At 38.9% G+C, this 144,179-nt stretch overlaps 6 protein-coding genes, 1 long non-coding RNA gene and 2 pseudogenes across 9 annotated transcripts; 5 read left to right on the top strand and 4 right to left on the bottom strand.

Annotated features, from left to right (window-relative positions):
* The first annotated feature begins 3,966 nt into the window (after positions 1 to 3,966).
* Positions 3,967 to 4,335, top strand: LOC121766854 (classical arabinogalactan protein 7-like). The gene has a single exon (XM_042163090.1). It carries the CDS (start codon positions 3,967 to 3,969, stop codon positions 4,333 to 4,335), a length of 369 nt encoding a protein of 122 aa, XP_042019024.1.
* An 8,843-nt stretch (positions 4,336 to 13,178) lies between these two features.
* LOC121766853 (protein MIZU-KUSSEI 1-like) lies at positions 13,179 to 13,956 on the bottom strand. Its single transcript, XM_042163089.1, has one exon. It carries the CDS (start codon positions 13,954 to 13,956, stop codon positions 13,318 to 13,320), a length of 639 nt encoding a protein of 212 aa, XP_042019023.1. The 3' UTR covers positions 13,179 to 13,317.
* A 1,834-nt stretch (positions 13,957 to 15,790) lies between these two features.
* On the bottom strand, positions 15,791 to 15,945 carry LOC121769602 (annotated as a pseudogene).
* A 38,935-nt stretch (positions 15,946 to 54,880) lies between these two features.
* On the top strand, positions 54,881 to 56,149 carry LOC121768245. 2 transcript variants are annotated; one of them, XR_006043324.1, is made up of 3 exons: positions 54,881 to 55,182; positions 55,278 to 55,373; positions 55,935 to 56,149. It is a non-coding gene; the product is annotated as an uncharacterized LOC121768245 (long non-coding RNA). The 2 variants fall into 2 exon arrangements; XR_006043325.1 differs by lacking the exon at positions 55,935 to 56,149 and adding an exon at positions 55,528 to 55,585.
* Positions 56,150 to 75,373: 19,224 nt separating this feature from the next.
* LOC121769513 (putative clathrin assembly protein At4g40080) lies at positions 75,374 to 76,713 on the top strand. Its single transcript, XM_042166342.1, has one exon. The coding sequence runs from the start codon at positions 75,511 to 75,513 to the stop codon at positions 76,552 to 76,554; it is 1,044 nt and encodes a 347-aa protein (XP_042022276.1). The 5' UTR covers positions 75,374 to 75,510; the 3' UTR covers positions 76,555 to 76,713.
* An 18,256-nt stretch (positions 76,714 to 94,969) lies between these two features.
* LOC121767249 (transcription factor bHLH96-like) lies at positions 94,970 to 96,813 on the top strand. 2 transcript variants are annotated; one of them, XM_042163477.1, is made up of 3 exons: positions 94,970 to 95,495; positions 96,050 to 96,397; positions 96,521 to 96,813. In XM_042163477.1, exons 1-3 carry the CDS (start codon positions 95,172 to 95,174, stop codon positions 96,560 to 96,562), a joined length of 714 nt encoding a protein of 237 aa, XP_042019411.1. In that variant the 5' UTR covers positions 94,970 to 95,171; the 3' UTR covers positions 96,563 to 96,813. The 2 variants fall into 2 exon arrangements, with proteins under 2 accessions (XP_042019411.1, XP_042019410.1); XM_042163476.1 differs by having other exon boundaries at positions 94,974 to 95,495; positions 96,532 to 96,813.
* Positions 96,814 to 112,249: 15,436 nt separating this feature from the next.
* LOC121766852 lies at positions 112,250 to 112,570 on the bottom strand. Its single transcript, XM_042163088.1, has one exon. It carries the CDS (start codon positions 112,568 to 112,570, stop codon positions 112,250 to 112,252), a length of 321 nt encoding a protein of 106 aa, XP_042019022.1.
* A 2,457-nt stretch (positions 112,571 to 115,027) lies between these two features.
* On the bottom strand, positions 115,028 to 115,789 carry LOC121766851. Its single transcript, XM_042163086.1, has one exon. It carries the CDS (start codon positions 115,787 to 115,789, stop codon positions 115,028 to 115,030), a length of 762 nt encoding a protein of 253 aa, XP_042019020.1.
* A 13,889-nt stretch (positions 115,790 to 129,678) lies between these two features.
* LOC121766850 lies at positions 129,679 to 131,136 on the top strand (annotated as a pseudogene).
* Positions 131,137 to 144,179: the final 13,043 nt, after the last annotated feature.

Raw genomic sequence — 144,179 nt, 5'->3', positions numbered from 1 at the left:
CCTAACATACCCGGGAACCCATGCTGACTCCCGTGCATCCGCAACAGATCTTGGCAGTCTTCGGGGGTAGGCTTTCGCAGATACTGATCACCGAATACTTCTATCACTCCCAGACAGAAATTCTTCAGACATTGCAAGGCAGTCGTCTCACTGATGTGGAGATACTCGTCCCACATGTCTGCCGCGCCTCCGTAGGCCAACTGCCGGATTGCCGCAGTGCACTTTTGAATAGGTGTGTGGCCGGGTCTGCCAGACGCATCGTGTCTGAAGTGGAAATACAGATATCGAGACTCCAAAGCGTTGACAATACGCATAAACAGGTTCCTGGTCATCCTAAAACGACGCCTGAAAAGGTTGGCGTTGAACCGAGACTACTGTGCGAAGTAGTCTTCGTATAGGCGCTGATGTGCAGCTACGTGATCCCGATCAATCACACTGCGGCGGTGGACCACTGGGGGAGGTCGAGGTATCGCCGGCTGCAAGGCCCTTTCCATCCATTGGTTTATCGCGTTGGTCGTATAGGCGTCCAACGCCTCGGCCATTCGACGTTCGTACTCCTCAGCATCCCCTCCGCTACCACCACTACTACCACCAGCATTACTCATTTTGCGTTGTTGATCTTGAACAGAAATTAAGATAGAGAGAGTACTCATTAAAACAAGTCGTGCGAATGAAAATGACGAACAAAGCGCGTATATATAGTGTTTCGAAAAAAAAAAATTATTTTTTCGCGCTAGGCGGTGCGCTGGGCGATCCGGGCGCTGCAATAGCGCCGAACGGACCGCCCAGCCGACCGCCCAGCGCCACATAACCGCCCAGCGCTGCGCGGTTTCTCTCTCCACTCAGCCGCTGGGCGGCTGCAATAGACCGCCCAGCGAACCGCCCAGCGCCGGCGCTCGGCTGGGCGGTCGCTGGCGCCTATTGTGGATGGTCTAAGAACATGGAATAAAAAATGAATAAAAGTGGGGCCGGTCTTAACTGTGCTCTTAGCTAAGAGCACGGTTGGTTGGAGATGCTCTTAGTAGAGTATGAGTTTCACTTGCCAAAAATAGTGATGAGATAAGCTAGATAAAACAGTTATTAGTAAAAGAACGGTTGAAGATGCTCTTAGTGGAATATGAGATTCACATGCCAGAAGCTAGATACAACATTAATTAATAAATAGAAAAAATAATATTATAAATAAATGGCGGATAGCATAGCAGGAGTATTTTTTTAAGCGTGAGGATTTCAAAAGACGTGCAATTGAAGTATTGAACAATCAATAACACGAGTTGCTTACCAATTAGAGCATCTCCAGTAAGACTGGACGTCAAATAGCCCTCACATAGCCTTCACACTGCCACATCATCAGCACTACAATTCTCCTGCCACATCAGCTTGCCACACCAACTGGACATCAAATAGCCTTCACATAGCCTTCACACTACCTATCCACATCACTAATAACAATTATATAATTTAATTTACACTCGTATCAACATACGAAATTTAATTTACGAGACAAATACGGAAAATTCGAATAATAATATTAAAACTTAAAAAGTACATTAATTTTAAAAAAAAGTACAATAATTTTAAAAAAAGTACAAAAATTAAAAAGTACATTAATTTAAAAAAGTAAAACAAAATCACTCCTCGCCGCCGTCCTCGTCTCCGTCGTCGCCCAGCGCTTCTTCACCGTCGTCGCCACCGCCTCCGTCGCCACCTACGCCGCGGCTATTCCCGCCTGTGTCCCTCCTCATCGCCTCCAATTCTTCACGCTGGCTCTGGAGCAATACACGAAGAAAATCCTTCACCTCGGGGTCCACCGCCGCTTGGAAGTCGGCTAAGGTCTTCACCATTTGAGCGCGCGTTTGTTGGCCAGCGAAGAATTTGAGCTCCTCGGTAGACCTGCCGAGGGGGGATGTCGAATGGACCCCTGGGAACTCGGGGTGCCCCCCCTCGCAACCTGTTGCGCCCGCTTTTGGCCAACCGGGCGAGGTCGGCGACCGAACGAACGAGGAGTCGGGACCTCCTGGGCCGTCTCTGGGAGGTCTGTCGAACCACCGCTGCTGCCGCTATAATCTCCGGTATAGTTCAGTTTCTGCCTCTTCGGCCAGCCAGCGTCGACGCCTGCCCGGAATTTCTCCGACTCGTTGAGCACAACGTAGCAGTTCCAGTAGGTGAACTCATAGTACTTCTTCTGCGGATCGAGGTAGGCTCTCTCCGCAATCCTCCTGCAGTCTTCCTCTGTTTGGCCACTGGTCTGCATGCGGAGAGCGTTGGCGTACAAACCCGAAAATCGAGAGACGCCAGACCTGATTCGGTCCCAGCACTTCCGGACCTCCTCCCCGGTGCACGGTCTCCCTTCAGGGCAAAATGCCCTGTAGGCTGCGGCTATCTTGGCCCACAAGTTGACGATCCTCTGGTTGTTAGAAACGAGAGGATCGTCGTAGACACTCACCCACGCCTTGGCAACCGCAACGTTCTCCGCGTCCGTCCACTTCCTCCGGCCCCGGATTTCGGCCTCCGGCTGCGACGACTCGCCGACCTTCTTGGCCTTGCCCTTCTTCTTACCCCGCCCTACTCCCTGGCTTTGAATGAGAGTTTTCGGAACCTCGTTCATATCAAAACCCAAGTCCGCTAAGGAGAAGGTCTCCGTATACTGTGCATCCGTTGGGGTCGATGTGTGTGAAGAACGGTGGAAAAATCAAAAGTCGGCCGATAGGCGTTGTCCCCCCCGTGCGTCTCCTACACCGGGGGAATCATCTGTTGCGCCGGTGGAATCATCTGCTGCGCCGGTGGAATCATCTGCTGCGCCGGTGGCTGCATGACGGGTGCCCACCCCGGCATCATCTGCATAGGGGGCTGCATGCCGGGTGCCCACCCCGGTATCATCTGCTGCCACGGGTACATGTTGTAGTACCCGGTCATCGGAGGCCAACCACCTCCCCCAGGAGCCGGGGAAGTATGGGACCCTACCCCGGGAGTCGGGGACGTCTGAGACCCTACACCGGGAGGCGGGGGAGTTTGAGACCATCCCCCGGGAGTCACTGGAGTACCTTCGTAGTTGTTCTCCATTGCTCGTTATTGATCTTGAACAGAAAGTAAGGTAGAGAGAGTACTCATTAAAACAAGTGGTGCGAATGAAAATGACGTTCAAAGCGCGTATATATAGTGTTTTCAAAAGAAAAAAAAAGAAAAAATAAAATCTGACGCCGGTTTGACGCCGATCCGGGACCCACAATAGCGCCGTGAGGATCGGCGTCGGAACCGGCGTCATCGCGCGAATCGGCATGGCCACGCCGATTTTGACGCCGATTTCGCCGACGCCGGTTCCAATGGTTCGGCGTCAGAACCGGCGTCGGCGAAAAATCGGCGTCGCGATTTTGACGCCGGCATTGGAGATGCTCTTACCACTGGAGCAATATATTGTTTTCATATTCTCCCTCCTTTCCTCATTGATTGTCCACTTTTATCATTTTCATCCACCTTCTATTAATTATTTATTTTTATTTTTATCATAAATAGTAAGTAGACCACACAGTCCACTAACTTATCCCACTCATATTTTATAAAACTAATAAATAAAAATGAAACTTATATTCCATTAACTTTTTTAATTCACTTTCCTTTATATTTCTTAAAACCCATGCTAGAACCAAAATTGACAATTAATGGGGGACGGGGAGTATAATCATACCAATATAAATTATGGTAGTTCATACTTCATAATTACACAAAATATAAAAAAATCAAAAAATATTTTCCCAAATTCTACAGTGCGATGTTGAAAGTTGAAATGGACCTACTCATGCAATGCCGCCCTGTCCAAAGTCCAAACTCAATTATTTAATTCCTCTTCATTATTTTCTTCTTCCCTCTCTCCTTTTTATATATCTTCAATTCACAATCTCCCTTTGTCCATCTTTAAACTTCTCAATCTTACATTTCTCCTCTCTCTTTCTATCTACCAAATTAGCAATGGCTTCATTTGCAGCATTCAAACTTTTCCTTGTGATGGCACTATTAGCCACCTCATGCATGGCCCAATCACCCACCGCCGCACCAACCATCTCCCCCACCGCCGCACCAGTTTCTCCGCCCACCGCCGCCGCCCCCTCCCCGGCCCCATCCACCCCAGCCCCGGTCGCCGCCCCCACCCCTGCAGAAGACTCTCCTGCCCCAGCCCCGGGCACTCCCGCACCGGCCTCCCCCAGCCCCGTCGGCCGAGGCCCCGCCGCTCCAGGCGCCGACCAGCCTCCTGCCGACGGAAACAGCGGATTTGTAAGCAGGGCTAGCTTTGGCGGCGCCGCTATCGCCGCCGTGCTAGTGGCGGTGGCTTTGGCATAGATCTGTTTTTTGTTGGGGGCATAGTGGTCATTTACTCTCTCTCTCTAATTTTTATTTTTGGTCATATTTATTTGTGGTTTGCTTATTTGATTTGAAGTGGATCATTTATTTGATTGTGATTATTGTTTGGGTGATACACATACATGGCTCTTGGACATGGACATATTTATTATCTTAATTCTTAGCGGAGTCACATGTACAATATGATTATATCCAACTGATAAAATTTCTTACTGTATTATTATTTTATCTCGTTGCTTGTTTAATTTTCTTCATTTCATTATAATTCGGTTGTTTATATGGATTTGTAAAGCTTATGAAACACAGTTCACTAGAATAAAATTGTGAATTTTAACAGAACAGAGTGTTACATTTAAACAGTTGGAGAGCTTATTTATACAATTATTGTAATATTAGACGAACTTGTACATGTGAAAATTGGGTAGTGATAATCTACATATGGCATCATTTCTACCAAACTTTAAAACTATGATCTTGAATCATTAGATTTTAAAATTTGATGTCAATGGATAACAAATAACATCAATAGAAAATGATCAATAGAAAATATCAAGACAACGTAAACCATGCTCTTTCCCAAGTGCTTGTTCTTCACTATTCATGAATACCAGTATTCTATTATTCAATTTCAAAATTACAATTACCAAAAACATATTCTTAGTAATAAAGCTTTATTAAAATAAATCTCAAATACGATTATAAATCCTTAAAACTTAAAATTGCATCCTAAAAAAAATTAAAATTTTATATTTTGGGTTCGGATAGACGAAAACTACTCCTTCGGCGGCGGCGGGCGGCGCGTACCCAATTGCACTTCGGCAGATTCAATTAGTCATACGTGCCCACCTTCTTGTTGTGGAATCAGTAAGGACATGTCAGCGTGGAAAGCAGTCTGCAAATACCCGAATAATGCGTTCACGTTAGGAAGGATAGGTTAGGGTGGAGGTATGGGGGCCGGTTAGGCTTGGCCCTGTGGGTGACGACGACTATCCTTCACTGCCTTCGTCTCTTGCGGACAACATCGCGAACCGCTTGGACCAGCGTCGGAACTATCCAAGTGAGCTCTGGCGAGTTGGCTTGCCACATCGTTCTCGGCGACGTCAAATTGCGACCTCGGCCGTTTTGTGGTATTGATACGACCATGGATGCTGAGCCTCAAGAATTACTAGTACGCCGTGAGCCGTTGATAGATGGGGCCCCAAGAAAAGGGCAAAGTCATGCCAAGTACCTAAGTTGCAACTGGAACTGGATTCAAATAGAAATCGACTTATTGAGATGACGTCCAAACACTCTTTAAAGACAACCAATCTCTTCGTCTTCGAAGGAGCTTCGCGTCAGTATCTTACATGCTTCAATCAAAGTTCGGTGGATGGAGTTATTGCCCATTTACGAAAGTCGCGCATTGAAGAGCGGATGACTCCAGAGAGAACTCACGGCTGGACAAAAAATGCTTGGTAGAGCGTTTGGTCCGATTTTGGCGATTTGAGGCAGAAAGATTGCCCGGGGGGGTAAAATGAGGCGTGGGAAACGCCCGGTTGGGCGTTTTGCACTTTGTTGGCGATTTTCTCTATTTGTAAGGCTTTTTCATTGATTTTTTTAACACCTCCTATATATGCTCATTTGTGAAACATTAAAAGTGAGACTTTATGAATTGATATTGTATCTCCTTTGTGAGTTTTTCACTTTGGAAGGGTTTATCCAATTCCTACTTTGTAGGTTGTTTATTTTCTTTATTTGATTAAATCAAGTAGAGGTATGCATCAATGGTAGTGTAACCATTGAATAGTGGAGCCAAATGGTGATTAGGATTAATGAAAGTTGCCTAGGGTTGTCTCCATATTTTTTGTTAAGATCCTATGGTTTTAATCCTAGTTATTCATCATTTACACATTCTTCCATTTCCAATCTTCCATCACATTCCAGTTTGGAACTAGTTTTTGTGGCTAGACCCACCCTATTTTTGTTTGTTTTTGATTCGTTTTGTTTGATCAACACTTGAGGCAAAATCCTTGGGTAAATCACATGGATCAAATCACAAAGATCCTTATCACCATCTTCCACGTCGTGATATGCTTTAATGGTTTGTGTATCATCGTTTGGTAGGCCGAGGATGATGACAACGGGCGACACTTGTTAGATTTGATCTTCATCTGGTTATTATTACAGCCCATTCATAAATTTTGCTCTCTGTTGGTGATGACAAAAATTCAGAAAAATAATACCACTGATTTGACGTAGATAGCGTTGAGCAACGCACAATTTCGGCAACCCACCGGGTCTGTCCTTTTACGAACCCAAATTTAATGCATAATTGATAAAGTATGAGACAAGTAAAAAGACAAAGTTATTGGAGTATGTTAGTCGAGATATTAATAACATATAAGGAGTCGTTTGGTTACTAAGGGGGTAATGTTTATAAACCGGGTATCTTTGGGTGTATAATATGTGGAAGTCATGACTACTCACAATGCGGCCGTATGGTTGAATATAGGTCCAATTACAAACATGGCCAATTCCCTCATTTAGTTGACCGTATTCAAAGAGATTGTATACTTGTGATCCCTTTTTCTCCCCTAGGGTTGCAGAGGAATTTCAGGATTGCAGTCTAATAAAACCGCGAACCCCTTTGTGAATTTTGTCATTCGCGCGGTGTTTCTCGAAGCAGCCTCCCACTGTAAAGCGGCGACTACTGCAAAATTCCTCTTATTTTGAAGGGCTAAATCCCACACAGGTTAGATTATTCGACCGTTTGTCGCTCACTCCTTGATTGAAATCTGATTTTATGTTTTGCGTATCGGTTTTCCATTATGTTATGCACTCTTTGTTCTCGGCTAATTTCATTGACGAGTTAAACCTAGTGGTGGTGATTTGAAATGGGTGTCTGTTAATGCAATGTCAATGTAAAATATTTGTTTGAATGTTTACATTTTTTGGCTGAATTTCTTGCAATGAATGCTCTTTCTACTTTGTTTAACGAACTCTGCTACAAATGTGTAGATGTGTGTTATGTGATAAAATAGATTTACTTAATTTTCCTTGAGTCTGACTCTTGCTCGTTCATTCTTCGAAGCTATGTCCGATCCTCGAAGATTTGTACCTTTCGGCGATGGTAGCCAGAACACACAAGGTTTGGGTTTTGTATGAACATATTCCTGTCCAAATCCCGGGCGCGTCTGCATTTGTACATTTGTTTACGTTGCTGCCATTTACACTTCATTTTGTCCCAGGGAGTAGCCAATACCGAAGGGGAAATGCTCGCCGACCTGTTGTTCCCCGTCATTCTTGGTCTGACCGTGAGGAGGCCGTCCTCATGGTTGCCATGAAGGATTTGGTCGCCCATGGGTGGAAATCGGATAATGGATTCCGAGCTGCGAAGATTTCAAATTTGATTTGAAATGGGGATGGACAATTGGGGAAAAAGGGTGTTAAACAGACACGCCTTTCGATGTCAACTAATAAACTACCGAAAAAATCCCGATTCCAACCCGTTTATTATTACATGAATTGTGTGGGACTCGGAAGTTAAAAACGGGCCATGAACAATGTTGCTTAAGTAACCAAACAATTAGTATATTGCAGATAAAAATTATAATCTGGCTGAAACCTTACAACCAAACGACTCCTAAGTGAAATAATTTAGTTGAATATAAGGTTCACTTATTAAAAAATAGTCAAAAGGAAATAATCACTTGGTCCCATAAAAATATGTACACTTTTCATTTTTGTCCGACCCATAAAATATGAGCATTTCCATTATGGAAAGTTTTCCCCAACTCATTACCCATATATATCAATTTATTTACAACTTATACCACCATAATCTACCATTATAACTCATTAAACACTAATAATAATGTGGTTCCAACTATCCACTAACACTATTTAAATTACCCTTCTACTCATCTCTCTTACTTTACCGATTATATATTAATTCTCATGCCATTTCAAATGCCCATATTTTTATGGGACGAATGTAGTAAGACATTTAATAGCGAACATAAAGAATAGTAAAATTAAATTTAAAAAATAAAAGATAAGATACGACAACCGTGACATCTACAAATGCCTGCGTAACGCACAGTGGCATGCACCACGAAATAGGGGCGGACACAATAGATAAGTGGACAGGGCTTAAGCCTTTACCCAATTTTTTTTAATTATTTTCTATTCTAAAAAATTTGAAAAATCATATTAATTACTTACTTACTAAGCCACTATTGCTGAAAAACAAATTCTGACTTCCATCCCTTACTATCAACTTTTTCTAAGTCCGCCCCTGCCATGTAACACCCCAAATCTTTGCTACCTTTTTAATTTTTCTAGAAAGGACATCGAATTTTCAAGCTGAATTTTTTTGCGTTAAATCCTTGTTTCTTTTCGACACTAAAATTTTATGTTCGAACAAAAGGAGGTTCTTTTGTTTTTGTGCTTGTCCAAATCAAATAGTAACAATCTTTTAGGCTAACAATTATTTTTATTTAATTGTCCTCTAGCCCAATTCTTTTCTGGCGGAAGCCATTTACTTGAGCACAATCTTCTTTGGATATAGCCCATTTCACCAATAAATTCTTGTGATTTTAATTTTCTCTTCGATGTGGCCCAAGCAGATTAAAGGGCAGATTCTTCTTCTTCTTCTCCAATTTCCGTACCATTTACTTTTTTTTACAACCTTTCCATTACCTGCAAATTAAATTCAGAAATGAATGGTAAGAGAAATCCCAACAATTGTTCCGTTACCAGCTTACAGATATATGCATACCATCCAATTCAGTTTCACTACCACCATATTCTCAAATTTCTTTCCCAATCAAAATTTGAGGAACCAAGAACAGAGAATTTGGGAAACTTTTCAAGCGCAAATTCTCAACTTCACCATCAATTGCAATCTCACAATCAAGATTTAGAGAAACCGAGAGCAAGCAGAGAGTACAGTGAGCAAAGAGTTGGAGCAATCAAACTCACAGTAGAGAGAGAGAGAATTTGAGGTCGTGAATTGGAGATCGGAGAAAAGAGAGAGGAAAAGAAGGCAACACCAATTGTTTGTGTTTTTTTTTTTTTTCTGATTTTGGGGTGGAAGTTCGAAGAGAGAAAGAGATGTGTGTTGGGAGGAAGAAGACGTGTTTTGAGAGTGGGCAATTTCTTGTTCGGCTGCACGTATACATATGATTGGGCCAAAGAAATTATTTAAAGTTTGGGCTGGAGTACATTAAATCAATAGGTGACTTTAAGCACGTCTTTCGAGAACAATATGGTAAACAAGTTATGGTTTTATGTGAAAAAGGTGGGATTTTCTATCTAAATTATTACTGTGGGCCCAAAAAGTGCCTTTCCGAAGTCCTGGAGAGGAAGATTCATCTTGGGTTGACGTATAGTGCGACTTGTCAGATATATTGGGTCATATGGGATTTCCCCGTTCTCTCCCCCGACCGAGATATCCTCTGTTTCGCCCAAGAAAGAGAAATTGAATCATCGAAAAATTGGAGCGTGAACTGCAATTAAATGCATTCTTTGGGGGAATTCTTTCGAACTAAAGTATTTTTATGAGCTTTCGATTAATATATTGGTTTGAGCTTCATTTTATATGACGAAATGTATTTTTAGTGTAATTGCAATTATTTGATTTCTGAGGACGATGTGATGCATGTGTTTAAAGTGAAAGTGATGTTTTTTTTAATATTAACTTCATATATCCTATATGAAGGAGGAAATTACAAATAAATTCCTATAGCAAGGAGGAAATTACAACTGATGTCAAGAGGACTCGAACTCGGCACCTCATACAATAATGTCTAAGCTCCTTGCCGCTAGGACAAAGGCTCTGGACAAGTGAAAGTTATGATGTTATGTGACGCTATGTGTTGACTTATTAAGTGATATTATAAATTGCTCGACTTTGTTGATATGATGTGATTTGATGCTCGACCTTGACATAAGTATATTTTATGTTTCAAATATGTTTATGAGAAAATGAGGTTGCAAAGGATATGTCATATGACGTTTTGTTTTGAGAAATGCCTATATGTTTGTCTAAGAGCATCCACAGTAGTGTGGACATCCCAAAAATACTTTCTGCCACGTCACTAGGACATCCCACTGCACTGCCACATCACTAGAACATCCCAATGCACAATAATAGCCTAGCACTAGGACTAGCCGACGCCTTAGCCAATAAAACAAATTGAAAAATACGATTAATTTATTTTAATTGTTGATGTTTATCAAATATACAAAAAATAAAGTGCAATGAGTTGTAAATATTGAGTGTAAAAAAAATAAAAAATAAAAAATAAACTGTGACGTCCGTGCTCTTGTCCACGCAATAGCGGACAAGAGGTAGGACGACCGGTTTCTGGCGTGGACAAGAGCTTGTCCTACTTCGGGACGTCCTACCTCTCGTCCTACCTTTAGTCCCCTATTGCGGACGGACACCCCCACGGACTAACTGCTAGTCCCACCTCTTGTCCGCTATTGCGGATGCTCTAATAAGTGGAGCGTCCCTACAAGACCTGATGCAATCGAATTCGGGTTAGTGAGTCCCTACTCAGGCTAGTGTATACTAATGGGGATCGTGTACCATCTTCAATTTGGCCGTTCCAGTTACTTGGAATGTTGTCACATTCCTTGTCATGTATGTTCAGATATGATATGATGATGATGGATGTTGATGGATGATGGGCTAGGAAGGGGAACGACCCTACAATGCCAGATGATAGTAATTGAATTCGGATTCCAGCAAGGGTGCGTGATAAGGTGGCCACCTTTCACGACCCTACCGTGAGTCATCGAACAGGTTGGGCGGTTCTTGTGTTTGTGGAAGGTGGCCACCTTTCACGGCACCAGAAAGAGCAGATATGGTAGTTTCTAAGAGAAGTAAAGAACGACCAAGTTTTACGATGAAAATGATTTTAGTATCTCGAGCCTTTTTCAAAGTTAAAACCCGAGGCCATCAATGGAGGCATGATAAATATTTTTATGAAAATGTTTTCGGCATAAGTTAACTTAGTGCATCAAGTACTCAAATTCTGTAAGTGTTTTCCATATGTGAAAGTTGAGTTGGGATGAGCGTGATCAATATGAAGTTTTCTAGTAAAAAGTTCTGAATGTGTTATGTCTTCATACATGACATTATTCTTCTCTCGAATGCTTCCGCTGAACGTTATTTCATTTGTCTTTCTGATACCGTCGAATAATGTTTCTTTCAATTGTCTCACTACTAAGATTTGATACTCTGATTTGAATGGTTGATGTTTTTACGTTTGATTCATGTTTAGAGCCGTTGATTGTTTCCACTATTTCTTCCTTGTTTCTTGAATCCCCCACTAGTCGTATTTCAACCGAACTCTCTATCCTTAGAAAGGGCAGTCGTGACATGCCACAAAATTTTCTATGTGCATGTATCACATCGGGTATTTTTGTATGTAGATAATATATACATTTAATATTTCTCTTTCCGAAAAAGTGAAAAAGAAAATTCCGAACAAATAAAAACGTAATCGGTCGGTTATATTATTTTCCTTCGTATTTGGCTGAGATTGAAGCGACAAAATAGTAGGTTTTCCAAAATTTATTGTGCATGAATGCCGATTGCGATTATTTTTAAACAAACTAAGTATGTATTTAGTATATACTCCTATAATTTCACAAATAAATTGTTTTCACTTACTCTACTTTAGATAGTCTTTGCCATGAAAAAAGCGCAAGGCAACTATAATTATTTATTATGCTAGCTCATTACTTAATTATACAGACCGGAAAAGAGCGAAGTGAGTGTTTTGTTTTTTATGCTTTTTTCCTATATTTAAAAAATTTATTTGGAAGCTAGATGTGGATTTCAATCATCACACAAGTCAGTATATCCTACCACAAGCTCTAGTCGACCAAAAATATAATATGATGCATCTCTTTATTTTATTATTTCTAAAAGTATACACCTATTCTCAAAAGTCTCTTTTGCATTGCAAGTTACAACGACAAAAGGGATCAACAACAGCTCACACAACAAATACACAATGATCCTAGCAATATAATACCAAAAAAGTAACACCTGCTATATGTCATTAGTAGCTTCTGGCTGTCCTAGATTTTGTTCTACAATTTATGAATAATATCTGGCTAATTATATTGTTGCGTAGGTCGTTGAGTTAGTTGATTTGTTATAGTATTATGATTTCAAGTTTCAGTGTTGAATTCAAATTTAACATTGAGTTAATTGTTAGAAAACAACATTCATTCTATTATCGATTTCACATTAAGGTTTAAGTTCATATATTGATTTTATCACATCATATTTAATTTTAATCTTGTTTCGAAATTACAACTTCTTTTCAATAAACTTCGTTCACCCTAAATCAACATTTCAGTTAAAAAGTGGTAATATGTTGCAATTTTAAAAAAAAGTTATAAAATTGTTGCAATGAATTATTTTTAAAAATTGATTGAACATACCAAATGGTATAATTTTATTATATGGAAAGTTTGTGTACATTCTACGTATAATAAATAGTTTATGGGTGAGACATACATAACAAATAGTTCCACCTTGGTATTCCTTGACTAGAGAATTTTTTCTCTGTAATTATGGCAATTAAAATATGACATTTGACAATTTTTGAGGTCTTCAAACCCTACCAAAGAAACAAATGTGGATAGTTGAAAGCCAAATTAGGTGACATTGCTCATAATATTTGTCTGAACTTCCATTAAATTAAAACAAATTGTTGAAGAGCATATTAATTCTATTAATTTACGTGCTATGCATTTTACGTAACGTTCTATCAATAGTATTTGCTGATATTATTTAGTAGGAGTAGTATATGGATTCGTAACAAAAAAAAGTGATTTTCCAATTTCCACCATCATCCAACCCACATGAACATATGCCAAAGCCATGCAAAATATGCAAGGCTCAAAAAATGGGTCGATCGAAAAACAAAAAAAAATATAAATTACAATAAAAATAGATCAACACGATCGAAGAAAATAAAAACTCAACTCCTGCCCATTCCTAGCCGCATCCGGGTCAACCAAATGGAAAGAATCCGAATTCGAAGAGCCATGATATCTCTCAAATTTCCCGCGAAGGTACGTCACGTCGTCGTCGGCGAGGCCGGCCCCGTCGACGATGTTTTGCATCTTTTCTAGAAGCTCCACGTCAGCCCTCGAGGGTTTCCTCTTCACTGCAAACCCTAATTTTCTCCCATTGCAATACATCGTCCACGCTGGCATGGACAACAAGGGACCCGCACTCGCACCCGACTCGAAGGCGAACCGGATCGACCCGCCCTTCATTTCCTTCGCTAGGACGTTAGTAGGGATGGCGAGATCGAGGAGGAGAATTGGGGAAGTTGAGATCGGATTTGCTTGGATGCACAATGTGACTTTGCCGCGGCGGTGGCCGTAGAGGGTGCCGGAGACGGTGGTGGGGCCAGAGGCGGAGGAGGAGGAGGATCGCTTGTGACGGAATTGTTTGGTTTGTGGCTCGTTTTCTTGAGTGATGATGCAGTTGCATGTGGGGAGGAGGAGCTCCGCCATGGAGCGGAGGAGGCGCCAAGACCGGACTTGCTTCTCGCAGTGGACGGAGGTGACGCCGTAGGCCGCCATGATAGGATTTTTAGTTCATGCCACATATATAATATATGTGGTGTTATTTATATTGATAGGATTTATTTGAAAAATTAGATATGTGATTAAAACAGCGGTTGTTTGTGCACTTAGCATGCGGACAAAGAAGTATAAAGTGGGAAAAAAATGATGCGACTAATAATTGTATAGCCTTTTGGGCTGGAAAAATAGGGGGAAAAGATAGATAAAAACAATAATGGTGGGAGCATATTGTCTATATATTGTTTCTCTGTGAATATTGAAAATATCTTAAATTCTAAATTCGAGTAAAGTTTATTCCTCCGATATTGTTTATATCTTCTTTCGTAAGTGTGAAATTGTCATTGCATACTAGTAACTGCGGCAAATTGATGGCAGAGGATGGAAATTAAAAGAATATACTTATTCCTTGATTGATTCTAATAAACACAAGAAATACAAAGGAAATGGAATTATTTTTACTTGGTTGATTCTCTTCATATGCTCGGTAATTACAAATAATATAGGGATGGAATGAAATGTAAAGTAAACACTACACACATTGCACAAACTATACAATACTATATTCACTATACATACTACACACATTGCACACATTATACACGTATTGCACACACTTCACACTAGGGGTGAGCAAAATAATCAAAAATTGAATATCAAGTCCGAACAAAATCGAAATTTACAATTCTATTCGACTTTATTTTCAGTTCGGTTCAATTCAATTTTTTTGTCAAATTTTAGAATTTTTTTGTTCGATTCAAATGTATAAAAACAAAAAAAAATTGAATTTCTTTTTAAATTTTATACTATATAATTATTTTGCCTAAAAAACAAACTATATTGTGTAATGTGTGTAGTTTGTGTAAAGTGTGTATAGTCTGTGCATTGTGTGTAGTGTAAGTATAGTGTGTGCAGAGTGTGTAGTGTACGTATAGTGTGTTTAAAGTGTGTAGTGTGTGTGCAACGCGTATATAGTACATTCAGTGTGGGTATAGTGTATGCAGTGTGTGTAGAGTGTGTGTGCAGTGAGTGTAGTGTGTGTAGTGTTTGTATTGTGTGTATAGTGTAAGTTTAGTGTGTGCAGAGTGAAGTGTGTGTAGAGTGTGTAATGTGTGTGTGTATCTTGTGTATAATGTGTGTAGTAGGGCTGGCAAGTCGTGCGGATTGGGTCGTTATCGGGTCAACCTGATAATGACCCAACCCAATAAGGCCTAACCTGAACCCGACCTGTTAAGGAAACTGTAAATCCGAAAACGAACCCGACCTGCTACCTTCAAATCCGAACACGGCCCGCACCCGACACGAACCCGTTATCGACACGATATAATATGGGTTGACACGACACGATAACAACCCGAATCTGATATTACACGATTAAAATCTAATATTACACGATTAAACCTTAATTTTTAACCTAATTTACATAATTAAAATTCGTTTTATACTATTTAAACCTAATTTATAAGAAATTAAAACATTAAAGTAATATATATTTTTTTAAATAATAATAAAAATAATAATATTATTTCTTAATGGGTTACCCGTATCCGACCCGCATCCGACCCGAACCCAACCCGAAATTATCGGGTTCTTAATGGGTCAACCCGATAAGGACACGGATCCAATAAGACTTGACCCCAACCCAATAATTTCGTGCGGATTTGTATCGGATTATCGTGTCGTGTCGAAAATTGCCAGCCCTAGTGTGTAGTGTATGTATTGTGTGTGCAGAGAGTGTAGTGTGTGTAGTGTGTTTATAGAATATGTAAAGTGTGTAGTGTGTAGTGTGTGTATAGTACGTGAAGTGTGTGGAATGTATGAGTGTAAATTTTAGAGTCTGTCTGACAGCTGCCCAGCCACCTTGATTGGACCGGAGTCAAGCCAAGAACAATCATCTACTCTAGCCAGGCAGCCACAGTCCTGTCTCCTTAGAAATCAAAGATACAGAGGTACGAGCCTATAGAACAGATCATGTTCAAGTAAGGTCGTATGGTGTGTGTGTAGTGTGTCTGTGTGCAGTGTAAATATAGTGTGTGTAAAGTGTGTAATGTGTGTAGTGTCAAGTGTGGTAGTGTGTGTAGTGTGTGTGGTGGGTGTATTGTGTGGTAGTGTGTGTAGTGTGTGTGGTGGGTGTATTGTGTGGTAGTGTGTGTTGTGTGCTGTGTGTGTAGTGTGTGCGTAGTGTTAATTTTTTATTCAATCATTAAAAATTCTAAAATTTTAGTTTTATTATAAAATCTAAAAATTATAAAATTGGGATGATATTGAATTTAAATACTCACCCGTCCACAAAAAATATACAAGTTTTTCCATTTTGGGCCATCCACTATAATTAGACTAATTCTAAAAATGGAAAGTTTTTAATCAATAATAATCATACACATCATTTTAAATTTGGAACCCACAATCCACTAACACTACTTCCACCATATTTTCTCTCCCTCTCTCTTACTTTACCAATTATGTATTAAAACCCATGTCATTTACAAATATGTATATTCTTTGTTAACGGAGGGAGTATAATATTGTTGGGGTTTTGAAGCCCCTTGCACAGCGGAAGACTAATACAAACAAATAAATCAGACGTAGGATCTATTTGACCGATTATGGAATTAATCTATTCACATGTTAACACAGAATTGCATGCCAGAACACAAATAATTCATGCTCATAGAATATAAATCCTAAACATGAATTCTACGGTTTAGAGTTACCGATTTGATTCTCCAAAGAATCGTCGATTGCTCGCGCCTTCTCCACGGTGATCTTCAATACTAGACCACGGATCTTCTGACTGGTGTCCTGAACTGTATTCCGACATCAGGGTGGGCTGATCTTATCGAAACACTAGGACTCGAATAAAGAAGACAGAACTTTCTCACGGAGGAGGAGCTGAAAATCTCATGGAGGAGAAATTCCTGAAATTTTCGTCCCCCCTCTCCAATTAGAGAGGGACGAAATTTTCTCATATTTTGAATAATGTTCTGTCTCTTTTATTCTCCTATTTATATTAAGTTCATATTGGGCCCAATCAGGGATCTATGGAAGGTTTTGGATATGGGCTCCCCCAATTAGCTTTTTACTAATTAAATTGAACCCACAATTTAATACAAGCTTATATTGGAATATTACGAGCATCCACTACAGACGTAATATTGACCTCCCCATCCAAATCCGAAATTACAAGTAATCCAGGTTTCCATTTTGTTTATTATTATTTATTTCTCGCGCTTAAGATAGAAATATCCATTAATTAATTAAAGTCTGCTATTGACTTAATTAATTAACATCTTATTAATTCCAAGAGTGGACTTAGCAAGAAACACTTATTTATTATTCATGGAATAATTAAATTCCAACTGGTCAGTTTCCGAATAATAAAACCTTGTTCAAGCTCCTCTTGAGGACATTATCAAACGAGACTCACCTCGCGCACGATTCAACATAATAGCAATCCTAGCACCGCTAGATAATGATCACCACTACCCAATATACCTGGATCGTTGGGTGACGAAAAATCCGCACCTTTGGTAAGTCAAAGTAGTAGATACTCAATATCGTATGCTCAATGCTAACGTACATTGATTAAGAAATAGATATTTATCCAGACCTCGTCTTTCAGTAGATAGCATAAAGACACGTCTTGCTGTTAGATCCATTCAGTGCTATACCACACCAATGTCATCTTATTTCAATAAGGCTTAGAAATAATCGGACTGACATTGCAACCTTTCACAATAGGTAGCCAAAGCCTATCTAGGTTGTGAAATTCTTCTTTTTCTTTTGCAAAGCATTGGTTAGAACCGACTGTAGTACCTTAAAGTGAGCGCAGCCCACGATCAGTCTACTAAGCAAAAGACTTAGGCGTTGTTTACTTCTTATGCATTTAAATGTTTATAAAACATCTTATAAACTCACAAGTAAACACAATGTAATAATATACTGATTCTATTCGTGCAAACTACTCGAATAATACTAAATCAGGTTAAAAGTGGATTGTAGAGTTTTTCCGTATACAAGCAAGATTCCTATTCGTGCGAATTTGCTCGAAACATGCTTTTCAATATACTAAACCTAACAATCTCCCACTTATACTCAAAACATGCTTTCGAGTATACCCACTGCCAAAAACTCTCCCACTTATACACAAAGCAGGTGTTGGAGCTAGATATATCGAACTTCCATTCATTTCACATCATGTTTGAAACATGTTGCCACAAAGGCATTTTTCTGTGAAAAATCTGCTTGGTTGTTCTCTGATAATATCTTTTGCGTCACTATGTCTTTGCTGCGTACTTGATCTTTAATTAATTTCATCTCTCTATGTGATTGTTTAGCTTATGATCTCGTGTTCCTCTTGAGTTAGCCTTTGCTAGAGTAAAAATACTCATAGGTATACTCAAACTTACGATCAAAGCTACTAGGAGTATACTCCTAATGTAAACACATAAACTGAGGATGACTTACTCGATCACTGATTAGTCATAAGACTTAGTCAGTGTAACCCTAAGGACATTACATGAATGACTGGTAAACTAGAATATAGCGATTAGTCTTTGTACTATGGTATATTCAGTACCTCAATCAAAGTCCTTTGTCATGGTTAATATGATATATACTTGCTATGCAAAAGCACAACTAATATCAAACTTAGTACACATCATAGCATACATGAGACATCTATCTGCAGAACTAGTCTCATAATTCTTGTTCTTACTAAGCGTCAAACGACACTTGACTAGAGACAAGACAATTCCATCTTGAAAGGTAGAAACCTTTGCATGGAAATTCTAATGCTAAAATGTTCCAAGCTATGTGTAGATATAGGATTCCTAAGAGAATCTCAACATTCTTTCTAGCAATCTTAAAGACTTTAGATGCTTAGAATGTAATTAGTTTCTCTATAATCCTTTATCTTAAACTGGGTAGACAACCAGTTTCCTACGCTAGATGCCAATCTTAGTTGTTTGCAACTTTTGTAGATTTCATCATCGTAGAGTACCAATAATACCATATTTAATGCACTTTCAACTTCCTTGTGCTTACTACACACTTAAAGAGCACACGTCAAATTCCAAACATTTGACAATCTCGACAAAACACTTATCTCTGATTTAGATGCTTGCCTAAGACCACAAAGGTCTTCATAAGCTTCTAATCATGTGTTTCATGCCCTCTATTACATGCCTATTAGGATGTTCCATGTAGATGATTTCTTCAAGACTTCTATTAATAGAAAGCTGTCTTGACAATCATGATACATACATTCTAATTATGTAAGTGCTGATAGACAATAGGATCGAACAAATCTTGACACAACGACAGCGAGAAGATGATATTTCTCTTTGGGCATAGCCCATTGTCATTGTCTAGCCATTTGAGATCCACATTTACAGTTGCAAATGTACTAGCTCCCACTGACTGACACAGCCTGTAGGTAGTATTGCAAGTCTTGTAAAATATGTTGTCTATCTAAGATTGTAGTTTGGAATCTATCACCTTTCCAAGGATGAATATCCAAATGAACCAATTATACATTGTAGTTAAAGGGATTATGTTCAAGTTAATCTAAGACCGAGTCTTTCGACACTCTTAGACCCATGAACTTGTCATGTTCCTGGGAACGCTCCCACTACGACATGGTTCTAACAATCTTAGGTGTTGAAGTTGATTTTATTAGTGCAAAAGTTTCTAATGGTATGACTCTTTGGTAATATGGAAAATCCGATATCTCTCTATGTCCTGAGAGTTATCACGCTGTTAGGCTTTTAGTTCCATTCTTGATCTTCATACAAGAATTATATCTTTGAAGATTACAGAACTTATAATCTTACATCATTTGGGACAACCTTAAAACATACCTCAGTACTCAACTCCAATTACTTGGATACCTTTCCAACATGCGTTGGAACAACATTACACCTTGAGATGTGCTAGACTAGAGTCACTCTAGTCCACAACTCGTGTTTTGTAGAAGGTACTAATGATGGTAGTTTCTTTAAGGTGTATCTCGTTATATCTAACGCTTATCCCATCAATGATAAGATTTTCATGAGTACAACTCATCACTTGATCAAACTTGTCTTAGAAAGACTTCGATTCCTTCTTACATAACTATCCCATTCTTTGAAAGAATGCTTGGATTCGTTAATGGAGATTAGACTCCCACTACTGATCATAAAGCTTTGCTCGTCTTCTTATTGGTGTAAACCATTGAGACTTGCTAGTCTTTCTACGTTGCAGTTCTATAATTATTCTGAATCAAATGATTCTAACTCATAGTGCATCGAATAGACATTCTCGACTTTCAAGCTATTTAACAAACAAATTGTTAAATTCTTGATAGTCTAGATTAGTTTGAACAATAGCTAAGTATTTTCTTGGCCTTAAGACTAAGAGCCATAAATACGTTATCATTCATTGTTTAAGAAGTTGATGTGTTATTTCATACTCAATCTTGTTGCACTTATATTGTTTCAATACTATGATGCCTTAATCATCAACCATAAAACAATAATTGAGCATTATAAGCTCCCACTGCAACAAAAGTCTAACTGGATCAAGATCTCTTACTTAGAAGTTGCATTGTTATGTAAGTCATTGTCCTTCTTTAAAAGAGGTCAATCCAACTTACAAAACATCTTCACTCGCTTTAAACAAACTTTGATGACTAATCAGACTCTTCCATTTCCACATCTAGTCTTTTGTTCAAATGAACTAGGACTTAGGAAAACTGCAGCCTTGATGAATTTGTCATCAATCATGTTACTTTCCTCTAATAGTAATATAACGACTAATATTCTGAAGGTTTTCTACTTTTCGGTTAAACCTTCTTTTAGTCATTTCTTATTACTCCAGGCGATGACTTGAGTCAGAAACTATTTGAGTGATCAAAATATTCCTCAAAATATTCTGTCCCTTTAGGATATTCTAATCGAATCATCTTGACAGATTCTATTGATATCCATCTTTCATCGTCACTAACCAAGACTTGCCGTGCTACTTAAAAGAAAATAGCTTGACCTTATTCCTTAAAGAACTTGTCAAGTTCATGCAAAAAGCATTCTCGAACAATCTTCGTGGAATCATGTCGAGGAAATGGAGGACATGAATTATTGAGTATAAACTCCCAGTTTTAGCGATGAGAATCTCATCCATTTGCATTTCCAGTCTACATAATTTTGGCATTCGAGTTTATTCCATTAAGATTGCAGACAAAATATGAATGACATAATGAAGATTTGGCAAATAAACTTATTATCACATACTTATGCTCAATACATAATCGCAAATAACCACAAAACAATTACGTATTTTGCAACTGTAAAATTAAAATTTTGTACCCTCCAGAGGAAGTCAATACGCATTAAAATCTTACAATTTTACTGGTCACAACACCGACGAATAGTCCAGAGACCGCAGCACGGCATGGCCGCCAAATGTTGCGTAAGCACGACCATCGAATTTAGCATTATAGAGTCTCATTTGTACAACACACTCTCATAACAATGCTCATGTGCTGCTAACAAGATCAAGCTATCTCATAATTCTGTGTGAACTTCTGAATCTCGCAGTTTCTTAGGATTATTGTCCCCACAGTGCATGTTGCGATAATATTGGAAACCACATTCTAGTTCATACTATCTATATTTGAGAAGTCCGCCTTATGAACTCGCTATTTCTTAGGATTATTGTTCTCACAGTGCAGGTGGCGATAATATTAGAAAAAAGCTTCATAAATTGCAGACCAATTGATGGAGACCATATAAAACGCACTTGTCGTAATTATCGCTTAGATATTTTATATGGTTTTTGCATAATTATCACACAAGCAGATAAAGCAGATAATCCATTTACAAGGATAAACACCAAATAAACAGATAAATCCATTTAATGCATGACATTTAAACACACTAGATAATTAATGACAATTATTTAATGTTTATCTTGGATATTAATTATCCAAATTCATTTAGGTTTTATCAAGATAGTGTTAACTATCTAAATCCATTTAGGATCATTCTAGATTTTATTTTGATAAAATCAAATCCTTCAATTCAAGATAACGTTGATCTAGGATTATCATTATTTAAATCGTTATAGGATATTACTAGATAGAAACGATTCCATCATAATCCATACGATAAATAAAATTCAACCAACCAAGATTTATACAAATCTTAATTCTGTTTAGAATAGATATCTAGAATATATCATACATAACTTAGGATTTCTTAGATAAATAAGTTTATCTAAATCCAATTAAATACAGATTTTCTTATATATTATCTTTATCCTAATCTATCTAGGATATAAATCCAAAAGATAAGGATAAGTTGGATTAACGCTTATTTTAATCCATCTAAGATTTGTCTATTCAAATCTATAGGATAAAATAAATTAATATTAATATTAATCATAATCCATCTAGGATTTATTCTTGGAGTAAATCCATATAAATCCATAGAATTAGATAATATTATATTATAATTATTCAAATCTATCTAAGATTTATCTAGGAAAAAATCCATATAAATCTATAAGATAAGAATAAAATATTATATTATCACTATCCAAATCAATCTAGAATTTATCAATGAATAAATTCATATAAATTTATAGGATAAGAATAAAATAATATTGTCATTATCTAAATCCATCTAGGATTCATCTAGGAATAAATCCATAAGATATAGATAAATATTAGATAATTATTTTCCAAATATAACTAGGATTAATCTAGGAATAAAATCCATATAAATCCATTAAATAAGGAAAGAATCTAATTAATCCAAGATTTGATTCATAATCAAATCTCATATAATATATAAAATCCTCAAAAGATATATTCAAATCTTATTTTCATATTAATCTTGAATTATTTCCAAAATTGAATCCAAGGATTTGGAAACCCTAATCAAAATTTGGAAAGCGAAGTCACGAGACGAGACAAAACGATGTCACGCATATGGAAACCCTAATCTTGCGCCATCGTACTCCCACTCAAAATTTGCCGCTGCGGCCTGCGTGAAGACGTCGCTAGTGCGTCGTCCTCGTCACCGCTGCACGCACCGCACTCGTCTCGCGAGCTCTGCGAGCCTGACGTCTCCAACGCTGCCGCGTCGACGTCGCTCGTCGGCGTTGCTTGCTTCTGCTCGTTGATCGCCTGCCCAGCGTCACAGCTTTCCTGACAGCGCTGCCAGCCTTGCTCCATCGTCGTCCAATCGCTGGCGCTGCACTGCGGGATACCGACGCTGCTGTCGCTGCGTCGTCGCACCCGCCGCCGCCCGATTGCCGCTGCTGCTGCATCATCTCTTCTGCGTACTCTGCTCCGCGTTACCTCCGGCAGAACAGCAAACTGATTGAAGACGTCACTGTTGCCCCGTCGGGGATGACTCCAAATTGCCGATGAATTGAATCGATTTTTATACATGGGTAGTCATCAACGAATTGATTAAAAAAATTTGGAGCAATCATCACACGTAATGATGATGTTATTTTGACTACATGTGTTGGCATATAAAATTCCACATGTCACAGCTTTTCAATTCTTCATTCATACGTTATATTCATTAATTCAAAAATTAACAACCACGCAACGAAGAAAAATATGCATTCAAGCAATTCACATAACATGAAATTAATCCATATAATCAGAGCCAAAAATTGGCTCTGATACCAATTATTGGGGTTTTGGAGCCCCTTGCACACCGGAAGACTCGTACAAACAAATAAATCAGACGTAGGATCTATTTGACCGATTATGGAATTAATCTATTCACATGTTAACACAGAATTGCATGCCAGAACGCAAATAATTCATGCTCATAGAATATAAATCCTAAACATGAATTCCTGACATCAGGGTGGGCTGATCTTATCGAAACACTAGGACTCGAATAAAGAAGACAGAACTTTCTCACGGAGGAGGAGTTGAAAATCTCACGGAGGAGAAATTCCTGAAATTTTCGTCCCCCCTCTCCAATTAGAGAGGGACGAAATTTTCTGATATTTTGAATAATGTTCTGTCTCTTTTATTCTCCTATTTATATTAAGTTCATATTGGGCCCAATCAGGGATCTATGGAAGGTTTTGGATATGGGCTCCCCCAATTAGCTTTTTACTAATTAAATTGAACCCACAATTTAATACAAGCTTATATTGGAATATTACGAGCAGCCACTACAGACGTAATATTGACCTCCCCATCCAAATCCGAAATTACAAGTAATCCAGGTTTCCATTTTGTTTATTATTATTTATTTCTCGCGCTTAAGATAGAAATATCCATTAATTAATTAAAGTCTACTATTGACTTAATTAATTAACATCTTATTAATTACAAGAGTGGACTTAGCAAGAAACACTTATTTATTATTCGTGGAATAATTAAATTCCAACTGGTCAGTTTCCGAATAATAAAACCTTGTTCAAGCTCCTCTTGAGGACATTATCAAACGAGACTCACCTCGCGCACGATTCAACATAATAGCAATCCTAGCACCGCTAGATAATGATCACCACTACCCAATATACCTGGATCGTTGGGTGACGAAAAATCCGCACCTTTGGTAAGTCAAAGTAGTAGATACTCAATATCGTATGCTCAATGCTAACGTACATTGATTAAGAAATAGATATTTATCCAGACCTCGTCTTTCAGTAGATAGCATAAAGACTCGTCTTGCTGTTAGATCCATTCAGTGCTATACCACACCAACGTCATCTTATTTCAGTAAGGCTTAGAAATAATCGGACTGACATTGCAACCTTTCACAATAGGTAGCCAAAGCCTATCTAGGTTGTGAAATTCTTCTTTTTCTTTTGCAAAGCATTGATTAGAACCGACTGTAGTACCTTAAATTGAGCGCAGCCCACGACCAATCTACTAAGAAAAAGACTTATGCTTTGTTTACTTCTTATGCATTTAAATGTTTGTAAAACATCTTATAAACTCACAAGTAAACACAATGTAATAATATACTGATTCTATTCGTGCAAACAGCTCGAATAATACTGAATCGGGTTAAAAGTGGATTGTAAAGTTTTTCCGTATACAAGCAAGATTCCTATTAGTGCGAATTTGCTCGAAACATGCTTTTCAGTATACCAAACTTAACAAATATAATAAAATGTACTCCCTCCTTCCCATAAAAAATATGTATACTTTCCATTATCGTTCGTCCCACAAAAATATGGTCATTTCCATTTATGAAAAGTTATCCCCAACTTATTACACATATTCATAAATTTATTTACAACTTATACCACTATGGCCCACCATTACTACTCATAACACACCTAGCAAAGGAATACCATTCGTTCTCCTATTCTATTTTATTATAGCTGATAGAAATCCATGGGTTCCATCCTAAAACCAGTTGGTGATAGGAGGAACGGCCTATAGAATTATATAGTGCTTCAGGTCTATATGAACACTGATGTGGGATAGTATAATTTTATATCTAGTTTTAATTGCTAACACCCTCCCTCAAACCCTTCAAGGTGAACTTGGAGGGGTTGGACATTTTTTTCTGATCGATTGGACAACTAGTCCAAATTTTTTTCGATCGATTAGACCACTAACCCAAATTTTTAAGCCCAGATATACTGCTAGGTCAGTCATTTTTGGCCCACAGTCGGTGAACCGCTCTAATACCATGATAGAAATCTATGAGTTTCATCCTAAAACCATTTAGTGATAAGAGGAGTGACCCATTAAAATTATATAGTGATTTCAAGCATATGTGAACACCGATATGGATAGTTATAATTTTATATCTAGTTTTAATCGCCGGCAATTGCAAGTAGCCCCTTAATATTTTTCGAAGAGATGAGATTATATGCATAAAGTTTGGAGAGTTATAAAAAGAACGAATATATTATGGGACGTCATTCTGTATTATTAACAAAATATAGCCTTAGAATATACTGAACTTAAAATATTGTTAAATTACACGTAGCGGGAACTTAATTAGTCCAATGTTATAAAAAGAGACAAACATTATTGTTAAGAAAAAGAGTCACCTTTCCGAACATCACAACTATACCAACATCGTTTTGTCTATTATGGATAATATAAATATGTTTGATACTTTGCTCCGTCGTTATGTCCCAAAGCAACTCCCAATTACAACTATTCAATTAATAATATACACATTGATGATTGATCCAATCTTTTTCTTGCCCCGGCATAAAAGACAATGTGGTGAATCTGGTGATCTGTTAATTATTATTCGTGTATGAAATTTCAATATTTATTAAGTAAAGCTGACCTATAAAAAATAATTGCAATGTGGTGAATCTGGTGATCTGTTAATTATTTTTCGTGTATGAAATTTCAATATTTATTAAGTAAAGCTGACCTATAAAAAATAATTGCAATGTGGTGAATCTGGTGATCTGTTAATTATTTTTCGTGTATGAAATTTCAATATTTATTAAGTAAAGCTGACCTATAAAAAATAATACAGTTATTTTTAATTTTTTTTTGTGATTTCTCTTTTTTTTTCTAGAGAGAACAAGATAACTGGATTTTGTATATATCAGTCATAACTGATTTATTTTGTGTGCTAAGTGGAGAGAGTAAAGTAAGAAAAATGGATAAAATAGAGATAAAAAGTATTTCCAATTTTAGTAATGGGTCATCTTGGTTGGTACAAATCAAAAAGAAAGTGAGTCATCTTCAATGGGATGAAGGGAGTATTTTTTAGTAGTTATGTGAAACAACTCGAACCAAATTAGGAGTAGTTTTTTCTCTAAATTATGTTAATCTCAAGTCTTACTTTTTGTTTGCTTAAGCTTTTTGTTTAAATCTAAACAACAAATTTATCGTTTTTAGTACTCCCTCTGTCCCACGTTACTTGAGGCGTTTATTTTCGGCACGGGATTTAAGAAAATTGTGTTTAGTGAGTTAAATAAAGTAGATGAGGGAATAAAGTAAGAGAAAGAAGAGAGAGTAAAGTAAAAGAAAGAATAAAGTAGGTGTATTTAGATGTTTTGTTTTTAGCCAAAAAGAGAAATGACTCAAGTAACTTGGGACAACCCATAAAGAAATACGACTCAAGTAACTTGGGACAACCCAAAAAGAAATACGACTCAAGTAACTTGGGACGGAGGGAGTAGTTTTAAATAGCTTTAGCAATTTATCGCCTCCCCTGTGGATTTGATACCTTTTGTACTACATTGCACATCTGTATTCTTGCAGAAGTAGTTTTTTAGGGATTTATTCCTTCGTTTGTAAATCTAAATTACACCCTAGACATGACGATAACCATCCAAAAAGGCAACATTATAACCCGATGTAAAGACCTTCCCGATCTTAGAATTGTATCCATATTTTAGTAGAGGGGATGTTGACTGTGAGTGTCAAAACAGAGAAACAAACTTCTCACACTTAGACCAAGTAGTGGGCTAAGTGGGAGAAGGTAGAAACATATTAGACAAACACGAACAACTAAAACAGAAAAAATAGACAAACTTCTCACACTTAAACCAAAAAATGGGCTAAGTGTGAAAAGAACATATAGAAAACCAAAACTACACAAAACATATTTTTTTAACAAAAACCATGCAATGGGCTAAGTATAAGAAGAACACAGAATATACGCAAACATACTAACATTGAAAACAAATAAACTTCTCACACTTAGAGCAAGAAATGGGCTAAGTATGAGAAGAACACAAAAAGCATGATCATTATATATATACAAGCAAAAAGAAGCATGTTTATAAACAGAAAGAGCATGCTTAAGTTAAAAAGTGAAAAACTCGAACCACAAAAGTAAAATTTACTTGGTTCGTTAGCTTAGTTCTTTTTGTGGCTCTCTTGGGAGCCAGAGTGCCTGGTCCTCTTGGCCGCAGATAAGTCAGGAAAGGCCGAGGGTGGTTTGCTGGTGGTGGTGATTGGCTTCCTCTTCCTTGATGTTCCCGCAAGATCGACATTTGGAACATTCTGTGGAGGTTCATTCTGCCCTGCTGCTGAGACCGACGGTGAGGGTTGGTTGGATGATTGAGTCTCCCTATCCATCCAGGAGATTACTCTGTCCACCAGGTTGACCATCTTGGTCATTTGCTCCCTTTGATCTTTCAGCATAGCATTTTGTTCCGCATTCTCTGCTATCAGTAAGTTCACCGTGTCCTCCATTTGACTCCTCCAGTCATCAGACGCAGCTATCCCTTCATCATCTGTCTCTGTCAGGTCGTGAATCTCTCTAATGGGATTCTCTTGGTGTTCCCTGTTGGCCGCTTCTGCAGGAATTTGTAGTGGCTCCCCATCCCCTTGCTTTTCTTTTGATTTTTCCTCCTCTCTCTCTTCAGCTTCGCGCATCTCCATAATTACTTCAGAAGAAATTTCTTTGAAAGTTCGACCTGTCCTCTTCCTCTCCTGGCTTTCCTCTGCTTCGTCTTCGTCGTTTGTGCTGAATCTGAGTGAGGACGAAGATGTAGGGCTAGTCTGGGTGCCCGATAGGGTTACAACCTCATTTGAACTCTCGTTAGAGTTTGTCTCGCCCTCATTGACTTCTTCACGATTGAGCTTAGCCATCACCACCTCAATGATCCTAGAGTACAAATTGCCCTTGGACGTCTCCGGTGGCTGAGACGTACCGACAGTTGGGAGTGGCCTCGGTTGCGATTAGGAAGAGCTATGCCCTCTGGCCTAGGAGTTGTAGGGATCAACCGAACTCAACGTCCGACGGAAGGTTTCTGCGGTAGACCGGAGGTAGAGGGTTTGTCCATTTTTGGCTGAAAAGGTACTTTGCAGAAAGTTGAGAGTGAGGGGATTATGGTTCGAGGTTTATTCTTTTCTTTGAGAATAGACAGTCCAATTTTTTTTGCTGAGATATGAAAAGATGGGGGGAAGTACGTTTAGATATCAATGGAGGAAGGTGAAACGATCTCCGTGACGTCAGCGCCTGTTTGCCTTCCTGCTTAAAAATTCAAAATTCGAGGATTTATAATATTTATTTTATTAATTTTTTCTTTTTTAGCTTTCTCCCGCTTAGAAGACAAAAGTGCAAAGTAATTTTCTTTTTTCACTATTTAACTAAAACCATGCTTAAAATAAAGTAGGAAAATGAAAGGATTTGTGAAACACTGGCATAAAATCTTCAAATTGAGTTTCATTTAAATCCCTACCAGGTATGTCCAAAAATTTTGAAAATATTTTTTGCTGTTTTCTAAAAATTAATTTTTGTTTTGAAAATTTTCTTAAAACATAAAGTAAAAATAAAAATATTTATTCCAAGTCGTGGGTAATTTTCGGAATCCACTTGATCAATTGCTCATGTGCTAAGCTGTGTAAGTAAATTTTTGAGAATTGCCCAACAAACACTTATTTAACAGATCAAGCTAAGTATGCGTAGCGAGATTTCTCTGGCTACACATACCGCCGATTTATTTACCATTATCCTTTTTAAGTATTACAAAGAGAAAGTTATAAAGTAGGATGCTCCCTGAAACTTTGTAGCTCCCAGGATGTGGCAGATCAATTGAGTTGCAAGTTTGCACTTGCTCTTCTGAATTTGACTTGCTTCGATGTCAACTGAGACTTGAGAAGTAGTACTTTCTGCCCAGCTAATCATCGTTGTACCTCCGTACTTATGGGTTAGCAGCTTCCTTTTCTCCTCATAGTCGTCTATCCTCTGGTTCCCGTTGCCTCCTTTGCAATCAACTGGATCAAGTGATTTTGAGTTGCTTCCCAACTTGATCAGTTCAGATGTCGGCAAACTTTTATGGGAATGGTCATCACTTGGAGATCCTGGATTAACTCTTATCTTTCCTATCAACCAATTTTTCTGAAGAAACATCACCATCATGGCTGCCCGCTTTTTCTTGTGATTCTTTTACGTCCCCTGAATCTTTTTCTTCTCCTTGGGACGTAGTCCAGGATCAGGAGGTCTCTTCACCTTAAGCGGTTCCGACCATGGTTGCAGCTGCACCCGGTAGATAAATCTTGCAGCTCTTCTTTTGGGTCTCCCCTTCTTCAGCTTCAGTCCTTCTTCTTCCTCGCAACACACATTAGACTTGTTAATCACTGGAGGTGGTCTCTCTGCCGGTGCATTCTTTCCTTCCACCGCAGCTGCGAATTTCTCCACTTTTTCATTGAGTCCATGCACTTTTCTTGACCGGAGGTAAAATAGTGTATTGTCGAGTTCCACATCACGCTCAATGACCTATTCTCCTTTCTCTTGAGGTTCATCATTTGCATCCTCTAGAATTCCCTGTAATGCTTCATCATCAAGAGATGCGGTGATCGATTATTCTTCGGCTAGTGTCTCTTTCCCGGCTGATTCTACCTCAGCTTCTTTTGCTTCCCGTGGTGCCTCTGACTGTTGCTCAGCATCTGATGGCTCTCTTTCCTCGGCTTCATTCACTCCTTCTTCATCCATCCTTTTCTTATTCTCCCCAGACCTTGTTCTGTCATCTTGTATCCCCTTCATAATATCATTTAATAGGGCAGCCTGCTTGATCATTTCATCCATGCTGGATTTTTGCTCATCATAAGTGCGCTGCATTTCCAGAGTTAGCTCATCATTTGATTTCAAACAGTGCTGCATGTTTTGCTGGGATACGATCAATCCTTCAATCTCTCCTTCTGTAGAGTTTGCATGATGATTCTCGTCCAAGGGAGGTTCAAAACTGTGTTGCGGCTGATATTGATATGGATCAGGATAAGCTTGGTCTTGATAATAATGAGGATTTTGAGTTGGCCAATCTTCATTTGACAAAGTCGAAAAGTGATCCCCTACATCTGGAGAACAGGTATGATAAGGTAACTTGGGAATGAAGGGTAATGGCTGGAATAGTCAGTTTGGTATGTCGGTGGGCTGAACTCATAGCTTTGAAATTCAGGGTGAGGTTGTTTGTCACGACCGCCCTCACTAAGGATAGTAAAGACGGGGAAATGGTGACTAGGGAAGGGACGAAGGAGCAGGGAAGAAAAAGGGGGAGGCAAATATGAAAAACCCAATTAACTTCAAAAAGAAATATTTTAGTTTATTGAAAAGTTAAGCAACGGATTTTAGCCTCAAAATACTTAATGTCATAAAGCAGTATTAAATAGTGCGGAAGACTTCTAGAAATTTATTTCAAACACGGCAGCGAAAAAACAAGTATTCAAGAGAGTCAAAGGGAGACGCCTATGTATGAAGACACGGCGCATCCGAAATTTCTTAAGGCTCGACTCAACATCCGCCGCAACATCACCCCTCAACCTGCACATAAGAAAAATACTCCCTCCGTCCCGCACTACTCGCACTTATTTCCTTTTTGGGCGTCCTAAGTTACTTGCACTCTTTCCATTTTTAGTAAAAAATTTCACCTACAACCGTCATTTTTTACTTTCCTATACACTCATTCCTTAATCTCCGAGCCGAAAAGGAAATGAGCGAGTAGCCCAGGACGGAGGGAGTAATATGCAGGGCTGAGTACTTGTTGTACTCAATGGGCTCATGCCGAAAACATTTTATAACATTTATGTCATCCATACCGGTGAACTCGAGTTTTTACGTTTATTTAAGAAATATCACGAGTATCACAAAAACACTTTTCACAGACCGGTCGGTCAAAACAATCTCCCCACTTTCTCATCAATCAATCAATCACATCCTCTTACCATAGTGCGACGAAAGTGTGGCCACACTATTCGCCCACGAGACCGGCCGACTAGCAAGGACGGCTCACGATCCCCTCTGTGTACACAGCCTGATAGGGTTTGCAGCCCTACTCAGACCCGAATTCGTTTATCATAGCCCTATAGCCTAATGGAGCGAACTCACAAACTAGGCATCAAGCACAATCTCAACATAGCCCTATAGCCTAACGGAGCAAGCTCAAACGAACTAGGCATCAGGCAAAAATCTCAACATCAAAACAATCACGGCTTGACATAACACTTTAAACCACCCTTATAACACCACATCATATTTTCGGAAAAATAAAGAGGTTTGAAAAGAAAGCCCACCTCGTCCGCTTAACAATTCACGATCCAACTTATGGCAACTCTCATTCCTCGAGTTCACGAATACACAATCACCCTTGTCAACGACAACACAAGTCAGCCTTCCTCAAAAACATATTACCATGCATGTCCTATCATTTCTTTCACCGTTCTCTCAAAATTACCCAACCCAATGTTCGTCACAAAGATGGAAAAACACACCATAGTATATTTCGACGTATCTCACGCGATCACATCATTAAACACGTTCCTTGGATATACATGCATCATATAATACTTTTAAACTTGAAAATAAATATCCTTTTATCAAAGCAGAAAACTGACAGAACTGCGCGACCGTTTTATAAAAATCACTAAATATTCACCCGAACTCATATGAAGCTAAATTTTGGTCACAACACAGAATACACATTCAAGTTCATCCTGACAAATTTTCACACTGAAATCACGTCGTTTAGTCAGTCAAATCAATAATTAAACTCTCTGGTCGGAACATAAAATTTCTAACAGCACTGCGCAGTTCATTTGAAACTTTACCATAAATTCATCCAATGCCTAAAAAGGCTGAAAATTTTACACGACTTATAAGACACTTCAAATTTTCATATAGTTCAAGAATCACATCAATCGGAGGTCATTTGGTCAGTCAAAAAGAAAACGAAACATTCTTGGCGAGAACACAGGTTTCAGGCAGATTTGCGCAGTCAACTTCAAATAATTATTAAAAATTCATTTTTGGATAAAAAGGGCTGAAATTCACACGAGACACGGAAAACACCTTGAAGTTTACTCAGTAAAAATTTCATATCAAAATTCGTTCTTTTGATGAGTCAATTACAGATCAGAAGCTACTGGTCGTGCACCACAGATTTCAGGTTCATAGTTTCGAAAATAGGTTTTTCATCTTCCATCAAACAAACCCCAACTTTTCATGATGGAAAACACATAATCATGCTTAAAAGGTTCTCATAATCATGTTTGCCCATACTCTCACATCATTCACCAAAGATTCAAATCAAACTTCACAAAATTGCATTCAAAACGCATACATAAATGCAAACACAAATTCCCAACCGATTAAATCCTTAGATTTGAAATCCCTACACTCACTAGATGCATGAGGGAGTCGAAAGAATGTTTGGATGGAGAGGAATGAAGAATAGAGGTTTGATTGTACCTTTCTTGAACGAAACAATCGGTAGAAACGAATATAACTCTTGATTCTTCAACAAACTCTTGGCGAATCGAAAGGATCTTGAGTAGAGTAGAAAAACAAGTGTGGGAGAAGATGGAGCAAGGGGAGGGGCGTGTGATTTGAGAGGGAGGCGTGTGAGATGGGTTTAGGGTTAGGTTTTTGGTTTTATTTATAGAGTTAGGAAATAATATATCCCACAATTAATTGAAGATTTGGGAGAATAAATCAAATAAAGATTTGAGAGGTTTGGGGGGGGGGGGGTAGGGAGGCGTGAATTAAGGGGAGAAATAAGGGGAGGATTTTTGAAAATCATAGCTATTTAATTAGCTTATGATTTAATTTGGTATTTCACGGAGTAGAATGAAATAATACGGAGTTGAGAAATTTGTAAAATCCTCCAAAAATAATGAGAAGTAGGCATGTGGTTTAAGGTTCCTCCCACCAGAAAAATTTCCAAATCTTTAATAGAATAAAGTAAGGCAAGTTTGGCTAGAATATTCCAATTCATTCATGGAAAGAAATAAGTAAGAAATTAATTATAGAATACTTAATTTCTCCTCTCCCAAATATAGGAGGTTTCGAAAATCATGGAAAAATAAATAAGAATATTTTGGTTTTGGATTTAATTTGGATAAATATCCCAAAATAATTAAATAAATCCAAGAAAGAAGATATTACTTCCAATAAATAGAAATGCCGAAAAGAATTTGAATAAGGTAACTGGCAAAAATATGCATGATCCTATTTAATTAAATCCCGCCCATTGAAAAACATATCATATTATTCCACATAACTCTCAACCATTAATTTCACATCGTTAACACAACCTCATAGAAATCAATTTCCAAAAATGCATTTCCAAATCAACATCCTCATTAATAAAACGAAAATAAGCCATCAAATAAAAAAAAGTCAAAAATTTTCCGGGGTGCTACATTGTTAGTGTGGATATCCCATTAGCCAGGTGGGCATTTGGGTGGAATTAGGATAATGCTCTGACTGGTATGGGAAAGGTGGGTACTCTTCTGCCCAGCTCCACTCCTCGCAGTGTGGTTATTCGTATTGTTGCTCCTCTCCTTGTCCTCCATGGTTCCAGTTCCTATTTGAACTCCAGATCTCTCCTGTATTTTGGCTATGGCTCACTTGATCAGTCTGGATGTGGGTTTGGATTGGAATGAACTGCGGTTGGCTTGACTCAATCACCGACTGGAGTGTTTCCTCTAGCTTGTCAATCCGGCTCTTCAGCAGATCGTCATTGTCTTCTGTGGGAGTACTCTTCACTTCCTCTTGCAATGGGGTGATCGATGTATCATCGTACTCTCTTTTTACGTTTAGAAGCCTTTCTAAGACAATCTTGGCCTTACTCAACCTAAGTTTGTAGAAACTTCCTCTGCTTGATGAGTTCACTAGGTCCTTGCTCTTTGCATCCATTCCATCGTAGAACTTCGAGTATACCTCCATTTCCATCAGGCTGTGATTTGGGCAAGCATCTAGCAGACCTCTGTATCTGCTCTAGTACTTACTCAAGCTATCGCCATACCCTTGGGTAACTTCTCTGATTTCCCTTCTGAGTGCATTTGTTTTTGCTGCTGGAATGAATTGGTTTAGAAACTCCCTCTTGAAATATGACCATGTCTTGATGATGTTGGGTTCCAATCCTCTAAACCAAGCATCTGCTTCGCCCTTCAGAGAGAGGGAAACGACCCTTAGCTTGAACCTGGACTCACCCAGCACACAATTTATTGCAATAACAATACTAGCACCTCTAGACATTAATCACCACTACCCAAGATATCAAGATTCTTGGATTACGAAAAATCCGCACCTTTTGATAAATCAAAGTAGTGCATAATCAATATCGTATGTTCAATGTTATATCAATAATGATTAAGAAATAACAATCACCGAGACCTCGTCTTTCAGTAAATAGTAAGAAAGACTTATCTCAACTGTTAGATCATTCAGTGCTATACCACACCAGTGTCGTTTATTTCCTAAGGTAAGGAAACATGCGGACTAACACTGCAACCGTTCGCGATAGGTAGTCAAAGCCTATCTATGTTGTGAAATTCTGTTTTTCTTCTACAAAGAACCGTCTGCGTCACCTTCTGTGAACGTCGTTCACGACCAGTCTACTATTGCAGAAGAATTAGACTTGTTAGCTTCTTATATATTTAAATATTTGAGAAACATCTTATAAATGCATAAGCAAACACCAATGCGATAAAATTACTACTTCTCGCCTTGGGTTAAAAGTGGATTGTATAATGTATTGTGTACAAGCAATTCTATCCGTGCAACATGCTCGAAATATGCTTTTCAATATACCAAACCTAACATCCTCTTCTGCTAGTTCCACTCGAACAACTTCTATCTCTTCTTGCCTCTCTAGTGATTTCTCCGACTCGTGCTCAGCGTCTGATGGTTCTTTTTCCTCGGGCTCACTCACACCTTCTTCATCCGTCATGCTCTCACTATCCCCAGATCTTGCTCTGTCCTTTTGTTTCCCCCTCAGAATGTCAGCTAATAGGGAAACTTGCTTGATCATCTCGGCCATGCTGGATTCCTGCTCATCATGAATTGGTTTCTGCATATTGGTTTCCGTTCAAGGGTGGTTCCAAACTCTGTTGAGGTTGAGGTTGATATTGATGTTGATTAGGACAAGTTTGGTCTTGGTAATAATGAGGATTCTGAGTTTGCCAATCCTCATTTGACCATGTCGGAAGTTGAGTCTCTGTATCGAGAGGGTAGGTCTGATAAGGATGACCTGGGAATGAAGGGTAACAACTGGAATAGTCAGGTGGGTACGTCGGTAGGCTGAACTCACATCCTTGCGATTCAAGGTAGGGTTGGTGGTCTGGATATCCCATTTGCCAAGTGGGCATTTGGGTAGAAGTTGGACAGGGTTCTGTATGGTATGGGAAAGGTGGATACTCTTCTGTTCAGCTAATTAAGATGGAGCTCTCCCGTTCCCCTATTCTCCACCGTGTAGATATTCACATTGATGCACCCCTCCTTATCCTCCAGGGTTCCAACTCCTATTTGAACTCCAGATCTCCTCTGTATTCTGGCGAAGACTCACTTGATCAGTCTAAAAGTGGGTTTGGATAGGAAAGACTTGAGGTTGTGAAACTTCGTCTTTTGTGTGCTCTCCTTCATTCTCTTAGTTTATCGTTGTGGCTTGCTCAGGTTGGATTGTCAAACTGATCCGGCTGGCCAATTGTACGCTTTCTACATGTGAACACATGTGAGTGGATCCAGTGGAGATTCAGACTGATCAACTTAACTTAATCCTACTTGAGTGAGATGAATGGAAGAGTTCAAAAGTGTGTTCAAAACCTTAACCCACAATACTATTAACTAGTATAGGGAAGTAAGGATCGATCCCACAAAGATGATGTGTTTAGCATTTGTTGTTGGACACAGAATAGGAATGGTTGTGGCCACGCTTTCTAAGGGTGAGTTAAGTTAAACTATTTGACTTGAAAAAAATAAACTAACTAAACTGATCAACTTGATAAGCTTAACTAAATCTACTTGATCAACTCAACTAAACTTTCCCGAAATGGGCAAACAGAATAAACGGGGGACTGTCAGTCCCCTGCAAAGTGTACGATAAATTTAAAACCTTTTAACAACTTCATCTTTTTCACAAAATCAACATGAAAAACAAAGTAAAAGCATATCTGAAAAGTTACGAAAGATGAAACATCATGACAACTCGTAAACTTAAATCTACTCCTAAGATCTAAACTACGACTACGTGCACAAGAAACTAACCCATAATCATGCAGAAGTAAAACATTAGCTACTACATCTAAACATCCTAAACAAACTTTATGACAATTTCCTTCATAACTAGACACAAACATAACTCGAGAGCTCAGATCTGACCAAATCAAAACGGAACAAGACACTTGAGCTAAGATATTGCATTATAAAATAGAAACTAAAAACAGATTAGAAATACCATGCAAGAAAACAAAACAAATCAACTGGAAACGAAACCATGACTCTAAAATTATTAAATCAAAAACATCAAAGAGTTAACAACATCAAAAGTAAGCTGAGAATAAACTACGAAAGCAGGAAATTGTTTCATCGCTCCTTCTTGAAGCGGAATAACAGAACCGAAAACTAAAAGTACAACAAACTAACACCAAACTACCACTAAACTAAACTAAAACAGGACCAAGTGTGTGCACGACAGAAATTTGAAAGATGAAGTAAAAGAGCTCCGATTTCAGCCCTATGAGAGAGCAGAATTCCTAAAGATATTCTAAGAATGAATGTGAGATTTCACCTCCGATTGGGACCTCCTCTTTTTCTTGTGTTGGGCTTCCTTTATATAGAGAGGCATATGGTTCTGATCCCTAGGGTACCATCCGCTCCGAAATGTGATTCATGCCCTTCACTTTGTGGTGGGGTCTTCAGCTCTATCTCCCATGCGAAAACTCCTGCTAGCTCCATTTGATTCTGACTTGATCAACTCAATACTGCAGTTTTTAACTTTTTTCCTTGATCTGTTCATCCGCCTGATCGCAAACCATGGTGGATAAACGCCATCATCCCCGGCAACGGTGCCATTTGAAAACTCCCTCCTTTCTTGTTTTCACTCTCATCATCTTCGTTTATCGTTGTGGCTTGCTCAGGTTGGATTGTCAAACTGATCCGGCTGGCCAATTGTACGCCTTCCACCTGTGGACACAGGTGAGTGGATCCAGCGGAGATTCAGATTGATCAGCTCAGCTTAATCCCACTTGAGCGAGATGAATGGAAGAGCTAAAAAATTGTGTTTACAAAACCTTAACCCACAATACTATTAACTAGTATAGGGAAGTAAGAATCGATCCCACAAAGATGATGTGTTTGACATTTGTTGTTGGACACGAAATGGGAATGGTTGCGGCTACGCTTTCTAGGGGTGGGTTAAGTTAAACTAATTGACTTGAGAGACTAAACTAAACTAGACTGATCAACTTACTAAAGCTTAACTAAATCTACTTGATCAACACAACTAAAACTTTCCATAAGTGGACAAACAACATAAAATGGACGACTGTCAGTCTCCTGCCAAATGTACGATAAAGTTAAACTTTTCTATCAACTTCATCTTCTTCAAAGCATTAACATGAAAAGCAGAGCAAAAAGCGTATCTGAAACGTTACGAAAAACGAAACATCATAACAACTTGAGAACTTAAATCTACTCTTAAAATTTAAACTACGACTACGTAAACAAGAAACTAACCTATGATTATGAAGAAGTAAAACATTAGCTACTAGATCTAAACATCCTAAGATAACTCATCCATAATTTCTTCGCAATTAGACAGAAACATAACTCGAAAACTCAGATCTGACCAAATCAACGCGAAACAAAACATTTTGAGCTAAGACATGCGACGTAAAACAGAAATCGGAAGCAGATCAGAACTACCATGCATGAAAACAGAACGTATCAGCTGGAAACGAAACCATAACTCTAAATTTACCAAATCAAAAGCTTTAAAGAGTCGACAACGTCAAAAGTAAACTGAAAGTAAACAAACGAAAATAGGAAATTGTTTCATCGCTTTTTCTCGAAGCGGAATAGCAAAACTAAAAGCTAAAAATGCAGAAAACTAACACCAAACCACGAAAAACCAAACTAAAACCGGACCAAGTGTGTGTGCAACGAAAATCAGGAAGATAAAGTAAAAAGAGCTCCGATTTCAGCCCTAGAAGAGAACTGAAATCCTAAGGATGTCTGTGTGATGATCGTCTCAACCCTAAAAAAACTCTCATCCCTTGTTCTCGTGTTGGGCTTCCTCTATATAGAGAGGCGTTGGGCTCTGATCCCTAGGGTACCATCCTCTCCGAAATGTCATTCCTGCCCTCCACTTTTTTGGTGGAGTCTTCAGCTCTATCTCCCATGCGGAAACTCCTGCTAGCTCCATTTGATTCTGACTTGATCAACTCAATGCCGCAATTTTTTACTTCTTTCCTTGATCCGTTCATCCGCCCAACTGATCTTTTCCTTTCCTGAATATGGCGGTTTTCACACACACCTGGCTCAATATTGGATGTTAAATCACAGATTTGAGTATAGTCTTACCACATAACATATGCATGAAACGAGCCTCATCAGATATTTTCCGCTTTGGGTGAAACTCCCAAGAATTTGTTTTTGGGTCACTCTCAAAAGGCCACAAACTAATTGGATTGAACAACGCTATTACAATGTTTCCAACTTTCCTCCATTCTCCGATATGGCATGAGTTTGCAACCCAATAAACCTCTCCTCAAACCTAGATCACATCTTATAACACTCAAAATAGGTCTTGTTTGACTAGGCACTCTGTAATTAAAATTTTCAAGGCCATGTTCATATATTTCTCCCAAGTGAAGAGATTACTAATGTCGCTTTACAATTTCAGATATATGAGTAAAATCGAAGAAGAATTAAAGTAATAAAAGATGGGAGGAGAGGAAAAGTGACCTCAGGTTTTTCATAGTCGTCTTGATCGTGGACGGTGAGGTTGGCGAAGTCGACCCTAGCCTTGTCAACCTTGTCTCTGACCTCCTCGACATTTTTCTCCATGGCCCGAGCAACAAATAGTATCACATAATATCACTCTCTTTAACACACATATGTATCATCACTTTCACTTTAAACACACAAGTCACATCATCATCTTTGCTATTTAAATTAGTGCAATCATACTGAAAAGGTACTTGGGCTGAGGATTAGTTCCTAAAATTGAGCCAAGGTTATTCACGCATGCTATTTAAAGACCAGAATGAAAAGTTTAGTTAATGAGTTAAGCGAACACGGTGGGATTTTCTAACCTACGTATTACTATGGGCTTTCTGTTTAAGAAAGCGATGTGAGCTTCCTTTTCAAATACTCTATCCGTCCGCCATTAGGAGTCTCATTTATGGACGACACGAATTTTAAGAAATATTAAGAAAAGTGGGTGGAAAAAAGTTAGTGGAATAGGGGATCCACTTGTATATATTAATTTTAAATGAAATGTGAGTGAAATGAGTTAGTGGAAGGTGGGACCCTATTACCATTTATGGTAAAAATGAACCGGGACACTTATTCGTGGACGGATTAAAATGGAAAAACGGGACTCCTATTCGCGAACAGAGTGAGTAAGGTTTAAGCATAGAATTAAAATACACTCCACATATATACGCCAACCTAATCTTTAAATTCCTTCTGGCCCAAACAGTAACCACTTGGCTCAACTTAAAAGAAAGGTGGCCACACAAGATCAAGCTCCACTTCTCCCTCTCTTTTCTGTAAATCTTTTCAACAGTCCCAAATCAGTTTTTTCCCTCTGTGTTCTCGTTTCGCGTTCGCTTCCGGCATTGAGCTCCGCCGCTCAACCACCTTCGGTATCTCTCCAATTCCTAATTACCATATGATCCATTTTGTTGGTACCAGTTGCCTTGTTTATTAGCTTGTATACGATGCAAACAATAAATTGTTGGCATGTTTATTTTGTGATTCCCCAATTAGGCTTTGCACATTGCTAGCATTCATTTTTAAGCCCTTTTCATTACTTCTATTTAGCATAATTTCACTATTATGACATGTTTAGGGATTTTCGTATATAACAAGCTCACACTATTTTAATCAATGGAGCTTTGCTAATAGCGGGAATTAGATATATCCGGAGCAGAGGTGTGATCCGTTGCTATATTTCTCAAGTTGTTAACTTTGCTAACTCGGTGTATATAAATGCAAACACAATGATATTGAAATTTCAAATTAACTTAGTTGATAATTTTAATACACTGTGTCGACATTAATATTTAAAATGTCAACACAAATTTATGTTGAAATTTTAATGTGATCGAGTTAACATATTTAATACACTGCGTCGACAAGTTAACAATTTAAGAAAAGTTAGGATTATAACGCACCCCTATTCGAGCATTGGTTATAAGTCATATAACTAGTATACTCTAGTAGAAGCGATCCAGGTATACCGAGTAATTATAATTTTTTAAATTGTATTTTTTCATTATTTGTTAAATTAAATTATAAATTATTACTACCTACGTCCATAAAAAATAGTCTCATTTATCATATTTTTTTATATCAACAAATTCAAAAAGGTTAAGATTAACATCAAAGACCGCATATTCACACATTTAATTTAACAATTATCATGATACACTATTACGATTCGTTGTTGAAATATGATTAAATTTAAATTGTACTAATGTACTCCCTCTGTCCGCCATTATGAGTGTCATTACTTGATGGGACGTGTTTTAAGAATTATTAAGAAAAGTGGGTAGAAAAAGTTAGTGGAATATGAGTCATACTCATGTATATTAGTTTAAATGAAATGTGAGTGGAATAAGTTAGTGGAATGTGAGTCCTACTCGTGTATATTACCATTTATAGTAGAAATGAACCGAGACTCCTATTTACTGACAGACTAAAATATAAAAATGGAACTTCTATTTGCGGACAGAGAGAGTACTATACTAATACTAGTTTAGGTTAAACTCTTCTATTTGAAGAAGTCTGTATCAAATAGTTGAAGCATAGTTTATAGAATTCAACAACTTATTGCTTATCCAAAGTGGCTATATTTTATAATCAAGCATCTTGTCATTTCAACTGTATATTTACTCCATCTCATAAAATAAGGACACTTACCTTTTCCATCTATCCTATAAAAATAGAGGCACTTTCTTTTTCCGCTCGTACCACAAAAATAGAGATACTTTTTTCTTTTCCGTCCATTTTAGAAAAATAGTCAATTTCAATTTGTGAAAATTTTTCTCCAACTCATACACATTAACTTATTTACTATACAAGTTATGCCACTAAGATCTATTATTAAATACTAATAATAATAAGGGAAGAATCCTCTGCTAAGGTTAAACCATAACACCAAATACTAATAATAATAAGGGAAGAATCCTCTGCTAAGATTAAACCATAGCACACCATGTTGTGCCAAACACAGAGCTTCACACTCACATACACAGAAAATTTTTCTCTCTAGGTTTCGGTTCTCTCATGCAGAAAATATCTAATCATGTATCTTTGGTCCGTCTGATTCAAATTCTGAGTCTGTAGTTTAATCTGTTTCACGATTTGCGTTTGTTCTACCATTTATTTTATTTGTTTACGTCGTCATTTTTCTAGTTCTCCGTCGTCTTTTTCGTCTTTCTTTTTTTTCTCGCAGTTTTTGTCAATCCGATCAGTTATTCCGGCCAGTCGGAGTCGGGCTCGGCAGGGTTTGAAGTCCGAACTTGGGAGAAGGGTACATGCAGGTACAAGGAGAAGGAGGCTAGGGTTTGGAGGTTCTTGATGGCGGTCTGTTTTGTCGCTAGGGTTTGCCACTGCGGAGGCTGGCGTCCCCCGGGAGCAGGTTGTTTGTGGCTGGCAGTGATCAGTAGGGAGTGTTGGTGGTTTTAGGTTTGGTGGTGGACGACGGCTGGGAGTGTGTGCTGATAGGCGGCGCACTAGGGTTTTTTCCTGGTTTGTGTGAGCAACAAGTTTGTGGTGCTGCTAAACCCTAAGGAGTGCAATGGCTGATCCCCACGGTGTTGATGATGGGGGGAGGAAGTGTGAGGGGGAGTGGAGGGCCTTCTGATTGGGACCAGATCGGCGGGCAGTTTCGTCTGGCGGGTGAAGACCCAACGGAAGCAATTCTCGGTTCTAGAGATGCTGTAGAGGAGTTGCTGCGTTTGAAGGAGGTCCAGCCGCATACGGTACAAACTTTCGATGGAGGTCAAGCACTTGGGAAATCGTGACCCTCTTGAGGACCCAAGGGGGAAAGTCTCGACCTTGGTTGATTTTTTCGACAAAAATACGAATGGTATGTCCGATGACAATGCTATATTAGATCACGTTGATGCACAATCACTCCAAAGCAATCCCATACAGAAGATGGATGAGGGAGGTCGGGTCGGAGAGCATGACTCAGTGGGAACGAGTTGCCTGGTGTAGTCTCCCTACAAATGAACCCCACTACTTTTACACCCATCCTAAACTCCCTCTTTGATGCTGATAACGATGTCTCCCATAGCCAGATTAGGAAACCCACTTATGATATTACCCTTCGTAAAGATCTATGCCGAGTGCCTTCATATTCCAATCAACAATCTTCTCCTTATAAAACCCGGTCCTTACTCCTTTCCTTTCGAGCCAGGCGCTCAGTACACCCCTCCCCCTCACCTCTCCCCACATCGCAACAACATAACTTGGCCTTGACTTTCCCACAACCCAATACCACACCCAAGATTTCCCTGCCCTCTGTCGATACGAACATGAAGGACCTTTACAAGGTCTGCCACGAGGCTGAAGAGATCTGAGGTCACCCGATCACACAAACAATGACCACCGTCACTCCACAACCCAAAAAATCCATGGCGGATATCCTACGAGGCGGGCAGGCCACAGTTGGGCCAAAAGTCCTTGACGCGACATGGATCCAGCAACGAGGTTCAATGAGCTCGGAAGATGGTATTCCTTATTCACACATCCCTGACTCTGATAATGATGAACTTGCAGGTCACATGGGACTCGCCCTGGTTGGGAAATTCTCACACTCCATCCCAGCCCCCCACTTGATTCGCAAGGCCCTGACTAACTTCAAATTGAAAGCTACGCTTCACTGGAATTTCATTAATGCCAAGCATATCTTCATTACCTTATCTGAGATTGCTGATTATGTGAAGGTCTTAAGTGGGGCTAATAATAATAACGTGTGGTTTACTAAGCATCACCCAATGAGAATGTTTAAATGGACCCCTGATTTTGATATTTTCTTTGTGACTCCCATTGCTGCTGTTTGGTGTAATCTGCATGCTTTGCCCATTCATTTGTTTGAAGATTCTATGTTATTTTCCATTGGTAAATTGTTTGGTTAACCTATTCAGATTGATCATAACAGTGCCACACGTGCATGTTTTTCATATGCACGCATTTGTGTGGAGATAGATATATCGAAGCCCGTCCCAGAGAAATACATGCTTAGCACTGGGGAAAGGATATGGCTTTGCAGGTGAAATAGGACAAGATCCCACAGTACTGCTCAGCTTGCATGCATGTGGGTCACTCAGAAGAGCATTGTTATGCCTTCTGGAAGAAGCCGACACCACCAAAGAAGGACTTCACCAAACCGTTCCCACAGAGACAAAATGAGGGCAAGGGAGATCAGGGGGGACAGCCCCAGGGGAGGCAAGCGGAGACACAGAAAGATATTGACTCGCAATGGACGGGGGTAGGTAAGAAAAAGACACACACGAGGGAACTTAAGCAGGGTCAGAATAAGGGGAAGCAAGCTACGCGGTTTGAGGACATGCAGAGAGATATGCAGAGGATAAGGGCACAAACTGCTATGGGTCGGATCAACTATATCCTCAGCGGCAGCCTATAGATTAGGGAGCCTTTGATGGTTCCAAACTCAGCCATGACCGACGAGAACCCAACTGGCAAGGGCAAGAGGAAGAAGAGAAGGAGCCTAGCTAGCAGAGCCGGATATAGAGAGAAGAGAAGACTAAGGAGGATATAGAAGACATAGGGTTGCGTCATCTCAGAGCATGGGAGCTCAGAGTACGAGACTGATGAGGTAGGGGGAGTACAAAGTACGCTGAGATCTCTCTCACCCACCTATAGAGGGAGATGGATGGATGCCTCGGAGGACAGGGCGGGAATAGCAGTCCACAGCAACAGGATTGAAATTTTAGAGGATGACCACGACGAAGATGAGTCATCCTTGGCCATGGTTCTACATGATAGGACTGCGGATGCTCGCATTATCCACGAGGCTAGGGTAGCAAATAACACACAGAGATCAGCTGCCAGCAATAGGAGCTCGAGGATGGGGATCGCCAGCAATGGGGATCACCGCCCTGCGATTGAAGCACAAGTGAAGAAGGTGAAGGTTTCTACCTCGTATACTGCCTGATTTGTTTCCCCATGAAGAGCCAGTTCCTAGTGTGGAACGCTCAAGGTGTGGCTAACAACCACACCAAGATGCATCTGAAGCATACTAATTTAAATTGTGAGTATGATCTCTCGTCGTTGCATAAATATATCACTTAACTGCAGCTCTTCTTGTCTCGCACCTTGACTTAGGGGTTCGCACCTTGACTTAGGGGCTCGGAAAAGCAATGGTTAAGTTTTCAACTTAGAACTACGGTTCACGCGGTCAACTAGGCTTACATTTTAGGCACTCTAAGTTCACAACATATTTCATCATCTCATAGATCAACAACTATCACAATTATTAACGACATTCATACCTCAAGATAAACAAGTATAACACACAACATTTTCACATCCAAAAGCAAAACACTCACTTCACATTTACATTCAAAATTTTTGAAATAAAAACTTTCTTCAAACTCTTACCCTTTTCCTCAAAACTACCACATCCCACTTTCAATATTAAAGTAAAAGTTTTGACTCAAAACTCAAAACGTACTTTAACATCAACTTTCATCCTTCGTGTAAAACACTGCATAGCATAACACTATCACACTTTGCACCTCGTAACATAAATATCATCACTTTCACATCTCAATTTCCCAAAACACTATCATACTTTGCACCTCATAACTATTTTCCTCGAAACTCAAAAATTTTCGAACAATTCATAACACAACATTTTCCATTGATCAAATCTTTCATAAAAGACAAGTCATCCCATTGCATAACATACAACTTTTTATCATCATAGATTTTCATTTTCTCAGAAAAAAAAACACATATTTTTTTGATATCCATGGCTTCTTTATTCCATTGTAAAACATACATTGTTTTCATAACTATAGCTTCTCATCTTCCTTTCTCCAAAATTTTCTAATATAAAATATAATACCTCTTCTTGGTTGAGCGTGGCGAAGCGGGATGTTGAGCCTTCAATACACACTTTTTAGTCTAGAGAATCGAATCTAGACTAAGACTGAAAAAGACTCTCGGGTCCAAAGACGAAAGAAAAATTGATCTGATACCACTTTGTCACGCCACCTTTTCTAGGGATAGAAAACACGGTTGATCGCGACTAGGGGAGTGTTAAAGAAGCTGGGAAGAAAGGGGAAAAACAACACAACTTGACCATAACTCAAAATAAATGGGAATAGTTTGAATAAAAATATATATTATCCCAACCATCAACAACCCAAAAATAAATAGTAATATTTAGCGGAAGCATTCGAGAGAAGAATAATACTATGTACGAAGACATAATATATTCAAAATATTTTATTTGCTATCTCCTTTACTTTCATGCTCAACATCCACCGTGCTCGTCACAGCTCAACATGCACATTTTAAAAACATATGCAGGGCTGAGTACTTGATGCACTTAGTGGACTCATGCCGAAAATATTTATAAAAACAATTTATTATGCCACCATTGAGTGCCCTCGGGGTTTTGACTTTGAAATGTCCAATCATTTCCATTGTAAAATTCAGTTGATCAATCATTTCTCATAGATGTCTACCATATATGAACCCTTGATTACAAGGAATGTGGCCATATTCCAAGTCACTAGACCGGCCAACTTGAAAGATGGCACATGATCTCCCATAGCATAGTTCATACTTCAAGATGTCTCTTGATCAGCGGTCGCTGCACTTGTTTCAGCGGTCGCTAAAAATTATTATGTAGCTACTGAATCTCAGAGAGCGGTCGATGCGCACTTCCCTACGATCGGTGGGCGTATTCTTCTTTTCAGCTCTAAATTTCCGGAGCGGGCCACTAGAGTATCAGCAGTCGCTGGGTGGCTTGAATACCCCTGATTTGCATCTTCGACTTTTTGCTATCTTTTTTAGCTCCATTATGCACAAAACACGTTAAAATACCAACATAGATAAAATATGCAAATAATAGACATGTACTGCAACTTTGATACTCAAAACAGACCAAATCATGTCCTTAAAATAGTGTAAAATTCAACAGATATGGCGTATTAGGAGCGAAAGCAGTAGATATAGGAGGAGGCTACTTTGTGGTTCAGCTTGCAACAGATATGGCGTATTAGGAGGCTATCCTCGAGGGGCCATGGACACTGTTGGAGAGTTGTCTGCAAGTGCAAACTTGGAAGACGACATTCCGAGTTCATCACCCGGCATCTTTGAACACAACAGAATGGGTAAAGATTTCTGAACTACCTCTTCACTTGTATCATTTGGAGGTTATTAGTGCCATTGGTGCAACAGTGGGAAAGGTAATTCATGTTGATTATAACACAAGTGGTATGCAACAGGGTGAGTTTGCAAGGCTAGCGGTAACTGTTGATCTCACAAATCTATTGATTTCGAAGTTCACTATCGACGGAGAAGAGTTTAAGATTGAGTATGAGAATCTGCAAGAGCGTTGCTTTCATTGTGGGATGTATGGGCACCAACATGAAGTGTGTGTCCATCACCCAAAGGTGGCCGAAGTGGAAGAAGCGGGAGGAGTTCAGGGTCTATGGAGGCCTCAACGGAAGTTTACGGCTCCTAGATGATAGTGGAAAAGAAAACACGACCACAAGGGAGGAGAAAGGGTGACTCCAAAGGGGAAAATGATGGCGAGATAATAGGGGGATCTCGTTTTCACGTCTTTAGGGAGGAGGATGAAATTAATGGGGCACAACACTTTCATGAGCATATTTTTCAAGCAAGCGCATGAGTAGATGGAGTAGATGATGCTAGGGGAAAACGCAAGGAAGAAAAAAGAGTGATGAATGGAGCCAATCCTGATATGTTTAAGAAATGAGCTAACTCGAGAAATTCTAAGCCGACAAAGGCTACATTTAGAGAGCTCTTTTTTACGCTCGGATTTTACACTGTTTTCAGACCATTATTTGGTATGTCTTGAGTGTCAAAGTTGCATTACATATGTCCTTTATTTGCATATTTGATCTATTTTGGTATTTTGACTTGATTTTTGAGAAATATGCAAAATATAGTCTAAAAAGATAGCAGAAAGTCAAAGATGCAAATCTGGAAAATTAGAGCTGAAAAGAAGAACACGTCCAGCAACCACCGGGTTGTGCACAACGACCGCTGATCAAGATACAGAAGCAACGGATGATTTGCAGCGACAATTGCTCTATTTACTCTCCAAGACTCACCATACTAGAAGAAGGATTTTACCATATCAAGGATTTTACAATTAGCTTCCCTTAAAACGCCACTATTATTTGAGAGCGAAAATATTATGATTCTTAGGAGCTTTTAGGAGTTACAAATCTAGGATTGACGCCCCTAGTGTCGCATGGACAATAATTATGTGACATGTTCTAGTAAAGTATGAACTGTTTTAGGGTGTTGTAGTTGAAAGCACATCCCTGGAATTCCCTTTTCTCATTCGGTTTATCTCGGTGATTTTATGTGCATCTGTTTACTTGCTTTCTTTGTTTTTACAAATATATTTTCAAAAGCCCAAAAAAAAACTTTGTTTTTCCAAATAATAGACGAAGTCTAGTAGAAGATAGACAGTCTTTGATAATTTTCCCCCTGATCGATATTCGATACTGACCTTTAGCTATACTATTTACACTTTGTATACTTGCAGGTTTATTTAGTGCTAATAAAAAGTGCATCAAGTTTTGGTGCCGTTTCCGGGGAACGATTTCACTTTTGTGATTGATATCTTTCAACGGACTACTTTTCTAATTTGGATATTACTATTTTTATTTAGTTTTTGTTTCAATGGATTTTCTTGCAGGAATGGAGAATTCATATTGTTACGATGGAAAGCAACAACGAGGATACTACGAGGAGTATTTTTAGCCCAGTCAAGGGGGAGGATACTATTATAGTGATTGCTCTGATTACTCATATTCTGCACAAGATTACTACTGTAACATGTTCTAGAAACATATTCATGCATTCAGATAAATCATATAAGAAAGAATTAAGGCCCAAATCTCACAAGGTATAAGCATGATTCAAGGCGAACAAACAATTCACTAATTATGCACCTTTTCACCAAACTATCATATCAAAAAGTCAAACCATACTTAATCAAAGATGAAAAGAGCTTAATATCATTGGCAACTCCTTCATGCTATGTTTATGACATATTTTTCACCTTCGGGTTCTTTAAAAACAAAAATAAACACAAAACAAACATAAACTCATGGTCCACCACGTCAACCCCCCAAATTTATTCACAACTAACTGTAGAATAAGTTTGTTGTAGTCGGTTTGGACGTGAGTAATCAACAAAAACAGTAAAGATACCTTGAAATTTCACGCTGAGGATGGACTGGGGAAAAAATGCGGCTAAATTGCGGTGAAATGCCAACGGCCGCTGGGGGTGTTCCAGCGGTCGCTGGGGAAGAAACAAAACTGTTCCAGAGAGTTTCCAGCAGTCCGCTCCGCTAGGGCCAGCTGTCGCTGGGGATGATCTAGAAGCTGCGAAAATTTCAATCAATATAAAAATGAAGCTAAACACAAAAATACTACAAAAACTTAAAGCAAAAATTATTCAAACATTAAAAATAAAAATTGTCTTCAACAAACTAAAGTAAAAATGATACAATGCTCATTTAAAGTCATGAGCTTAACTCTCCAATATTTAATCTTGAGGAGGAGGGAATCGGGTGCTAAGCACGTCGAAGGCACCAATCAAATAGGCAATGTCACCACTCATGGTTTAGCGCTCTTCTTATGTCTCGGCGGTCATCCTTTGGAGCTCGTCAATTTGTTGGCATTTTTGCACATCTTGAAGCCTTTGAGCCTCTCAAAATCCTAGCTCAACCTTGGCGGTTGAAATCATTCTCTTGTTATTGCTCCGCCCAACAATTGTCTCAGTGTTAGACATGTTTTGCATGTAGGAGAATATCTCTCATAAGCGGGCGGAAGTGTTAGCTTGCAATTCTTCATTGGGGTTGGCCCTTCCGCGACGGCTCAACTTCCTCTTCCAACTCTTTTTCTTGATGGACACCACCTCCTTGAGCATTGGATTGCTCGTCCTCCTCTTGATAGTTTTCAATTGCATCAAAGGTAGGGTAGTCCTCGGGGTCGATTGTGGGGATGCGGGTAGGGATGTTCCTCTTCCTAAACTCCCCTTGAATAAGAGTCGCTTCTATGGCACGGCGGTGGGCGGGAGTGTTGAGCTTCCACATGGTTTGATTCTCCCACGTGTCCACTTTGATCAAGTATGGAATAGGAATGGGAAAGTGATCCCGCTCCACTTAGAGAAAGAATGCTTGACCATTAGAGTCGGTCTTCATAAGCCCTACAATAAATAACACCTCGTAGATGATGAACATGTCTCCCATGTTGGGGGTGAGATCTGTGGTCGGGATTCCCACGTGTTCGGTAATTGTCATGATCAAACCTCCACAGCAAATAGTGCTCCCATGCTTCTTGGAGATCCGGTCGAGATAGATGGTGACCAAAACACCCAAATTGAACCCCGTGATGTTGAGGAGATACCACATCACATCTAGTTCGGTTTGGCATATCGAAGTACGGGCTTGCGGATGGCAGACAACTTGGAATACTGATAAACTTTTTATTAGCACTATAAATACCTGCAGTATACAGAGTAGGAATAGTGTAGCTAAAGGTCGGTACCAGATATCGATCACGGGCAAAACAATCACAGACTGGCTACCCTCTACTAAACTCAATTACTATTTAGAAAAACCAAAAGATTTGAAGGTTCTTGAAAAAAAAAACAATTTGAAAGCAAATAAACAAATAATTGCAAATAAATCACGGAGATAAAAGTATAGAGATAAGGGAATTCCAGGGATGTGCGTTCACAGTTATGGTTATAAAAATTCCAACTACAATACCCTAGCACAGTTCTTACTTTGATAGAACAAGTCACGTAGTTTATGCTCATGCGATGCAAACGTTGGTTACAAACATTAGGGTTGTCAATCCTAAATACGTAACTCCTAAAAACTCCTAAGACCCTTGAAAAGTCCTCACTCTCAATTAACAGTGTCGTTTTAAAAGAAGCTAATTACCGTGTCTATTAAGTGATCTAACTCGCCAACCTCCTCTCACGATTATATAGCAAGTTATATTAATTCATCACAGGATGTGTCACTCAAACGTGAAGCATTATCCAACAACTTAAGGAAGAAACAAAGTAAGAACAAAACAGATATTAAATAGAAAAGGAATTGTATAACCAAAGTCGTTACTAACATATCCCTAGAATCCTATGAATTTAGTTACACATGAAAGAATAATCTAAAGACATAGATTGAAGGGAAAACAATTGGAATATAAAACTAAAGTAAATAAAACTCAAAGGTTGAATCCTTGTAGCTTTGATGTTCTTGAATCCTTCTCCAACTCCTTGCACAATGAAGCACTCTAACTTTTAATCTCTAGAAAATATATTGCAAAAAGAGGATCCTAATGATGAAGCTTGAGGGGGTATTTATAGGGGAAAATCGCCCCTTCTCAAATAAGGAAAATGGTTGCAAATTATAGTAAATCTTGGAGAGAAAGTAGGGCAAATTCTGCTCGTTGCGTTTTTGTGGCGGACCGCTGCACCTTGGCCAACGGTCGCCATGGATTGATCCGAGGCTTCTGACTATTAGGTGGCGGTTGCCACGCATTTCCCAGCGGTCGATGGGCGTGTCTTCATTTCATGCACAAATTTCCCGAAAAGGACCTGTACAGATATGGCGGCCGCTGAGCGCCGGCAGTCGCCGGCAATGTTGCAGCGGTCGCTGGACGCTACCAGAAACTCCAGATTTCCTACTTAGCGTTTTGACTCCCTTTTCAAACTCAAATATGCACATTTCTCACAAAACATGTCAAAATACAAAGATATATAAAATATGCATATAATGGACACGTAATGCAACTTTGACATTCAAAACAGACCAAATAATGGTCGTAAAACCGTGCAAAATCCGAGCGTATCAACTCCCCCAAACTTCCATTTTTGTTTGTCCTCGAACAAAACACTAAAGACACAAGAATAAACGCACAGAATGCACAATGACTAGACGTTGTGATTGCCTCAAAAGATGGAAGAATAGATTAAGCATGAATTAACGCAATCAAATCAAGCAAGGCTTATTAAAAAACTTTCATTACTAACTCGTAGAACACCTTGAAATCATGCACTCACATGTGGCAAACTTCCAAAGATGGGAAGTGATTTATCTCTAACTCTTAAAGTGCATAAAGATAATGTGTATAAGCAAACAAATCATGCATCATGCTAAGTTTATCATAGGCTTGCTCAAAGTCTAATCCGTCCTCTACTAGATGTGTCTAACCCTTTGAACGGAACCACCAACATCGGCTACATAAAAATAAATTAGTTCTAATAGGATCTAAGACAACGAAATATATATTTAAATAAAAGAAGGAATCAAAAGAAATTGTAAAGTGAATACATAAATAAAAAATACTACCGTCTTGATTTAAAGTTAATAATTTGTAATTAAAATAAGAAATATTAAAAAGAATTTATTAATATTGACAGCAAAATAGAGTATAAAAATAGATCAAATAAAAACAGGCAATTTAAGTAAGGTCCAAATATGATGCCATAAAATATAGCACAAATAAATTCAAATTAATGACTCAATTGTGAAAATAAATTTTAAAGTAAGTAGATTTAAAAAAGAAGATAATAAGAATATAATGGTGCAAGAGTATGTGTTAATTACAGTAAGAATTCACAATATTATAAACAACTAAAAACATTATAAATAATAGGAGTAATAAAAAAAGAAATGTACTCCTCCCAACTCACTCTAAATTAAACATTCACATTCGACAAACAATTTTATACAACTTTAATTTATGATATGAGTGGAGTAAAAGAAAATAAAACAAATGACAAAGGAGGGATGTGTGAATAAGGATCAAAACGTATGTGTTAGTTAGAATAAGATACAGTACAAATAAAGGGAAATGTGCAACTAAAGATCAAGAGGAAAAATCCAAGCATTGAATTATATGACCTATATTTTTCAAATAGTGAGTACTTTTCGAGTTTTTAGAGAACATCAACTAATGTAGGACTTCAGGAGATGTCATATTAGGAATCTGGATATTCTCATTCATACAACTAAGGATGCATGGCCAAAGGCCAAATGCATATTTGATATTGGAGATATATAAAATACTTTTTACCAATCAAAATACATCTTTGAGATAAATTATCTGTAGTTATAAATGTGCATAATTGAAGCATGTTTTGTTTCATTTTATTTTTGCAAGTTTTATGGAACACGTCATACCTGAAAATATAATTTGAAAATATATTTTATTTTATCCAAAAGTCCATCTATATACATGCCCATGGAGAATATGTAGCATTTGTTACTAAAATAAATTATTTTAAATAAGTTGTTTCATCGAATCGTGATATATGTAGAAAAATATGTATATCGTAATTAAATAAGATATTTCATCTAATGTATTTTTTCTAAATATATTATACTTTATTTGATTTTAATTGTTAGTCTCACAACACACAATATTATTATCATTTGTTAATATCACTATATTTATTTTTTAAAATTTTAAATTAATATCAAACTTATATTGTCATAATTTCTATATGATATAACTTCCATACAAAAGCATATGATATACATTTTATAATGAATTGAATTATTCGAACTTAATAATTTATAATCGTATTATAAAAGTAATTAAATTGATGAAAATAACGAATGAGTTGGTGGTATGAGATTTTTAATAATTTTAAGATAATTTATCAAACTTCTTAAATATTTTCTTTTCCGTATTGCAACGATGAGAGTCGTGAGCAATGATGATAAATTTAAATATTTTCTTTATCAAACTTTTTAAATGTTTTATTTTCATCATAAGTATCATCAACCCCATCATTATAGACTAAAACCTTTAATCATTGGTGGACTCGTGACTCTTGCAATTTCAACATACAATTGCGTACTATCTTTTAAGAAATAGGGGAACATGAACAAATAAATATCAAAATTAAAGTGTTTTCACAATTAATATACTCATTTTTGCCAAATTTAAATTTTGGAGTACATGAAAATATACATTAACAAGAACAAAATAAACTAAGAAAAATAAAATAGACTTGAAAATTTTAGTTTCCCTCTTAAGTTGAAGTAGCACAAAATGTATGATCTAATTCAAATATCAAGAAAAAACACATAATATGTGTTCGTATTAAAAATATGTTGTTATGATGCAATATTGTTCTTTATTTGATATTGACAATAATTTAGTCTCACTTTTTATCATTATTACTTGGTATTTAATTATTATTATTTGATTTAGCAAAATTTGAATATAAAACGGAGTATATGATATATATATATATATAGTTGCGTTAAAGATAGAACCATTCTTAAGTGTAGAACCTAGAACTCTACATATTTTATTCATTGGATGAGGAAAAAATGACGGTCAAGATTAAAAATCATACATATTAGACTATGTTTTCACGACATTCCGGACTCAACATGTGAAAAAACTCACATGTTGATGGAAGAATGAATGAAACGAAGAAGAGTCCATGCATGCTTTATTTTTATATATAGGGTTTTAATCTATATAAAAAGCCCTCTAAGTAACAACATACAGCCCAAATATCAACCATCGGATTTAGTAATTAATGGCCACGATTTATTGTATAATTCATTTCGTTTGTGTCATGACAAACGAAATTTCGGTCATAAGGAGGGCATTTTCGGTACAACAAATAAATGGAGCCGTCAACTACCGTTTTAGTGGGCGGATTTTATGGGATTTATTAATATTGACAGCAAAATACATTCTCATTTCCTACGCTAGATATTAGGTGAGAGAGAGAAAAGGTTTATCATTTCTTCAAATCAAACAACACAAAATCATTCACTTCTAAACCAAAAAACCCTAGTAATTTATTTCACACGCTTCAGTGAAATCAGCGATATCTCTCAACAGCGACGATGACCACTCGCTCTGTCGGAGCAGGGATCGTGGACGGTAAGGTTAATAAAACTTTCTAATAACTTCTATTTTTAGTTTTTGGGTCAAAATTGATTCACGATTCTTGGCATTTTTATTCGCTATCCACAAGTTTATGAAAGGATGAAGGTGAACAAGAAAGAAGCACAAAACCAACCTCCGAAAAATGGTATTTGGCCGCCTAGGTTTGGGCAATTTTGGTGTCGATTGCTTGAATTTTTAAATTTTACCCTAATTTTCTAACCTTGGTTGTGTTTCGAATAGCCGCTCAATCTGGTTGGCTAACTTTGAAGAACAATTCAGAGGGAATCATTGATGGCAAAGGCGAGGCCTAAGCAAATATGAATGGTCCTGAAAAAGGTACTTACCGAGATGTCTTTTTCAGTAATGGAGAAATGTGAACTGAACTTTAATATTTTTTGTTGGAAATGGGTAACATGACCTTAAATGTGGGTTTGGTTAAATTTCTTGGAAAAATAGTTTTTATTAATAACTGCTGGCATTTAATCTACAGCACAATCGGATATGAAATGGCAACACCAGAAATTGGAAAGGAATCTACTAAGGTTCCCACAATTGATGGATCCAATGCTTTAAAAGGTAATAGATTTACAGAAAAAACTAAGAATGTCTCTCAGAATTTCATCACATATACAAGAAACGTATTAGGTCATATATGTAACAGTTTTGTGTCATGTTTACAAACTGTTATTGTTTCTATAAGTTGCATTCAATTTGGAATCACCTAAAATAAATGTAATGGTCACTGATTAGCATTGGAATAGTTTTATGGGTTATGTAGTAGCAATATATAAATTAGGTCATGTTTGTATCACTTTTATGTCATAAGTGAATTATATGAATTAGGACATGTTTGTATCACTTTTATGTCATAAGTGACTGCAGTGTTTATTTTCTCAGATGGAAGTCAACATGGGTGAGGGAAGGCTATTGGAATTGTGGATTGTCGACTAGATATAAGGGTGTGCATCAGTATTTAAGAGCTAAAAACTGTTGTGTTGAAGTTGGCCAAAAAATAATCACAGCTCCCTTTTCCAATAAAACATCGACATCCAAACATTATGCAACGGACAACAAGAAGATAAAGATCGACGTTGAAAAGATGATAGCAAGCTACAAAGCTTCTGTAATGGCCATGTCATAAATTTTGGATTTAAAGTATGTTTCATTGATACAATTATGTGCGTATTTAACGTATGGATTTTCAAACATTTTATTTCATCAATGGGTGATACTTTAAAATGACATTGGATTTTATTGTTTCTTCAAATTAGATTTTAATATGAATTATTTTTCTGACTCAATGACCAAGGTAAAATATGATGTTGTGTGGTCTCTTCTGAAAAGTAAAACACAGTATAAGATGACTCTATGTCATACTTCGTACATGTTAGAGTCATTTTGAGTAAAAAAAATAAAAATAAAATCATTAATTTGTTGTTGGAATTTTTGTATAGTAACTAAGCAACTTGTGAGAAAAAATTGATTATGTAAATTAGAAGATCATGTCATAATATATGCATGTAAGAGTCATTATGAGCATAATCAGGCAAAAAAATAATAGTATTTGAGAATTCATGCATTGGGTCATAATAAATGAATATTTTGGGCATAACATCGTATGGTTAATTTGTGTCATAATAAACCAACATTTGGGTCATCATATAACACTAAGGAGTACCAGAATGCTTCATACAAATCTGATCGAAATGTTCGTATCCAATAAACTGAAGTACACGATTATTCTCATGTTTTTGACATATTAAAAAAACCCAATATTAATACGGCCGAAGAATACACAAACAATAACCCAAACATCAACCATTCTTTGGGTCATACTAAACGAATATTTGAGTCATGTCAACATATGGGTAAATTGGGTCATAATAATCCAATATTCGAGTCATTACATAAAACTACCGAGTACCAGGATGCCTCATACAAATCTGAACGAACTGAGTAATTTCAAACAACCTGACAATGCAAATAAAATGGAGTCCAATAAAAAACTTAAACTGACGTTACTTGAAAAAAGAGAATACATGGTATCAAACTTCAGAATTTCTTCTAGACCGCCACTTTTCTTTCTCTTTGAATTTGTCACAATTCCTTGAATCACGGTGACCCCAATCCTGACATTTCTTGCATTGACGCAAAGGCTTGCTCTTAAGCTTCAAAGCCTTATCCACTCTTGAGGGGACTCTACTACCAGATCCCTTCGTGCTGACGACTTCTGGTGGGTAAACATCTACTTCTTGGGGTGCCTCTGCCCCATAAAAGTCCTCTATTAGTTTCTTCTTTTGTGATGTAGACATTACTACGCCATCAGCAAAAATTTGTTGCTTGCTTCACGAACTAACCACATAGATCATACATAGGAAAAATCAGAGCATATAATAGAACATATCATACAAATGCCAAAAATGTGCCATACAAGTTAAATTACAAAAATTCAAAAAATAACAATGATAATGAGTCATACTAAACAAGTAATCATATCATAACAAATGAATTAAAATTGCCAACATTTCCCAAAAAAATGAAATGCAAACATAACGTCAAGCGACATAGAACATTGTTGCGATTAAATACACAACCAAGCCATTGAGATATGTCGAAAACTGTAATACAAAAATTTCACAACAGAACCTGTGTTTTCTACAACGTCATCGGAGAATGATTGATTGTTTCCCAATGAAGAAGGATTTACTACGGTTTCCATTTATGGAGAAACGGTGCAATAAATCTATGCCACAAAAAAACAACTAAAATGAAAATTGATATCGTCAAACAGAATCAGAAAAAATTACGAAACGAATTTACATATTAAACAATGAAAACCGACTAAAGAAATTAATTACGATATAAAACACTGATATGAACCTAAATTACCGCTGAAACAAACGGCGACGGAGTGTAGAATAATATTAACAACACATACGAATCGGACAAGAAAATGATCGCATATAAAACAATAATAATGGCAGATCTGTTGAAGAAGATGTAAAAACTGCAGGATGAAGAAGATGAAAATTAACTCCCCAATCACGGAAGGAATTGTTAATGGAAAGAGAGACGTGCATCATTATAGGAATTGGAATAACAATCTAATGAACTAGAATGACACTATTAACCTTTTGGGATTATAAGTGAATAAAAAAAAAAACTTGCGAAAATGTCTAAGCCATTAGATCTTCTCATCTCAAGATTAAAACACCTAATCCTACGGTCTAAATTCGGCCTTCATTTCTGGATTTAAAGTGATACTTGTTTGGATCATTTCCCTATATATATATATATTCAAATTTTTTGAGAAGTCTAAAAACATAGAAATACTATAATAAATCAAAGTTAACTCAATTATAACTACCTATAAATTTAATCACTTAATAAAAATGAATTTAATTTTAAAAGTATAGTATATTATACAAATTCCAATAAATTAGAAGTGTAATTTAAAATTTAGCTTAAAACATAATAATAAAATCCACCCGCCATAGTACATGATAATATATATACATATTCAATTTTTTGAGAAGTCTAAAACATAGAAATATGAGTAAATCAAAGTCAACTCAATTCTAATTATATACTCCATGATTTAAGTACATAATAAAAATAAATTTAATTTTAAAAATATAGTATATTATACAAATTTCAATAAATTAGAAGTCTAAATTAAAATTTAGCTTAAAACATAATAATATAATCCAATATCCAAATTAAAACTCTATTTAATTAAAAATATCAATTACATAATTTTATCCTACTATTATTTAAAACCAAAAGCATACTCTAAAATACAATACACTAAAAGCCCACTAAATGCCTAAAATAAAATCCAAATAATACACAAATTAATATCCAAACCCTACAATGCAACGCCGCACACCTTCATCCCTCTCTCACCTCTCTCCCCACCTAATCGGCGGAAATCAATCTCCTCGCCCAGAGCATTATTCCTTCTCCATCGTCGGGGCTCCTTCTACATAGTCTCGCCGCTCGTCCCGCCTGTCTTGCCTTCCTCACCCGCCGCGCTGCTGTGCCGCTGTGCCTTCCTCACCCGCCGCGCTGCCTCTTCCTCTTCGTCTCCGGAAACTCTCTCGTTGTTGCCGTCCAGCCACCGTCCTCACTCGCTTACCCGATTCCCTTCCTCACCCATTGTTGCCGTCCAGCCGTCACGCTAGCGTCGCTGGAGAGTTTCTGGAGAGGTCGCCGGATATCGGGCAGATTCGCCTCCATGAGATAAGCACTGCAATCATAAAATTAGTGTCCATTAGTTCAAATGAAATCATAAACACATTCTTAATTAATTGTACACTTATTTATAAGTATTTTAAAGCTTGTTTGAGAAGTCTTGCAGCAATCCATTTGATTTCATTTCCACCAATAGTTTTATTTCCACTATATTCGAGTGTTTGGGAAGCTTTGCAGCTTTTCTCATTTTTTATGACTTTTCCTTTTTTTATTTTCAGACATGTATTGATCAGTTAATTAATTTCAACCAATGAATAACTTTTCCCCAAAAAGGGTATAAAAGTAACTTCATCCAACTGCCACTTTTAAGTAGTATAGATTAGTTTTTATAATAGAAGGTGAATAGAATGAGCTAGTGGAAAGTGATGTGCACCTACTATTTATAGTAAAAGTGAACCAGCACTCCTAATGGCGGATGGACTAAAATAGTAAGGGATTCTTAATGGAGGACGGAGGGATTACCTTGAAAAAGTTCGTAGACAATAAAAAATGTCCTCAGTAAAATTTAACCAGCAAGCCTATACAGAAGGAGAATTACCTTTGTATATTTGGTACAGAAAACTAAAACGTAGTTAAATTAAGAGTAAACTACGCAAATTGTCCCTAAAGTATATGTTTCGCACACAAATGGTACCTGGACTTTAAAAATAGAGTGAACTACAAAAATGGTCCATGGACTATGGGTTTATCTCGCCCATAGTCCCTGGACTTTAAAAATATCGCCAAACATCCCTGGACTAAGGGTTTATCTCAAATTTGGTCCTTTTGCCATTTTTTGATACGAAAATACCCTTTGAGCGTTTGGACAATTTGATCTTTTTATACTTTTAACATTTTAAATCTGATATTATTTTAGTGATGTACAAATCTGATATTATTTCAAAAATTATCATTCTTTTCCCTTTTGTCATCCTTCACTTTGTTTCTTTATTTCAATATTAGATTTAATTTTATAAAATTATATTTTAAAATTTGATTTTTAAATATCAATAATTTTTTATTAATTATTAAAATTATTAAATAACAAAAACTAATAGTTTTAATCAATATTTGATAGTGTCTAATATTTAATCAATAAGGTATGCCAACGCCAGCTTAGTTTTAATCAATATTTAATAATTTTATTCATAAATAGATCATATAACACGCTTTATTCTGAAATAAATATGTATCTAATGTAAGACTAATATAATTTTCGTTTATTTATTTGAAAACAATAATAACTAACTAGAAATTTTTAACAAAAATACTCCTATATAAAATTTTTAGTTGTATCAAATTTTTAGTCAACTTCATAATATTTATTCACAAGGATAGCTCTTATTTTTCCATCATGATTAATATTATTTTTCTCTACTTCTTCAATTCAGCTAAATATTATATTAAATAATAAAAATTAATAGTTTTAATCAATATTTATAGTGTCCATGAATTAATAGTTTTAATTAAAAAAAATTATTGATATTTAAAATTTAAAATTTAATTTTATAAAATTAAATCTAATATTGAAATAAAGAAACAAAGTCAAGGATGACAAAAGGGAAGAAGAATGATAATTTTGAAATAATATCAGATTTAGTATATCACTAAAATAATATCATATTTAAAATGTTAAAAGTGTAATACGACCAAATTGCCCAAATGTTCAAAAGGGTATTTTCGTATCAAAAAATGGCAAAATGATCAAATTTGAGATAAACCCTTAGTGAAGAGATGTCTGGCGATATTTTTAATGTCCAGGGACTATAGGCGAGATAAACCCATAGTCCAAGGACCATTTTTGTAGTTCATTCTTAAAAATATCATATGTAGTCCATGAACTAAAGTGTAATCACATTTGCGGTACTTTTCACTATTCATCACAATTTTGCAACAAAAATTCCCCAAGACATGGAGGACATTTTGGGACTTTCACATCTAGGTACCGAATATGATATTTTCTCTATCTCTCTCTAGTACTCCTATTAGATATGATATTTTCTTATAGTTTGAATACCTGAAATGATATTTTTCATTTCACTTTTTCAATCACTTTATGTAAGATCTTCTTTCTCTAAAACTTTTTGAAAGTAAAAAATACTATAAAATTCTTAAATAAATTAAGTATGAGATTTAAATTATACATATAATTTTAAAATAACTTGTAGCTAAATTTAATTTTGATTGTGATTTAACTATTCTTTAATAAAAAATTAAAAATGTTGGATTAATTAAAAATTAAAAACTAAAATTTAGGGCTAATTAAACAGTTTTAATTTTTAATATTAAAAGAATAATTAAATTATAATCAAAATTATAATTTTTACATTAATATATTTAAGAATTTTAAAGTATTTTTATTTTATTTTTTTTATCATGTAAAGTTTAAGAGAAAGAAAGAAAGAAAGAAAGAGAATTTGATATAAAGTGATAGAAGTAAAAATTATATCATTTTATGAATTCAAACTATAAGAAAATATTACATCTAATAGTACTAGAGAGAGATAGAGAATATATCATATTCAGTACCTAGATATGAATGTCCAAAAATGTCCTTCAAGGGCATTTTTAGGGACATATTTGATACAAAATTGTGATGAATGGTGAAAAGGTACCATAAATGTGATTATATGTTAGTTTAGGGGCCGTTTGCATGCGAAACGCATAGTTCATGGACCATTTGTGTAGTTCACTCTTAAATCAATATGTTAAATTGATATTACTGTTTGTAAAAATCATGGATTAAATATGCCCGGTCAATGGTTTTGACCAAAGAATAAATGTGACGAGACATTTAATTTTGTGAAATTAAATGATATAGCGTCGATCTACATTTTACGTAGATAAATGTAGTATATTCACTTTCTCAAATCCGATTTCCGGTGAGTGAGAAATAGTGGATTAAAGTTGGGCATAATTAGCTTTTAATTAAAGCTTGGAGCATGTGCTTAGGGAATAATTAACTAGTGTTAATTATCCCACATTGGAAGATTAATACATCTTTAATGTGTTTAAATTAAGTGACTTTATGTTACTTAATAATTATAGTGGATCAAGATGGGTGAAAAAGCCCACACGCGCGCACACGCGCGCGCCGCCGCCGCCGCCCGCCCCGCCAGAGCCCGAGCCCGGGCTCGGGCTCAGGCTCGGGCCCGATCTCGATCTCGGACTCGGACTCGGTCTCGGACTCGGACTCGGACTCGGACTTGGACTTGGACTTGGACTTGGATCTTGGATCTTGGTCTTTGGGTGGTCTTTGGGCTTGGGGCTTGGCCCAAACTATTCTTTTTGGACCACCGCCGAGTCAGCAATCCAAGTGGCTTGACACGTCGTCAAGCGAGGCACAGTCACGGGGACGACACTGCATGGTGGCTTGGCCTATAAAGACGTAGCCGGAGCTCTAGTGATTGCGGTGCTGCATCAATAGAGACGAAGCCGTTTTACCTTTGGGGACGACACGCCAAACCGAAGAGCACTACCGGGTCGTATCTCGTCTTGCGGGAAGAGGCCTCCTCGACTCGGCTAAACTTAGTTCACGGTTCTTTGTTTCGAATTCTTACGTTGTAATTTCATTTAGTTCAGTTTCTCATTTTCTTTCTTTTGGGTTGTATTACGCCCGGTTTTGTTATCTCTTGTAATCACCAGAAACCAACAATCGCAAGACGAGATAACTTGCCTTTGAAGGGATTTGGACCTTTTAAACTGAACTAAAAACTTTCGAAACTTAAACCTTTGCTGGAGATGTCGACGGAATCCAACACCGCTGCTGCCACCACCACCTCCGCCATTCCCTCCACCATGGCGACCACTGGACCGGTCAATACTTCATCGATTCCCTCGATGATGCCAACCCCCGGCTTCCCAGCTGCCTCATCCACCGTCCCTTGGGTTTGGGACAACCCCTTCGGGGCGTCCACTGGTTCCACCTTTGGTGGTTCGGTTGGTTCCACTTTTAGTGGTTCCTTCGGATCCTTTAATGGATCGAGTGTTGGTGCCTTCGGGCTCAATACTGGTGTTGGATCTTCCGGGATCAACACGAACATAGGGGGCTCTATGCCCAACCAAGTTGTTGGCTCCTTCGGGGGCAACGGAATTGGTTCCTTCAATGGACCAAGTGCGGCACCTATGGCACCAAGAATGATGCCACCCGCCGAGAAGCCACCAAAGTTTGGAGGATCTGACTTCAAGCGGTGGTACCAGAAGATGTTGTTCTACTTGACAACATTGGGCGTCGCCAACTTCCTCACGGAAAACGAGCCGCCAGCGCCAAGTGACCAAGAGACTAGGCTCGAAGTCATGGCGGACTACGAAGCTTGGAGAAAAGGAGATTATCTTTGTAAAAATTTCATTCTAAGTGCATTAGATGATAGTTTGTACAATGTATACTCCAATGTAACCACATCTAAACAAATGTGGGAAAGCCTAGAAAAGAAATATAGCATAGATAATGCTGCAGGGACTGAACAGGTCGTAGCGTCCAAGTTTATGGACTACAAAATGGTCGACTCTCGACCTATCATGGAGCAAGTCCAAGAGCTCCAAATGATCATCCACTCCTTAGTGGCTGAAGGGATGACCTTGCCCGATAAGTTCCTAAGGTGCACGATCATTGACAAGCTCCCTCCAAGTTGGAAGGACTTCAAGAGTTATCTCAAGCACAAGCGAAAGCAGATGACCCTTGAAGACTTGATCGTGAAATTGCGCATTGAGGCTGACGTGCGCAAAAGTGACCAAAAGGCTAAGGGCTTCACCCCAAATGAAGCCAAAGCCAACCTGTTGGAGCGGGGCGGTCCCTCCAACAAACGCCCTCGCCCAAACCGTCCAAACGACAAAGGGAAGGGAAAACAGCCTTCAAAGAAGTTTGAAGGCGACTGCTACAAGTGTGGCAAACCAGGCCACTTTGCAAAGGACTGCCGCAGCAAGAAGAAGAAGCCGGCTGCCCACGTCGTTGAGAAGGAGTTCAAAGACTGGGATGAAAACGACCTCATTGCTGTGGTCACTGAAGAGGTCAACCTTGTTAACAACAACAATGGTGGCTGGTATATTGATACCGGCGCTACTGCACATGTTTGCTCCGACAGGAGCAAGTTTGCCTCCTACACTGCTGTCGAAGGGAGGAAAATCAACATGGGGAATCAAGCATCGTCCGAAGTCCTCGGCGTTGGCAACGTGATTCTCATGATGACGTCTGGCCTAACTATTACGTTGAAGGATGTGCTGCATGTCCCGGACATCCGCAAGAACCTAGTGTCAGGATCAATACTAGTTAATAAGGGGTTTAAACTTGTATTTGAGTCTGATAGGTTTGTCTTGTATAAGTTTGGAAAATCCCTCGGAAAATGTTATGTAACCGACGGGCTTTTCAAGCTTAGTGTAGCAACTCGCAGTGTTGCAAAGCCATTGGCCAATAATAATAAGGCATCTACTTCCTCTTATTTGACCGAGTCTTCAAATTTGTGGCATTGTAGATTGGGACATGTAAATTCAAAAGCCATTAAAAGATTAGTGAATTTAGATTTACTAAAGGCTAATGAAGTGGATAATCAAGATAAATGTGAAATTTGTCTTGAAGCAAAAATGACTAAGTTGTCGTTTCACTCGGTTGAACGAAGCACAAAACCCCTTGAATTAATTCACACGGATGTATGTGATTTAAAGATGGTGCAAACTAGAGGTGGTAAAAAGTACTTTATCACTTTCATAGATGATTGCACAAGATATTGCTACATTTATCTTTTAAGAAGTAAAGATGAAGCAATAGAGGCGTTCAAAAATTATAAGAACGAAGTTGAGAATCAACTTGGTTGTAAAATCAAAATGATTCGAAGCGATAGAGGAGGAGAATATGTAGCCCCGTTTGAGGAGTTATGCAACGCAAGTGGTATAATTCATCAAACAACTGCTCCATATTCACCACAATCTAATGGTGTTGCAGAACGCAAAAATCAAACTCTAAAAGAGATGATGAATGCACTGCTTCTAACTTCAGGATTACCACATAACTTGTGGGGGGAAGCTGTTTTGACAGCCAACTATATCTTGAATAAGATCCCTCTCAAAGGAAAAGATGTTACTCCTTATGAGTTGTGGAAGGGAAGGAAACCATCCTACAAATACCTCAAAGTGTGGGGGTGTTTGGCAAAGGTAATGGTTCCTCCGCCCAAAGAAGTTACAATCGGACCTAAAACGGTTGATGGTATCTTCATTGGATATGCACTTAACAGTAGTGCATATCGATTTGTTGTTCACAAGTCTGAAATATCGACTATAACAGTGGGGACAACAATTGAGTCAAGGAATGTCGTATTTCTCGAAAATACATTTCCTTGCAAAGACAAAGAAAAGGTCGTAACCAATTCTGAGACAAGAATTGAAGAAGAAGCCACTAGTTCTAAACCAGTGGAAGAAGAAGCCACTAGTTCTAAATCAGCGGATGCGGAACCTGAATCGCGCAAGCGTGCAAGGCCCGATCCTAATGATACAGTACTAAGACGTGGTAATAGGGTCAGAACACCTAAAACATTTGGTCCTGACTACATTGCTTTTATGCTAGATGAAGAACCGACATCTATAAAAGTAGCTTTCGATGGCCCAGACGGGTTGCATTGGAAAGAAGCTGTTCAAAGCGAAATTGATTCAATTTTGCTAAACCACACGTGGGTGTTGGTTGATCTACCTGAAGGTGCGAAACATCTGGGTTGTAAATGGGTACTTAAAAGAAAATTTAAGGCCGATGGAACAGTGGATAAGTATAAAGCCCGACTAGTAGTAAAGGGTTTTAAACAAAAGGAAGGACATGACTTCTTCGATACATACTCACCTGTAACGAGGATTACTTCCATCCGCGTGCTTCTCGCGATTGCTGCATTGTACAATCTTGAGATTCACCAAATGGACGTAAAGACTGCGTTTCTAAATGGTGAACTAGAAGATGAAATCTATATGGAACAACCTGAAGGGTTTGTAGTACCTGGACAAGAGAAAAAGGTCTGCAAACTGGTTAAATCCCTCTATGGATTGAAACAAGCGTCATTGCAATGGCACTTGAAGTTTGATAATGTGATGTTATCAAATGGGTTTAAAATCAACGAGTGTGACAAATGTGTCTACATCAAGAGCACTAATAACGGTCATGTTATAGTGTGTCTCTACGTTGATGATATGTTAATCTTGGGTAGCAACACTCAAGTAATTAACGATACAAAGGCCATGTTAAAGAGAAACTTTGACATGAAAGACATGGGTCTAGCCGATGTAATTCTTGGAATGAAGATTCTAAGAACAAATGATGGAATCATCTTAACACAATCACATTATGTTGAGAAGATATTGAATAAATTCAAAGCCTATGATGGCGCGCCGGTTAAAACTCCAATTGAACTCGACGTTCACTTGAGCAAAAACAAAGGCGAGCCTGTTGCTCAAGAAGAGTATGCACGGGTCATCGGGTGCATTATGTACTTGACTAATTGCACTCGACCTGACATTGCTTGTGCCGTGAACAAGTTAAGTCGTTACACGAGCAATCCAAGCAAAGAGCATTGGAGAGCTCTTGTGAGGGTTTTGAGATATCTAAAACATACTCAAAATCATGGGCTACTCTTCTCGAGATACCCCCCGGTACTTGAAGGGTACTGTGATGCCAATTGGATATCTGATAATAGAGACTCACTTTCGACAAGTGGATACGTCTTTACTATTGGGGGTGGTGCTGTATCGTGGAAATCCACAAAACAGACCTGTATAGCCCGATCAACAATGGAATCGGAGTTCATTGCCTTGGATAAGGCTGGTGAGGAAGCCGAGTGGCTTAAGAACTTCCTTGAAGACATTCCATGTTGGTCTAAGCCAGTGCCACCAGTGCTGATCCACTGCGATAGCCAAGCAGCTATTGGAAGGGCAAACAATGGCTTCTATAACGGTAAGTCTCGACATATACGTCGACGACATAACACCGTGAGACATTTGATCACAACAGGGGTGATTACAATTGACTATGTGAAGTCAATAGATAATCTAGCGGATCCGCTAACCAAAGGGTTAAACCGTGATCAAATGAATAAGTTGCTAGAGGGAATGGGTTTGAAATCCACAAACTAAAGAATTATCATAGTGGTAACCCAACCATGATGACTGGAGATCCCAAGAACTTGGTTCAAAGGGACAACTAAGCTATGAGAGTTCAAGAGAAACACTCAACTATATCTATTCCCTAAGAGCAATAGAGTGTTGGAGAACTTGCCTTGTGGTAAAGGCTAAGTCTATGACTTTTAATGATTCTTAAGTGACTTTATGTTACTTAATGTGTTTAAATTAAGTGACTTTATGTTACTTAATAATTATAGTGGATCAAGATGGGTGAAAAAGCCCACACGCGCGCACACGCGCCCGCCGCCGCCGCCGCCCGCCCCGCCCGAGCCCGAGCCCGTGCTCGTGCTCGTGGGCGTGGGCGTGGGCGTGGCCGCGGGCCCGAGCCCGAGCCCGAGCCCGAGCCCGATCTCGATCTCGATCTCGATCTTGGACTTGGACTTGGATCTTGGCAATTGGTCTTTGGGTGGTCTTTGGGCTTGGGGCTTGGCCCAAACTATTCTTTTTGGACCACCGCCGAGTCAGCAATCCAAGTGGCTTGACACGTCGTCAAGCGAGGCACAGTCACGGGTGCCACGTGAGAAATCCACACGCTCCACACACGGATGGCACACTCCTGCCACACGCCTGTAACCGACGTCGGTTACGAATTGGCCATGATGAGCCTTCAATGGCTGGTTGACCCTGCATGGTGGCTTGGCCTATAAATAGGCTAGCCATACCACTGCATTAGGAAAAAAACACATACAAGCATTCTCTGCATAAGCTCTCTCCCTCTCTCTGCATTGTCTTTCTGTCGAAGCTCTGCTCTCTCCTCCATCCAGTTCGCCGGAGCTCTAGTGATTGCGGTGCTGCATCAATAGAGACGTAGCCATTTTACCTTTGGGGACGACACGCCAAACCGAAGAGCACTACCGGGGCGTATCTCGTCTTGCGGGACGAGGCCTCCTCGACTCGGCTAAACTTAGTTCACGGTTCTTTGTTTCGAATTCTTACGTTGTAATTTCATTTAGTTCAGTTTCTCCTTTTCTTTCTTTTGGGTTGTATTACGCCCGGTTTTGTTATCTCTTGTAATCACCAGAAACCAACACTGTTATGTAGAATTAGTCAATTAGATTTGAGTCGCCTTATACTCTAATGGAAAATCATTATTGGCCATTCTAAAATATCATTGAACCCATATACTAGTGGTATATATAGTAAGACTATTAAAAAAAACCATAGCTAGTGGTACTTAATTATATTGCTCGTGGTATATAGTACTATAGTAGGACTCAATTAGAAAAACGGAGCGGATCTTACTAAAGAGTACGGATGTGGGCCCGGACCCACTTTTATTACTTTTTTACTCTTCGCTCTTCCCCAAAAGCACAACACTCACATTCATGCTCTTCCACAAGGACATGCTCAAGGGTCCCACCATTCCATTATTTAATTTAAATACTTCAATTACTAAAAATACCTTAAAATATAAAAATTACATAATTAAATCCTAAAAAATAAAAATTACAGACTTAAAATCCTAAAAATTAAAAATTACATAATTAAAATTCTAAAAAATAAAAATACATAATTAAAATCCTAAAAATAAAAAAATACATAATTAAAGGCTAAAAAATACCCCCATGGAAGACTATTCCCCTGGCCCTATCCCCAATGTTCTTCGGAGACCCAATATCATTGCCAAATGTGAATCAAGTTGCTCGGGGGTCATATTTGACATATCGGCCAAATTGAGTTGGGCCAAAAAGGTCCACAACAAGTTGGTGGGGGGTTGAGGTGCCACAAAGGGAGCGGGAGCGGGGGCGGATGGAGTCGCGGCACGACGGCGGTTGGTCGTCGCCTTCTTCCTTCCTTGCAGCCGGTGTTAGGAACTGCTCTGGCCGGCGTCGGGGCTACCCAAGTTAGCTCCGGCGAGCTGGCTAGCCACCTCATCCTCGCCGGCGTCGGATAGGGATACCGACCTCGACCGTTTGCTGGAGGAGGATGATACGCCTCCTCCCCTATACTTCGGTTGCACACGCACCGCCTGCCAAACGCTGAGGTACTTGAACGGTTTGTAATTTAGGGATTGGTAGGTCGCCAAGGCGGCACCGATGATGTCGAGCTCGCTCCTGCCGCTCCCCGCCGACCGCTCTTCCGGGAGGTAATACCCCTGGAACTTTTGGATTTTTTCGTTGGCTCTGAATATGGCATTGCACACCATACTCTCATTGCGTTCGATGGTTCCAGCCGGGTGGTTTTTATTGTACCGGCGAGAGACGCGCCACCAAAACCTATCCCCGCTTTGGTCCATGCCAACCTCCGGATCTTCGGAGATAATCATATAGGCTTTGAATAATTGATCCATCTCCGCCGGTGTGTACCGGGTGCGAACACCACGAGGAGTAGGAGTAGGAAGAGGAGGAGTTTGAGAGCCGCAGCTCGCTCCCGATCTGGGTTCGGGTGCCCACTTGTATCGCCCATCGGGGGCATCTTGGTCGTCCACCGGGTAAGGTCGGTAGCCACCCGGAACTTGAGAACCTTGGGTTTGAGGAGGGGCCAAAAATTGCGTTTCCGGACTAGCGAATGGTTGTGAGCCGAACAATTCGTGGTTACAACCGCGGGAGTCGGAGGCGTGATCGCCGGAGCCGGACATTTTTTTTTGTAAGAGTGAAAGATTGAGAATTGATAAGAGAAGATGAGAGAATTTAAATGAGAATTGTGTAGTGTGGTGTGAAATTTTTTGTGTGAAAGTGGGGGTATTTATAGATGAAATGTGAATTTTGGGAAAAAAATTGAAAAATAAATTAAAAGTGGGGACAAAACGGATATAATTTATTGGGAAGTGGGAAAATATTTTTTATTTAATTTAGATTTTTTTAATTAAATCTATTTTTTTAAAAAAAAAGAAAAAACGAAAATGCCAACGGCTTTGCCGTTAGCCAATCCGGTAACGCCACGTCAGCTGCACAGCGTATATGTTATTTGTATTTGTTGATGAGATAACTAAGTAGTAGAAATAATAAAATAGAGTTTTCATTTTTAAAAATTAATTATTATTATTGAGACAAATAAAAAAAAAGAAAAAAGAGTTACTAGTACGAATAAAATAGCCTTTTCAGTTAAACTAATTAGAGCATCAACAACGGCGGCCGTCCCGGCGGACGTCCGCCATTAGGCAGCAGGGAGGCGGACGCGGACGTGCGTTGCGGACACTGGAGTTCCGCGGCATTCCGGAGACGTCCGTCATGACGTCCGCCATTGCGGTGACACGATGGATGTCACACCTCCACCCCTCTGACGTATACTCTTATAATAAATAAATCTTTTATCATAAAAGCAATCAATACACGTGACTAATTCATAGAACACACATATTATATAAATTTCTAACCAACACTTATCCGATACATATTTCAAAATATCCTGTAAAGTAGTGGAACCCTCTCGCCACTTTATATACTATACAATTATCTACATGCAAAATGATGAGGAGGAGAAGGTTGTCAATATGCGTCAGCCGCCGAACCTGATAACGCGTGGAGTTCCTATGACCCACGTCAGTCAAAACTTTACTGCTATCTTATTCCTGAAAAATTTAGTGGTTTATATGAGCCACAACTCAGTATATATAAATTCTACCTTTAATCTCACATGATACAAACATCAAGCATATTCTTTTATCAATACATATAATCAGAAACAATATATAACATAATTTAAAAACAAACCATTTCATATTCATATGCATATGTCACTATATTCAGTTTATTATTCTGTAACAGTCAAGCCTGGTATCTGCCCGGGGTTTCCAATATGATTGACCCGTAGGTCCCATTATGATTTGACCCGAAGGTCCCAATATGTTGACCCGAAGGTCCCAATATGTTGACCCGAAGGTCCCAATATATCCACTGTAATTTCAGATCCAGGGCAAAACCGTCACAGATCCTTTTTAATCCAATGATTCACATCATAGGTATCATAAACATATCATCTGCACTAATAACATATCCATACCATATTCCATCAAATTATCCAATAAATCTGAACAAACATGTCCAGATTCAACAATCAAATATTTATATCATATTCGCCCATCAAAATCAAATAATTCATAATCATATCAATTTCACACCATTTAATCACATAATTCACTCCAATTCAACATATAACAACCAACCACATAACACATGTAAAACTAAAAGTGTGATTTATACACACCTTATCACGATAGGTAATCTAGTCGGGAACTTGTTCCTGCTTCTCGCTCCACAACACGTGATGCTATATAATGAACACAAATTTAATTTATGATTAAGAGTCAAAATTAGCTATAAGCTAACTACTGTGTAATTAAATATATTCTCTACACATATGTATTCAATTATACCTCCCACTTATATATATATATATATATATAAATAATACCTTTGATTAAAAACTAAAGTGTTTTATGTGAATTTGAGATAGAAAAAGTTCTCGCCTATTTACCGAAAGCTATCTTCCCCTTCTCGTTCTCTTTTTTTTTTCCTCCCAAAAGTTCCTTTCGGTTTTTTTTTTCTGAATCCCCCTACCTAAACTCATCTCCTCCCTATGATTATTATTTTTATTGTTTTATATCCTCCATAAACCGACTTTCTTTATATTAATAAAAAAGTGTACATCTTATATTCTTTCCACCACTTAACTCAATTCCATTTATAAATATATATATACACGTGTGGCTCTATAGTGAGTCCTTATTCTTAATAATGCATGCATATCAATATAATAATATAACCTATTGTTACACTCTACACACTCCTACACGTACACGTATGTATTTATTACACTATTTTATATGTATATATATATATTTAAGTACATATTTATATAGTAGTACTATATAATTCCATGCACACATTTACGTTAGTACACATGCATACACATTTATATTAATCATTTAATACAAATAAAATAATCCATACTCATTATATATTATATACACTTACATAAAAATTCTCGAAAAAGGAAACTATCTATTCGACTATACTAATTGATCCTAACACTAAATATATCTTCTATGGCACACACTTAATATACTATAGTAAAAATGATAATTTAATATGCAATGACAATATAATATGATAATATGCAAAATAATGCATATTTCGGGTCAGGGATGTCTCAATGGACGTCCCGGAGGACGTCCCGATTTTTATTTTTTTATTTTAAAAAAAAAACTCTATATATACGACTCGTTGAACTTCATTTCATTCACAACACTTGTTTTAACATGTTCCTCTCTCTCTACTTTCATTTCTTTTGAAGATAAATGGAGCACTTCGAGAGTGATTCCTCCGCCACGAGCGAGTCACAAACGCCGACTTTTCCTGTTAGAGTTGGGGAAATGCCGGCGGAAGTGCACCGATGTCCGGGATAATGTCCGGAATGGCGCCGATGATGCCCCAACCCCAAATGGCGGGGATAATGCCCGGGTACTACATATGTACCCCCCTTGGTGTGGGATGATGCCCCAAATGCCTGGGATGAGTGCCGTGATGACCGGGATGATGCCCCAAATGCCCAGGATGAGTGCCGCGATACCCGGGATGATACCCCAAATTCCCGGGATGATGCAGGGCATGCCTGCCGCTGCAGGGGGGAGCAGGCAGGGGGTCCCCCAATCACTTGGGGACAATGTCTATCGCCCCTACATGGATCTATTGTCGAGTGATACCCCCCAGAGTACTCCTCTGGAGACTCAGTTCACCGGCATCGAGACTTTCTCTTTTGAGGAGTTGGAGCTATCTCCGGTCAGGGAGTCTCCCACTGAGATGCCATCGGCGGCAAGGAGGACGCGGAGGCAAGGGAGAGGCAAGGGCACTACCTCGTCCACGCATGCGGGGAACGAGGGTGGGGTTGGGGCCGAGGGGAAGGGGGAGGAAGCCAGCGGGAGAAAGAGGACCATCTGGAGCATAGGGGAGTGCGTCGCGCTGGCGAAGGCTTGGATCAGTGTAGTCGAGGATCCCTACGTCGGGGCTAACCAGCATATCGACAGAATGTGGTGGCGCATTTGACGAAGCTACCTCTAATTCAAACCGCCAGGTGGGAAGCCTCACGATGGAGAGCAATACCGGAAACAGTGGGAGCGGCTGAGGAGGCAGCTCTGCCGATTTGTCGGCATCTACCAAAACAACCTTCGCACGGCAACCAGAGGCATGTCTGCCGATGATGTGAAGCTTCTGTCTCACCAGCAGTACCCCAACAGTGAATTGGGTTTCGGGAATTCAAATATTGAGAGGTCTATCTTGTGGTGCAGACTTCCGCCAAGTTCAGTTCGGGTATTGAAGCTGGCTGGCCGAAGTGGACGAAGATCAACGCCTCCGGGGAGTACAGCAGCAATGTCGGTTCCCACGAACTCCCTGACGCCGAGGCAGAGTTCCCGACCCCTCAATCCCGCTACCGTCGCCCGGTTGGGCAAAAGTCCGCGATGCGAATGGCCAGGGGAGGCGCCAGCGGGTCCGGACCCGAGGTCCAATCGGCAGCTCCTTCCGAGATTGATCCCGAGCTCCCCTCACTCGTCCGCATACAACAACATGATTCACTTTTAATCACCATGGAGAAGTGGTTTGCAGCGACTGACCCCTTATACAAGTTGATGCTGAAGGATGTCATCGACAGTATGCGGCGCGATTTGGGGATGCCACCCCTGCCCGATTGTGACGACGGGACTGGCGGCGGGGACGACGAGGAGTGAGATGAGGGCCGCATTTGTCGAAGCTTGAGGTTGTTTTTTTTAACTATGTATTTTTTTTAATAATTATCTATGTTTTTTGTTTTAAATAAAATGGTTGCATTTTCTCCGTATTCGTGTCGAAATTTTAATTCCGTAAATTGTTTAATTCCGTAAATTGTTTAATTTGGTGAATTTGTGAATTTTTATTACTGTGGGATGTCTATCGGGATGTCCTTGGGGATGTCCGCCATTGTGCAGTGAGATGTTCTTATAACGTGGCAGTGCAGTGGGATGTCCTTATGACGTGACAAGAGATATTTTTGGGAAGTCCGCTCCCACGGTGGATGCTTTATAGTTTGTTTCTTTGCGCGGTCGTCATGATTTCGTTGAATAATCTAATGCATTTTCTGTTGCAAGTTGACGTTTTCTAAGAATAAAATTCAAATCTTAATTAGAAGTATTATTGTTATTAGGTGGACATTACTCCTTTTATTGATTATTTTAATTATAATTTCTACCCAAAGTCTACGCGAGAGTTACAATTTCATCCAACAAAAAAATGTACTATTACCATAATTTTATTTCTGAATATATATAAAAATATCGAGTAATTATATTCGTAAAATGTTAAATTTATAAATTTAAGTTAGACCGTTGTAACCTATCAAAAGATGTGTATTTTATTTTTTGAAGCCCGAGAAAGAGAATAAGTAAAAGTTGCGTTCAATTATTATGTCTCGTCTTTGCCATCTTTAAATAAATTTCTTGGCCGTTGAAGGGTAAAAAAGTGTTTAATCATTTTCTTATCATAAACTATTACAATGTAATGACATTGGTATACCTAGTTTTAAGTCTTTATTTGATAAATACATGGTGCAATATTTATATTTGACTTGCATAAATTTATGTTATAATTTCCATGCAATTACATTGACTATAAACTTAGAATCTTACTTTTATATAGTTGATTAGTTGTAATCTGTTAGTACATTTTTACCAAGTTTACTATCAATCAAATCCAATTTCACAAGCAAATCCAACTTCGAATAATTTCTCCTCTTTTTCAAAACCTAGATTTTAGGTATTGCGTTATGACTAAAGCATAAAATTAATTCTTGTAAATATATATAGCATCTATTTAGCGTAAATTAATTTTATTTGTTCTTTCCACTAATAGTCGTAATAATATACTGATTATGTACATATGAAACAATGGTATTATTGAATTGATATGGCAATCACTTTTTACTCGACACAAACTTACCATAATAAAACACAACATTTATCCATTAATTTTATAGGTGTTATAAGCATACATTCTTAGACTCATTCAACTTAATCAATTATATCAACTATATAATCATAACATCACAAAATTAACTACAAATACTAAAATAAAACAGAAATTGATAGTTAGTAAAATACATCATCATCTTCTTCCTCTTTCCAATGGGAAGAAAAATCCTAACTCTGAGAGAAGTGATCGGAATCATCAAAGACAAAGCTTCTCTCTCCAAAGCCGCTCTCCTCTCCACCGCCCCGATCCGCCTCGCCGTCCTCCGCGCCACCTCCCACTCCCCTCCCGCCGCTGCCGACGACCGCCACGTCACCGCCCTCCTCCTCTCCGGCGAATCCTCCCGCTCCGCCGCCTCCCCCATCATCGCCGCCCTCATGCTCCGCCTCCACCGCACCGGTAGCTCAATCGTCGCCCTCAAATGCCTCCTCGTCTTCCACCACATCCTCTGCCGCGGCCCCTTCATCCTCCAGGACCAGCTCTCCGTATTCCCCTCCTCCGGCGGCCGCAATCACCTCAATCTCTCCGATTTCCGCGACGCCGCCGCCTGGCACCTCTCCGCCTGGGTCCGCTGGTACGCCAGATTCCTCGAAACCCTACTCTCCACATCTCGAATTTTAGGATATTTCCTCTCCAGCTCAATTCGATTCAATCAGGAAAATCGAATTTCATCACTACTGAATCTCGATTTAATCAAGGAGATCGATTCGCTGAGCCTACTAATCGAGGAGATCTCCAGATCTCCCGATAATTTCACCGAGGAAGGCGGCGGCGTAATCGTAAAGGAGATAACCGCTCTTTTCCTCGACGACTATATTTCCTCCGTGAACGAGTTGCTGCTGCGACTCACCGAGTTGGGAGAGCGAGTCGGCACACTGAGTTTCGGCGACTCGGTCGAGGTCGTTTGCGGTTTGAAGAGACTGCAGAATTGCAGGGAGAGATTATCGGATTTGTATTCGGTGGAGAAGCCTTCGATCGAGATGATGTGGGGATTGGTTCAAGAGTTGAAGGATCGGATAGAGATGGTGAATAATGAAGGTGGGAAATTTCTCACTTGGCGAACTCGGGAGAGTGGGACTGAGTCGGCTCGGTTTGAGCAGCGGGTTTTGATTGGGTTTGATTCCATGAAGAAGTTTAAGTCGGGGAGATTTAGTGTGAACGGATTTTCTGGTTATTTGGCTTTGGATAAATCAATTTGAATATTTTTATTTTTCTTGATAAAATTTTATAGTATAGGATAATTGTATAGTATAGGTGAGTGATTTTACAGTATGATGAAACAAGTATTTTCTATTTTGTAAATTCTTCTGTCTTTTTGGTTTGTATAACATTAACTAAAAATCAGTTTTTGTGATCAATTCTTTAGAATAATATTACTTTTTTTAGATCGAATTAGAATAATACTTTAGTTTTCAATTTTAAGATTAATTGATATGAAAATAATGAAATCCACTAGCAATTAGCAATCATATTCTCTTGAGTTTTTCGGGTAATAAAGTATTCTCTTGTTGCATTTTGTGTTTTCAATTTTTAGATTTTAGTTATGTTAATTGATATGGAATCCACTAGCAATTAGCAATCATATTCTTGTTTTTTTTTGGTAATAAAATATTCTCTTGTTTTTATTAATTTTGTTTTCTCAAAATAAACTATCTATGTTGGTATCCCATCATTTTCGTGTTAGTTGTATTTGTATTGAGGTATAGCAATATTTAATGAAGAAAGCAACTTATTTTGGGGTGTATGCATGGGTTTTCGGTGACATAAATATCTTATCTAATCAAATGAAAAAAAGCTTTAATATTTAAATTTGAATTATTCATAAAGTTTACGACCTGATCACATTTTCAAAATTTAACAGTAATATGAATTTTTCGCTTCATGAGTTTAATTTATTTTGCCTTGCAATTGTTAGACGAATTAATCATATTTTGAATTGAAAATTGATAGTCCAAACTTGTACCATTAATTTATTATTTCACATTAGTGAAAGTCAATATCTGTGTTTTTGGATAACATCTTGGATGTCCCTTAATTTCCTCATTCGAAGGTGAAAAAGTACGAGACATTCCTCTCCACAACATTTTTTAGTTCATATTCATGGTTTATAAGTCTTGGTATATATAAAAAAATTGATGTTGATATCAAATTTATTATATTAATATTAAACTAGAACATCTCAATCCGAGATTACTTAACTCAATTGACCCAAAACATAATAAACTATTTTGTACATAGGTGGTGTTCAGTTTCCGAGATAAAATAGTACCAAGATATAATCTATGATTTAGTTGTGAGATTATTTTAGTCACATAAGGTTAGCTATGACTAATTATCTCATGATTATCCATTTAGGTGATGTTCGGTTTTCAAGATAAAATAATATCAAGATACAATCTAGAATTGAGTTGTGAGATTATTTTAGTCATAGGGGGTTAGCTATGACTAATTATTCCATGATTATTCATCTAGGATTAAGTTGTGGGGTTGAATCTCATGAACCAAACACACTACAAATTTAATAACCGAACACACCTATAGTATTACTTAAGTAGACATTTTTTCCTTCTGAGTTAGTATCTCGTGGAAACATATTACAAATATTAGTAGGTTTTTAAGCTAATTTACCAAATAAAATGACAGGTCGTAGCATCCCATTAAATAGGGTCGCCGTAAATCCATTTCTTCGTAGTCTGATTAATAAAAAATAAATACGATTATACATTAAAAAAAGTTACAAGAATTTGTGACTTCAAGAATCTATGAATGATGTTACAAGGGTTGAAACCATGATTTATAATTTGAAAGTATGGACTAAATTAACAATTTATAATTTGAAAGTATGGACTAAATTAACAATCGTGTTCGACTAAATCACACGTTTAGGAAAGAGAAAAGTATGCGCAGACTAATTTGGTTTCTGAGGATTATTTTATTTTACTTGTTATGTCTAAATCTCAACTCGACTCGACGAAATTGGGTACTGCAATTTAGACATTAATTTCAAGGAATCTCAATTAATTTTAGGTTTTGAATTAATGTCAATATTTCGGATACTAATATGTGCAAAATGGAATGAAGTTGTAACAAACTGAAAGAGGATATATTATGAAATGAGTTACAGAATGGTTCTATAATTTGCTGGAAGTGATACGATCCTCGTCATTTGATTGGCGAACAACAAGGAATCGGCTAAGACCGGTGGGCAGTCTTGATACGGCGTGGATGAATGAAGCCACAGCCGGAGTGTATAGACCGTTTGATAGATCGTGATACGGAGTGAATGAGGCACAAACAAGTGAAAATTCTTTTAACAAGTCAAATAAAAGTTTCAATGAATTGAAAATTCAAGAGAGAACTCAAGGAGATCGGGAGTGATGAGGTGACCAAGGAGAAGGTCACAGAGTTTTTGAAGGTGTTGAATAGATACTGGAGTGTGTTGATTCATTAGATTTCAAGCATCTTAGAAGTCCGTTTTAAATTAGTTATACTCCCTCCGTCCCAGAATATGAGTCCTATTTAGTTATGGCATGAGCTTTTAAGAAACGTAAAGAAAAGTGAGTTGAATAAGTTAGTAGAATATATGTTCATCCATACCAAAAAGCACTCTAGAGAGAGATGCTCTCCCTTCTCTCTAGCAATTCTAGCTTTTGAACGGTAGTCCCCTCCCGACCACCCCACGCCGACATCCCTTTCACCTCCGACCACCACCCTCGCTCGTTTGCGGCCTCAACCACAACTCCGGCTTTGTCCGCTTAGTCACGAATCACGCCCCAACAACCGTGCTCCTCACTCGCCGCTACCCTTTGTCTACCTTCCCCGAACCTTGCCATTGCTTGGAGTAGGAGCTCCCGGCTCGGCCATGGCGGACCCCCCGTCGGACATTGAGACAAGCCCCGAGGAAGTGAAGACCATCCCGGACCAGCTCATGGTTTTTCGATCCAATGACAAAACTTCTCCTAAACCGACGGCCAAGGGCCTGAAAATGAAGGCCACCAACTCCCGGTTCAAGGTCCGAAAGTGCACTCCGGCCCCTTCTACCAAGGGCGACGGACGGAAGCATTTTATCCCCTCACCCTTTCCGGAGGACAAGCAACTCCGTAAGAAGCTTGTGTTCGATAAAGAAGATAGTCCCACCATCGGGTCTCCAAAATGCAAGAGTTCCATCTTTCCGGCGAGCCAACACATGGATGAAGTGGGGAACTCCTCACCTAAGGGCACCACGAATTCCAACACTAATGAGGAAGTCATATTGGAGGATGGATTTTCCATCGAAGACGGTACAACCACGGCGGCCGCGGTGGCGCCGGATTCTGACCAGCACACGGCCGGCGACGGAGTGCTCATCGGTGAAGATAGGGCCACACTTACACTAGGTCCAAGAGGCATGAGAGATAGTCCAAAGGAGGTACAATTGTCCTTGGGGGATGGGAAAGTCAAATTACCCGAAATGGAGCCAACAACAAACTTACTTTCCGAAAGTTGTTTGGTGGCTTGCCGAGCCGAGTCATCACGTGAACTACTAGCGTTGAAGCCCATGTGCAGCCAAAGAAAGATTCCATCATGCAACTAGCAAATCTTGACATGCCGGAGATGCTAGACGCCATGGTGGCGCAGCCCCTCCTCGGAGACAAGTGGCCGGCGGACCATGCTGAAAATGCCGGACCGTACCTCGCCCTCCCATGGTCCACCGGACCAACCCCCGAACCACTCCCGGTGACAAATGGCCCATCGCTTGAGGATTTCCCCCCCTTGAACGAGGCCGGACCCGCAAAATCCGAGTCGCCTTCGAGAGCGGTCGGCTACGTCCGTGCCATCCCCCACAGCCGGACGCCGCACCACTTCGAGCCACGATTGGGCCCTCGGCCCCCGACAAGGCTGCCGAGCCGACCGAGTACAAGGCCGGCCAATGATGACACGACGATGGCCGACGTGTGCGAGCACCGTGGATCGCAAGCCTTGGCTGGATCAGAGCTACTAGGCAATGCGTGGGCGGCGCGGCACAAGGCCACATTGAGTAACTCCCGACCCGTAGGAAATGAAGATGGCGCGCGGAACACAAGCGCACCCAAGAGCATGGCTGATATGGTTCGGACGTCGCGGAACACCGAAGGGCCGAAAGTGTTTGAGCCGGATAACATTCCAAATATTGGCTTTGCGACCACCTCCAATGGCATTCCGACAATCTACTTCTCCGGAGCGGAAGTCCAAAAGCTGGCCTCGAGCATTGGGCACGCCATTGTGGGTAAGTTCTCCCACTCTATACCCACTTCATACCAAATACAAAAGGCCTTAGATAATATCAAATTTAATAGAGGATTTACATGGAAGTATATTAATGCTAAGCATATATTTGTTCAATTCGAGGATATGGCGGATTATGCCCGTTTGCTCAGTGGACCGAAAGGGACGCCGGTGTGGTTTATTGATCGGCACCCCATGAGGGTTTTCAAGTGGTCCCCGGATTTTGATGCGTATTGTGAGTCCCCGATCGCGGCAGTTTGGTGCAACATCATTGGCCTTCCAATTCACCTTTTTTATCACGCCGCCCTCTTTGCAATCGGTAAATTGCTTGGAAACCCGATACAAGTGGATCGCGCTACGGCCAGCAAGTCAAGACTCTCGTTTGCTCGCATTTTCATTGAAATTGACATCACGAAGCCACCCCCCGAGGAGTTCATTCTAGATATTTGTGGACGTGAGACGGTGCTAAAAGTAAAATGGGACAAGATCCCGGCATATTGCATGGAATGTAGGCATGTTGGACATAAACGTGAGGTGTGTTATGCGGCGGGTAATGTTGAGCGTCCCCCGAAGAGGAACTACAATAATGTAACACCGAGACAGCCACACCATGAGAGTCAAGGGGGAAGGGACAAAACGGAACAACCAAAGGAAATGGCTAGCACTAGCGAGTGGAAACATCAAAAGAAAAACAAAGGGTTGAAGGGGCAGCCAAAGGCCGGAACCTCGGCTATTGGTTCCGAGCCGAGGGTGTGGTCGGGCCCGGACATCATGGGCGAAGTGCATGGTAATTTTGACCTGGCTCCGGTGGCAAGCGTTCATGAAAGTGGTGAGAGTTCCTTTGGCCGAGATACCTTCGATAAATCCGTCGGAGTGCTTACTAGTTCTACCCACCGCGGAGGTGAATTCCATGGGGCCACGAATGGGTACACGCCCTCACGACGAGGAGCGTTTACTAGTTGGAAAGGGGGAACACGGGGAACGACAAGGGGCCGAGGGTCCCAAGCAGCCCGAAATGTCCTAAGCTCCAACCAATACTTTTCTCTCATGGAGAAGGAAGATTTCCTAGAAGATGATGATGATGTGGGGGGGGAAGGAGATAAAGAGGGGAGCCCTCGAACCATCCCTTATGCCGGTGGGGAAGATCCCATGATCATGCATGAGGAAGGATACCTTGGAGAGGAACGACTACAAATGGTGGAATATCAGGGGGACCTTGCACGGTCACCGGGTAAGACTCTTCCCCATTAATCATGTCTGTCAACTTTATGTTTTGGAACGTTAGGGGAGTTGCTAACGCGCCTACCCAAAATGTTCTTAAAACATTAATTAAGACTCATAATGTTCATTTTCTTGCAATTATGGAACCGCTCACAAGCCCCAACCCGGAGAAGTTCTCAAAGGCTCTGGGGCTGGTGTTCCAAGGATCGAATAGAAATGGGAAGATTTGGGTGTTTGTTGAGGAAGGGGCCAGCTTCGTGGCCAAGAGAGATATGGATCAGGTCCTATCCGGCCGCTTTGGATCTCCCCGCCTAGCTAGTCAATTGTGTGTCTCGGCTGTCTATGCGAAATGTACGAGAACCGAACGGCTTCATTTATGGGATGAATTGAGGGAGTGCTCTATACTCTTGGAGGGCACACCATGGATGATCGGAGGGGACTTCAACACCATTCTCCACCCGCGAGACAGAGTAGGAAGTGACACAAACCGCCAAGCTGAAATGGTGGACTTTGCGGAGGCCATTGAGGATTGCAGGATACTAGACCCGGGCTATGATGGGTCGGAGTTCACGTGGGCCAAGAATGGCCTTTTTGAAAGATTGGATAGAATCCTTGTGAACGAACGATGGGCACAAACTTTGGAAACTACTCGGGTGACGAACCTGCCCCGGATTGCCTCGGACCACGGGCCTGTGTTGGTAAGATGCAAAGTGACAAGCAATAACAGCGGGGGGTAGGCCATTCAGGTTCCAAAACATGTGGATTAGACACGAGGGTTTTAAGGATCTCGTTCGGGGAGATTGGATGCAACCGACGGAATCCGGAGGCCTCCTCAATTTCCAAATCAAACTTGCACGGCTTAAGAGGACCCTAAAGGTATGGAACAAGGAGACCTTTGGGAACATCCATCTCAACCTCAGGGATATGGAGGTGAAAATCGCAATGGCCCAAAGCGATTTCGAAGAAAGGCCAACCCCGGAGAACAGGACAGAGATCAATAGATGCATCGCCGAGTACATTCGACTCCTTAAAATGGAGGAGGACTTCTGGCGTCAAAAGGCTACTCTAAGATGGCTAGGGGAGGGCGACAAGAACACTAAATTCTACCAAAGTTGGGTCAAGCAAAAAAGGATCCGCACGCGCATCCACAAGATCAATGTGGGTGGCCGGGAGATATCGACGAAATGGAGATAAGAAGTTCGGCGGTGGAGTTCTTCCAAGACCTACTGGCCCCGGGGCCTCTCGCTTTGTCCGAGCCAGATCTTGATTTGATCGATCAACTCCCACCCTTGGATGAAGTGGCTGTACTACCCGAGACACCATCCGCAGAGGAAGTTAAAAATGTTGTTTTTGATATCCACGGGGACAGTGCCTCAGGGCCGGATGGTTTCACGGCCTTGTTCTACCAGGCTTGTTGGGCGACGGTTGGGCCGGACGTGGTGGCGGCTATCGGCCAATTCTTCGGGGGTGCCTACCTCCCACGTAGCGTCACGGCCACAAACATTGTCCTCATCCCAAAAAAGCTTGTGTCGGAGTCGTGGAGCGACTACCGCCCCATTAGCCTGTGCAACGTCGTCAACAAGATTATCACAAAGATAATGTCGAAGAGAATGACTTCGCTCATCCCTATGGTTATCTCACCAAATCAGAGTGGATTTGTGAAGGGACGGATCCTCAATGATAATGTCCTTTTGGCACAGGAGATGTTCCATGAGCTCTCGAGATGTGCGCCGGCCCCTAATGTCGCGGTTAAGATCGATATGGCCAAGGCCTACGACCGAGTACAATGGCCCTTCCTTTTGAAAGTGCTACATCGGATGGGTTTCCCGGCCCCGTGGGTCTCTTTGATTGAGAGATGTGTGGGCTCGTGTTGGTGCTCGGTGCTGGTCAATGGCGCCCCCTCCGGGTTCTTTAAGTCCACCCGCGGCCTCAGACAGGGAGATCCAATATCTCCGACACTTTTCGTAATTGCGGCTGAGTACCTCTCGAGGAAATTAGACAAGCTCATTTTGGGAAAGAAAGAGATGACTTTTAGAGCTACCCGCCACTGCATGGAAATAAGCCACCTCGCCTACGCCGATGACATTGTGATATTCACACAAGCAGCGGAGGGACCTCTTAGGCGGCTGCGGACTTGCCTGGAAACATATGCCGGGGTTTCCGGGCAGCAGATTAACTTGGCAAAAAGCAATTTCTATATTGCCGAACAACATGAAGGGTGCGCCAACATTATTCAAAATGAATGAGGCTTCGCACGAGGTACTTTCCCTTTTTTGTACCTTGGAGTTCCTATTTATCGTGGTGTCAAACGTACAGATATGTTTATGTTCCTTCGGGAAAAGATTGCTGCACGAATCTCGGGGTGGGCTCATCGACACCTCTCCTTTGGAGGTAGGCTTACACTTCTCCAAAGCACACTTGAAGCGGTGCCGCTGCACATTTTCCAGGCCATTGAACCAACATCCGGGGCCCTTAAGCAATTGGATCAGCAGATGGCCCGATTCTTCTGGGGATCGTCAACAGAGAGAAAAAAGACACATTGGATTGGGTGGGATCAGATCTGCCTTCCCACCCCTGAAGGGGGTCTCGGCATTCGCAAGACCAAAGAAGTCCTCCGGGCCTTCAGTATCAAACTTTGGTGGAGGTTCCGGGAGCAAAATTCACTTTGGGCTAAATTCATGAAGGCCAAGTATTGTCATAAAAACTCCCCCCTTGCGACCTCCCCTTCGGGGAGAAGTAGCCCGACATGGAAGCGGCTAATGAAAGTGAGAAATCAAGCAAATCCGCACATTAGATGGGTGATCGGTCAGGGCGATGCCTATTTTTGGGATGACATTTGGCTTGGTGAATCTCCCCTTCGCGAGATCTGCCTTGACGATAGGGGCGCCTCATCGGCCAAGGTCTCGGACTACATTGGGGGTGGAAATTGGGATGAGGCTAAGTTACGTCAACTTCACAACCAGGCTGGAATGCCACAAGAGGTTATCACACAAATCCTCCATACCCCAATCGTCGCGGGAGAACCGGACGTTCCTCGATGGAAGCTTTCTCGGCTCGGGGAGTTCTCGCTCACTACGACCTGGGAGACTATCCGTACGCAAAGGCCAAGAATTCAAGGTCTTGACGACATTTGGAGGGCTGGCCTAACAAAATCTATTGCAATCTTCAATTGGCGATTATTGTCAAATAGGATACCGGTTGACTCCAAGCTCCAATGGAGGAAGATTGAGCTTGCGTCGAAGTGCCAATGCTGCCCACGGAGGCCTAACACTGAGTCCCTTCAACATCTCTTCATCCGAGGGTGGGGAGCAGCATGTGTCTTTGAGGCAACAAACAAGGGTGGCGGAGGAGGTCTTGTTCAGGACCACAATGGGAAATTACTTGCAGCATTTGCAACCCCCCTCGTCGTTCAATCGGCTCTTGAGGCCGAGCTCATGGCCATACACTATGGTTTGGAGGTAGCGAAGGCGTTCAACCTACCCATATGGATTGAATCAGATGCGGAACAAGCTATTAAGTTGCTCAATGGCACGAATTGGGGCCCGGCACAAGTTCGCCGCGTCATGGCCCTTTTGCATGGCTTCAAACGTGGACATCTTTTCCGGGCCACCTTCATTCATAGGGAGGGCAACAAAGCGGCTGACTCGCTCGCCAAAATGGGAGTGGAACAAGATAATTTCCAACAAATGTCCCCACAAAATGTTCCAAGAAGGATTAGAGCCATCATCCGGATGGACGAAATGGGAGTCCCCAATCTTCGGGTGAGAGATGATGAACGAGAGTAGCACGAGGCAAGCAATGTGGTTACTGATCTTGAATTGTACCGGATGCCGTAGAGTATGTGGGTGTCGGTCCATCCCCGGATTGACCCCTACTTACTCTTGTGGTGTTTTTGTAATAGGGTCTGATGTAAGTTGTTTTTGTCACTCTAGCTTTAGAAAGATTGGCCCTCTTGTAATCAAGTAATGGATTTTGTTGATATATAGGGATGAGGGACCCACGAACCCTCCACCATGAAGGTGTTTGATTAAAAAAAAAAAAAGTTAGTAGAATATTGGTCTCACTTTTATAATTTTATAACAAAATGTGAGTGGAATAAGTTGGTGGAACGTGAGACCTACTTACTATTTATGGTAAAAATGAAATAGGACTCTTATTGTGGGATGAATCGAAATGGCAAAACAAGACTCTTATTCTGGGACGGAGAGAGTACGTTCATTCATTTCTATTTATATTGTTACTTCAAATAAAGAGAAAAGGAGTAGATAATTATAAAGTGGGAAAGAAGAGAGACAAAAAGAAGGAAGAAAGGGGAAAGAAGAAGTAGAGATATAAACAAAATATTTTAATGAAGAAGAGAGAGTATATAGATTGAAATGCCTTTTATTTAGGCCCAAAAAGTTTGAAATAGTGAAAAAATTGCTCAAATGATATTATATCAAAGTTAATGGACCTCATAAGATATTTTCTAATGCTACAGATCAAAATTGATACCTTGATAAAGTTCGCGGACCAAAAAATTTGTTTCTTCTATATATTCTTTAACACTGAGCTATACCCATAATCGTGTAGACTAATGTAACAAATAGCAAACAATAGTATTGTATCCACAAGAACTAGATTTAGATTAATTACTAGTAGTACTAAATAATAGTACTCCCTCAGTCCTATGAATATTTGGTTCGGCATGAGATTTTATGTATAATTGGTAAAGTTAGAAAAAAAATAAAAAGTAGTGTAAGTAATGTTAGTAGAGAGTGGGCTCCACATCATTGTAATAGTGTAATGGTATAAGTTGTAAATATAATGATGTGTAAGGATAACGTGTACTAAGTAAAGAAAGAAAAGAAAGAGAGAATAAAGTAAATTAAAAGTGTTTTCAATTTTAATAATAGATTATCTTAATTGGAAAAAAACAAGGAAAATGAGTCACCTACTAAAATGAATTGTAAAACATAAAATCAATAGTAAATTATAGTATACCGTGTATTCTTTGTATGCGAGGCTAAATCGGCAATTTTAGACGTATGCTTGTAGACATTTGCAAATTGCAACTATTAAGTTCTACAGTAATCTTTCTTTGAAATTGCATGAGATTACATAATCAAACTTATTTTTCATATCCATATAGGTATTTATTATCATACTTATTAACTTAATAACAAGCTGGGACACATTTTATACGTGTTGTACACTGACATTGGGTTAGGAGTATTACTGAATTTGGGCTTGATTGGATTAGGAATTTATGAAGCCCACAATGTTATCCAACTTAATTTGAAGATGGGTAACATGTCATGAGTTACTTTAGGGTGGTAAAATCGTGTGTGTTGGGTTGTTATATCGGGTCAACCTGTCAACAACTCGATCAAATAAGAATAAACACAGACACGACCTGTTAAGAAATCTCAAATTCGAACACAAACCCGAACACGACACGAACTACCTTGGGTCAACATGACATGATAAGTAATTTAAGTATTAACAAATTCAGACTTCAGAAGTCAAAACTCACATTTCACTCACTCTGTGAACCCGCATTTCGCTCAAAGGGTTGAATGGAGATAGTGCACCAAGCTGTTCGCAAGGGCCAACTTGATCCTCTTCCCATATCTTGACTGGTTCTTTAGATCCAGATAATATGAAGTGATGAATTGTCGTTCGAGCTTTTCCTGGGAGTATGGCGTGGGTTACTTCAGCGCCGTAGCGCCTGGTGCTCGAACATCGGCTCGAGGCATTTTCTCTACCATAAGTATTCGTTTGTCTCATTTAAAATATTTTTTTTGTTTTTTTCTCGATGTTTTCTGACGTTTTCGATAAAACCTTCTCGAAAAAGTATTTTAACAATATTTTCGGTAATATTAGTAGATGATATGCGAAAGACCCGATAGTACCCGTTTTGGGAACGTCCAGTGCCAAAGTCACTGAATGGGTAAGTCGCCAAGCAGTTCTATCCACCAATATGTATGGTCTTGGACACTCGATAATGATTTTTCTTTAGAATTCGGTTGCTTGATCGATCCACTTACTCAAATTTTAAAATAATACAAATTAATATTATTATACTAATATTATTTCTTAACTGGTAATCCTAATCCGGCATGAAATTTTTCGTGTTCTTAATGGGTCGACCCAATAAGGACACGAACCTAATAAACTTTGACACAAACTGATTAATTTCGTACGAATTGGTATCAGGTTATCGCATCGTGCCAAAAATTGTCAATCCCGAGTTGCTTGCATTTAATTTTATTACTCTATTTTTACAAAGTCATAATAAATTCATTCAAAATCCAACCCAATAGGACGTGCCTTTAAAAGTAAAATCCATAGGAATTATTTTTTATGTACTAAAAGTTAATGATTGTCTAACATAAAAAATGGGTCATATAAATGCACATATCTTCCTTGATTTGCGAATTGCTTCGATTTAAGGGAGGCTTTCCTGAGTTTCCTCTCTTCTCAAAAATCAGATTTGGTATCTTCTTGCTTGGGCACAATTTTAGTGGGTTTTGGGCTCCTTTTTGGGCCAAGTTTAATTTAGATGTTGGGTCTCACATTTTTTGGGTCAATTTTTAAGAGGAAAATTGAGAATGTTTGGGCCTTTTATTTATTTTGGTTAAGCTCAATTTGTTCTTTAAAGTATTGGTGACCTTTTAATAAAAAGATTGAACTACAAAAACTGTCTCTGAATATCTGGAGTTTGCTGTTTATACCTTTGCGGTACATGGACCTTACAAATATCTTAAGTAATCTTTGGACTTTCATGTAATCCCATTTCTTATCATTTTGAACTTTTTAAAAATATTTTCAAACCAAATGCCCTTTAGCCATAGAGGGCTTCGTGTAGTTTTGTAATTCATTATGGTACCCAAAAATATAGACCAATATCATTTTAGGTACCCTAAATATAGACCAGTATCATTTCTGATTTAAATTGATATGTGATCATATACTACTCCCTCTGTCCTTAAAGAGTATGTACTATTTCTTTTTTCGTCCGTCCCCAAAGAGTATGAACTATCAATTTTGGAAACTCTCTTCTCTCTAATGAGGTGACACCCATTCTCCGCTAATAATACTTAAAAAACTTTCTCTATCTATCTCTCTCTTACTTTACCAATATGCATTAAAACTCGTGCCGAACGCAAAGTTCATAATCTTTGGGGACGGAGGGAGTATTAATTAAAAAATCACGAATGTACTCAATCTTGATATGAATCTAATTACTTTTTATACGCACGTAATTAGAGATCAGAAGTAAAATTAATTGAAAAATATGCGAATAGAGATAGAGCCTAATTCACTAGTTCTTATAAGAGAATGTGACCAATCTAATTAGTCAATTCCCACTATGTATGTTTAATGCTTTTTATGTATTGGATATTGAATATATATATACCTAATCTTTACATCGTGAAACCGTAACTAAAAGGTTGTTTGAATATCTCTTTCAAAAAGGTTTGAACTATTTTGATGTTTTACACTAAAAACAATTTATAAATATTAATTAATTCAAAATAAATGACTAAAAATGTAATTACATCAAAGTTCAGACATGAATCAAGATATTTTTAAAATCTAGAGACCAGAGAATCCAAAGTCAAGTGATAATTCATATGGTGTCACAAACCACAAGAAAAGACAAAACCAGATTATATATTCACAGAATTTAAAGACAGAAGGCGCTAGACTTACGGTTTTAGTTTCAGCACACAATTTTAACAAATGCAATATTTTTTTTGACACAAAAGCTGATGTTTTCTGAACTGATACATGCATGTTTTATTCAAAACAAATTTATTTCCTTTCATTTGCGTCATTTCCATGTATGTATATCAATTATAGAACAACAATAAGTTAAGAAAACGTTTTCATGTGATCTAACAGTTGTCCACATGTAACATGTTGCCAAATGCCAATAATTATTTCACGCACTATATATAGGTAAATGGAACTTTAAAATAGTTAATTTATATTAATATACTTTATGTCGAATATTTATCTTATGATGATGTATTTTTGCGGACCCTAGTGCTCTAAAATTAGTAATATCAATTTCAATTGCAAATGAAGCTTAAAGTAGTTATATATGAATGGAATGAAAGTGGTATATCCATTGAAACAGAAGTGGAGTATATATTTTACTTTAGGAAATATTGGAACCTTTTCACTATATAGGAACTATACTTTTCTATTTTCACATTACACTTCTGTTTATTTATACAATAATATGCTTGTTATAAACTTATAATATATTACAACCTTATTTCTTTGCAATAACTAATCAAAGATGGATTACACAAAAAATAGTGAGACATATTATTGACTCTTATTCACTAATTACTATGGCCAGTGATAAATTGCAAACTCATATATTGTACAAATTCTAAACTTTTCAACACAGTATCAACACAATGTCAACACAGTATGAAATTTCAAGATTTTGATGTCAACACAATTTCAACATAACATCAACCATTGACATTGTGTTGACATTTTTTCTTGCTATTATTTGATCATCTGTTGACGTTTTCTAATGATCCAGATTGTAATTTGAAGTCTGTACAATATTTAGAGTTTGCATTTGATCACATTCCTATTTACTGTAGGACTTTTACTATATGATCCACGATATGTAGGCCCATCATGCACGTTGATACATGCTGGAAATTTCAAGTTCTCATACATATGAATTGATTGTATTGTCAAAAAAATGTAAAATGTGTGTGTTCTGTGTATTAGTTAAAAACAGGATGTAATCAAATGCAAACTCTATATATTGTATAAACTTTAAACTATGATCAGTACTATTAGATTTCAAGATTTGATGTTACCAAATGACAAATAATGTCACCGCGACGTCAATTGAGACGCGCTTTCTTTTAAAGACTACTACTCCCTCCGTCCGCCATTAGGAGTTCTCTGCATTATTTTCTCTCTTACTTTACATTTTCTCCACTTTAACTATTTATTATTATTTTTATAAAACGAGTGTAGAAAAGTCAACAGGACTCCTAATGCGGGAGGAGGGAGAATATAAAACAGAAAAAAGAAAAAAAAAATTAAAACGGAATAATTGAGAAGAGAATATTTGGCCCGCAATCAAAGGCTTGCTCATTATAGAATAAACCAATATGTCAAAACTTGTCTGTTGATAATTATATTTTGTAATTTATACTAATGCTTCCACAATTATATCTGCTAATTCGTGTCGATACATCGAGTATCATTTAGAGTAAATGCGTCCACTGTTCAGTGCTTGAGTGATGTATGACATTGGAGTATATTTTAATGATAAGATGGCGAAACAAGTTTAAAATTGATCAATTCATGATCAAAGCAAGTTATGAATTAACTTAATCCATCAATAATTTGATGTAAACGTTCTCTAGTAGATTTCAACGAGAGATTAAATGTAATCTACAAGACTCTAGAATCTAGATGAAGCAAGAAAAAGGCTAAGCCAAGGACAGGGAAAAAAATTATAATATTACAATTTAGAAGAGAGCATCCCCATTCGTGCTCTTTCCAACGAGCACGGATGTGGGCCCGAACCCACTTTTATTACTTTTTTACTCCATGCTCTTAGGCAAGAGCACAACACCCACATTCGTGCTCTTCTGCAAGGACAAGCTCAAGGGTCCCACCATTCTATTATTCAATTTAAATAAAAACATTTCCACAAAATTAAAATGCATTAAAAATACTCGGAATAATATTAAAAATTACAAAAAATTAAAAATTACATAATTAAAATTCTAAAAATTAAAAATTACATAATTAAAATCCTAAAAATTAAAAATTACATAATTAAACACCTAAAAAATAAAAATTACATAATTAAAGGCTAAAATACCCCCGTGGAAGACTATTCATCCGGCTATACCCCTAATGTTCTTTGGAGACCCCGTATCATTGCCACATGCGATCGAAATTGCTCGGGGGTCATATTTGACCTATCAGCCAAATTGAGTTGGGCCAAAACCCCCCACAACGAGTTGGTGGGGGGTTGAGGTGGCACAAAGGGAGCGGGGGCGGATGGAATCGGGGCGCAACGGTGGTTGGCCGTCGACTTCTTCCTTCCTTGCGGCCGGCGTTGGGAACTACTCGGGCCGGCGTCAGGGCTACCCAAGTTAGCTCCGGCGAACTGGGTGGACACCTCATCGGAGCCGGCGTCGGATAGGGACACCGACCTCAACCGTTTGCCGGATGCCCACGCACCTCCTGCCAAACATTGAGGTACTTGAACAGTTTGTAGTGTTGGGATTGGTAGGTCGCCAACGCGGCACTGATGATGTCGACCTCGCTTCGGCCGCTCCCCACCGACCGCTCTTCCTGGAGGTAATACCCCTGGAACTTTTGGATTTCTTCGTTTGCTCTGTATATGGCATTGCGCACCATACTCTCGTTGCGCTCGATTGTTCCAACCGGTCGGTTTTCATTGTACCGGCGACAGATGCACATCAAAAAATGGTCTCCGGATTGGTTTGTGCCAATCTCCGGATCTTCGGAGATAGACAAAAACTCTTTGACTAATTGCTACATCTCCCCCAGAGTGTACGGGGTGTGGACACCACGAGTAGGAAGAGTAGGAGTTTGAGAGCCGCCACTTCCTCCCGCTATAGGTATGGGTGGTTCGAGTGCCCACCCGTATTTCCCATCGGGGGCATCTTGGTCGTCGACCGGGTAAGGCCGGTAGTCACCCAGAGCTTGCGAACTTTGGGTTTGAGGAGGGGCCGAAAATTCCGTTTCCGGACTAGGAAATGATTGTGAACCGAACCATTCGTGGTTCCAACCGTGGGAGCCGGAGGGGTGATCGCCGGAGCCGGACATTTTTTTATTAAGAGTGAAAGAAAGATTGAGAATTGTAAGAATGAAAATGAGAGAATTTAGATGACAAATGTGTAGTGTAGTGTGCATTTTTTTGTGTGGAAGTAAGGGTATTTATAGATGAAAATGTGTATTTTTGGGGAAAAAATTGAAAAATAAATTAAAAGTGGGGAGAAAACGGATATAATTTTTTAGGAAGTGGGATTTTTTAATTAAACTCCGATTTTAATTTTTTTTAATTCCAACTGATTTGCCGTTGGCCAATCAGGAGCCGCCACGTCAGCTGCTAGCCGGCACGGACGTGCTCTTAGCTAAGAGCAGCGCCGCGCCAGCGGCGAGCAGCGTTCCGCTGCGCCGCTGGAACGGACGGACGCCGTCCTTCTATTGCTGCGGATGCCCTAAGAGTGCCCACAATGGGGGAGCCGCAGCCCGCGGGTCGGTGCGCGGCCCCCCATTGCTGAGAGCCGAGAGCCGAGGGCGGGCCGCGGCTGCGGCCTTCACGCGGCTGAGCCGTGTGAGCCGCGGCCCTCCATTGCATCGAGCCGCGTTTCGCGGCTGGGCCGCCGATTATAATTTTTTTTTTAATTTCAAATTTTTTTTATAAATATACACTCCCATTTCCATTTTTTCATTTCTTTCTACACTTCCAATCCCTTCATTTTACACTTCCAAACACTACAAAAATGCAAGGTGGAGATGGTAATTCCCCGGGGTATGGAGACTCGGGATACGGCAACTTCTCCAATCAGACGTGGAGTCCGCAATCGCCCCAAACACCGAGTAGGTAGCGGTGGCGTTTTTTATCTTTTTATGTTGTGTTTTTTAAAAATTTTCGTTATAGAATTTTCCCCTATCAAAAGTACGAAGAAAATTTATCTATAATTCGTAACTTTATTAAATTATGTTTGTTTCCCAAATTATTAGTCTACTAAAATTTAATATAGTTAAATTAAAAAAATAATATTATTAAAAAAAGAAAATAAATTACATTTTATTTTTAGAGGGCCACATTTGGTGGCCCTTGTTATTTTTGTTATAATTTTGACTTTTACCATTGCGGAGGGCCACATAAGAGCCAAGAATGGTGGTCGGGCCACATTTGATGGCCTCAAGGGCCACCATTGTGGACACTCTAAATGTTGGACCTAAATCACCAAATAGACCTCTAAAAATCGCCACTTTCAGTTTTTTATTTATATTAGTCACCATCAGAGTGCTTTTCATAATAATTAGCAGCGACTAGTAAAAGATTTATAATTGAATTTCAATTATAGTTAGTTTTATGTTTATTACTAGTATTATAATGAAGGAACTTAAAAGAGAGAGTATAAATATAAGAAATGAAAAAAAGAACAAAGAGAATTAATCATGCACCTCTTAAATTAGTATGAATAAAAAGTTACATGTATTGTGCGTCAATTTCTATAATCGCTTAAAAGTTTATACCGAGCCATTAAAAGATTTGAAATATTCAACAAATTAATTACAAAAATTAATTAATTAATGGTGCTTATATTAATTAGTTCCTTTCAAACAAATGTGAGATTTCATTTTATCATAGAAAACTGGTCTTCAATTCAATTACCACTCAATCACAAATATCAACATAATATCAACAGATTAATATTGCATTAACGTATGTTATTGATATTATTTGTCACAGTTGATAAAAAAAATCATAATCGACAAAGTTTTTAGAAAATGCAATTGGTCTTTATCAAGTAGTAGTACAAACAAAAGGTTTTGCCGATTTGGGTGTCTTTGTCTCTTTGTTATGTCACATGATTCTTTCACACACATGTGACACATCCACATTTTTACTGACCGACTTCGACTCTAGCTAATAATATGTTGTTTTTGCATCTTCCATTTATTAACAAAAATAAAATGCAATATATTGTTTTTTAAGCATAACAAGCTAGAATTTTAGTATTCCAACCGAAGAATAAGACCTAGAAATAAATGGATCAATTATGATTATATGCGATTTATTTTAAAGTACGTTTTCTCATATATTGATTCAAGAAGACAATTTTTCTAATGACTTTGAACCGATAACGTCTGCTCTTTTACATTACTATGTCAAACTAATTTAATGATTTAATAATAAAATTTAAACGCAAAAAATAGTTTGGTGGGGGCCTAGACCGCCCTTGTCCTGTCTCGAGACCGAATGTTTCCCCTCCAAAATAAATTAATCACAAATTTAATTCATAAAAATCTAACACTTGAAGTTGCTCAATGCCTTACTTCAAAAGCCATAAAAATAATAAGCAATCAACGAGTTAGTTGTGTGCATGTGTGTTAGCATAGTAATAGTGTTGTTGATGCGTGAGACCAAAGGTTGCAGTTTAAGTCCATCCTGATGGACCTTTAATTTTTCTATTCATTTATATATATAAAAAATCATCGATAGGTCCACGCGCTTATGGGTTGCCACCGGCATTTTTTATGTAGTCATTAAAAGCGCATAAGATCCTTCTATATCTCAAATGCAACTCTAGCTAGGTCACATGCGATGGCACTAGATGGTGTTATTGTTCAGCAAGATCCATTTCATTATGCCTACACAGACTACAGCTACAATATCACACATCACGCCTTTGAAGAAGAGAAATCAAACCCTCAAAATCTTCATATTTATGGCTCCAATAGAGTTTGGGATTCTCCTGCTTCCATTTCTTCGCCGGGGAAGAGGCGGCGCGTGAAGTCCACAAAGAACAAGGAGGACATGGAGAACCAGAGGATGACCCACATTGTGGTGGAGAGAAACCGCCGAAAACAGATGAACGACTACCTCGCCATCCTCCGCTCTATAATGCCCCCTTCCTATACGCAAAGGGTACGCTACCTCCACCCTTGTTCTTCGCCATTACTTGCCTCTAGTTTCCTTTTCAGTCAGTTTGCCGATACTTGTTACACTTACTTTTTATTAGTTTTAGTAATAGACACCACATTCCACTAACTCATTTATCTCACATTTTATTATAAAATTAATGAATAAGTATATATATAAAGTAGGGCCCACATTTCACTAACTTTTTCAACCCTCTTTCTATTACATTTCTTAAAAGACCTTAATTATAAGGGGAGAAGGTTATAAACTCATTTGTACTCCCTCAGTCTCACCCTAAGTGACAAATTTTTCTTATTTGGATGTCCTATCCTAAATGACACATTCCTTAAAATGGAAACATCACCCTCTCTACTTTTTCTCACTCTTACTTCATCCTCTGTCTATTAACTCACAAAACAACAGTATATAAAACCATGTGCGAAAAATGAAATGCTCCACTTAAGGTGGGACGAAGAGAGTACTACGTAATGAAATTCGATTTTATTTCGAAATGCGTGTATATCAAATCCGTTATTATTTCAAAATGCATGTAAGTATAGGGTGATCAAGCATCAATAGTTGGAGCCGCAATAAATTTTGTCAAGGAACTCGAACAACTCCAACAAAACCTACAAGCAAATAATCCGGCCAATCAAAACCTATTCTCCAACTTTTTCACCTTCCCACAATACTCAACTCGTCCGAGCGCCGCCGTGGACGCGGTGGCGGGCATCGCGGACATCGAGGTGACGATGGTGGATTGCCATGCAAACATCAAGGTATCCACAAAGAGACACCCTAAACAACTACTTAAATTAGTCTCCACATTTCAGTCAGTAGGCCTCACAATTCTCCATCTTAACATCACCACCGTTGATCAAACCGTGCTCTACTCTTTCAGTGTTAAGGTGCGCCACAATATTCTCCTTGTTATATTATTTATAGAAACATAATTACGTATAGTAACTATTAGAAGATTATATGTCTTAATAGTTTGAATTTTGTAATTGATCTTATCTAATTATGCGTAGTTTAAATTCAGGTGGAGGTTGAATGTCAGCTTACTACAATAAATGAGATGGCCACAACTGTGCAAGATATTTTGGGAATGATTCAAGAAGGCAATTTGTAACTAAGACAGCTAGCCCACCACACAAACTGCCATGACATGTTATTAGTCTAGTCCAAGAATTTTAACTAGTGGCCAATTAATTCAATTAGGTATGGTCAAATCACTGCCTCTTTTTTCGCATAAAAGTTTAGAAATTTAGGTAGAACTAACCTTTTAAATAAATATAAGTATATATTACTTTGTGTGGGAATATTTTTGTACTATAGTATATTATAGTTATAACCTTTGTTTTTTTTATATTGAAACTTTCAAAAAGTTGGGTTTTTTCCACGAACTTTGAAATTGACAAATAATATCACGAACTTTACCTGAGTTTGTTATTTCTCACCAATAAAAAAATTCCGGCTATATTAATAGATTGAAGAATAATTTTGGAGGTGTGCTTCAAGAAAAACTATCCTCAAAGATTGAAAAACTTGAAGCTCTCAAAGTTGTTGTCGAGAAATTACGAAAAAAAATCCGTATCATGATATTATTTGCCCGAATTTTTTTCTTTCGTGGGAAATAACAAACTCGGGATAAAGTTTGCAATATTATTTGTCAATTTCAAAGTTCGTGGGAAAAACCCAACTTTTTAAAAGTTCAAATATATTAGGCGTCAATATCTTAGTTTTTTATATGATGATTATAACCTGTCCGGGAACAAGTTTGATTAATTTAATATGGATCCACAAACTATATGTAATTACTACTAATGTTGGCTTATTCTATTAAATGATTCAAATATTTAATTTCGATATGTGCTTGTTGGAATCAAGGCAGTTGACAATAAAAGTCCCAACTATTACTGATTATTGGGATTTAATTAATTTAATATACGATTTAGCCGGAGTTTTGACAAGCTTGTTTGGCTTTTTCTGGAAATTTTCGAACTTGGCGCTTTTGAATATTTTGGAATTATCACTCTGCCACTAATATTTATTTTTATGATTTTAAATGTTTTCAGCAAAAAAATTATATAGATATTACTGTGATTATCATTCTCGTGTTGCGATTGTACCAAATTTAAAGTGCAAATATGTAATACTCCATCCGGCTGGGAACATGTATCCCACATTTTATAATGATTAGGGCTCATCGTCATGAGCAAAATAATGATTTTGCCATTATTGTACTATAATATAGTACTATGTTTTATTTAAAACAAATTATGTAATATGTTACTTTTCATCTCTTATACATCTGTTATAATTTATAATATGCTCTTACAATTCTATTGTCCTATCGCCGAGGAGTAAATCCTATGTTAACCAGATTATTTTCTATATAAAAACTAGGATAAAATGCTAATTTATTCAACTAAATCCAAAATCTAAATAACCGAAATTTTTCGGGAAACCCTACTTATATTAACCTCTTATGTTCAAATTATTTTATTTCTAAAATCTAGACACAATAATGAATTAATATTACTAATAATTATCCCTAAAAAAATAGTTAGAGATGGAAAATCAAATCGTCAGTTTATTAAACCAATTAATTAACTGTAAATTTTCTGCCCATGTTAACTTTTAAATTATGGCCCAAATATATTATTTAATTAGGTATAAGGCCCATGGCACTTATAATTTTCTTCTCTTCTCTTCTCTTCTCTTCTCTACATTGTATAAGTTCTCTGTCTTTCTCCTTGTCTTTATGATTACTCATTGAATTGCTCCTTTTATAGCATAAAGTTGGTTTTCTACCTTTGTCCAATTTTTTTTTTATTTTACACATTAGAGCATCCCCAACAGTGCCCGATCGGGAGGGCTGGCCCGTCCTGGCGGGAGGGTCCCCGACGGGTCACCATTGGAGGCCACGGCCCGATCTGGTGGTCCCACGTTCCTAGGTCACATGGCACGACATGGAGCGGGGCGTGACGCCCACTCGCCCCCCGCAAGTGGGTGTCGGTTCTGACCGTTTGAATTCTGATTTTTTTCCACTTCCCCAAATATTACCATTTTCATCCCTTTTTTTATATTATTTAATCCTCTAATTCATCCCCAAATCATCTATAAATAGCTCATTCATAAAAAAATCACACAAACTCTCAACACTTTCATTCTCTCTATAATTTTCTCTCCACATTTTTCATCAACAATTGTGTAGATATGTTTGACAATCAACCACCATCCAACCCGAGCTAGAGCACGCCGACGCCAGATTACCCGACACCGGGTACTCAAGGATCGGCGACGCCCAACATGTGCGGAAAAGTGACATTAATCGGCATGTTGTCTATCGACATTAATCGGAGGACATGCAGCATACGGACGCGCCATTAGGGTGGATGGTCGACCCAAGGCTGAATTACATCCCGGCTCTGTCTTTGTCCCAACTTCAAGAGAATAATGCTAAAGCGGACAACACTCAAGCAGAAAATGTTCCAGAGTTCAATGTCCGCAACTGCCGCGAGATGGATAAATTGTTCGAAGTGTAGGTTGCCAATTCGGAAGATCCGACTGTGGGAACCAATCAAAACGCGAAGAGGTTTTGGGAGCGGGTCACTAAAAGATACAATGCGGCCTAGCCGAATGGAACTGTTGTCCTCAATCCAAAGATGCTTCGCAATCATTTCCGACGAGCAAGCGAAGATATCCAAAAGTTCAGCGACATCTGTGTCAATGAAATGAGGTGAAGCGGTAGCGGATCGAGCGAAACCAACGTTATGGCTTCGGCCAAGCTTATCTTCCAAGAATACACCCACATAGCTGATACGCTCGGATTTTGCGCTGTTTGAGGACAATATTTGGTCCATTTTGAGTGTCAAGTTGCATTACATGTCCATTATTTGCATATTTGATCTATTTTGGTATTTTGACGTGTTTTGTGAGAAATGTGCAAACTAGAGCTGAAAATAGGCATTCAAAGGTCAAAATCAGAAAGTTGGAGAAGAAGCGCAACCCAGCGGCCCGCTGGACCCAAGCCAGCGGTCGCTGAAATGAGATATATATACCCCATAACCTAATTCATATTATACACAAAATTCATAGCCCCTAAAAGGGGAGCTTCATGGCTTACCCCCCATTCTCCAACCCTAATTCCTCCATCCATCATTCCATCACCATTCTTGGAGATTGGAGCAAGGCAAGAGAAGACTAAAGATTGCACAACAATTCATCATTGGGTTGTTTGTTTTTTCTTTATGTTTTGTACTTTAATTTGTAGTTTTTGCTATTTGTCTATAAGTAGCTAAACTACAAGACTTCTTTGGATGTGTTAGAAACTTTTATTAATTTATACAATTCTGTTTTGCTATTTAATATCCGTTTTGTTCTTACTTCATTTCTTCCCTAAGTTGTTGGATAATGCTTCACGTTTTATAACTTGCTACACTATTAATTGAGAGTGAGGACTTTTCAAGGGTCTTAGGAGCTTTTGGGAGTTACAGATCTAGGATTGACAACCCTAGTGTTAGTAATCTACGCTTGTGCCGCATGGGCAAAACTTAGGTGACTCGTTCTATAAAAGTATGAACTGTGCTAGGGTGTTGTAGTTGGAATTTGTATAATCATGATTGTGAAACCACTCTTCTTGGAATTCCACTCTTTTCCTAATTTATTTGCTTTATTTTATTTATTTTTGCTTTGTTAAACCAAATCTCTTGTTTCTCTAGATAGTATATGACGCTTAGTACATGATAGCCAGTTGCAATTATATTCCCCGTGTTCGATATCCTGGTAGTGACCTTTAGCTATATTAGATCTACCCTGTATATTTGCAGGTATTTTTAGTGTTAATAAAATGTGCATCAGACTGCTGCAGGCGAACAGGACCAGCGGGCCGCTGGAGAGAGTCAGAACGTCCTGGATGCCTTTTTCTCCAACTTTCTGATTTTGAGCGGTCCGCTAGGTTGCCTTCTACTCCAGCTTTTGAACTTTGACGTTTTTATGACTTTTTTTAGCTTTATTTTGCACATTCCTCACAAAACACGTCAAAATACCAAAATAGATAAAATATGCAAATAATGGACATGTAATGCAACTTTGACTCTCAAAACGGACCACAAAATGACCTTAAAATAGTGCAAAATCCGAGCGTATCATACCCCAAACTTGAATATTTGTTTGTCCTCAAACAAAACAAGAAAGAAACTGTAATACCCGCCCTTTCTTTTAGACCTTTTTCGCTATGTTAATGTCGAACTAGAAATTATGGCTCCCTTGTTTCGTTGTTTTAAATGGAACTCTTTGCCCTTTTGTTGTTACTTAATGCTGTCAGTTCGCAAAATAAAAGTTAAAGTAATAAACGAACGAACAAAAACAATCAAATGAACGGTTATGAATTATAACGCATATGGTGAAAGAATACGAAGACGCCTCTTCCGAACAAGTTGTTTGAATATATGTATACATCACAAACTCCATATGGAGAATAATGAAACATGAATACTATTACAAAAGCATGCATACTGGGCATCGTTTTCACCAGCCCAACCCTCGAGACTCCACGGCTGTTTCCATCAGCCCTCGGACCGAAGGCAGCAGGCCCAGGTCTCGGAAGCAACATGGCAGCCCAAGGTTCCAACCCCACCTGCAAAAAAAATACAAACAAAGCAATTTAAATCTCAATGTACTAACAACCAAAATATGCCAAGTAGAGGAAATTTTGAGGAAGGGAGACAATGCCTCTTTAAGGATGGAGGACTAAGGACTTGCCAAAAAGGGCAAGTCAAACCTGTCATCTCCACACCCACACAACAGCCCCTGCACACCATCTTTCACAGTCACACAATCAACCAAAAATGAAATAATGAGGAGTCCTTTAACTTAAGCAAAACATCAAACTGCATTAAGTATAAAGTGCTGCAAAATCATGAAAACGGAGATATGCTTAGGCATGAAAACAAAAGAGGATCAGCCCCTCTTAATGGTACCAAGTACACCAATGTGCCTATAAGAACCCCTCCTTATCACCCTCAATCTTCCCTTCCACCCACTTGAATTTTCAGCCCCAAAGAAAGCTTGAGAACGAGACAGAAATTAGAGTGGAGTTGCTGCAAAGTTCCTTCAGGCAACCCTACTTCCCATAGGTAACAATTCTCTCTTCTTTCCCCTCTCGCAAGTATTTCATACTCCACTCATACTCACCCCTTTTTGTTTCACTGCAACTCAAAAAATTTAGGGGAAACAAATGAACCTTAAGAATTTTTAGAAGCTGAAATTCAAGCTTCTGCCACCTTCAAAAGGTAACACACCACTTCCCTTATGACTCCCTTTCATTCATGTAGGGACACCTCAACTTAGAAATCTCAAATGACATACTAAATCCCAAGTAAAATCAGTAGCCGCCATATGAAACTTTACCACTGTCAACAAATCATAGAATTTATAATTTTGTAGCACCCCGAAAATTTCGACTTTTGTTTTCTATAATGTGGTTGTCGATTTGGAATTTCATTCATGGAATTTAATTTCTATGTGTTTGAGTTAAGATGTGAGTTTTAATTGTTGTGAGTCATGTGGAATAATGTACTATATTTTCCAATGTGGAAAATTAATTAAATGGGATCATGCATTTTGTTCTAGCCATTTTATTTGGAATTTTCAGCCCCTTCAAATTATTGGAATTAATATTTTCTTTTTTGGATTTAATTAATTGTTTTGAGATATTTATCCAAATTAAATCTAAACCAAATTATCCCTAATTTATTCTACATAATTTTCGACCCTTAGCCTATTCCTTGGAGATTTTCGAAAATCCCCTATTAATTAGGAGGATGAATTATTTTTGTAGATTTAATTGGTACCTTGTTTAATTTCATTCTTGAATTTAAAATTCAATTAAATCTAACCATATTTTGTCAAATCCCTCCATATCCTATTTTAATTAGGATTTGACTCTTTCCTTCTTTAAGGCCTATAATTTTCGCCCCATATACCTATAAATTTCCTTGGGGAATTAATTTATTTGTTACCTATTTTGTGAGAGTTTTTTTCTATAAAAAATTACCAAATTTAAATCCTATTCCTATTTTATTGGAGGATTTAAATAATTTTCTTGCTACTCTCTAAAGTACACGCCCCCCTTGTTCCATACTTGGAGATTTTTAAATTATCTCGTTACCTTATTTATGAAATACCCAATATCTTTTTACCTAATTTGTGAATATATTTCTCTCCAAGTAAATACCAAATCAATTTCATTGCTAATTAAATGGCAAATTTTGAGAACCCCTCCCCCTTTTCTACACGCCTATTTTCTTTTAAATTGTGGGATTTATTCATTGACCTCTATTTTATTCCTCTACAATTATAATTAATTTATTTAAGTGTGGAATTAATCCTAAAATATAAAAAGGGAGGAACCCTAACCATAGCCCCCATTCACACGTTTTTCCTCCCTCTCCCTCTCTCCCACACGCCTCCCTCCCTCTCTTCACCCTCTCCACAAATCCTTCACCAATTCCTTGTTCATGCATCATTTTGGAGTTGGAAACTCAAGATTCATCAAAGAATCACATCATTCGTCATTCCTACCGATTGTTTTTGCAAGAGAAAGATATACTTGAATCATCTTTCTCATTCTTACCATTGAATCCATGTGTCTTGATCCCCTCATCCATATAGTGAGTGTAGAATCGTAGACCTAAAAATTAATCGGTTCGGAAGGATGTTTGCATGAGAAAGTATGTGTATGTGCGTGTATGTATGTGTGTGTGTGAGTTTGTGGATGATTCATTGGTGAATGCTATGTGTAAATATGAGGTCATGGTTGTGAGGTCATTTTTCAAGCATGAATATGTGTTGAAAGTATGAATAGGTATGTGTGGATGAATGATAGACAAACCCTAGTTTGTAAATGTTGAGCATGAAAACTATGGTGTTCGGACAGTAGGTTCCGACGAGTGTTTGACCGACCAAATGATCTTATGTGGCACAAACTTTTAAATGAGTGAAGTTCTGCCATAATTTGTGTTCTCGTCCAGTGAATTTCATTTTTGATTTGACCGACCTAAAGATGTGATTTTAGTGTGAAATTTTAACTGGATAAACCTTGATGTGTCTACTATGTGGTGACCAAATTTAGGGTCATATGAGGTCGGATGGATTTTTAATGATTTTTACAAAAAGACTGCGCTGTTCTGCCAGATTCTGATTTTGTTGGAAATGAACTTTGTTGACAAGTTTGAGTGATTTACATGATACATATGTGAATAAGGAACGTATCCTATGATGTGGTTATGTGTTGCACGTTGAGGTATGCTTGAGTGTACGTTTCGTCTAAATTGATGAACTTTGGGATGGGCAATATAAGAAAACGATGGAAGGAACGATAGGGCATGCATGACAAATGTATTGATGGAAAGACTGATTGTGTTATGGTGTTGACAAGGATTGTGGTGCATACGTGGGTACAAAGAGCAATGGTTGAAATAAAGTTGTGAATTATATATAAGCAAGCGAGGTGGGCTTTCTTTTACTAAACTCCTTTTACGTTTCAAAATTGTGATATTGGAGTTATAAGGGGGGGGGGGGGGGGTTTAAAGTGTTATGTCATGCCATGATTGTTTTAATGTTGAGATTGTTGCCTGATGCCTAGTTCGTTTGAGCTTGCTCCGTTAGGCTATAGGGCTATGTGTGAAACGAATTCGGGTCTGAGAAGGGCCGCAAACCTTATCAGGCTGTGTACACTGGTGGGATCGGGAGCCGTCCTTGCTAGTCGGCCGGTCTCGTGGGCGAATAGTGTGGCCACACTTTCGTCGCACTGTGGAAAGATGATGTGATTGATGGGTTATTGAGAAAGTGGAGAGATTGACTGTCTGGCCAGACTATGAAACTATTTTTGTGATACTCGATGATATTTCTTATTTAAATGTACAACTCAAGTTAACTGTGGTATGGATGACATAACTGTTATAAAATGTTTTCGGCATGAGCCCACTGAGTATATCATGTCCTCAGCCCTGCATATGTTTTCTCTATGTGCAGGTTGAGCGGGATGTTGCGGCGGATGTTGAGTCCTGCTTTAGGAATTCCCGGATGCGTCGTGTCTTCATGCATGGGCGTCATCCTAAGACTCTCCTTTGATACTTGTTTTCCGTTGCCTTATTTGAAACTATTTTTTTTTCAGTCTTCCGCATTACGCTATACAGTTTTATGCCACTAAGTATTTTGAGACATTTATCCGCTGCTTAACCATTTTGTAGACTAAAACACTTTCTCTTGAAGTTAATTGAGTTTTTATATTAAATGTTGTTCTTTATCGTTTCCCCATAGTCACGAGTTCCCCGTCTTTACTATCCTTAGTAAGGGCGGTCGTGACAATGTTTTTCACAAGCTACTGCCTAAACCTTGTAGATAGCATGTTAAATGATAATTGGAATTTAGGCTTATAGTAGAATCGCTCCAAATCGAACTCAAACCACCAAATATCATCCAAACGTAGCTACTGCCCAAATTTAAGGGACCAAAGAAGAACGGGAATGAGGGCTTAGCTTGAGGCCGAAGGGGCTGTTGCAAAAGCTACCATCGACGGCGCTAAGACACAGTGAAGGGCGAGGGGCGACAACGGCGGAAATCGTCGCCTGTGCTGGTCAAGCGAAGACGACCATAGCGTGACGGTGGAACCAACGGCGGACCGAAGCGGAGATGGGAGGTGCTGCCTCTCGATCCTCATGATCTAGGGTTGCGGTGATTGAAGTTAAATGGATAAGAGAGCCGGCGGGTCCCAACCAAACGGCGGTCTCGCCGGAGAAGAAGGAACGACGGGCTCTCGAATTAGGGAATCTCCAATTTAGGGTTCCTATTTTTAGGGATTTTTTTGCTTGAGAGTGATTTGGGAGAATGAATTGAGAAAGGAGGGAGGCGGCGGATTGGGAGTATGTAGAATGCTAGCCCAAATTAATTTCTATTTTGGGCTCTCATTTAGCATGCCGGGCTAAGAAATTTAATGAGAGAAATGGACTGCTATTTTTTTAGAATTTTACATAAGGAGTTTGGGCTGCCAATAAAAATAAAGGAATGTGTTATGAAATTTAATTAAATCGTGGGCCCTCCTACGTTGTTCGATCAAATCATTGATAACCCACTAACTAAACCCGCCATGATAAATTAATTTCCGGACTCTAAATTAGTGCTCAAATATTTAATGAAAATGCACCCAAGTTAATTCCAAAATAATTTACATAGGAAGTAACGCTCTTTTGTTAAACGAATAATTGGTAGACTTACACATAAAATTAACTCGCATGATTTAACAAATGCTCAAGGACTTCTTATGAATTAAGGAAAAATGAATAAAATGATCATGCATTTAGGATGCATTCATGTCAAAATATTTTACTTCTTAAGCCTAATTAAGTATTAATTTTTATGTTATTAAAGGGACGTCTTCGCACGTCGTTTAAGACCAAATCAAGGAAAACCTTTGGCTAAGGAAATATCTTTTGAGGTGGGCACTCTTTTCAAAACATGATTTTAGTATGAATATTTGAATCATTTTTAAACATGTTTGTCATGCCATGTTTTGCTTTTACGATTACCTATCTGCTTGGCTACGCCAATCATGTTAAATCGAATTCGGGTTCCAAAAGGGCCGCAAACCATACTCATACTAGTGTACACATATGGAGATCGTGAGCTAACTTTCAAGTTGGCCGGTCCAGTGACTGTCGTGGAATGTGGCCACATTCCCGGTTCACATACGTTTCAGATATGATATCTATGTTTATGTGATTGCACAATCAATTTTATGAAATGAAAGGAAATTTTAGTGACTCGGGCCTTTTAAATAAAACCATGTGTTCACTCAACTGTGGCTGACAAATTTAAATGAAACATATATTTTGGCACTATGTCACAGAGTATATTAAGTACTCAGCCCTGCATGTTTCTTTTCTAACGTGCAGGTTGAGCGTGTACGAGGAGGCGAAGGTGTTGGGTAATGATTGTTAATAACTAGTGGTGATTGGGAGATGAATTGCACGGATCAAGTTATATGGAAAAATAACCGACCGAGTGGATCAGTTTGCAAATGTCGTTGCGACTTGATCAAGGCGCTTCTCTCTCTCACAAAAATATTTATAACTCCCTTACATGCAACCTACTTTTAACGGTAAAGCAGCAAGTACAGGGTCGATCCCATAGAGAAACTGGTGCGTTGAGTGTGTGTTTAGTGAACAGGGTTTGGCTGCGGTCATGCTTTAAGTTGAGAGTTTTAATCTACTGGATTAAACAAGGCGGAATGTAAACTAACTACTGGATTAAGTGACTCATCATGCTGGAAATTAGCGAATCGATCAAGTAAACGACAAACTGTAATAAAAGATTTAACTACCTAAACATGCTACGAATCTACGAAACACTTTGCCATTCAACATAATGAAAGTTCAACACTGGATCTGGGATTTTTAAAGATAAAGATGAGACTAGAACAGTAGACGAAAATTCCAAAACAAAATAACTTTGATTTTTAACTCAGAACTCAAAACCGAACTGTAAAGATGCGGAATACAAAACAAGGACAATTCTTTAACTACGCAACAAACACGAAATTAAACTAGGCAACTAGATCTAGAGTATAAGAAAGCGAATAAAGCCGAGAGATCCTCGGTCGGAAACTTGAGACACCGCCGAACAGATCTGGGTTTCTCTGTCGCGCTTCCTTCGGTCGCTCTCCTTCTAGCTAACCATTACTACTGTCTAATCTAAGCTATTTTGGAACTGGAGAAAGACTTCTAACTAGGAACAGGCGGAGAAAAAAGAAAAAACTTCAACCATAAAAAAAAACTCAAAACCCGAAAAAACCTCCTCACTATGGCACTGTGCCCTCAATTTATAGGCTCTCCACCACAACCTCCAGCTGTGATAACAACTTTGGCAGCGAATATTCGTCCTTGCTGGGATTGCATGTCTCATCCGTCGATATGTGTCCTCCTTCTAGAATGTAGTGGTCCTTGATAACCGATTGAGGATCGCTTTATAGTGCATCGGATATACGTGCCCTCTTTCTGTTTCGCAGTGGTCCCCCGGCTAACTGCTTGACCATCAACTTGATCAACCCATACTCATTTTGGCCTTTTCTGCCTTGTGCGCAAGCTTGATCTGTTTGGCCTTGCTGCCCTTGGTCAAGTAGCATTCCTGCACAATTAATACTCGCTTTCCGCGTGAAACTGATCAAGTAGCATACTTTTTACCCTTTAAACCGATGCATGAAATAGGCCTTATCAAACTGCTCACACTTAAAATATACTTGTCCTCAAGTATAAAGGACGAGTATTCGCACATTTAATACCTAAAATCGGACTGCACAAGATAGTTTCTTAAGGTCTTTGTTTTGGGTTGTAACGGGGCTTAGGGTTGTATTGTGTTTAGGTAAGGTCCTAGGGGTTCTAGGTTAAAATTTGAAAATATAAACTGGAAAAAGAAAAAAAAAGAAAAGCACATGAGTCAAGAGACCAAGATTTGAACAACTTTACTGGATCAAGCGGGGTTTCCTTCTTGCCACTTGACAACTCCCTTGGTCATGCTACGACCTTGCTTTTAACTTTCTGGCTTATTCTTAACTATTGACTTACTGGGTCAGGTTACAACTTTTTCCTGCCATTTTTCAACTTTCTCCAACATTTTTTTTTGAACTGGGCTAATTCTCTTGATCAACCTGGCTACCCATTATTTCGGCCCTTCTATCGATATCCCCATTTTCTTTTTGAAACAATCCATCTCTCGACCCCTTTTCCTCATGTGTTATAAAATGCAAAAATTGGGTTTAAGGTTTCAAAAGATGGGTAAAAGTGTATACGACTCAATTTGGTTTACTAAGGGGTGCCTTGTTTGATGAGGCGGGTATGTGAAACGAAAGAAAAAGGCTCAGATGGCTAAGTCCTACTGCCTTTAGTCCTTACTACTTGTGCAATTTTCATCTAAATATCAAAAAGCAGCCTCTCATATATTTTTTTTGTAAAAATAGTAGAAAGTGTTCCACTTTGGCTTATAACTCACATTCTAGAGAGGCTTCACAGAAGGTTTTAAATTAAGCATTTCCATCATACTTACGTCATTCAAACTGATCAAGTTAAGCAATCAAGTTTCCACATGTAAACATACTGAATCCTTTTTCTAACTCTTCCCCAAGCATTCATATCTTTCATTTAACCAATTCCATGCATACTGTCCTAATTAAATAGACTAACCCTCCCCCTCCCACTACATATTAGCTCACCCTCGAGCGACGTGATCAAGTGGAAAAAGGGTTAGGCAACGACACAGGTATAACCAAAAACCAAGGAAACTTCTCACATTTAAACCAGACACTGGGCTAAGTGGGAGATAGTGCCAAAATAAAAAACATGCCGAAAATAAGGAAAAACAAGAATAAACCAAAAACACATAGTCAAGAACAAAAAATCCATAAACTTCTCACACTTAGACCAGTTACTGGGCTAAGTGTGAAATGGACAAAATAAAAAAAACATATAATTACAGATCAAAAACAAAAAAGAACAGAAATTGTTTGAAACTGAAACGAGCTAGGTAAGATGGTATACTATTTCCTCCTGGAAGGCTGAGCAGGGTGGGTAGAGGTGTGCTTGGTCGGAGTAGTGGCATGCCTAGCCTAAGGTGAACGTGTAGAGGGAGGTGGTGGGTGCCTTGCGCTTAGTTGTCGCGCAAAGGTGCTTGCTGGGTCACGAACTGCCTCCAGCAGCCTCTCCATCACAGTCCCAATCCGGTTCAACTGAACCAGATGGGCTTGAGAGTTCTCTACAAGCTGCGCCATCATCTGCTCCATTCGCAGCTTCCAATCAGAGCCTCCTCTGTTTGCTCTACCCTCGGGGTGGCCACTAACGCCAGCTGAGGCCTTTGGTATTTGCTTGGGCTGGCTGGGCAATCAGCTTGCCTATGCCTTACTTCAAGTTTGCCCTTTGATTGCTCCCTCTTGCCAAGAGTGTAGAAGTGAATCCTCCCCTGTCTACCTTTCTCCAGCACCTGTATTCTGAAAAAGTAATCAAGGTCAAACGGTTCAGGGGGAGGGCAATGGAGGGGGCGTCTATCACTCTCCTGATTCTCCAGAATCCAGTTCCTCATCAAGTAAGCTCCCAGGAGATGGCACACGTTCAGGTGGACAGCTGGGCGGGTAGCTATTTGGTTGATTGAGTAGGCCAACCAGAATCCGAGGTGGACCTTGCTCTGCTCCCTCATACACTACATGAAGTAGAGCTCGGCCAGAGTAATCATGGCTGTGGTGTTGGCTTGGCCCAAAAGGTTGCAGCCAAGGTAGACTTGAGCGAGGCGGAGGGCAAGGTCCGCAATATGGTTCCCCGGGAATTCGAGGCCTTGAATGCTGGAGCTCGTTCGTGGCTGAGGGCTTTCCAAACTGCCTGTTGATCGAAATCGGCCTTTTTGTTCGGAAGGCCTATGTCTTGCCCGAACCACTCGCCATTGACCACCTGGTTGTGTGTATAGAGTCCCATTTGGATAGAGAACTCATTAAGGCTCATTCGTTGTCTGCGGTCAAATACCCTGAACGTGATGCTCCTGGCCTCGAGGTCGGCCTCTCCAGTAAACCGAAAGGAGATAAAGAACTCCTTGGCGAAAGCTTCGGGGACGGGAGTGGCATCAATCTCCAGCAGCCACTCGAAACCTATTCCAGTGATGTATTCTGTGAACTTCTCCTCGACCCCTATCTTCTCTAGAGTAGGCTGGTGGAGCTTCTTTCCTGATTTCAGCCGCTTCTACTTGGTGACCCTCTGGTTGACCTCCTCTTGCCACTTTGGATTATCAAATTCCAGCATCCTCTTGAGGAGGTCGTTGGTCAGCGTCCTGAATGACTATCCCTTGGCTAACAGGGCGTGTTCTCTTTGTGGTTGGCTGGGCAAATTCCTTTCTTTTCCTCTTCTTCTCCCTCCTAGCATAACTGTCCTCTACAACCTCTTCTTCAATGATCAGGTGCCTCATACGGAGTGGCCTTCGAAGTAGTTGCTCATCCTCCCTCTCTAGGTATGGCTCATCATCGAGCGTCTATAGGAAGTTCCAGTCGGTCCCCCTGCTTTTAAGTAATATGTCACTGGGGAGGGGCGGACGGACCTCCAAGTCGTCCTCAATCTCCACCACTTCAATCGGCTGTGGCTCTTGGACATGGGATGAGTTGGAGCCTCCGCCACTCGATGGTGACAGGATATTTAAGGCATGGGCGCCTTCTTCTTCCTGTCTGGGGCTAGCTCTACCGGTGTCCTCGACTGCCCGCTCGATTTCTGCCTCCTCCAGCCTTAAGGTAGGGATAGCAGTGACCTCGACTGGGTGAGCCATAGGCTGTTCAACAACCTCCCCTTTCTCCATAGCATCAAGGACTTCTGTCGGTACAGTATCTTCACTGTAGTTGTCCACTAAATCCATTGGGTTAGATGTGGGCTTGTGGGATTTAGGGGAGGGAGGCGGACTTTGTGTTTTGGGAGGAGATGCTAGGATTTGGGCTTCGGGAGTAGGGACGGTAGGATTTCTAGAAATGGAAAATACTAGGTTTGCTCTGAGATGGGCGAAAGCCATCGCGACGTCCGTCCCTACGGGTAAACTGTCGAGGAGCCTCTCTAGTTGCTTCGATAACCTTAGATCTATTGTAGGAAGGGGGGAAGTGGAGTAGCGGCGCTAGGGTTTACTGGCGGCGCCGCTAAGGCTGGGACGGAGGTCCGCCGTCCGCTGCCGCTGGTTCCGGCATCGCCTTTCCTTGAGGATGTTGCGTGGTCACTGGCTCCGTTCTTCGTCATTTAGATGGTATTGTGCGGCTTGTTCGTTGAAATCGGCGGCAATTTGGGGCTAGGGTTCCTGCGATTTGAGAAAAATTGTGAGAGAAACTTGGGTACGGTTAGCGCGAGAGGAAAAAGTGAAGGACGTTTCAGAATAAACTTCCTTTTATTTGAAATAGAGCCGTTTGGCTTTCCCACGACGCTTCATATATTAGGCGCGTTTTTTCAGCTATCCTTATGCAAAATGTGGCTTCCCCTCGATACTTTATCTCTCCTCGACACGTTGGCAGTTAAGCGCGACTCTTCAGTTCCCTGCCTTGATCATGCCACTGCATTTAGACAAAAAAATACACCCAGTACCCAACTGATCAAGTGGACAAGTCAACCTAGATGAATACTCAAATAATAACCACTCGATCAGTTTAACTTTCTTTATATTTTATATTTTTTTGTTTGTTTAACTTGAATAAGGAAAGACATATTTACACTAAGTTACTAAGGAGTCGACTTAGTGCCCTTGGGATGTCACTTGATTAGTTTATAAATTTCAAAATCCTCTTTTAGCTCAATCAAGCAGACTACCCAAAGGTATCCAGTTACTCTTTTTACCTGCGATCACTGGAGAGATTCGGGTTTGAGTAGTGGAATCTCTTCCACCACGTACACCTCGTTCCCATCTCTATAAGGCTTCACCCGATGGCCATTCACCAAGAAGGAAGACGAGTCAGGGTCTCTTCTTTGGAGTTCGATTGCTTCATTTGCACGTATGGCCACAATGGTACAGGGGCCTGCCCACCTTGACCTCAGCTTCCCTGGCATCAGTTTTAGTCTTGACTGGAATAGCAGCTCCTTCTGTCCCACCTTGAGCTCCTTCTTTCGGAGGTTCTTGTCATGCCACATCTTCGTTCTTTCTTTGTACCACATGGCAGAGTCATACGCGTCGAGGCGAAGCTCTTCAAGCTCCTACAGCTATAACTTCCTCTCTTCAGTGCAGGCCTCAGCATTCAAATTCATCTCCCTGACAACCCAGAAGGCTTGATGCTCAATTCCTACCTGTAAATGGCACATCTTCCCAAATAACAGATGGTAAAGGGACATTCCGATCGGCGTTTTGAAGGCGGTCCTGTATGCCCAGAGCCTGTCCTCTAGTCGGCGGCTCCAGTCCTTCCTCGTTGGATTCACCATCTTTTCTAAGATCGCCTTGATCTCCTGGTTGGACACTTCGGCTTGGCCATTCGTCTGGGGGTGGTAGGGTGTGGACAGTCGGTGGTGGACGCCGTATTTTCTCATCAGAGCTTCAATGGTCCGATTGACGAAATGAGTGCCTTGATCAGAGATGATGGCCCGTGGTACCCCGTAGCGGGTAAAGATATTTGACCTTTAGAACTTGGCCACCTCCTTGGACTCACACGTCTTGGTTGCCTTGGCTTCAATCCACTTGGACATGTAGTCCACTGCCACCAAAATATATAAGTTCCCTTTAGATGATGGGAAGGGTCCCATGAAATCCATCCCCCATACGTCGAAGATTTTGCATACTATCACGGGGACTTGCGGCATCTCATCTCTCGCCGAAATCCCTCCAGTCAATTGGCATTGGGGGCATCTCCTGCAGAACTCATAAGCGTCTTTATGAATGGAGGGCCAATAAAACCCACTATCGAGCACCTTCCTCGCTGTTTTTTTCGGACCGAAATGACCGCCACAAGCTAGTGTGTGGCAGTGGACCAATACGTCCTCTTGTTCCCACTCGGGTATACAGCGACGGATGATTTGATCAGCTCCCATCTTCCACAAATAAGGATCATCCCAATAGAAGTAGCGGGAATCGCTCTTGAGTTTCTGCCTTTGCGCTCTTGTGATCTCAGCATTTGTGGGCAGCTTGCCCGTCACCAAATAGTTAGCCATGTCAGCAAACCATGGTTCCTTCTGCCTGTGGATCTCCTTTCCTTGGTCGGCTTGATTTATCCTCTCAGCTTCGATCAGGTACAAATGCTCTTCAGGGAATGCATCGGAGATGGCTTCCCCATTGTCCTCTTGCATGATTCGGCTCAAGTGATCAGCCACTCTATTCTCCGAACCATTCTTGTCGATTGCCTCCCAGTCAAACTCTTGCAGAAGGAGTACCCATCTGATCAAGCGCGGCTTCGACTCTTTCTTCGCTAGAAGGTATTTGATAGCAGCGTGGTTTGTGTAGACAATCACTTTTGAACCCAGTAAATAGGGTCTGAATTTCTCGAAGGGATAGACTACTGACAGCATCTCCTTCTCTATAGTTCATAATTCTTCTGCGCTTGATTGAGGGTCTTCGAAGCGTAAAAGATGACATAGCTTTTTCCATCGATTCTCTGGCCCAGAACCGCCCCTACTGCATTATCACTTGCGTCCCACATCACCTCGAAGGGGTGACTCCAGTCGGGGGCGCGGATGATCAGAGCACTGATCAATCTATCCTTCCATATCTGGAAGGCGGCCTTGCAGGCATCGAAGAATTTAAACTCCACTTCAAGGGCTGGGCAATCCGTGCAACATCTTTGATGAAGCGCCTGTAAAAACTTGCATGGCCCAAGAAAGCCCGAATCTCCTTCTGGTTGGTGGGGTGGGGGAGCTTCACAATAACCGCCACCTTGGCTTGATCGACTTCTATTCCCCTGCTTGACAAGACGTGGCCTAGGACAATGCCCTCCGTGACTATGAAAAGGCATTTCTCAAATTTAATACCCAATCCTTCTGCCGGCATCTCTCCAGTACTCTGTTTAGGCTGTGAAGCCATTGCTCAAATGTGTTCCCATAGACAGTAAAATCGTACATGAAGATCTCAATGCAGTCTTCTAGTAAATCGGAGAAAATGCTCATCATGCATCTTTGAAAGGTACCTGGAGCATTGCAGAGGTGGTCTTCTCCTGGTCCTCTGGGTTCACCGCAATCTGGAAATAGCCTCTATACCCATCAAGGAAGCTGAAGTATTGCTTCCCGGCCAATCTCTCAAGCATTTGGTCAATGAATGGTAGTGGAAAATGATCATTCTTCGTGGCCGCATTCAGCTTCCTGTAATCAATGCACATCCTCCATCCAGTGACGGGTCTTGTTGGAATCAACTCGTTCTTCTCATTTTTCACCACTTGGATTCCATCCTTCTTCGGCACCATATGAACGGACTGACCCAATTGCTATCCGGAATGGAGTAGATGATTCCGATGGAGACCAGCTTGACTATCTTATTGAGTACCTCTTCCCTCATGTTGGGGTTGAGCTTTCATTGCTGGTCACGGTGAGGCTTTGCTCCTTCCTCTAGCCGGATATGGTGCATGCATAAGTCTGTGCTAATACCCACCAAATCCGTCAATTTCTACCCGTTGGCCTTTTGATTGCGCCTCAACACCTCCAGGTATTGATTTTCCTACCCCTGGGTCAACTGATTGTTGATGATTACTGGCAGCGTTTCATTCTCTCCCAGATAGGCGTACTTCAAATGTGCTTGAAGCGGCTTCAATTCCTTTGCGGGTGTGGGTACTTCAGTAGGTAGGGGGTTCCCTTCCGCTTCTCTTCTTAGTTGGGTGCCTTGATCAGGCAGCTTCTCAAGGCTTGATAGTTGAGCTATTCTGCTTAACCCAGCTGGCCGCGGTCGTACCTTTGTAGAAACCTTTGGGTACCATTACTGCCTTTGGCCGCGGTCGTACCTTTGGGTACCATTACTGCCTTTGCTATGGATTGATCATCCATCTCGCCAACCTTCATAGCGTCGTACTAGTCGGCGACTTCCTTCTCGATCTTTTCATTTGCTGCCGAGTCTGTGAATTGCCTTTGTAGAAACTCCTCCTCTAAATATTCTTGCACCAGAGGCTCGACTATGTCCACTGAGTGCACGTTTTCACCGTCCCTCAGGCTTTTCATCGCTTCATCGATGTAGAAAGTGAATTGCTCTCCATTGAAGTCCAGACTGATCGTCCCATTGCAGACGTCGATTATAGTGCTGGCTGTGGACAGGAACGACCTTCCCAACAAGACTCCACTAGACTCCTTCGCTGCTGGCTTTGACATTTTTATGACAAAGAAGTCGGCTGGGTATAGGAAATTGTTCACCTTCACTATCACGTCTTCAAGAATTCCCTCGGGGTGAATGCAAGATCTGTCGGCTAGCTGTATCATGATGTCGGTGTCGACAAGCTTAGCCTCTCCCAGCTTCTTGTAAATGGAATACGACAACACATTGATAGACGCCCCTAAATCGCACATTGCGTGCTCCATTTGAATATCTCCAATCGAAATCGGGAGCATGAACATCCCTGGGTCGGTCTTTTTTGATGGGAGGTCGCTCTGCTGGATCACTGCAGAGACATTCTCCTCTGTGATCATTCTTCCTTCTTCATTGACCTTGCCCGCCAGGTAGTCCTTGATAAATTTGCTGATAGGGGGCATCTTCAACGCCGTCAGGAGTGGCACCTTGACTTCCACGTCCTTGAATAGACTGGCCACATCGATCGTGGCGTCTCTCTTTCTGGTCACCATTCCGCGGTAGGGGTAGGGCTTGACCTTCTCCTGAGGTCTCGCTGCCTATTTTCACCTTTCCTTTGTCTCTTCCTCTAGCGGCTTGATCGAGGGAACTGGACTCTCCTTCTTCTTTGTAGCGCGGTCCAGATGTAGACACTGGAGAACTCGCAGGTGGGCTTTAAACATACTTTCCCTGACCTTAGGGAGACTTCACTGATGTTCTCTCGCCCAGTTGGCTGCACCGTGGCAGGGATCTTCCCTTCATTTCTTCTCAGTTTTCCCAGAGACATGGCAACTTAAGATAGTTGCTTTGTAAGCATGTCCAGCGCTGCCCTCTGCTCCTTCTGTGCTTCCTGGATATCACGCATCACATCATTAGGCTGGTGTGGAGCCATAATATCTCCTGGACCTTCGTTGGGGTGCCTGTTATATCTTTGATTCGAAGGTCCTCCGCCGTGGCTGGCCTGAGGGTAGTCGGACGGCCCATAGTGCTCTAGTTGATACTGGGACTGATGGTAGTGCTGGTTCATTGGATGTTGCGGATTTCTCCTTTGATGTGGCGGAACGTAGCTCACCACCTGATTGTTGGGTTGTCTTCCAGAGTTGCTTGACTGGGGGCCTTGATGTTTGTACCCCCAATTTCCCTCTTGTTGTCTGCCTGACCAGTTGGGCTGACTTTCCCTGGACCAGATACTCTGGGGTCCGCCTAATCAGTTGCCTTGACCACTCTACCCTCTATTTCCTCCGGTGTTCAGTCTTTCTTAAATTCGAGCAGGCCAATTGAGCTGCCCTTCGGAGGGTTGTGTCTGCTGAATAGATGGTTGAGGCGGTTGTCTTTGGCTCTGATCAGTCCACCTGAAGTTTGGATGATCTCTCCATGGAGCATCTCTCTGTTTTCCCTGGATCCAGTGGCCATCTGGGCTCCAATGGCCGACAACGTTTACTTGATTCGGAGCTTCTGGCTCAGGAGGAAACTCGCAGTAGTAATAATGGTGCTCCTCCGGAGGTGCTGGCACATACTTTTTCTCCTTAGGGGCTGGAGGTGGAGGTGCTCTGGCCTTCTCCACGGCTTCTAGCAGCTTCTTCTCCCTTTGCTCAAATCGAGCCTCCAACTTCTCGTTGCTTCGCGCTTCTGCTGCGTGCACCTCTCCTCCTTTTTGCTTCGATCAACCTCTCCAAAATATTCTTTGCTTGACTAAACGGGGTTTCAGAGAAATCCCCTTGGGCAACTAGATTGAGGTCGTTTTTGCTGTCCACAGTCAACCCACCATAAAAGGTTGAATAGACCTCCCGCTTTCTCATTTTGTGATTAGGACACGCATGCAGCAGTCCATGGAATCTGTCCCAATATTGTCCGAGAGGCTCGTCGTACTTCTGCCTCGCCTCTGTAATTTCTCTCTTCAAGGCACTTGTCTTTGATGTTGGGAAGAAGCGGTCCAGGAAGATCATGCGGAACTCGGCCAAGGTTCTAATCGAGCTTTCTGGAAGCCTTCTCAACCAGATTCTTGCATCTCCCTTCAAAACGAAGGGTATCGCCTTGATCCTGTAATCTTCTGACGTGGATCCAGCTGGTACTGGTTGAATGTCACAATATCTGCAAAATTCCTCCAAAAAGCCATAAGGGCATTCCTTTGGAAGTCCATAGAAACTTGAAAACATCGCGAGCACCCCTGATTTGACTGCGATTGCCCGTATTCCTCGGGTAACTGTGATTGCCTGAGTAGGCTCCTTCTCATCATGAGCGTGTAGAGAACCAATTCCCCAATTGTTGTCTACGACGGCCATCTTTGCTTCTGCTTCTTCGAGTAATGGTATTTCTTGTTTAATCGGCGTGGACAACTCTCCTTCCTCCTCACTGGTCAGTTGCTCAGCAGTAGATGATGATTCGGCTACTGCTAACGTGGCTCTGTAACGAGTGGTTACTACCGGCCTCTTGGACTCGCCATTGAGCGTTTGTATTTCTGTAAATGAGAGGATGATTCTACTGTCCTCCACGGTGGTACCTTCTCATGAAAAGAAGGAAAAACAAATTAAAAGCAATAAACAAAACTATTTACACCTATGCATTAAACACATCCATGTAATAACACCATGTTTCCCCGGCAACGGCGCCATTTGGTGATTGGGAGATAAATTGCTCGGATCAAGTTATAAGGAAAAATAACCGACCGGGTGGATCAGTTTGCAAATGTCATTGCGACTTGATCAAGGCACTTCTCTCTCTCACAAAAATATTTATAACTCCCTAACATGCAACCTACTTTTAACATTAAAGCAGCCACAAAGAAACTAGTGCGTTGAGTGTGTGTTTAGTGAACAGGGTTTGGCTGCGGCCACGATTTAAGTTGGGAGTTTTAAACTACGGGATTAAACTAGGCAGAATGTAAACTAACTACTGAATCAAGTGACTCATCATGCTAGAAATTAGCAAATTGATCAAGTAAACGACAAATTGGAACAAAAGATTTAACTACCTAAACACACTACGAATCTACGAAACACTTTGCCATTCAACATAATGAAAGTTCAACACTAGATCTGGGATTTTTAAAGATAAAGATGAGAATAGAATAGTAGACAAAAATTCCGAAACAAAATAACTTTGATTTTTAACTCAGATTTCAAAACCAAACTGTGAAGATGTAGAATACAAAACAAGGACGATTCTTTAACTACGCAACAAACACGAAATTAAACTAGGCAACTAAATCTAGAGTACAAGAAAGCGAATAAAGTTAAGAGATCCTCGGTCAGAAACTTGAGACGGCGCCGAACAGATCTAGGTTTCTCTGTCGCGCTCCCTTCGGTCGCTCTCCTTCTAGCTAACCATTACTATTGTCTAATCTAAGCTATTTTGGAACTGGAGAAAGACTTCTAACTAGGAACAGACGGAGAAAAAAGAAAAACTTCAACCAGCAAAAAAAAACTCAAAACCCGAAAAAATCCTCCTCACTATGGTGCTGCGCCCTCTATTTATAGGCTCTCCACAACAACCTCCAGCTGTGATAACAACTTTGGGAGCGTATATTCGTCCTTGCTGGGATTGCGCGTCTCATCCGTCGATACATGTCCTCCTTCTAGAATGTAGTGGTCCTTGATAACCGATTGAGGGTCGTTTTACAGCGCATCGGATATACTTGCCCTCTTTCTGTTTCGCAGTGGTCCCCCGGCTAACTGTTTGACCGTCAACTTGATCAACCTATACTCTTTTTGGCCTTTTCTGCCTTCTGTGCCAGCTTGGTCAGTTTGGCCTTGCTGCCCTTGGTCAAGCGGCATTCCTGCACAATTAACACTCGCTTTCCACCTGAAACTGGTCAAGTAGCATACTTTTTACCCTTTAAACCGATGCATGAAACATGCCTTATCAAGTAGCAATAGGTAGCCCAAAGTAGTGTGTCTTCACACATGCTACTTTGTCTTGGACTTTTCGGCTGCAAATAGGACTTTGTACTAGGAGTTATGAACCCGGTTATTATACTCTGATTTTATTTTGACTATGTACCATCTTCGCCTTCAGAATTAATGTTTTGAGTTTGACTTATCCCTTATATTTATCCTTTTATTTGAGACTATTTTAGTCACGTTATAGTTGCGCTCTCTATCACTAGGGAGTTGTGGTCGTGACAGAAACATAAATAGACGCACGGATTGCATAAAGACTAGATGTCATGATTGCCTCAAATTATGGAAAAAAATAGATTAAACATGAATTAACGCAATTAAATCAAGCAAGGATTATTAGTGTATTTTCATTACTAACTCGTGGAACACCTTGAAATCATGTACTCACATGTGGCAAACTTCCAAAGATGGGAAGTGATTTATCTCTCACTCTCAAAGTGTATAAAGGTAATGTGTATAGGCACTCAAATCATGCATCATGCAAAGTTTACCATAGGCTTGCTCAAAGTCTAATCCCTCCTCTACTAGATGTGATTAAGCATCAAAAGTCTGAAAGGTCTTTATTTTGGCTGTAATGTAGGCTCTTGGGTAAGTGAGGAATATTTGGCTAAAATGTGACTCAAAAATAAAAATATCCCAAGTAGAGTTAAAATTGACTCCACTTTTCTAAAAACCTAAGACACTTTTAACACTTATTTTTCTCCTTCAACTCACTTTCCAATCCTTTCATTTTTCTTTCTTTTCTTTACAACCTTTCTTTCTTTTTCTTTTTCATTTCTTTCTCATAAGCATCATTTCTAGATCAAACACACATTTTGAATTTTCACTATTTCACAGCTTGCACTTTTCTAGGTTTAAGCACACTACTTTTTATAACTTTCCTTCTTATCTCTCCAATTCATTCACAAAAGATAATAAATACTATACTAACCCAAGGAATATTCCCCATTTATATAGCTTCCAAAGAATAGGTTTAAAGGATCAAAAGTTGGCTCCAAAGGGAAAAATATGAGAAGGTCGAAAATTTGGGTATAAAAGTTGCTAAGAAAAGATGGCCTAACATCTTCCTAAATCAACTTAAACACTATGCAAACTTAGGCAGACTAGGAGCAAGTTCTAGAAACATATACATGCATGCAGATAAATCACACAAGAAAGAAATTAGGCTCAAATCTCACAAAGTATAAGCATGATTCAAGGCGAACAAGCAATTCACTATTTTGCACCTTTTTACCAAACCATCAAATCAAGACGTCAAGCCATAATTAATCAAAGATGAAAGGAATTATATATCATAGGCAACTCAGTCTAACATGTCCCTATAATTTGCAAGAATTTCCAATAATAAACCAAGATCATGCAAAACAATATAAGCTCAAAAATATAGACAAATCATGCAAGATAAAATAGCATCACAATGCTATGAACATGAACTATGAGTATAAACAATCTAGTCAACGAGGTGTTCAAATTTCATTCACAAAAATAGGATAATTCAAGCACACCCAAGAATGATACACAACAATGATTAATTCCAACAAATCCAATTCAACAATTTATCACAAGTATATCATCCCCCATCAAACTCCAATTCAAACTACCAAAATTTATACCAACAACAAAGTCATTCAATGAAAGAATTCAAGATCAATGCTCAGAAATTACAAGACGAACGTACCTTGCATTGGTTGGCAGTTGAGCACAAGAACAATTTGATAGAATCCAAAGAATTTGAGTAGGTGAGCAAATTTCAAGAGTGGGTGTGTGAATAATGTGGAGAAATAGAATTTAAAGAGAGAGGAGAAGTGGATGTTAGGGTTAGAAAGATAAAGAATGAAACAAGGAAAAGAGGAAACATACCTTAAGTAAAATTTCGTGTCTGACTCGCCTCAGCGGTCGCTGACTACTGTTCAGCGGACCGCTGTGGATCTGTCCTCATCGTTCTTCTCTCGGAGGGCCGCTGAAAATAACTCAGCGGTCCGCTGACCCTGCTCCAGTAAAATATTTTATTTTAAAGAAAAATGAAAAAAACTAAACAGAAAAAATTATAATTTTTTTTAAGAAAACCGAAAATAAACTTAACAAAAAAACTATATATATATATATATATATATATATATTAAAGAAACCAAAAAAAAATTAAAACCTAAAAAGAAAATTAAAGTAATATTCATACACCTCCGTTGTTGCTCCTGCTCTCCTCAAATACCTCAAAAATATCAAAAGAAATAATATTATTAGCTTAAATTAAATAATATTACACTCTAAATTAGTATTATCAACCTTTCTATAATATCAGCTTAAAGCAAGAATATTCCTCGGCAACGACGCCAAAAACTTGATGCACTTTTTATTAGCACTAAAAATACCTACAAATATACAGGGTAGATCTTGTATAACTAAAGGTCAGTACCAGGATATCGAACACGGGGAATATAATTGCAACTGACTATCATGTACTAAGCGTCATATACTATCTAGAGAAACAAGAGATTTGGTTTAACTAAGCAAAAACAAATAAAACAAAGCAAATAAATTAGGCAAAGAATGGAATTCCAAGAATAGTGGTTTCACAATTATGATTATACAAATTCCAACTACAACACCCTAGCACAGTTCATACTTCGATAGAACGAGTCACCTAAGTTTTGCCCATGCAGCACAAGCGTAGATTACTAACACTAGGGTTGTCAATCCTAGATCCGTAACTTCCAAAAGCTCCTAAGACCCTTGAAAAGTCCTCACTCTCAATTAATGGTATCGTTTTAAGGGAAGCTAATTGTAGTGTCTACTAAGTGGACCTAACTCGCCAACCTTCTCTCACGATTATGTAGCAAGTTATATTAAATCATCACAGAATGTGTCACTCAAACGTGAAGCATTATCCAACAACTTAGGGAAGAAACGAAGTAAGAACAAAACGGATATTATATTTGGTAAAAAGTTTCCTCCAAGTGATAGTAATTAAGGAATTTTCGTGCCCCATAGGTTAAGGAAAAGATTTGGCTTCACAAGGTAATGTCTTCTTTCCTTTCTTGAATTTCCGCCTAAAATTCTGCACTTGACAACTTTGCGCGACTTTGGTAGAACGGCCATAATTTTCTCTACAGAACACCGACAAATTGAGTTTGAAAAGAGGCTGTCGTGCGCGAACATGCCCAGCGGGCGCGGGTGAGAGTCAGAACGTTCATGAGTGATTTTCAGCGACCGCTGGCGCACGCCAGCGGTCAGCTGGGTTTCCTTCTGCTCCAACTTCAATACTTTGACGTTTTTATGCCCTTTTTAGCTCTATTTTCCACATTTCTCACAAAACACGTCAAAATACCAAAATAGATAAAATATGCAAATAATGGACATGTAATGCAACTTTGATGCTCAAAACGGACCACAAATGGCCTTAAAATAGTGTAAAATCCGAGCATATCACTGTCCCAGTTCAAACACGTTTTGCCGGTGATTCTGAAGTCCGATCAGAGCGTGCTACATACCATTCTCTTCCTCTTTGAAAGAGCTTCGCGTTGGTACCTTGATCATCTCAATTGGCAATCGAAGTTTTGTGGAGAAATTTATGGTCATTCTACGAAAGTCGCGCATTTCTATCAAAGTGCGGAATTTAGGCGTCAAGGAAGTAAAGAAACTATTACCTTGTGAAGCCAAATCTTTTCCTTGACTTATGGAGCACGAAATTTCCAACTTGGAAGACACTTTTTACCAAGTATAAATCTTTTTCAAGCATATATATACCCCATAGCCTAATTTAAAATATTCACACATTGAATCTTTTTCCTTGAACCCTAATTCCTTCATCCATCATTCCATCGACCATCCTTGGAGATTGGAGCAAGGAAAGAGAAGACTAAAGATTGCACAACAATTCATCCTTGGGTTTTGTATACTTTTTCTTTATGTTTTGTACTTTAATTTGTAGTTTTTTGTCTATGAGTAGCTAAACTATAAGAATTCTTGGGATGTGTTAGTAACTTTTATTGGTTTATATAATTCCAGTTTTTGGTATCCGTTTTGTTCATTGCATGCTTCTATTCTATGTGTTGGATAATTGTTTCACGTTTGAGTGACACATTCTGTGTTGATCTTTGACATGCAACATAATCCTGAGAGGAGGTTTGCGAGTTAGAAGAGCTTAGTTGATGCTATAATTAGCTTTCCTTAAAACGACACTGTTAATTGAGAGTGAGGACTGTTAGGGTTTGTATACTAGAAATCACCTTTCGAGTGATTGAATACTGTAAAACTATAATAATTATTTTCCAATGAATGCAACAGATTATTTTTGTCGTAATGTTGTTATGTTTTACATTTAATGGGTGTTTAATGCATATTTAAATGTATAAGTCAACATAACAAAGTCTAAGTCTATGTTTTAGTAGACCGGTTGTGGGCTGCGCTCAATCTAAGGTACGCGGTCAGTTCTGAACAAAGAAAAATAAGAATTTCACAACCTAGAAAGGCCTAGACTACCTATTGTGAAAGGTTGTAATGTCAGTCCGATTATTTCTAAGCCTTATTGAAATATGATGACATTGATGTGGTATAGCACTGAATGAATCTAACAGCAAGATGAGTCTTTATGCTATCTATTGAAAGACGAGGTCTTGATAACTAATTTCTTAATCAATGTACATTAGCATTGAGCATACGATATTGAGTATCTACTACTTTGACTTACCAAAGGTGTGGGTTTTTCGTCACCCAACGATCCAGGTATATTGGGTAGTGGTGATCATTATCTGGCGGTGCTAGGATTGCTATTATATTGAATTGCGCGCGAGGAGAGTCTCGTTTGATAACATCCACAAGAGGAGCTCGAAACAAGGTTTTATTATTCATAACCTAACTATTTGGAGTTTGATTACTCTATGAATAATAAATAAGAGTTTCTTGCTAAGTCCACTCTTGGAGATTAAAATATGTTAATTAATTAAGTCCGTAGCAGACATTAATTAATTAATGGGTGTTTCTATATTAAGCGCGGGAAACGAATTAAACAAATTAAAGGAAACCCAGAACACTTGTAATTTCAGATTTGGAAAGGCAGTGCAATATTACTTCTGTAGTGGCTGCTTTTAATATTCCAATATAAGCTTGTATTAAATTGTGGGTTCAATTTAATTAGTAAAAGCTAATTGGGTGAGGTCATGTCCAAATTCTTCCTTAGATCCCTGACTGGGCCCAATATGTGACTTAATATAAATAGGAGAATAAAGGAGACAGAAAAGATAACAATTATTCTCATTAAAATTTTCGTCCCCTCCTTTTTGAGAGAGAGAGATCAAAAATTGCTTCTTCCGTTAGTAGAGTTCTGTCTTCGTTATTCGAGTCCTAGTATTCTGGTGAGATTTGCCCACACAAATATCAGTATACAGTCTGGGACACCAGTCAGAAGATCCGAGGTTGAGTTCTGAAGATCTTCACGTGGAGAAGACGCAAGCCATCTTCGATTCTTTGGAGAATCAACAAGGTAAATTGGTTGACTCCGTAGTATGCATGTTTTAGGATTTATTTGTTCTAAAGCATGATTTAAATTCAAGTTACGAGCATGATACATGTGATAATTACGCGAATAGAATTTGTCTAAATAATCTGCTAAATAGATCAAATTCATGTGATCGGTATTTCATGCACGCTTCCGCTGCCAACCCCTTCAAGGACATCTTGAGGGTCTAATTGAACTTTTGAGGATCTAAGATTGACGACCTTAGTGTGTAACCTACTTTGTGCCGCATGGGCAACACTTATGTGAGTCGTTCTGGTAATGCATGAACTCTGCTAGGGTATCATAACTGTGTTTAGTGTAAACCATAATTGTGCAAAGCTATATCCTTGGAATTCCACTCTTTGCATGATTTACTTTGGTTATTTGAATGTTTTGTCGTATTTGCTTGATTTATTTGTGCCTAGTTAATTAATTCACACAAAAACTCTTGTTTCTCTAGATATTAATTTACGCTTAGTACATGATAGCCAGTTGCAATTATATTCTTTGGTTCGATATCCCGGTACTGACCTTTAGTTATACTATTCATGCCTTGTATACTTGCAAGTAGTTGCAGTGCTAAAAAATAGTGCATCAATAGCCTTCAAATATATCACTAATTGGAAGAAGGTTCGAAATCTAGATAACTGGGTGGGTGGCACTAGGGATGTCAATCGGGCCGGCCCACCGGGTTTCGGGCCAACCCTACTCGGGTTGCGGGTCAATCGGGTGCGGGCTAATCGGGTTGAGGTTTTTTCGGGTTATAAAAGTTCAACCCTAACCCTAAACGCTCGGGTTTCGGGCTGGCCCAGCGGGTTAATCGGGTTGCTACCGATAAAATTAACATGTGATCAATCCAATAAATAATGACGAAAATTAGTTATATTTATAAAATATAAATATTTAATTATGATGAATTTGAGATATATACTTAAACTCAAACACAAACATGATCAAATACTAATATTTGAGATTTGTGTAAAATAAAACATAAATTTAAATATTTTAAAGCATGTTTTAAAACATGTTTTACAAATTTAAATATTTATTAATGAATTAGAAGTTTCTAATTTATTTATTTATTATTATATTAATAAAAATTTAATATATAATTTATATGTTTAATATAAAATATGAATGTTATTTTTTAGTTATCTATATTATAAAAATAATCAATGAAATTGTCCAATTAGGAGTCAAACAAATAGAACAATAGAAATTTTATCGGGTTTTCGGGCCAGTCCATTGGGTTTTCGGGTCTGACCCTAACGGGTTGCGGGTTAATCGGGTGCGGGCTAATCGGGTTGTAATTTTATCGGGCTAGAAATTTTAAACCCTAACCCTATAAATTTGGCGGGTTATTCGGGTCAGCCCACGGGTTGCGGGCTGCATTGACATCCCTAGGTGGCACCCAATACTCCTTGGGCTCCATAATATGAATCTTAGGGATTTAAGACACATATGTTTGCCCAAACATGCTCCAAAAATATTTCAAATACCTAAATAACCCAACAAGAATTGAAATAATAAAAATGTTGGAAAAGGAAGATAACGAAAGTGCTTGGAACCTATAGGCCTTCTACAAAACAGACAAACCAAAGGTAACTTTCACTAAAGCAAGAATCTAATGGCTCCACAAAAATAACAATAAAAGAACTAGAATTGCGTACCTTAACCATCCAATCTAAGCCCTACAATATACTCCCTCCGTCCCAATAAATATGCAACATTTGGTTTCCGGCACGAAATTTTATGCAGTGTTGTTATGTGAGTTAATGAAAAGAGTGTAAAGTAAGAGAAAATAAAAGTAGAGATAGTGTTTTTTCCATTTTAGGAAACATTTCATTTTTATTGGGACAACTCAAAAAGGGAGGGAGGCAAGGATATGGCGCCATCCAGGAGGTCCTGAGTTCGAATCCTGGATGGCGCAACTTGGGATTAATTTCCCTGTGGGCCCAAGGCTTGTTGCCTTGGGACTTTGCAAGCATACGGGCCTGGACCAGTCTGAGGGTGGTCTACTTTCAGGCTTGGACCCGCCTGAGGGTGGTCCGCTTACTCTCACGAGACCCGTCTGAGGGTAGTGCAGCAGCTAGTTCGTGGGACCACGAGGGAAAGGGAGAGGCCGGTGCTTGGCCTGGACCCGTCTGAGGGTGGTGCAACAGCTAGTTCGTGGGACCACGAGGGACAGGACGAGGCTAGTTCGAGGGACCACGAGGGGAAGGGAGAGGCTAGTTCGTGGGACCACGAGGGGCTGGAAAAGGCTGGTTCGCTTGCCAATGTATCTCGAACTCCAATGTGTGTGTGTGTGTAAAAAAAAAAAACTCAAAAAGGAAAACGTTTCATTTCTAATGGGACAGAGGGAGTATTAAAATGCAATCACTAGGAATTTTGGATAAATCTTCAAAAGATGAAGTGGAATGCTCTCAAATGGAGTCTTGACAGTTTTACAATTTTCAAAGCTGATCTCTCACAACTCCTAGTTAAGTATTTATTCTAGACGCTAAAAATATCACAAAATGGTGAAAAAAACACAAAAACAACCCGTCTGGGTGTCTCGGTGAGTTGCTGGGTTGCTGGAACAGTTCTGGAAAACTGGTCGGTCTTTGCGACCCGCCGACATACCACTCGGCAAGTCGCCGGTTTTGCACTGCCTCTACGCAGTTTCCGTAGAACGACCATATCTATCCCCTCTGGACTCCGATTGAGGAATGCAAGGTAGCGAAGATCTTTCGAATACAAAGATAATGGTGGTAAGATAAGAGAATTTGGATGTTATCTTGAGGGAGAATAATGTAGAAGAAACTATACTCTATAGTATTTTCTGTCTTACATTACTTTCTCTCCACTTTAACTATTTATTATCATTTTTCCCAAAACACGTACGAAAAAAACGTGTCACCTTAGCTGGGACGGAGGGAGTATTTCTCGTATTTAAGATATAACTATTCATTAATTAATTTAAATCGGTTATTAGACTTTAATTAATTAATAATTTTTTCCAAGAGTTGTCTAGGTCGACAACTTTATTTATTATTCCGTAATAAATACCAATCGGTAGAGTTTTTGAACCATAAAGCTGTTTTGTAACCTCTTATGGATATTATCAAACTGGACTCACCTACCAAACGATTCATTGTAATAACAATATCAGGATTTTATTATGAAAAATCATTACCATATGATAAATCAAAGTAGTTCATAATCAATATCGTATGCTCAATGTTATGTCAACATTGATTAAGAAATAACAATCATCAAGACCTCCTCTTCTAGTAAATAACAAGAAAACTTATCTCAACAGTTAAATCCTTTAGTGCTATAACACACTAGTGTCGTTTATTTTCTAAGGTAAAGAAACATGCAGATTGACACTGCAACCTTTCATGGTTGGTAGACAAAGCCTATCAAGGTTGTAAAATATTTTTTTCTTCTACAAAGAACCGATTGTGTTACCTACTATGAACGTTGTTTACAACCAATCTACGAAATGAAACACCGAGACTATGAATGGCGGAATGACACGCCCAAAACCATAATTAGGGTTTGAGCCGCCACCACACAGCCGAGGCTGCTGCCGCCATTGCTGCCCTCGTTTGCATGGCCGCCGACAGTCGCTTCCTGGAGTAGCCACCTGTCCTCACAGAATCAAGTGAGTCGCGTGTGTGTGAGTTGGCATAGTAGTAATATAATATGGTTAATGTTTGAGACCAAAAGTTTCGAATTTGAATCTATGGTCTTTTAATTAATTACCAATAGAAAATGTGAATCTATATTTAATTTAATGTCATAATTATTAAAATACTAAAATAGTAGTAGTAAAAAAATGATTAATGCTTGAGATCAAAAGTTTCGATTTGGAATGTAGAAAAAATGAATCTGGCTATTACATTATTGATTTTGTGATTTCCCATTTCTTTGTGTCATTATGGATTTTTTTGATTTCCCATTTTTTTGTGTCGGATTGATGGATTGATGGTAGAGGCCGATTCTGTTTTTAATTAATTATATCCGCATGATTTTGATGCGTTGTCATTAAATGAATTCACTAGGTCAAAAAAGTGTTTTGAAATGGAATTCTTCTATTGCGATTATTGTACTCTTAACATGGTTTATTGCTATTAGTTTGAGTGTGAAAAAAAATGATAAATTATATAATTCCTAATTTTAGTGCTTCATATATACCCCCTTAAGATTTGTTTCATCCACTTTCTTTTCTTTTTATAGTAGTAATATTTATTTTTGTTTTTTGTGCTTCATTGATCTGCCGTTTTATCCATTTATTTACAGCCTTTTCGTGTAGATTAGTGGATTTGGATAGTTAAACGTGTAAATTACTTTTATTAATCGTAATTAAATAATGTATTTGCTTGTGCTTAGAGCCTTAGACAATGATATCGCTTGTTTAAATAATGACACATGCCTCTGCGATTGTCTGAGATCGTTCTCATGGACAAAACCATGTTAAAAATCTGCCTAATGTTTGTTAACTATTCGTATACCTAACTAATTTAGCCCAATTTAGGTTCTTCATTGAGTAAAGCATTAAAGGTTGGAAAGAGGACATTGTTTCCTCATTTCAACTAAATCATAATTCAGATAATTAAGGACCCAGTTTTTTGATAAATAAATATATTCATCAAAAACATTTTAGGTATTAAAAAAACAACTTAGTTGTACTAGTTGCAGAGAATTAAATTTGATTTAAATTGTTTTACACCAAATGACATACTTGATGGTCATATTTTTCTTGATTTATGGATTTATGCAAGTTTTGCACCTATGTACAAAATATCATCATAGCAATGAATACTAGTAGTGTTTTGTCTCGAAATTTATGCAAGTTTTGTTTCGTGAGTTAATGAAAAAATAGTAAAGTAAGAGAAATGAAAAAGTAGAGATAATGTCGTTTCTATTTTAGGAAATGTTTATTTTTAATGGAATAACTCATAAAGGAAAAACGTTTCATTTTGAATGAGACAGATGAAGTATATGCAACAATGACTAACAAAGCATGCTACGTTTGGATTTATGGCAGAGCAACAATTGCACAAGTGCGTTTTTCCTAACCGCCGCAGCTCAGACCTTGCTATGTGTGAAGTTAGCCGAAAGCCTCGGTGTCAAGATCGCAGATCGATGGGTAACATGGTTGAAGATAGCGAGCATGCCCGTGTTAGTGTCCGTTTTGGCAACTCCCGCAATCTTGTACAAGATTTATCCACCGGAGATCAAGAGCACCCCCGACGCCCCTGCAATGGCACGCCAAAAGCTCGAACAGATGGGGCCCATCAAGCGAGATGAATGGATCATGATAGTAACATTGGTGCTAACCGTTTCACTATGGATCACAGGTTAAGCAATTGTCAACACTTAATGCTTGTTTGGTAGTGTAGATAAGGCTAAGATATTATGAGTTATATGGGCTTATTTGACTGTTTGGTAGATAAGATGAGGCCCATGTTAGGCGCAAAAGCCCTTCTTACTCTAATTATCTGGTGTTATCTTAACATGCCCACCAAACATGCACTTAGTTTAGCTGGCCCTCTTGTTTCTTATTAACCACGTCTCCAACCAAATCCATTTGCGTGCAGAGAAGCTCTGAAAATGTCTAGTGTGGTTGCGGCTATGATAGGCTTATCAGTGCTGCTGCTAACCGGTGTGCTTGAATGGGAAGATTGCCTGAATGAGACACAAGCTTGGGATACAGTGGTTTGGTTTGGAGCTTTGGTCGGGATTGATGACTGTTCTTGGTGTCATACCGTGGCTGTCAGACTGCATCGCCACCTTTCTTAAATCGCTCTCGCTCAGCTGGTTCGGATCATTTAGCCTCCTCCAAATAACCTACTTCTTCATCCACTACTTGTTTGCTAGCCAAACCGCGCATGTTGGGGCACTCTATTCCGCCTTTCTTGGCATGCAGTTGGCCGCGACAGTCCCGAGCTTACTCGATGCGTTGTCTTTGGCCTATAACACTAATCTTTTCGGTGCAATAACACATTATAGCAGTGGCCAAGCTGCAGTCTACTGTGGGGGTATGCTTCTTTTTTCTTGTAAAAAACGGGACGAAAAGATCGATGTTTTTACTCACATTATTTTTATTTTGTTTTTTGATTTGCAGGTGGCTTTGTAGATCTTCATCATGTTTTTATTTTGGGTATAACAATGGCTCTAATTCAGCTTGTGATATGGGCGTTAGTTGGAGCTGCCTGGTGGAAGATTTTGGGGCTTTATTGAGCAGGTCGGCCTTCTTTGTTTTCGTCCCTGGTCTTTATTTAGTACACGTGACGTGCATTGGTAACAACGGAACAAAAGGCGTAACATGAAAATGAAAATTGATGCCAATATCAGTTTATTTTCTGCGAAACAATTTATAGGTATTTATAGAGGTAGTTGTGTATATTTGAGTTGAGCATAGGTTGCAGATGTGAATGTCTCAAGTTGCTCACATAAAACACTGCAGAATAACATCCAAGTTACTGTGAAGTGCTCAATACATTTTGCAAATATTTGCCAAAAATAGCTGTGTTCATCAACAATTCATCCTATATTTTATTTAACCTACGTTTTTAGTTGAATCCGTCACGCATAGTTTTGTCTATTAGTATGATTTATGTGCCATGGTACACCAATAGCACTACAAATTTCTTATGATAGTTAAAATCATAAACTTTCACATTATAGCTAAAATAAAAGGCGCAACCTTGTGGCCTCCATTTTCATTACGAAAAACAAGGAATTTTTCAAATAAAAACAAATTAATGAGGGATCAAACCGTCAATCCTATATCGCAAAAATGTTACGAATAGTGTTTTGTTGTCGGAAAATCTTCGACTTCATCTTTACAAAATACGTATAAATGAGTAGATTGGACAATTTCATTGTCTATAACTTCAGGTAATTGTTTACTTATTCAAGTAGACGTTCTTATACGACAATATTTTTATATTGAATTTCTACTAAAGATAGATGCAGCTCATTATACGACAATTATTATAAATATAGTGCATATAGACATGCTATTGTGTCAATTTAAAATCTTCGAACATCCAGTCTTGGAAATTTACGTGCATTCATTGCTAGAACTAACCTTAGTTATGTGTTCAACTAGTGTTGTGGCTTTTTTGTTATTGTCCCGTCCAAAAAAAAGTCTGACAACATGAATTTTAAAATAAAACTGATAAAGTAAAAAAAATACTATTAGTAAAAAATTAGATTCACCTCATATAATGATATAAGTTCAACAAAAAAGAAAGATAAATACATCAACAAAACTCTCAGCAAAATAAAAGAAAGACCATACTACCACAAATAAAGATACTCTTAACTGCAAAAACAAAGAAAATGATATATTTTTTTATGCATCAAACATGCTCAAACCGTTGAATAATGGTGAGCGCATTTCAACTTAATAACATCAAAAAAAGAGCTAGAAGAAGCTCACAAAAACCTGCGACGACGAGCCAGTCTGAACAACACAGCCAGCACAAACAACAACGAGACAAAAGCACAAAAACAAAGACACAAGACAGCCCAATGGCACACAAGGACACGACACAACAAAACAACACAATGATTACAACCCAAAAAAGCATACACAAGCAGCAAACAAAAGCGACAGCTAGTAAACTTGTACTCAAGTGTGCAACGAATGACAATCGAGAGGCGAGAAAAGGGAACCACTTCGATCTAGGGAGAGGGCGTGGATTAAGCAAGTCTTGCTACAGCTTGTCAAAGAAGCAGATCAAAGCAATCAACCTCCAAAGGCTACTGGAGAGCTAGCGGCTGAAGAAGACGTGGTTGATAGTATTGAATTCTCCATACAAAGAGCGCAATGACCATCTTCAACTCCGGTAATGCCAAGCTTGAACAATCTCTCCTTGGTATGATATATCGTAGTATCATATTAAATTATTTATTGGATGATTTTGATATATTATTGATTTGATAAATTAATATTCCATTTTCCTATATACTAAATCAATGGGGTATTGGTCCCTAAAATCATAAACTTTTGTCAAAATATTCCCAAGAACTTTAAATTTATCCTAAAAAATCATGAACTTAATTCCCACCAAATCAGTATTTTTCTCAATTCATGGGAAATTCACTCAAGAAATAAGTTCATGATTTTTGCAATCAAATTTAAAATTTTAGAAAATAATTAAATTATGCTAAAGTTTCTGATTTTAGGTACACTTAACTTTATCGAGTCTCCTATTTAAAATATTTACTACACATACTAAATATGTGTTTGACAAGTAATATTAATTAGATGAATGAATATAATCGCTTAGGATTTGAAATTTCATGATAAAATACATAAAATATTTGATTACACGCATTTAACATGATACAAAAATTAAATATGAAATTAATATCGTTTAAAATAAGAAATTTCAACTGAAAAATGATAAATAGTAAATTTATAAAAAGGTTATTGGTCCATAAAATCACAAACTTTGGCCTATTTTGTATATCCCATGAACTTAAATTTTGGCCGCAAAAATCCTGAACTCATCCCTTGTAGTGAAATTCCTTGAATTGAAGAAAAAACTGATTTCATGTTAGTTCCACTACACAGCTATGTTCTTTATTTTTGCAAACAAAATTTATGTTCATGGAAAATATAGAGTACCAAATTCGGTCAAAGTTTTTAAATTTAGGGACCAATATTCCTAAATCAATTAATAATGTCTTCTTATTGCAATTTAGAGTATAAGAGACCATTCTAATTGTAGAAACATCACATATACATCTATACTAATATAAATGGAGATTTGTTTGGAAAATTTATAGAAGTGTCAATGGGCCGACATTTGGGCGGGAAACATCATGAAATTTTGCTAGCATCTTAGATTAATTTTGTCGTAAAAGTCAGTTTTTTTTAATGTGGATCGTATGTGTGATTAGTTTTGTATGGACCAATAATTCTCTGTAGGGTTGCAACCTATTTCTGTTAGCCTTCCATAGGCTTGATATAAAATGCCACTATTCTATTATAATATATCTATTTTTTTTTCCATTCTTCCAAAGTTGTGACTAATTCACTCTTCAGTTTCCAAGTTTCAAATAATTTGTCTGAAAAAGAAAATTTTGATATGTTAGATGCATATTTTTATGAATCCAAAAATGTCTAAAATTCATTTCTTTAATTTTTATGAATCCAAAAATGTCTAAAATTCATTTTTTAAATGAAAATCAGAAACTGTAAAAGTATTAATTACCTTAATGCAGTTATGAAATAAACTATTTGTCATCCAATTTACTTCCAATTGCAATTTGTCCCTGAAAAAAAATTATGAACAGTATCCAGATGTGTCAACCCTAAATTCAGATATATATAAATTTGCAGACGGTAGGCAATATATTGATCCCTTAATTTCGTTTCTCTAAAGAAAATGGACAATCAGGGCACTAATTAACAGAAATCTGGGTCCATTAAATTTAAAATAATTTCAAAATTCTTTTATGTATTGAAAATTCCAATTTGTTTGTATCATCATACTAAATATGACAAGCTTACTGGTTACCACCAAAGATTAACATCTTCAGAGCAGTTTTTATTGTTTTGGATGTATATTAGTCAATATTTAGAGCAATGATATATTAGGTATATGAATTAATTTGCAAAAATTAGATTTAGGACTTATTATTGAATTTCTTATTTGTAAAACTTTTAGATTCTAACTATTTGAAAATGTTTTTGTGAACTATGTTTTGGAAAATATGGACATAGATGATAGAAATCTTAGTAGGTAAATAATTAATCTGCATCCATTCACCATAGACAGTGTATTTCGTGCCTTGATATATTTATTCCTATAGATATGTTGTTTTGTTGCTGATGCAGTAGAGTAGGATATAGGGAGGCCACACCCGTTATGACATTTGTGCTTCTTGGATGATGTTGCACCTTGAGGAGTGAGAGGCGCCTATTTATATTCTTCTTCTTTTCTCTAATTTTCTGCGGACTGAAGAGTGAGAGATACAGTTGTTATTTAGGGTTTAGATTTGATATACGACTTATTAAGTCCCATATAAATAATATAAGAATAGGTTAATAAATGCATAAATGAATTGGGCCTTAATTTAGGCTATATTGATTGGAACTGATAATATTTAATGGGCCAAATTTATGACATGCTGTTTTAATACTATATCATTTCAGTTTAAGTGCTATTAACTTATATATTTGTACATATACATTGTATATACGATTTAGACATTTTTATTCTATTACTATTTATATTAGTTTGTAAGTATTTATATTAATAATTGTTAGATTAATTGTATTAGATTTTCAGTAATTTTTTATTATTTGATTTTGTTTCTATTATTTATTTCTGATTATTATACAAAAGGTCACTCAAGATGATGTTTTTATGGTAAACCTGCTTTGTTTGTTAGCCACAAGCTAAAGAAGGGAGCCCTATAAATACCCCTCACCTACCACTCCCATAATCAGTTACTTTCTCTCTCTCAGTCGAAATCAGAAAGCAAAATCCATAGAAAAATATTTCAGTTTATTTCTTCTACCCTAATGCATGTACTAACCTCTTATTCCAGTTTTCCATGCAATATGTGCTCTTTGGTTTACATTCTACTTGAAAATTTTTAATGATTTCTGCAAAAATATGTTGTTGTATTCATTGACTGGATTTATAAAGCTGTAATTATAAAGAAGTGACAACATTAATTATCTACTATGTCGATTAAATCTTGATTGAAAATATAATGAAAGTGATTGATAATTATTATATTGAAAAGCAAAATATACAGAAAAATAGCTCAGTTTCTTTCTTCATCACTAATTCATATTCTTCATGATCTATATTTTCCTATTTCTTCTTTATCCATTCTGTTTGTTTTTACATGCAATCTGTGTTCTTTTTGTTCATTCTTCTTGAAGTTCTTTAAGATGATTCTTGCAAAATATAGAAGCGGCATTTAAAAACTGGAATGATAAAGTAGTGACAGGAAAATAGATGATATGAAGCCGCATTAACTACTATATCCATTTAATCCTTTATATGATTTTATTCTTTTATTTATTTTTCAATATCTCTTTTTACAGACAGAAAGTTCCAACCAAAGAATGGCACCTTTAATTACCTTGATTAATAATCTTCTTCCTAAAATGCCTACTTCTATTATCAAGGTCCATTGTGTCCGGCTTTAGGAGAACAATCCTGGAGATAAGAATGATAAGACTTTGGAAGTTGTGTTCCACGAACGTGTGTTATGTTTTCTGAGTGCTTCGTATTCTGAAATTCAGTTTATATTCAAAATCAGAGTTATAATTGACATAAACAATATAAGTAAAACAGACTATTGAATAATTTCAGTTTTTTATACCATATATTTTGTCATTCTCTAAATTTTGGGATTTGTGATTATAGGGTACTAGAATTCAAGCCACATTTCTTGGGGGCTCATGCCAGAAAACTGTAGCTAAACTGAGGGAAGGAGGGATATTTTGCATTAGAAATTTTCTTGTGAGGCCAAACAATCTCAAGAACAAGACCACCAATCATCAGTTCAGGCTTACCATGGTTGCAAAAACTGAAATGTTTGAAGTCACAGACCCTAAATTCCAGTATTTATGTTTTCATTCAATAATTTTGATGAGATAGCAAAGCTTGACAAAAATACTGAAGAAACATTTTTTGATATTATCTTACATATTTTTTGTTTTTCTGTTATTTTATATATTTGCATAAATTAATTGTTTGGTATTGCAGATGTAATAGGAGTAATTGTTGCACCTGGGAGAGTTCTATGGCAGCCTAAGTGTAGACTTATTGAAATTAAAACTCCTGATGAGAAGTAAGTTTGAAAACTATTACTATAACATTAATATATCAAGGTTTCTTTATTTTATTGATATGTACTTCTTCTTATTGCAGCCACAATGGGATATTTTGCACTATTTGGGATACAAATGTTGATTCTTATCTTCCACAGTTGGAGAAAAGTAAAGGGCCATTGATTATTATAATAGTTCAGTTTTGCCGGCCAAATATGTTTACCGGTAATATGTTTAAATAATTTTTATGTTTATGTTTGTTTTTACATTTGTGTTCAGTTCAGTTCTGTTTTTTTTTAATCATTATATCAATTACTCTACTATTTTTAGGTGAGATGCGTGTGTCTACACATTTTAATTCCTCCCAAGTTTTAATCAATGCTGACATAAGTGAAGTTAAGTAATTTAGAAGCAGGTATGATAACAGTAGTTATTCATTTTTTAATTGTGTTGCAATTAAATTATGTCATTACTTAACATTCTTATTTTTATTTATTATTTTAGGATATATGGGGATCTAACTTTTATGAGGATTGTGTCATTAGGGGAGGTTGGAAACCAGATAAGTAGTGAGTTTGATGCCTGCAACTCAAGAGCCAGAATGATGTCTTATGTCTTCAGGTAGTCTATATTTGTTTTTAGATAGTTTTTACCATTTTTTCTGTTACCTTACTTATTAAATTCTGAACTTAGTTTATTTCTTATTCTCACTCACAAAGTGGTTACTATTGGGTGTTTGGAAGGGTTGTTTCTGTGGAATGTCACTGCGGTCAGTGGTTTTATGAGTCTTGCAAGATTTGTTTGAAAAGATTGAGCAAGCTGCCCCTGGGAAGTATAATTGTGTCCGTTGTAAGAAGACTTTTGGTTATACCACTCAAAGGCATTTCATTTTTTTTATTGCTATTTAGTTTGATTAGTGTGATTAATCTGAATTATACTACTCCCTCTGTATTTTAAAAATAACAACTCTTTCCATTTTAGTCCGTTCCTTAAAAATAGCAATTTTTAAACTTTCTATTTTAGGAAATCTTTACACCCTTATACATTAATTTATTTACCTCTTATACCACTTTAACCTCCCTAATATAGCGGACCCAATAATCCACTAACATTAATTCCATTACTTTTTTTCTCTACCTCTCTCTTACTTTACCACTTTTCCCTCATACTTTACCAATTTTTCTCTTCCTCTCTCTTACTTTAACAAATTGTGCATTAAAACTCATGTCGTTCCAAATGTTTCTGTTTCTAAAAAACGGAGGGAGTATTGTTTTTTATATTTGAATCTTTTGTAGGTACAAATTTGTTCTAAATATTGTAGATGCCACTAGCAATGTTACACTTTTACTTTGGGATAGAGAGGCTTTTCAGTTATTTGAAAGGACAGTTGATGAAGTTATTGATGCAAATGAGGTACATTTTTGAAGGAATCTTTTGATTTTTATAGGTTCTATATTTATTAACTCATTTTTTTTTGTTGCAGGTTTATTTAACTGATAGTGTTCCTAAGGAGATAGAGGCCAAGCTTTTGGGACAGGATTTTCTGTTTAAACTTCACTCCGACTAAAGGATCATTTTGATTTTCTAGTTAGTAATCCATTTACAGTTAATAAAATAGTAAAAATTTGGAAATTGTTGAAAAATATGTGCCTAAAGGTGTTGTTGTAGCACCTGTTAGTTCTGTGGTGAAGCTATCTGATCTATTATTTGGAGATGATCTTGTTGAGGTATTTAGTTCAATTATTATTATTTCTTTTATTTGTTTGATTTTGGTATTATTTTTTAGTCCTTTACGGGTCTCTGTGAAAAGCTTTCTTACTCCAGATTTGTCCGGTTTAGAGAATGACAACAATTGTAAATGGACTATTGAAGGCTAAGTGAAGAGATCTTTAGATATAGAGTTTGATGCATGTGAAGATGACACTAATTATGAAGCAGTTAAAAGACAGAAAGTGAATGTTTTTGAAAATATCCCCATATAGATATTTGGCTTTTTTTTTGAAGTTATGACAATCTTTTGGTTCTTGATTTTGATATCAGTTTTTTGGCTTATGACTAAGCTTTTAAGCTTATATCACATTATGATTTAATGTTATATTTTATTTTGCCTTGATATTCTATTTAAGGTTTTTTTACAGTTACACATTATGACAAACTGACTTTAACTCAAGCATAGGTATTGCATATCCGATTCCAAGCATATGAATCTCACTTTGAAGTAAACTTAGAGGTATACTCATAAAGGCTGTTATACAAAAGCATGTTCAATATGAGTATAGTTAACAGAATGTTTTATTTCCCAGTTCGCAATAACTCAATGTATTAGGGCGCAGGGGGGTCACTCAAGAGGTTAAAGGCACTTAGTGGGTAGGTAATGTTCTCAATAGTAAGTATACTCATTGATACACACTTGAGCTAACACAACCGAGCCCAAGCTCATTCAAAGTAGAAAGAAATAAAATTTTTATCGCATTGGAAAGCGATTAAACTCTAACGCCGCTACCACCAGATACTACCATCAAGTATAAAACATTTTGCATTTGTAATGAGCTGTTAAAAGTTTTCATGGTTCAGATAATTATACCAGAGCGGATACCCTTCGTTAAGGGATATCCGACTTACCTAAGGGCCTATTCCAGAGGCCAGGCTTTAATCTGACGAGCCCACTTTTCGTGCTAGTAAAAGAAAAAATTCAATCTATTTCAATATCTGTTCTGTAGAAATTTTGAAAATAGAGACACCTAAAAGTCACACCAATAATCATAATAGGCAGATTAGTCAACTTTAACTCTTTTTTGTTAATATATCTTCCCTTTATTTTCTTGCCATTATCAAATTTAGGGTTAGTAAGTTGTTTTCTAAATCTGAACCAAATTTAGGGCAGAGAATAGGGCTTACCATTTTGTTCAATCTTCTTGCCATATTTTTTCCTACGCAACAAGAACTTGGTAAGTGTTTTAGTTGTGAATAGATCGTGTTTCTATTTTTTCACTTCCAAATTATGTAAAGTGTTCAGGTCTGTTTCTTAGTGATACATGAATTAGTTGATCAATAAGCGCATGAAGTGGAATAGCTAAATAACGAGTGCGTGGATGCATGCACACGTGGGTAAATCAAGGAAAAGATCACCAGGGGCGCGTGGTAGAGAATCAAGTTAGTTAGATCTTGGCTTTAGTCTGTTAGATCGTATGCATACACAGCTATAAGAGCTGGACTTTGATTTTATTTCCCTTATGTTTTGATGAATTAATGTAATTTCCTCCTTCCCCTATTCTTCTGCGAGTAGTTCTATTCGTGTAGGTGCAATTTCGCTCACCGTTCCTATCATCAGAGACCTCAATTCTGTACCAAGCGGTATCCAGAGTCCTCACGATCTAATGGTGGACACAAGCTCGAGCGGCTTGCATCGCGTTGAGGAGATGTTTGTCTCAGCCATGGCTGATCGCCGTTGCGGGGAATTCGACAAGATGCGCGATCTGACGGTGATGGAGCTGCGCGAGGAATTCTTAGCACTTCAAGCCCAACAGAACGAGATTATGTCCCGTTTTATGGATTCTGGTGGGGGTAATACTGCTCTGACTGCTGGTGTTTTTCTGGTAAAATTGCAGTACTTTGCGACATGCCAATCGAAGGTTGGGTTCCCCATTTTTGCTTGGGAGGATCTACGCGGATGGCTTCTGCGAAGTGACCATTTTTTGCGGCGGATCTGACACTGGATGAATCGAAGGTGGGTTTGGCTGTGATCAATTTTGACGGCCGCGCGCTTCAATGGTTCCACAACTGGTCGAAATATCATGAAAACGCCATGGCTATTCTGTGGCCTTTGTTTCTGCAAGCTCTGGAAGGACGACATGGGGATCATCTACTCGGGGACCCCATGACTGAGCTTCTTTCCTTGAACCAGACAGTTTCGTTTGCCGATTACCACGATCGCTTTGAATTGCTTTTGGGTTGTGTTACAATTCCTGAATCGTATGCCATTAGCCACTTTGTTAATGGGCTGCATCCCGTGGTTCAAAAAGTGGTCCGATTATTCATACCTCAGACATTGATCCATGCATACGCTTTGGTTAGGCTTCAAGATCTATCTAATCCTGTTAGGGAAGGGTTCTCCCAGGGTTTTAAGAAGGGGAGTTTGGGTGATTCTAGAGGTTTTAGTTCTCCCTCGAGAACTACACCACTATTACCTAATCCTACTATGCCTAATGTGAAGAGACGTAGGTATCTGAGGAGATGGCGGATAAACGTGCGAGGGGAATATGGCACGGGTATGATGAGAAATTTGAGAAGGGCCATCACTGTGGAAGGAAACAATTGTATCTCCTAGAGATTGTGATGAGGAGTGAAGGAACCAGAACCTGAGGAGGAAAATTGTGATGAGGAGTTGGCTGAGGAGGCTGTGGTCTCTATCCACGCCTTGAGTGGCTCTACGGCTAAAGGATTTCGAACAATGCGAGTAACTGGACGTGTGGGACGCAGGGTAGTCCACATCCTTATTGATTCGGGAAGCACTCACAACTTCCTTGATCTTCACTTAGCCAAGAGGTTGGGACTGCAGCTCACGCAGGTCAAGTCAGTGTTCGTGGATGTGGCTGATGGTAATAGGTTGGAGTGTAATGGCATGTGCAAGGGACTGAAATGGGCATTACAGGGCACCACATTCATAACTGATGTCTTATTACTTCCCTTGGAAAATTGCAATATGGTGCTAGGTGTGTAGTGGCTAGAAACTCTGGGAGTTATACACTAGGATTTTAAAATTTTAACTATGGACTTCACCTTGTAGGGTAGGCAACATGTGCTTCGTGGGGGACGACAAGAAAAATATGTATCTACTGTCTCAAAGAAGGAAATGAATAAGCTACTCACTCATTGCAATGGTATCCAGTTATGTTGCATTGAGGTCACTGAGGCAAGAGGTTCTGAGCTGCTGACTAGGGAGGATTCTAGGGATACAAAGCAGGTTGTTCCTCAATGCATCCAGACCTTCTTGCTGACCCAAGAGGAGGTTTTCTCTGAGCCTTCGGCACTTCCCCCGGTGCGTTCTCATGATCACCAGATTTTGCCCCAATGAAGCAACCCTGGTTAACTCCCTTCCCTATAGGCACACAACTCTCCACAAGAACATCATTGAGAAGCAGGTGGCTGCCTTCCATCAGGGTTTGATTCGGCATAGTACTAGTCTTTTTTCTTCACCGGTGGTATTAGTCAAGAAGAAGGATGGATCATGGAGGATGTGTGTTGATCACAGAAGTTTGAATAAGCTTACTGTGAAGGATAAGTATCCTATTCCCCTGATTGAGGAGTTATTGGAGGAGTTACACGGCGCTGCAGTTTTTTCCAAAATTGATCTTCGAGCTGGTTACCACCATATTCGAATGAAGAGTGATCACATTCCAAAAACCGCCTTCAAGACACACGATGGGCACTATGAGTTTGCCGTGATGCCATTTGGGCTCACCAATGCTCCAGCAACGTTTCAAAGCGTGATGAATGATATATTTCGACCATTTCTTCGAAAATTCATATTGGTCTTTTTGATGACATATTGGTTTATAGTAAGGATGTGGAGACTCACTTGTCTCATTTGGAGCTGGTCTTTGCGAAGCTGCGGGAGCATTCCTTGTTTGCTAAACGGAATAAGTGTGAGTTTGCTAGAGGTACGATTGAATACTTGGGGCATGTTATATCCAAAGCAGGTGTCGCCACTGACCCCAAGAAACTGACTACTATACAGAACTGGCCTCCACCTTCTAATGTTACTAAGTTGAGAGGATTTTTGGGGCTTACCGGGTACTATCGAAAGTTTATCCAAAATTATGGCATTATATGTAGACCCTTAACTGTTACTCAAGCGCGATGCTTTCCATTGGGATGATACTGCTGATCAGGCCATTCTGGAATTAAAAAGGGCTATGATGTCCCCTCCGGTCCTTGATCTTCTTGATTTCTCCCTACCTTTAATCATTAAGACAGGTGCATCAAGTTATGGAATAGGTGTTGTTTTGATGCAGCAAGGTCATCCCTTGGCCTTCATTAGTAAGTCTCTTTCCTCTAAGCATAGACAATTATCTGTTTATGACAACGAATTATTGGATATTGTAATTGCGGTTACTCACCAACCTTTTGAGGTGAGAACAGATCGCAAAACACTTGCTCACTTGATGCACCAGAAACTCTCTACCCCGGATCAGCTTAGTTGGCTTGCAAAACTTATGGCTTTTGACTTCGAGATCACCTACAAAAAAGGATATGAGAATGTGGTGGCAGATGCCTTATCTAGGGTGTATTCCTTCGAGGTTTTTTGTATGGCCATTGCTAGGGGTGGGGAATTATACCGAAATACCGGAATACCGGACTTACCATACCGAAAAATACCAAAAATACTGATTTTTTGGTGTACCGTAGCTTTTGGTACGGTATGATACCGTACCGAATCTTTCGGTACGGTAACGGTATTAGATTTCATATACCGCGGTATACCGTGGTATAGCGAAGATTTGGTATACCGGTATATACCGGCATACCGAATCGCCGATATATACCGACGCTTTGGTATACCGTGGTATACCGGTGTACCGATTGATTATTACAATATATAAACATATATATAGGGGTGATGTATTTATTTTCAACATGTAAAACACTTGTTATCTATTAAATCTTGTGGTCTAACGGTTAGATTAATGTCACGTGTCATCTAATAATGTAGATTATTAGTCTAATAATGTAACTTACCTAATAATGTAACTTAACTAATAATGTACTATTTTAGTAAAACAATGTAACATTTTAGTATAATAATGTAGCTTGACTAATAATGTAGCATTTTAGTCTATTATGTGGCTTATAACAACCATCTAATCCAATGATCCAAGGGTTGTGATCTGTATGATACTTAACACTAAGGAAGTAGAAGGACCTTAACGTTCCCCACATATATATTTATGTTATATTTATACTAGACTTTAAAAAGAATGATTATATGGACAAGATTTGATTGAGATAAAGTTTAATTGTTTTGGACTTTTTGGCCTCAAGCAAGCATCCAGATCGTGGAACCAATGTTTTGATTAAACTGTTTGCAAGTTTGGATTCGAAAAGTGCCCAAGTGAAAGCTGCGTGTATAAGAAAGTTGATAAGGGGAATGTGGTGTTCTTAGTTTTATATGTAGATGACATTCTTCTAATTGGAAACAATAAAAAGATGTTGTCATCAGTTCGAACATGGTTATCAAACCAGTTCGAGATGAAGGATATGGGAGACGGGGGACACATCCTCGGGATCAAGGTTCTTCGGAATCGAGATAAGAAGATGTTGTGCTTATCTCAAGAATCTTACATCGAAACAGTACTTAGTCGTTTTAGCATGCAGGATGCCAAGAAAGGTTTCTTACCTTTTAGACATGGCATCCATTTATCTCAAGAGATGTGCCCTAAAACGCCGTCTGAGATACAAGCAATGAGAAGGATTCCATATGCTTCGGCAGTTGGAAGTCTCATGTATGCTATGCTTTGTACTAGACCAGATATTTGCTTTGTTGTTGGCATGGTGGCAAGATATCAGTCGAATCCGGGCCAAGGACATTGGACTGCCGTAAAGAACATACTCAAGTACCTTAAACGGACTAAGGACTATGCTCTAGTTTACAATGCAGCCGAGCTCTGTCCTTTGGGATATACTGACTCAGACTTTCAAGCTGATCAGGA

This window comes from Salvia splendens, chromosome 15, assembly GCF_004379255.2.
Source record: "Salvia splendens isolate huo1 chromosome 15, SspV2, whole genome shotgun sequence".
NCBI lineage: Eukaryota > Viridiplantae > Streptophyta > Magnoliopsida > Lamiales > Lamiaceae > Salvia > Salvia splendens.
The sequence above is the reverse complement of the archived record's forward strand: the minus strand, read 5'-3'. Positions and strand labels throughout refer to the sequence as shown.

Bases quoted from the DNA above. Each gene is read 5' to 3' on its own strand.
- LOC121766851 (XM_042163086.1), bottom strand. From the start codon at position 115,789: ATGGTGACCAGAAAGAGAGACGCCACGATCGATGTGGCCAGTCTATTC.
- LOC121766853 (XM_042163089.1), bottom strand. From the start codon at position 13,956: ATGGCGGCCTACGGCGTCACCTCCGTCCACTGCGAGAAGCAAGTCCGG.
- LOC121766852 (XM_042163088.1), bottom strand. From the start codon at position 112,570: ATGAGAAAATACGGCGTCCACCACCGACTGTCCACACCCTACCACCCC.
- LOC121766854 (XM_042163090.1), top strand. From the start codon at position 3,967: ATGGCTTCATTTGCAGCATTCAAACTTTTCCTTGTGATGGCACTATTA.
- LOC121769513 (XM_042166342.1), top strand. From the start codon at position 75,511: ATGGGAAGAAAAATCCTAACTCTGAGAGAAGTGATCGGAATCATCAAA.
- LOC121767249 (XM_042163476.1), top strand. From the start codon at position 95,172: ATGGCACTAGATGGTGTTATTGTTCAGCAAGATCCATTTCATTATGCC. The intron at 95,496-96,049 runs GTACGCTACCTC...ATGTAAGTATAG, and splicing joins CCCCTTCCTATACGCAAAGG to GGTGATCAAGCATCAATAGT. The intron at 96,398-96,531 runs GTGCGCCACAAT...GTTTAAATTCAG, and splicing joins TCTACTCTTTCAGTGTTAAG to GTGGAGGTTGAATGTCAGCT.